This window comes from Aricia agestis, chromosome 4 (genome assembly GCF_905147365.1).
Source record: "Aricia agestis chromosome 4, ilAriAges1.1, whole genome shotgun sequence".
Taxonomy (NCBI): domain Eukaryota; kingdom Metazoa; phylum Arthropoda; class Insecta; order Lepidoptera; family Lycaenidae; genus Aricia; species Aricia agestis.
In genome coordinates this window covers 368,665-481,295 of record NC_056409.1, presented here as the reverse complement: position 1 = coordinate 481,295, position 112,631 = coordinate 368,665, and the positions used below count along the sequence as shown (strand labels likewise).

Genomic DNA, 112,631 nt, shown 5'->3' with positions numbered 1-112,631 from the left:
TTGTTTTTTTTTTCTTTTTTCTCGAATTGGATAGAATTTTATCTATATGTCGGATCAGGTGAGTTTGATGGTCCTGAATCGTTGGCCGACATTGCTTAATCACGAAGCGTTTATTAGGAAAATTAATAACAAAAATCAGAATATCACTCTTCACTATATTGAAATCACTCACTATAATAATTAATCACTTTTTAAGTACACTAGGTAGAGTCAGTGATTATAACGAAACGTTAGACAGTTTCTAGACTTGTGTTCCGCACAACGACTGGTAGAGAAGTGGTTGCTCGTCGTCAGACGCCAAGCTCGTCCCCTTCCACCACCCCACCACGTCGATTGCACGAACTTCAGACTAGACTCCGTCGAAACGCCATATTGTGACGTTTGCGTTTCGTCAAATAACTTCCGTACTATTGACTTATCCGACATATAGATTATTTCTGCCGTTTTTTTTTTATGAATTACAGCTCCAAGTTGCCGAAATTAACAGCAATTCTTTGCCCATTTTCTCTCAAATTTTGCCGAGTTACATATTTTTTTACTCAACTATTTCATATTAAAGTGGTAAAAAGTAATTCCAACATTGTATAGAAGACTTTCTCAACAGTACATTGTATTTTTTTCATACCGTTAAGACGTCAATACAATCCATAAACAGGTGATATTCTAAACCTTTTACAGCAAAAATCACAAAACTGTCGCGGGTTTGAGTTGGATTATTTAAAAATACTTAAAAAAAACAAAAATCTAGCTCCAACATTAGATTATAATTGAAATGATCTTACATGTTGTGCACTAAAACTTATAGAAATACTGTATTTTAACTGTTAATTAAATCACGTCTGTTAAATCAGCGAAATCGGCAAAATTTCGTATACATATTCTTGACGGAGGCCCAATTCCTTACCCTATACCCTCCCCTACCCTATTACCTCTTAAAACGCCGGCAACGCACCTGCAGCTCTTCTGATATTGTGAGTGTCCATAGGCGACGGAAGTTGATTTCCATCAGGTGACCCGTTTGCTCGCTTGCCCCTTTATTTCATTAAAAAAATGTAGAAGAATGCAGCTCAACTGTACATGTCAAAAAATAATACTATAGTTAGTACAAGTTTCGGATTCCACCAGGTTGCAGCACCATCCTCAGTATTATGTCGACTGCAGGTACTTCGAAGTTTACACTTTAAAGTTACTCTTGCGAACTGCGAATTCCTGCCGAGAATCGAGATAATATTATATCGCTGAAGGAAACTAATTAATCTGTACATAGACTCTACAACTATTTGGGTATAAATTCTCACCGAAAATTTGTTTCCTAATGCAAATAAACATGTAACGTAACTACTAAAATGTATATATATATATATATATATATATATATATATATATATATATATATATATATATATATATATATATATATATTAATAAAACTCAAAGGACTGATTGACATAGTGATCTATCAACGCACAGCCCAAACCACTGGACGGACGGATCGGGCTGAAATTTGGCATGTAGGTAGATGTTATGACGTAGGCATCCGCTAAGAAAGGATATTTTGATAAATTCCAACCCTAAGAGGTCCAAATAGGGGATGAAAGTTTGTATATAATAATACTTCTTAACGCGAGCGAAGCCGCGGGCAAACGCTCTTATAAATATATATTTATTTATTACACTTAATATATTTTATATTAAAAAAAAATTTAATATAAAATACCATACCCCGAATCCGAAACTTGTACTAACTATAGTATTATTTTTTGACATGTACAGTTGAGCTGCATTCTTCTACATTTTTTTAACAACTTCGATAGCTTAATAATTCACTGATCACATAAAATAATTATAATATTGTTTACCTTCCTAAAACGCTCTGTACAAAAGCTAAGCTAACTATGACGTCACGTCTAAGTAGTTTGTATGCATCACGGGAGACCTTTGTTCGATAGCTAAGTAAGTATATTAAATATTGCGTATAATATGGAAGTATAAGTTTCATAACAAAAGTTGCTTTAAATTGCAGTTATCGAGTGGTTAGTAAAAATATTAAGTTACTTAGGGCCTGTTTCACCACTTCCTGATAAGGCTATCCACCAATTAACTTGATAGATCAAATATGGAGAATCTGTCAAAAAAGTTGTGAATAGCCTATTAGGCACTTTATCAGAAAGTGGTGAAACATGCCCTTAACCCGTCAATCCCCAAGCGGCACCAATAATTGAAAATTTATTGTGACTGCCATTCCCGCGATCGCGGATCGAGGTACTTATTAATTTATTCTTAAAAATATCGACTTGTGTATCTTTTGAAGGAAAATAACAAAAAAAATACAAAAGCTATCGAGCTGGGAAACACTTATTTTTTTACCGTCATTTCTTTATTTTATTAAAAGAATCGCTAATCTTTGACCTAATTGTCATCAACCCTAATGTCGGGCTCCAAAAATCCGATCCCAAGGGCCGGCAATAAATAATTACTGAACAGTAAACACGTAAATTTTCCCTTTCGTTTTAACTAGAGATCGCCCAATGGTCGAAATACGACCTTAGGGCGTAACCCGCCTAAACGTAGCGCTGCCGGCTGCTCTAGAGGATGACATGAAACAAGCACGCCTCGCGTCGTATTTTCTTCTAGTTTAAGAATTTTTCTATGGGTTATTACTAGAGATGTGCCGACTAGTCGCCGACTAGTCGGTAAAGCCGACTATCCGGCCACTTTTGTAGTCGGCGACTAGTCGGCGAATAGTCGGCAAAAAGCGCCGACTAGTCGGTTTTTTACTTTTTTGCTATTATTGAAATTATATTAAAGAGAAACCTTGATTATTATTTATAATGTGTTCAGATCACACTCAATCAGTGTTACACATTTTAAAATTAAATAAAGTGTTTCTGAAATTACTTGCTAGTAAGGAGATTATTTTTGTACATATAATTTTAGCTACAAATTGAGCATGTATTATTAAATCGACATTTCATGTGCATGAAATATTTACTGACAACCATCAACTGTATCATACCTAAAAAACAAAATAAAGTAACGTACGCGAAGTAAACATACTTGTCACGATTCGACACGTTTGCAGGCGGCGCGGCGTGTGCGACGCGAAACACCAGTAAAAAAGCGTTACGGAAACTTCCGAAACCATGATCGGCTTGGTCGACTAGTCGGCCGATTAGTCGGCTTCTTTGCAGCCAACTAATCGGCTACTCGGCTAGTCGGCCAAAGTCATAATCGGCACATCTCTAGTTATTACCTGAAATAAACGTATATTGTTTATTTATTTATTTGTTTTTTGAGGGGAATATTCCCTCGTTTAAAATAAGGTCCTATTTAGGCTGACAGCATACAAAAAAGAAATTTGGGAATTAGGGTAACAGGAACATATAGGTAAGGTCAGAGGTGCTAAACTTTTTCTGGTATGCCTGCGACTTCGTCCGCGTTTTTGGTTATATCGCGCTTGGCACAATTTTTCAAAACATGAAGCCCCTTTAGTCTCCCGGTTAGATCGATTAAAATGAAGCCCATGCCCCTAGTTCCGGGTGTCAAGCTACCTACCTACCTTCCAAATTTCTTAAGATTTGTGCAGTAGTTTAGGCGTGAAAACGTTACAGACAGACAGAAAGATAGACTTTCGCATTTATAATATTAGTTGGAATAAATCTCTAGGATAAACTTTATTATTTTGTATGGGACCAACTTTCGTACTCGAAATGAAAAGTCTACTATTTCAGTCATTTTGGTCACAGTTAGCGATACTTTTGTATGGAACAGCTGACTTTTTATTTCGGGTATAAAAGTTGGTCCAATAGAAAAAGTTGTTCATATTCGTGGTAGGTTCATCCTACAAATCTTGGCCAGTACTTAAAAAGTCAGCCGGGATTTTAGCGAATTTTAAAAAATGTTTGTTAACCCCTGAAACCGGGAAAGAGGTAAAAATTTGCCATTAGATCATGGTAGACCTATAGTGTGCACATTGTAGGTAGTGTGTGAAATGTTTTATTTGTTAAAAAAGTGTATGATAAAAGCATAGTTTCAAAATAATAATAGCTCGATGCACTCCTTCACCATATAAACTAAGCTGTGCGAAATTTCATTCACCTACGATTCCGCATTTTTCGTCAAAAGGGATCCCAAATTTTCGCTCACGTATTAATATAATAATGATGATGATAATACATACCTACTGATTACGGCATTACTTACAATAATTTTTTACAATATATTAAAGAATTAAAATTACCTAGTTACTTTTATAATATGAAAGTAGCACTACTAGCGCCATCTGTTGGACATTAATAAGGAACTATAATTGCTTAAATTACCTGACCGTTCAGTATTATTTTTATCACATTAAGTTATATTATAATATTAAAATATTATGTCTTGAACATGAACGGCTGTATTTAGTAAAATCGTGAAGTGGCTGATATGAATATGTAATTGTATGTATTATTATTAAAATTGTTAATTGGTTTAGTCTTGAAAAGATGGCGTTAGTAGTACAAAAAGCTGTACGTAATCAACATACTTTAAATGACCAATTATGCGTGAAAAAAACAATAATATTACGAGAAGGAATCGTCATGATAATATTCAATATCAATATTATTATGTATGGCAATTGGCTTCCAAGCCCAAAAGCAAAATTGCAAAATACTCTACAGTAATAACCTTATAAAATTCGAACATACTTGAATTTCAGTTCTTTGTTAGTAACAAAATATTATGTATTTCAAATTAATATTATAAAAATCAACTTTTGAATTTGCCGCCAGTTGCATTTACCGCTCTTTTTGACAGTTATACCAACTTTATCAATTAAATAATGCATAGACAAAAATGACACAGATTAAACAACGTAGACTATAAATTTCAAAACTAAGGTTTTGCCATTGAAAAAAAAATAATTTGCTTCGAAAATCGTAGGAAAGTCAAAACTGTTGAATATTTTTTTAAAGAATACCTGGGCCAAGCTAAAAATATAGTTTTTAGAATTGTCGTCTGTTTGTCTGTCCAGGCTAAACTCAAAAAGTACTGCAATATTATGTATTATACAGTCTGTCAAGAAAATGAAGAAATTAAAAAGTGGCAACATCGTAGATTTGAAAGGGATGACCTTTCAAATCAATCTAAAAAAAAGTTCTTCACTTTCTTGACAGAGTACTGTACCGTATTGACTCAAAATTTTGTATGAATATTACTATCAGGTCAGGTCAATATATTTTTTGCTACACAATAATATTTTAATCTCGCTATCACCGATGAAAAATCGTCTGCGTAAAATAGGTGACACCAAAAGTATTACCTATTTTACGCAGACGATGCGACGCAACGTCACATCACGTCGTCACGAGCAGCAGATAGTAGTAGAATATTATCGTTCGCAAAAATAGAATTCACTTTTGTTCTCGGTGTCGTAAAATAAAAATAAAAATATACTTACAATATTTTCTTATTTCGCTTACGTAGACAAAAAAAAACGTATGTCATTTTAGTGACAAGATTCGAAAAAATTGAAAATACATAATATATCAAAAATAAAATATAGGTCTACCAGAATCTGATGACAATTATTTTTGACAACAGATTTTCAGAAAATATCCTAATCATTAGATAATTTTTTTATATTAGCATGTTTTACACACAGAATAAGCCACTAAAAGGGTCAAAATGTTTTATTTCAACTACCCCGTTATTGCTAGACGACCATTTATTTTCTCACTTTTTACCATCAGATTCTGGTAGACCTATTATAGTTATATTTCTCTATTTTTATATTTTGCTTTTAAAAAAGTATGGGTTAAAATTATATGATAAATCATTTAAATAATATAAGTAGTACAAGCTTTGATATTTAAGCATTTATAATTTACTTAATTATCATAAAACAAATAAAAAAATAGTAACCTAGATGTAAAAAAAAACATCATTGTCTTTTGTCTTGCAACTGTAAAAAAAAAATCAACCATAAACAATATTCTTGACGTCCGACGCCGTTCTTTCTCTTTTTGTTAGGTTGCCATTGCTGTTGCTAACGCCATTTTTGTTACTCGCTAGAAGCTGCATAAGGTGATTTTTTTGTACACATTGGCCACTTACATAAGTGCGAAAGAGACAGTACATTGTACATGTTATATGAAGCTTCTTCTGCACCGAATATTTTCTTCCAAGCTTATTTACGACGTTTCTCATTGTCTATGCTATAGATACGCATCCAGCGATACATACGGTGAAAAGCTTTTATTGACAAATGTTTAGTAAAAATGAAGGAAAACGCTGTACTTAAGTGGCAAAAAGTTTACAACCCCAGCGGTCCCCAACCTCGACCTCGCCATGGACATCGGGCAGTTGCCATCAAAGATTTGATGATAGTTTTCGGCGGCGGAAACGAAGGGATAGTTCATGAGCTTCACGTCTTCAATACCACCACAAATCAATGGTTCGTCCCAGTCACCAAAGGAGAAGTGCCCCCGGGATGCGCGGCGTACGGCTTCGTCGTCGACGGAACGCGTCTTCTAGTTTTTGGCGGCATGGTGGAATATGGCAAGTACTCCAACGATTTATACGAACTACAGGCCTCACGGTGGGAATGGAAGCGTCTGAAGCCCATGCCACCTAAAGCGGGAATCCCGCCGTGTCCTCGATTAGGTCACAGCTTCACCCTTCTCAATGGCAAGGTATACCTGTTCGGAGGATTGGCCAATGAAAGCGATGATCCCAAAAACAATATACCGAGATATCTTAACGATCTGTACACTTTAGAGTTGTACCCTAATTCGTCGATGACCGTGTGGGACATACCAATAACATATGGCCAGTCCCCCCCACCCCGCGAGTCCCACAGCGGAGTAGCTTACACAGATAAGAACACAGGAAAGTCTTCGCTCATCATTTACGGAGGGATGAGTGGTTCGCGTCTCGGCGATCTGTGGGTGCTAGATGTGGACAGTATGTCTTGGTCTAAACCAGAGCTTGGGGGAGCTCCACCGCTTCCCAGGTCTCTTCACACCGCCACAGTCATAGGCCACCACATGTATGTGTACGGCGGTTGGGTACCCTTGGTCCCAGACGAATCTAAGCTTCCAACACATGAGAAGGAGTGGAAATGTACAAACACTCTGGCTTCCCTAAACTTAGAAACTATGACATGGGACAACATAGCCCTGGATAAGTTCGAAGAGTGTGTGCCTCGAGCTCGGGCCGGTCACAGTGCTGTGGCGATTCAAACTAGATTGTATATCTGGTCAGGAAGAGACGGTTACAGGAAAACATGGAACAATCAAATTTGCTGCAAAGATCTGTGGTACCTTGAAGTAGGAGTGCCACCTCAAGCTGGTAGAGTTGCTCTCGTGAGGGCCGGGACGACATCACTAGAATTGTGCTGGCCGGCAATGAACACAGTCACCACATATTTGTTGCAAGTACAGAAATGTGGCAAAATTACTCCCACTCGTTTCCCGACTGCCGCAGAACCCGTGGCTGCCCCGCCACCTGCTTCTCCTGCTGCAGCTCAAACAGATACAGCAAAGGCCGCATTTGGATTAATGTCACCAATATCATCTGGCCTACCTGCTGAACAGCCGGCGCGACCGACAGCCGCCGCGGCTTCGCCTATAACGTCGCCTATATCCACGCCACAGAAGGTTATGCCGGGAACTGTAAAAGCTGCCCAGTCAGCAGTGAAAATAACCACAAGCACACCTACAATAAAGCAAACATATCAGGGCAAGACAGTAGTCAAATCATCACCCGCAGGATCCTCTCAACAAATCAAAGTGGCTGCAGTCAACCCACAGGGCGTCACCAGAATTGTCAGTGGAGTGGGTACACCTGGAACAGTGCGGGTGTCCACAGCACAGTCTAATGCCCAAATAGTAATAGGAACACCGTCTGTAAGTGGAGGCACTCCTAGGTTTGTACAAGTTAAAACTGCACAGAGCGGTGGAGTTCCGGTCAAGCTTGAAAGAGGGACACCCGTGAAACTAGCAGGTAATGCCGTGCCACTTAAAATTGGAGCCACCAATCTTCAAGGTAAAATTACAGCTAATAGTGTTCAAAAGGTTACGCAAGTGGCAAATGTGCCCCTCAAACTGGGAGCAGGTAACGTAAAAATTGGCACGAGCAATGTACTCGTAAAAACGGCTGGTGGTGTTCCTATTCAAGCTGGAGTCTCAAATATGCAAACAAAAGTGGCCACTGGTGTTCCTGTGAAACTCGGTGCTGGTAATTTACCAGTAATAGGTAGCAGTGGTGGAGCAATACAAATTGCTGGAGGTGCCATCTCCGGGCAACAAGTGAAGACTCCTGTTTATAAAATTGTCACTGCAAAATCAGGCGAACAGACCGTAGTCAGTTCGGGCGCCGTGACCGCCGCCGGCGGCGCGACCGTGCTCAGACAAAGCGGAGGAAACGCGGGCATACCTGTAATCATCAAGAAAACTCCCGGCACCGGAAATCAAGCAACATCAGGACCCCAGTATGTCACTCTGGTAAAAACTTCCACTGGCATGACTGTCGCAACAGTACCAAAAATGGCTATGGTTCAAAATAGGCCTACGACACCAGCCAGTGGTGCACAAGCGGGCATCGCCCCGGGAGCCACAATTGTAAAACTTGTATCAGCAAACACAGTTGGTGGTAACAAAATCATTACATTGCCCTCCAACATGCTACAGCTAGGTAAGTCTGGCGTGGGAGGCAAACAAACTATTGTCATAACGAAGTCAGCAAATCAGACCACTCAGCCCGGCCAATCTCAGTGAAAGAGCCCCCAGCTACACACCCAGACTAAATGAGTGCAAGTGATCACTGCATGTGTGTTCTTACACACACCTGAGCGGCTTTCAGCCAGGCTGATGAAATTAACAATGTAAAGTTCATGATATCACTATTTGTGCATTATAACGACTACATAGTATATTATAATATTTTATTTTATTAATAAGAGTTTTTTTTTTGTATTTTATATTGGGTCTGTGTTAGGCATTATCATAATAAAGTAACATATTTTTATTGCACTTAAAATTATGAGTATGGTACTGGCACAAATGTTGAGCTCACTTGGCAGAAGCATTGATGATCGGTGTATACCTGGTCTTGTGTTTTACGATGCTTCCTCAATGTTTGTGTCCCCTACTATACACATGAAGATCTGTGTCTGTAGTATGTTGATGTATGTTACAATATAATATTACCATTACAATTTGTGACCTACTCTTGTGGAAGTGCCTGCTCAGCGGTTAGCATTACTTTGGAACGTGGACAAGGCAAAGAGTTTGTGTAGTTTCATATTAATTTTGCTTGGAACTGTCAGATGCTGCATATTTCCATGAAGTTTATTTGAAATATTTTTTTGTATGTTTAAAGTCAGGAAATAGTTCCTTTTGATATTTAAATTAATCATGACCAAAAACTGCCACAGTAGTTAAATTTGCAGAAATAGAACTATCAAAGGCTCATTAGTATCGTCTTCCTAATTGCAAATGGAACTCACATTCGTCACTTAAAGATGTTTACATTTTAAGGTTTCCAAACACCCAACAAAATGATTTATTTACCATCTGAGTAACTCATTATGGGTACTACTTCTCAAAGTAGATATTAGTTCTTAGTTTTAATTATATTTAACAATATAATATATTCTATGCACTAATTAAGTTTTTATGACAAGCCATTGTTGATGTTTATGTGGTGTTTAATTGTTTGGAATTATATAATATCTATGGATTTTATATTGGGTGGCATTGTTATCCTGTATGAGGCTTTTCATTTATCGGGCTTGTGAGTTGCATGTCGCGAGTTGTCATTATTTTTGTCCAACGCACTAGTTATCCATATCAGGTGTATTCGGTGACCACTGACCACATGTTTTGAACAGAATTACACTTGATAGTTGATTATATTGTGTAATTTACTAATAACAAAAAATATTAATTTATCAAATATTCTAATGGTACTCAAATATGTACCACATTATTTGTATCCAAAGTAAAAAAAATATACTTATTAATTTTAACAAAATTATTTTATTACTTTATACATAAGTGCCTCGTCTGGTGTGGGAGAGGAACGTCTAGAGTCCATACAGAGAGAAGCATAGTAGTACGCCGATAGTCTTAACAATATACCTAATTTATCAAGATGTTTTCTATAAGAAATATTTGACATAATAACAAGATGCAGAATATTTTTCCTGGTGTGTGTTGTGCACTTTAACCTGTGGGTTAAAATGGAGGAATTATTTTTGCTAGTTTTTGAAAATTATTCTGCATTTTCAAAGCGTAGGCTAAGTCTAGTTGTATGTAATAGATTAATACTTTATGTAACGTAAGCGAGGTAATGTAAATATCATTAAGTAGATAAATTTTAATGTTATAGTTTGTTCATATTATTATGTTCATTTGCTTGAATAAACGATTTGGATATAAGTGTGATTTTTATTACCTGTCATTAACCCATTCCCTGACTAAATTAAGTATATGATAGTTTAAAACTATTAGTTTTCTTTCTTCTACTCTAGTGAAAACTATTAGTTTTCACTAAAACCACCTATAAATTCATCACAAAAGTAATTCTACTCTCAATCAGTACTCAATACAGACATACCCTGTTTTTGCATGTGTTATGTTATGTAGTAAAATATATTTTATTTAAAAAATCAAAGGTAATGAAATATAATGTACATAACAAGAGTATTGTTTCCATAAAATGTAAAAAATGAGCTAAAAAGTAACTTCTGTAGTTTTTATTACCTATTCATAGCTTCTGGACCACAAAATACTGAAATAGGTCAATCTTAAAACGCCATCTATTAGCAGCAGTTAAAACTAGTGGTTTGTTACGTGCTACAGTTACTGTTTCTAATTAACGCTAGATGTCACTCAATACCAGTTTTAAGAAAATTTGCAAGACAAGTTTCCGATGTGAGGGGCATGTGGCTTGCTACATTGTGATTTGGCTACTCTGCATGTGGTTAGGGCCTAGGGGGAGATGGTCTAGACTCTAGGCCATTGTATCCCAAAGTGGTCCAGGTGGACCCTCAGAGATCCACGGGAGCCCGACAGGGGTCTACGCTTGCATTGAAAAAAAATGGGGGTCCACGACTCACGAGTCGTTAAGTAAGTATAAGTCTTTATTTCCAAGAAATTGGTTACAATGTTCTTATTATTATTATTATATTTTATAGGCTGCGTTCCAGATGACGTTAATTTTGACCAAAACGCTCAAAACGTCCCCTTCTGCCGTTCCCTTTGGCGACCGGGGTCGTTTTGATAGCGGCTATGACGTCACTCATGACGTCATTATTTTCGCTCAAAACGACCCTTGACGAAGATGGGTCAAAGTGGGCGTTCTATTTTTTTTTTAATTTTAACGTAACTATATCGCGAAAGCCATGTTTGGAAAGTTTTCAGGAGAGAGTAGAGACAAAAAAACTTTATATTATTTCATTACAAATAATATTTTAATTAAATAAATTAAATAACATCTCATCTCTCCTATACCTGTTGACTTACTCGTACTTGACTAAGCATTAAGCGGTATTGTTACCTAACGTTTTTATGTATATTGTGACAATAGTCAATATTCAAAATATGTGGTTTTGTTATTAAAATATGATTCGATGTGAAAACTCAAATATAATAAAAGTTTAACTATATTAAAATATGATTACTTAAGTAAAAAATGTAATACTAAAAACGAAACAAATATAATATTATGTACCTACATATTTTATTAAAATAAATGTAACTATAAACAATAAAATTACTTTTATTTACGACTTGAAGAAAAGGATCGTAATATCCAAGTTCGGTTCAATGTACCTATGTATAAAAAAAATATAATTCTTTTTTTAAACTTTTCTCAAAACGCTCAAAACGATCCATAATCCGTTCCACTCGGGTTTGTATCACTGACACTCACAAGCTAGTGGAACGGGAAAAACCGTAGGTCTTGAGCGTGAGCGTTTCTAACGTCATCTGGAACGCGGGGTTTCTAGTTCACAATTTCTGCCTCTAGGGCGTGGAAATATTTTAAAAAATAATGCTTTATTACTATAACTAGCTGTTGCCCGCGACTTCGTCCGCGTGGACTTCAGTTTATAGCGCGCGATGTCAACAAAATTGATGGCAAAAGCTTTTGTAAAAAAACCCTGGTACCCCTTAAATCAATAGAGCTGTGCAGTGTGCACACAATAAGTATTTCATTTTTTTATATTAAACTTTATATTTTATGCCAAATTTTAAAGCTTATTTAGCCCTCCAATTACACAACTTTACCCATAAACTATTTATCATTGATAGATCTAAGGTTACGTCACTGCACAGATAAAGTACTGAGTTATTTAATACCGTAGAATAGATATAACAATCGAAAAAAATCGAAACTTAAATGTAAGATGATACCACGTCTTATAGAAAGACTTTTGAGCAAGCGTCAGCGCGATGTAGAAGACGCACGGCGCCATCTATTATGAATTGTTGGAACTAACTTAATTTTAACAAATTTACGCATTTTCACCCCCTTACAACCCTTTTTTCCAGTAAAAAAGTAGCCTATGTCCTTTCTCAGGCTTTAGACTATCTGTATACAAAATTTCATTACAATCGGTTCGGAAGTTTTGGCGTTTGGCGTGAAAGCGAGACTGACAGACAGACAGACAGACAGAGATACTTTTGGCGTTTGGCGTGAAAGCGAGACTGACAGACAGACAGACAGACAGAGATACTTTCGCATTTATAATATTAGTATAGATTATGTGCACACTGCATAGCTGCTTTTGGGTATTTTGATTAATTAAGGGCCGCGCTACACCGGAATGAAGCTGCCATGCGAGGCGAGCACTTTCAGCGCTGCCATTCCGGTGTAGCGCGGCCCTAAGAGGGGTACCACTTACCAGGGTTTTAAAAAGTTTTTAAATTTGACACAAATTTTGTTGACACCGCGCGCTATAAACTAAAGTCCACGCAGACGATGTCGCGGGCAACAGCTAGTTATGAATAAAAACAATATTATATAGTAAAGTAGGTATGATTAGTTCTGTTACAATAATAAAGTAAAAAATAAAACGCCATCTGTTTTCATATATTAGAATTAAAATGTTGATTGCATTGATATCTTTTCTGGATGGAATATAGGCCAACACGGTACACTCGAACTCCTTTATTTTAGAGCGCCTTCTGTTTTCAACTTGTCACATATATTAGAAATGCAGTAGGAGTTCTATAAGATAAGATAGATTGATTATTATTATACCAAGTGATTATATTATTAAACATAATATTCTAACGTATTAAAAACTATAAACAAAAACATACTAACAACTAATAAGTATGATTAGTTCTATGGTACAATAAAGTAAAAAATAAAACGCCATCTGTTGAATCGTATTAGAACTAAAATGTTCATTGCGTCGATATATTTCTGGATTTTTTATAATATTATACATAAAATATGTTTAAGATTTTTGAAATTTTATTTTAATACACATCCAAGACCCAGGAACATTGAAAACTTTTTGTTCCGCCTGCGGGACTCGAACCCAGGACCCCCGGGATGAGCGCTGGCCACGCGCAATGCGAATTCATTTTCATCGATATTTTCATGGAAATAAGATATTTTCCCACATCAAAATGTAGCCTATGTCCTTTCTCAGACTCTAGAATAACTGTGTACAAAATTTCATTGCAATCGGTTCAGTAGTTTTGGCGTGAAAGCAAGACAGACAGACAGACAGACAGACAGACAGAGATACTTTCGCATTTATAATATTAGTATGGATATCTAACCATATCAAACAGATATTTAAATAGAATCAAAAATAAATTATAATACAATCCTCAAAAAAGTATGAAAAAAAAATTATTATGTAAATTTACGAATACCTACTCAGTCAAAACATCCTGAAACCTTAAAAAATAAATAAAACAGTCAAATAATGGTCAAAGATACAATTAAATAAATTAAATGTTAATCAATTCATATTTAAATCAGTAAAATTCATTTCAATTAACGGGGGTCTATAAAAAATTAAATTATGAAATTTAAAAAAAAACCCGCCAAACAACTTTAAAATGTAATGAAATAATATTTACTGCCTTTAAGTTAAAATAATTCCTAACTTGTGTAAAGTAATATTTTGTCACGGTGTGTCGGGGGACCGACAAGTAAACTACAATACAACCTACAACCGCCAAGTCGCTGATTATCTCGATTCAGTTCGCTGTGAATTGATCCTTAAACTTGTTATGTGAAATCAAACATCTACATTAGCGGTCCCCCGACACACCTTGACAACAATTATGGACTAAAATATTACTTTACACAAGTTAGGAATTATTTGAACTTAAAGGCAGTAAATATTATTTCATTACTTTTTAAAGTTGTTTGGCGGGGGTTTTTTAAATTTCTTAATTTATCTAATTTTATTTCATACTTTTTAAACTTGTGTTGGTATAGTGCAGAATAATTCCTATCAACAGAATCATAGTTCATCATGATTACCATCTATCAATGTCCTTTTCGATGAGGCCGTTAATATGAGCCCAAACATGAAACCTCCACTTTGGGTTCATACGAAGCTCGGTTCCTATAGAATTCAGGTGATGCTGCAGCAGCATCATGAAAATATTTACTGTTTATCTACTTCTTACTGGTTGTCGCTATTATAATGAACCCAAACACGAAACCTCTGCTCTAAGTTGGCGAAGAGTTGGATATCCTATTGATTACCAGGTGATGCTGCAGCACCAGGTCAACTTTCCATTATTATGAGTATACGTATATTTTATATTCACAAATGTCACGAACTAGAATGAAATATAAAACCCATCAAACGACTACAAGTTGCTAACGGCCTTTCATGAACCAGATAAACCCTGATTGTCCAGCCCTGATGATGATGAATTATAGCTAAGAACACTCTCGATCATGTCAGCTTTCAAACAAAAAAAACTAGATCAAAATCGGTCCACCCGTTTGGATGCTACGATGCCACGGACAGATACACACACAGACAAACAGACAGACAAACAGACAGACAAACAGACAGACAGACAGACACGTCAAACTTATAACACCCCTCTTTTTTGTCGGGGTTTAAAAATTAGGTGACTCGACTTGACTTCTATACTTACCTACATACCTAATTAATAATTATTATTAGCAAATTAAATATAACAAAGCGAGGAGATTTACGGTTATACTTAACTAAACTCAAGCCAAATATCTTTATAATTTGCTGTCAATTCACCGTATATTAAAATTGTACCATTTTAGAAATTTTAATTTTGATTATATTGCGACTGTTTTTATTAGGGTTCCGTACCCAAAGTGTGAAAACGGGACCCTATTCATGAGACTTCGATGTATGTCTGTCCGTCTGTCTGTCTCCAGGCTTATTTTTTAATTTTTATAGATAAAAGTACTCGATAATATACTTAGTAGGGACGTCAACATTATCCCCCCCTCGGTACGCCCATGACGTAGGCTGATAATTATTGTTGTAAAACGGAGTTTTGTAATTCGTTGTCTGTGCATGGTGAATCTCTCCACAGCCGTGTTTGTCATCTAAGGTTGTTTACACACAGCGCCGTGCCGCTACCGCTGCGGCGCCGTGTGTAAGGGCCTATAGAAATACTAGGATAAAGCTTACAACTTGACGCTCCGCTTCGCAGTCGCCTGGTCGCGTAGGTTTGGCCTAAGTTTTAGTAATGCAGCGGAACCGCCGCGGTGGCGGTGCCGCTGCCGCTGCGGTGCCGTGTGTAAATACCCTTAGGTCTCGCTGGGCTAAGAGAAAAGCCAGCGAATAATTGTAGTTTTTGCGTTCTGTGCCGACTCTTGGGCACTATAAAATAAAGCTTGCGTAGCTGCCGTGAAAACGTTGCATTTAGGAGATATTATAAGTATCTATTATTAGTAATATATTATCAATTACTAGCGACCCACCCCGGTTTGGCACGGGTATAAAATATATAGCCACTGAAAAAATGATTAAAATCGATTCAACAGTTTTGATTTAAGTATATTCAATTATGATTTAGTACCCGTGGCCCGCATTGGTCGGTATTGCCGCATAAGCTACGTCTCGCAATTGTTGAATCTGTAATATCTTCGAAAATATTCATTTAAATCATATGCTGTAAAGAGCCATAATCAGTGACGGATTAGCCCTTAATCAAATTAAGCAATTGCCTAGGGCATCACGTCTGAGTGGGCACCAGAAGAGTAAAGGTTCAAAGACCGATTCTAGTTGAGATACGGCTATCCGTATCTCAATTACGGCAATTCATGCCCACAGGCATGAATTGCCTAGGGCATCAAGTAGTCTTAATGCGTCACTGGCCATAATAGATCTACATTAAGGGTGGGTTGCACCAGAGGCGTGGTTAAAGTTAAAGTTATGGTTATAGTTAAATATGGCGTCCTTTAGCTTTAACCTTAACTTTAACTTAAATTCACATATTATTATGTCTGTTGCGTTTATTTTCTTATTCAAGCTACAGGTAACGGGACTGAAAGTATAAAAAATTTATAATCCGTAAAAATCGTCAGGAAAAATATAACACTGTGAAACATAGCAAAATATATGGCGTCCGTGGACGCCATATTTAACGTTAACCAAAGATCTGACATTTTGCACTGTAGTTAAAGCCAGAGACCAGAGATTTTATTCCTCTATGTTAAAGCATAAAGTTAATATACCTAGCGGAATAGAGCAACAATCTCGAGCTGTCAAACGGAACCAAAATTGGTTTTCATCTGTGTGAAAAATATGTATACGTATACACTTACACAAGCATGATTGAACATGAAATATTATATGAGATTAATTTGTCAACGTGCGGCATGTGCCGACTGGACGTCAAAAAAAGAGTGCTGCTGTCATGTATCACACGTCTCTTTTACCACGCAGTGTTACTGATGGTGACATCTCTCTTGCTCAGGCCCTTGTTTCTCTATTCCGCTAGGTATATTAACTTTATGAGTTATAGTTACAGTTATAGTTAGAGTTAATTGGTGCAACCCAACCTTAAAGATTAAAGGGAACAAAGGGACATGAGGGAAAAAAGCGACTTTGTTTTATAATATTATGTAGTGATTACGAGTATAACTACTTGTCTAGTTAATAAGGAAACTTATAAATCTGTACGAATAAAGGAACAAAGTGGATGAAGCGATGCCTCGTGCAGCTGAGCTCGCTATTATAATCCTCTGAAAAACCTCCGAGTGGTAATGCATTCATCGGCTGAGCTGCGCCGTGTCCGCGCATATCGCAAATGAAAATGAAACGGCTCCAATACCTACAGTGCACGCTTTTGTGTCCGACTGCCCCCTAATACCGCATTTATACATTCGCACGAATAGCGAGGCGAATCACGAGGCGAATGGCGAACACGAATGTGTAAACAGTGCGCTCGCTATTCGCCTCGCACTTCGCCTCGCGATTCGTGGCATTCGCGTTGAGAGCGGTTTTTCGGACGCGAATCAAAGGGCACGAATAGCGAATACGAACTTACTGTTTACACATTCGCCTGCATTCAGTTGACAGCTAGCGTCCGACCCTACAGGACGTGTACAAAGTTTTTTTTTTTTTTTTTAATTAAATAAGGGGGCAAACGAGCAAACGGGTCACCTGATGGTAAGCAACTACCGTCGCCCATGGACACTCGCAACATCAGAAGAGCTGCAGGTGCGTTGCCGGCCTTTTAAGAGGGAATACGCTCTTTTCTTGAAGGTTTGCAGGTCGTATCGGTCTGGAAATACTGCTGGTTCCAGAGTTTTACAGTGCGCTGCAGAAAGTTACGCGAAAAACGTACTGTGGAAGACTGCCACTCATCAAGGTGATGAGGATGGTATGTTTTGCGCGTGGGACGATAGCGAAAAGTTGCAGGTGGTATGATTCCGAACAATTCCTCAGAGCACTCCCCGTGATACAACCGATAGAGGATGCAGAGTGAAGCTACATCTCGGCGTAATTCCAGGGGGTCCAAGCTGTTTGAAACACTATGGCAGTCAACAATTCGAGCAGCCCTTCGTTGGATACGATCCAGAGGGAGCAGTTGGTATTTTGGCGCCCCTGCCCAGAGATGAGAACAATATTCCATATGAGGCCGAACCTGTGCCTTGGCGTTGGTCCGGACTGAAGTACTGTCCCGCTCTGTTAAGTACACCAAGCTTCTTCGAGGCTAATTTGGCCTTACCCTCAAGATGATATCGGAACTGGACTTCGCTCGATATGTTGACGCCAAGTATCTCAATGCTAGGGGAGATGGTTAAAGATGTGCCCTCGAAACGAGGATAAACGACCATTGGTGACTTTTTAGTGGTGAACGCGCAGACTTGTGTCTTGGTGGGGTTGAATTGGACTAAGTTACGTCTACCCCATTCAGAGACCTTCTCCAATGAATTCTCCACCTTAGACACAAGTTCGTTTCGACTCTCAATGACATTTTGCCGAGAAATATTAGGGGAGCCGGTATATACAGCATCACCTGTACTATCATCCGCATAGCAATGAATGTCGTTGGTTTGTATCATGTCATTGATATGCAGTATGAATAGAGTAGGCGATTGCACACAGCCCTGAGGGACACCAGCATTAACAGACTGAGTTTCCGAGCATTCGCCGTCAACTACGACCTTTATGCTTCTGTCTGCTAAGAAACTAGTGACCCACTTACATAATTTCTCGGGCAGCCCGTATGATGGAAGCTTTGATAGCAGCGCTTTATGCCAAACCCGATCAAAGGCCTTCGCAATGTCCAAACTAACAGCCAATGCCTCTCCCTTCGACTCAATTGCCTGAGCCCAACGATGAGTCAGATATGCTAAGAGATCACCAGCCGAGCGACCCTTACGGAACCCGTATTGTTTGTCGCTTAGCAATCCCTGGCCGTCCAAGTATCGAAGAAGCTGGCTATTGATAATGGATTCCATTATCTTCGAGAAGAGAGAGGTTATAGCGATTGGTCTGTAGTTGGAAGGATTTGAGTGGTCAAAGCTGAACATACATATTTGACTTAAGTACACTGTACTGAAAATAAGCCTATTTTTATATTCTATATAAAAATAGGCTTATATTATTTATATATTCTATATATTATGTTATCATGTTATTATTATTATAACGTTAGTACAATGTTATTAGTTATTACACTCGTTTCTTTTCTTACTAATGCCACATACGTGGCATTAGTAAGTTATCATTGTGTAAACTTATAAGTCATAATTTAAGATATAATACATACAAAAATATTATATTTTGTTGTTAAAGTATAATAAGTATTTTATTTATTAGTTTCGCATTTATGAGCGCGTAGCCCGCCGACAAACTACTATGCAGTTTGGCTAATATAATAAGGAAATATATTTTGGTTTTTAATAAATATTATTATTAGTATATTTTAGTATTATTATTATTATGTAATAAAAATGGAGTGGAGTGAAAGGTGAATTTTAGAATTCCTAGAATTTTACAAAAAGGAAGAACTCTAATGGAACCCAAAATATCGCTATAATAAATTTCATATTTTTCATTCAACATTGCTATCATAATATGAACACGTCCTCCATGTTCGTGTGCGAATATCAAAATGAATCACCCCACGAATGTGTGAACGGTAGTTCGCGACAAAGTTCGCGACAGCATTCGTATACGAATGTTTCGTCGAATCAGCGTCGAATGACGAGGCGAATAGCGAACGCGAATGTATAAATGCAGTATAACAGAGATATGCTCGACGCGACGAAAATACTAGAACCGAATACTAGAACGCTACGTAGGTTAATGGCATTAAGAGGAGTCCACACCGCCGTTTTTCCGTACAAACGTTGTCCCCTGTTTCCTCCCTGGATAATGCCGGTAGAGTTATGATTTTTTACCTGAATATCTATGGCCACTATTAGCATGTCTTTTTTTTTCATAATTTTATTAATAAAAAAGATAAGAACGTCCAAAAACCCAAAAAAATGGCCAGATTTTCCTGTGTTCAAACACCCAGAAAACAAAACTGGCTAAAATATACAAAAAAAAAACATAGGAACACAGCTCAAGCCTTGCTTTAATTCTTAATGAAAAAAGTACTTACTTATATCGGTTAAGTTTTGGAGAAGGAATCAGCGGACAACGAATCGAAGATTTGCTGTTCTTTTATTAGAACTTTTGTCGTGTTATCTCTATCGCGCTCTGCGGTGGGAGACTTGAGATTGGTGAGACAGAAATACATTTTCAAATACCTAGTTTCAATTTCTCTCGCCCCTGGTGTAATCTCTTAAAGCACAGAATATATTATATTAGTAGTACCAAATTAAAGTTACATGCTGCCATTGTTGCCATTGTTATGACAAGCAAAGACTGACACGACTATAAAGACTTTATTATCTTCTAACATAATTAAGTTTTGTGACCTGAATTGAATTCTGATTTAATTGTATGTATAGTTAAGTATATCTTAGATTTTTTTGACCGACTTCCAAAAAGGAGGAGGTAATACGTTCGGCTGTATGTATTTTTTTTTATGTATGTTCAACGATTACTCAGCCGTTTGTGGTCCGATTTACAAAATTATTTTTGTGTTGTATAGGGTTTGACTCGAATTTGGTACCATGTTCATAAAAGTGGTGACCTGATGATGGGATCCATGAGTAATCGAGGGAACTGCTCAAAATTTATATGGAAACATATAGTGATTTCGATTTTTTCTGAAGTGTTTCAGGCATATACTACCAAAAAGTAAGATTTTGCACCAGGATGTACCCTGGTTCCGAAGGTACCCAACAAAACTTTTGAATCCTTATAGCAATATACAAGCTCGAGGATTTTGGCTTTATTTATACTACTCAAGCCAATGAATTCTACATTATTTCTGCTGAACATAGGCTAAATTTTATTTTGGAAAAAATTGGGTTTCGTAAGATATTTGGGTTTTTCGGACGCCAGGTGTAAAATCAACCAGAAAAGTTACTTATTTTGCGTACGCCGCCGAAACTATAAAAGATAGAACCATAAAATGTTCTAAGTAATTGTAGATCTTATAAATATCTACAAAAAAGTCCGCGACACACTATACTTATCTATGTCGAGTGAGGCACAGTAACCATTTTTTTATTTAAAAATCTTGAATTTTTTTGGACTACATTTAAACGCTTTTATTTTACTTATGCTATTTATCCTTATGAAAATAAATTATTTCATCACTAAGTAATTTGCCGCGCGCCACGTTGCCACCCCGTGCGCAAGCAAAAAGTAAGATTTTGCATCAAGGTATACCATGGTTGCATAGGTGTGGAAGTGATTCCTTATATATACAAGTTTGGGGGTTTCGGCGTTGTTTTAAGAACGGAAAGTATGTGCAAATTATATTCATCAGAATGATAATAGTAATGGACATTGACATGGACATTACTATGTCGTATGTATGTGTGCTGTAGGGTGAATATTATGATTTATGCCTGTTATCGGCAACCATCTCGTTTTAAACAATTTTGATTTTCATAAAATGATCATACCGATTTTAATAGGTAATTAGTTTTCTATTAGGTATTTAACATTTATCAGTTAAAAAATGTAGTGTTTTTTATTTTACTCGACTTAAAAAGTGTATATTTGTTTTATAGTCTAAGTCAGCGGTAGGCAACAGGCGGACCGCGGTCCGTTTGCGGACCGCGAAAGGTCGAATTTCGGACCGCGAAATATTGTACCTAAATATTAATTTAAAAATTTAAAAAAACTTATGGTGTATTCCGAACACTTTAAAGAATTTGCTCCCGTTGGAAATTTAACTTAAAGTATTTTTCAACTAATTAGACAAATGTTAACTTTTAGACAAACGATTTTTTTTTGAACTTGTAAACCTCATTGTGCATAAAAATTTTTTTAAATAATTTTCGTAAAATGTTTTCACTTCATGGAGCATTCAATATTGATTATTGTCACAATTTTTTTTTTTTTGACAATAATCAATATACGGACACTAACCTCAGTTTTAATATTCACGTCAACAATGTCGTCAAAAAGGCTGCGCAACACTGACCTCCATTATACAGTACTTGTATAATGGAGATCAGTGCTGCGCAAGCTCTAGGATTTGTAAAGCGCAACAGCAAGGGGTTTTCTATAAGCAAAAAATGTGTCTATACAACACATTAGCAAGAAGCCATCTTGAATATGCTAGTACTGTTTGGAACCCTAAAACCACTATTCTTTCGCAAAGGATTGAGGGGATACAAAGGTCTTTTACTAGATACCTCGCCTTTACTTGCAGTGGCATTTCACATAGGGCTCCTTATGTTTATCGCCTTGCTTTCTTTGATATGGCTTGCCTTAGAACTAGAAGAACAGTGCATGGTATTCTATTACTTCACAAAATAGTGAATGGTCGTATAGGTTGCTGCGAACTTCTTGAATATTTTTCACTGTTTGTACCGTACCACCTTCCTCGACAACCGATAAGTAAGATCCTACGCGGTCCTCCTTGCAAAACCAATCTAGGACTTAACGCACCAATCCTTAGAATGAGTAACGAATATAATATTGTTAATAATGATTTAGCTGACATAGACATTTTTCATGACTCATTCAACAAATTTAAAAAGAAAATTTTTAGTCACTTTTACGCTAAATGAAATGCAATATTTTTATTTTATTAATTTTATATTATGGTAAAGTAATATTACACTGTCGCTTTTTTCCTGCGTATTTCTCCGGTCGAGCCGGCCCATTCGTGCCGAAGCATGGCTCTCCCACTGGTTTGTTCATTGCAACGCCACCAACAAATTGCAATTGAGTTAAATGTCAAGTCGTAAACAGTTGTCGTTGCCATGGCATGACATGATTTGGACATGCGCAATAACTAGGTTTTGCAGCGAATGCGCTAAAAATTAGGCCGACGAACACGGCCATTGTAAGTAAAAAATTGTTAGCAAACAAATTAAAAAAAATTATGTAAATGTAAAAATCTATATAGGCAAATAATTGTCCCTTCTCCTTGAAGGTCCCCAAGAGGTCCCAGATAGGGGCCAATAAAAAAATAAATAAATATAGCCTTGTGGTCTCATAGGTAACTAAAAAGGGTAAAATTATCATATTTTAACAAAAAATTAAAACCGACTTCCAAGGTAAAAACAAAAGTAATGTTCTTAAAAATAATATAAAAAGAATCAAATAATTCTTATTCCTTATTATAGTGCCGTCTTCAGACTTCGCCTAAACCTCAACTATTTCTGTACTCAATCTTTATGCTTTTGAAGTCGGTACCAGCTTACCTTAGCGTAAGTTCTATGTCAAGGATCTCAGAACTTTTCCGGGCTGGTAGCGACTTCAAAAGTACGAAGATTGAGTACAGAAATAGTTGAGGCTTAGGCGAAGTCTGAAGACGGCACTATAATAAGGAATAAGAATTATTTGATTCTTTTTAGATTATTTTTAAGAATATTACTTTTGTTTTTACCTTGGAAGTCGGTTTTAATTTTTTGTTAAAAAATAATAATTTTGCACAGACTAAGTTCAAACTCCATGCTTAAAATGTTGCGTGGTGTTAATGCTCCGTTAAAGGCCTGATAGACGTACCTACGAACTTAAAGCACGCGGGTTGTAAGTTCGCGAACTTAAAACTATCGCGTCGGTGACACACGAGAATCGCTCACACAGGATTACTATGCCCCCAGGCTCGCGGCTCGCGGCTCTTTGCTGATACACAGGCGATTAAGATAGTCGAGCCATAAGTCCGCGTACTTACTCGTACGTCTGTCACCCCCTTTACACGTCTTCGTCATCGGGAAATTCTGTCGGTCGATGCAGCACGGCGTCTCACACTTGCGTGCGACGCGGCGGTTGCGGCTACTACGTGGTCGGTGGTACGAGACAATATTATGCAGACATATCTACTGATTGTTCATAAACTTCTGCGTACTCAGTACTCTTGCCTATGGACATATTATGTTCGGTTACAGGACGCAAGGTAAGTAAGTAGGTAATGATCATGTATTTTTAAATATTTCATTAAAAATCAAATATAATATTATTAGTCAAAATTAAAAATTCAAATTACTTATTACAATTTAAGTAAATATCACATTAATTGGATTGAAATAAATACGTACTGTATTTTACAGGATGTAACAAAACTACCTAAGTGATAATACTTCAGGATGTGCATGTATTCCTTGTAGAGAGTTCACTGTGAAAGTAGCAGCACTGAAAGACCAAAGTTTTTTTTTTCACTTTTGTATGAGCAAGCGCCCCAGCGTAACGAGTTTTCCCATACAAAAGTGGAAAAAAATTGGTCTTTCAGCGCTGCTACTTTCACAGTGAACTCTCTAAAGTACTATCACTTAATTTTGTTACACCCTGTATACCTGTCCATGTTTGAGGTCGATCAAGTTTTTGATTTTTTGATTTGATAAATAATTATCAAATTACTTAATTATATTTTGATAATAATAAATAATCAATCACAGTCAGTTAATACTTATGTACACAGTAACACTTAATAATTACATTAATTAATTTTAATTATATCACCGGTCACCCTAATAGGCCACAAGTGACCACGTTGATGCAGCTTCGTCCTTCGGGCTTGTCTGCTGGTACATTGACTATCCTCTTCTTTTTTTTGCCGTTGGCGTCATACTTTTTCTCTTCCTAAAACATAAATATTAAATATACTTATATTATTAAGGGTATAACAATAATTTATGTGTTAATAATAATACTTAATATTAATCATTTTGAGCTCGAGGCCTGGGATTTACGAAATTATAACGCGTTTGTAGCGCGCGGTGTGACAGACTCTTATTTTGATTGTTCATAAGATTTTATCGGCAATATTGGCTTTTACTCCATTATTAGTTCCCTTATTATTTTCTTGCGAGTCTCTTAAGGCGAGTGAGTGGCAGCCGTGTGTAATGGCGCGTTATGTGTGCTTACTACTTACTGCTTAGCACACAATGTAACAAAACATTAATAATAATAAGCACGTCCCACGTCCCACGTACTACCTATTTTCTACTAAATATGTGTTTAAACTTCTTTTAAGATCATCTAACTGTGCAAATTGCAAACCCAAACCCAAATATTGCACAGTGCAATACTTAGGTACTTATACTCGTATGACCTTCTGCAACTGGGATGGGTACATAATTTATTTATTTAGACGTACCATACTCGTAGAGTAAGATACTTAATAATTATTATTTATTACAACATGATACATCATTGAGGTTTATGAACCTCATACCGAATACCGATATGATATACTTATTACTTATATATAATGTGTCTCGACACCAGTGTCCGATCCTTTAATGTCGAATGAGTTTAATGAGTTGATAAAATGTATGTTCGACGGAAACTGGTATCGGGACACATTGTATAGTCGTTACAGACTATTACAGGCTACACTCCATACTCTACTGTCTCTACAGCATACCGAAAAATGCGTTAAATTGCAATCATATGTTACGGTTTACAATCTTTCGATTCTTTCGACAGTTTACAATCCCCGCGTTCCATTTGATGTTAAAAATGATCAAAACGATCAAAATGCATTCTATTTTGAGAATCTCATGAGACAGAATGTCAAATAATTTTAGGGTTGATTCAGACCGCAACGCGACGCGTAGATGCTTTTCTTTTGTATGGATTTGACAGATTTGCGAGACGTCTCCTTATGCCGCGCCGCGCCTCGCCTCGCCTTGTCACGTTGCGGTCTGAATTGACCCTTAGGGTCAATTCAGATATAATATTATTATTGTCAATAATTGAATGCGTTGCCCGTAAAAGGGTTTATTTAATAAATTATGCTCAAAATGCATTTTTTGTGGACTACTTACTCAAAGATTTAAAAAATAAATAATTTCTTTGCTAGTAAGGTTCTTAGTTACATACAATAAAGACAAATTAAGTGACCAAAGTCTTTATAAACAAAAAAGCAGCTATTAGCTCAGTAATACATTTTTGCATATAGACCGTTTTACGGGCAATGCATCCAATTATTGACATCTAGAAAGTGTTTCAACTTCGAGTGGACTAGGCTCACCTCGACGAGTTCGCCGACCTTGTACTTGGCCAGGACGGCGCGGGCGTCAGTGCTGTGGCCGACGTCGTCGAAGGCGGCCGTCGCGTCGCGCCCCGCCTCCTCCAGCAGCACCTCCCCGCCGGGGTGCTGCAACACCACGCATCATCCACTCACAATATAAACAACTAACTATCATAAGCTATTTATAGTCGTCAAAAACAGTGGCGGATTTACCAATAGGCTAAGTAGGCTGGAGCCTAGGGCGGCAGATTTAGAGGGGCGGCAAATTTAGTCCGATTCTCTTTTAACTCACAGAAATAAAAAAATCAAAAACGTATAATTATATTATGTACCTATAAACGCACTGTAAAATAATATTGGTATCTTTTTAGCTTCTGAGCTATGTCCACGCTGGGCCTTTCTTTTTTCATCGAGGGCATGCGTCATAGCGCAGTCAACAGCGCACGTGAGGCATGCCCGCGACGCATGCGCTCTGACCGTATCCAAAACTTGCCCTTTGTTTTTTTTTATGGAATTTCTTACGACCAAATAAGCCGTAAATATTCCACCCAGTAAAATGTTCTCGTCGCACATGACAATAAGCTGACAGACTCTGCAACTGAACAAAAATTACAATGTTGGCGTTGCGTTCGTTGACGCATTCAATTATCGAAAGCGCCAAACGAAAGTTTAATGAAAGAAGATGACAAAAAATTGAATGATGATGAAAGCGCACAGTGCACAGTGTGGACATGGCTATATTCAGAAGCTATTTTAAAAAGATGTCATGCGCAGCAAGGTCAATGGTCATAATATTGTCACTCATAGCTCGGTCGCCGGTCGCCGACAGAGATCTATCGTTATTCAAGATTACTCTTTAGCTAGCCATAGTAGGTGCTGTCGAAAAACGATTTCGGCGCTGTTCAATCGTGCGCACACACACTAACGTGTAGATTCCTAGATGAGGAACCTAGAACCTTGAAATTAAAATTGAGACGTGGAAGAGCCATGCTTCGGCACGAATGGGCCGGCTCGGCCGGAGAAATACCACGTTCTCACAGAAAACTGGTGTTTCGCCGAGTGAGTGAGTTAACCGGAGGCCCAATCCCCTACCCTATTCCCTTCCCTACCCTCCCCTATTACCCTATTCCTTCTTAAAAGGCCGGCAATGCACCTGCAGCTCTTCTGATGCTGCGAGTGTCCATGGGTGACGGAAGTTGCTCTCCATCAGTCCGTCCGTCATCAGTGACCCGTTTGCTCGTTTGCCCCCTTATTTCACAAAAAAACCTACCTCAAGTGTAACTACGTCTGTAATCTGTATAGTCATTAGTCATTGAAGTCGCTTTATCACTGCCAAGTTTCTAATGTAAAGTTGACTATCAGAGAAGTCGATTCCTAGGCAGATGGCGGACCTACGTAATTTGTTCGCGTAATGTCAAACCCAGTCGACAGATTACAGCTAACATTAAATTGACATAATCCGACCAATTCAACAATTTCTTCAATGGTACCTCAGCGACGTAGGCGGTAACGTCGTAGACCCCGTCGCGGTATACGATCCACGCCGCTCGCCCGTCCTGCCCGCTGTGCGCCGCCACCTCCGCCTCCGTGAAACGCTTGTCGCCCATTACTGTCAAACACCATGTCAATATTATTATACAATATGCATCGCTCTAGGAGGCCTATTCTCATTCTTCGGATGTTACTTCGAGCGCAGGCTGTCCCGGACTTGCTCGAATGCTGTCTCGCTCGAGTGGAGCAGCCTCACTGACCTTCAGTAAACAAGTACGCTGGACTTATGATACCCTTTGAAATGACAGCTATTTTTTATGCCTATTTGAAGCGGAATCAGCGCCCCAAATGCGGGGGAAGAGAACTAAATATGACGTAAATTGCAAATGGCCGCTTAATCGTTATTGGTTGTCATCACTAGTATTAGTTCCAAGTACTCCAAGTACTACACTTGTGCTATCAGCGCCAATATGGCGACTTTCAAATGTAATTTTACGTCAAATTTAGTTCTCTTCCCCCGCATTGGGGGCGCTGAGTGCTGACTCCGCTTCAAATAGGCACAAAAGCAGGTGGGTGTCATAAGTCCAGCGTACTTGTATAATAGAGTTCACTGGGCAGCCTATAATCAAAGCGTCATTGAGAAAAGGCTTTTTTTTTAAACGGGCAAATGACCCACCCACCACACATTCCCACCACTGCATCTCCTATGTCGCCAGGATCAACAGTGGTAACCAACCACGAAAACCCTTTGGTATGATCTCAGGGATGCCCGAGGAACAAGCTAAATCTGCCTTGGGACCCGCAACTAAATTAATCATAAGAAAGGTAGAAGGAGTAGGAGATATCCAGTTTCCCTCCCCAAGTAAAGCGGGAGACAGCCAAATGGCAAATTGTAATGACACTTAAATATCCGGACAAAGGGGGAAGTACCACGGAAAAAAATTATAATATTATGCCTACTTCATAAAGGGTTGGGATCCGGGAGGAATTGAATGTAGAATGAGTTCCGCCGTTTCTCCAAGCATTTTGTGTGATTAGAAAATACGAAAAATGCTTTTGGAATTTGCACATCAGAAAGCGCACAGAATTTTCGTTATAATTTAATTGTAGAAACATAAGGTCAGCAGCAGCTGTCCTTCGCAGGCACAGTACAGTGAATACATTCGATCCAATCAATGTGAAAGCCATGTCGTACCGAACTCATTGTGGACGTGACTCGTTTTTATACGTGATTTAGTAACTGGACATCTTACGGCTTCTAATATTTGGAAGAACAATAAGCTAGGTATTAGTCCAGGCATTACGCCCATGGACAAGCTAAAATTGTCTGTAGTGAGATACATCAAAACTGCAGCTCGAAGCCGGCAGCGCACCTGCAGCTCACCTGATGCTGCGAGTATCATGGGCGACGGTAGTTCCTTTCTATCAGGTGAACCGTTTGCTCCTTTGCCCTCTTATTTCATTAAAAAATCGAAGTATATTCAACACGTAGACATACTCCTGAATCATATACCACTCTCGATCGCTAAACGAAACTCATCTGTCAACTGCCGCATAAGCCCCATACAATATTAACTGCCAAGTTATTCATTTAATTACAGTTAAGCAGTTAAGTATTCCTGTCTGAGTGCGGTAGTTAATGTGATAAAACGCCTTGGAAACAAGTGCACACTTAACACCCATGCTCGCTCGAGGGAAGCCACGTTCGCATTTTGAAGAGTAAAATTCAAAATAGTTTATTAATGACTTACTACGCGATATCTGTGATTAGATATAATATGACGATGAATTGATTTTTATTGTGGTTAATTATCTATCTACAGGCTGCAACAAAACAAAGTGGTAATACCTTAGAGTGTATAATATTATGTATGCACGCCTTGTAAAGTGTTCACTGTGAAAGTGGCAGCTACGCTAAAAGAGTTACTTTTAATTTCTATGTTACTCAACGTTCCGAAGTGGACACAAAAATAAAAATAAAAGTTACTCTTTCAGCGCTGCTATTTTCACAGAGAACTCTTTAGAAGGGAGTAAGGACACATACATAATTACATACCCTAAACTGTCCTAAAGTATAATCACTTTGTTTCATTACACCCTGTATACGAGGTGTCAGCGATCCCTCACGTGCGAGGTCACGCGGGTCCGGCTATCCCACTGATCGGCTGTCCGGTAGTACCGCTCAGTGATTCACCCTTATCTCAGCTGAGTGTAGGGTAAACCCCGCAACTACAGAGAGATCTGTTTACTTATATATCGATATGAGTGTCTATCAATCACTCAAAACATACCGATGTGTTTTGTTTAAAACCGCCCGGCATTGCGTAAACTATTTCTCTTAAAAAATCATAAGTAGGTAGTATTTTAAATATTCTTTGTACAGTATACCTCACTTGCGTCCTTGTCGGAAAATCGCTAACCAAGGTTTTCTTTGGGCTGTACCACGAGACGAACCAAATTACGTTTTCGGCTTATATTAAGTGCCAAAATTTGTTTTTTGGCTCTCTTTAAGACTAATGGTTATTTAAGGCTAATGGTACGAGTGTTTCTTTACTGATATTATTAATTCGAAAGTTCTGTCTGTCTTTCTGTCACCTCATCACGCCCAAATCGCGAAACCGACTTTGCTGTTTGGTATGCAGATAGTTTGAGTACCGAGTAAGGTCATAGAGTACTTTTTATCCCGGAAAATGTACGGTTCCCGCAAAAAAAGTTTTTGGCCAAAAGGAGTAGCGGGCATCGTCTAGTAAAATAAGAGCCAGTCTACACGGCGCGTTGCGTCAGGGTTGCATCGACGCAGCGCTGCCGTTGCGTTGTTTAACATACAAAATATAATCAAGGTGACTGGCTCTAACGCAAGAATTCGGCTGATAACTCCACAGTCATCATCATGATAACTCGATACCCGCGATAACTATATCAACTCGTCACGTTGGTGCACTTATAACGGTAATCGATGTCCTATTCTTACAATAAATACTATATCTGTTACTATATTTAAAATAAAGATAATTCCAGATAAATTTGAATTAAGTGAAAAATAAAAAATACATTTTTTTTTAATTTACTTATAACTAATACTCAATTCGTTGATACAGAAATTATTAACGATTATTACAACAAGTAATTAAAAAATATATATGTTATAAGTGACTTGTGAGAGTCCCTTGAAAGAGCAAAAATACCCTTTCACTGTCAACTATTCAATTATTTCAAACGTAATAAATACTACGTTTTTAAGACTTAGGGCGGAGGGCCTGTTTCACTACTTTCTGATAAAGTGCCTAATAGGCTATTCACAACTTTTTTGACAGATTCTCCATACTTGATCTGTCAAGCTAATTGGTGGATAGCCTTATCAGGAAGTGGTGAAACAGGCCGTAAATAATTTCCTTACTTGTGTATAAAGTTTGGCGGTCTGATACGCTAGCGGTCGTCACGTTCGATAGTCGAGCGAGCACCTACTGATAAGTGCAGTCGCCAGTCGGCAGACGGCCGTCGCATATCGCTATCAGATCTGACGACGCGCCGGTTCCCATGTTGTGATAAACGTATCCGTCTTCGTTATCCTAGGTGCAGTAATTATAGCCTAGTTTCCCTTTCCTAAATGCTTAGAGAGATCGCAGACGACAGACTTTTTGTGCGATCGAGTCTGCGGCGCCCATACAGTCGGCATGGCCGCGCCATTTTTATGCGATATGTACAGAAGCAGTAAATCCGATTTACCCTCGCAGTGCTCTTACTTCATAGTTCAGTCACCAAATAAACAACTGTGCCAGCCCTGACCCTGCCACAACATTATGTTATTAAAGGCCCTATTCAGTATTCTGATTTAGTAGGCTGCTTTCCTACCGTGTATGACAAACAAGCACCTGTTCTTCAAGCTCGAAGACATGAGAATGGGCCCCTGCACGGTCCGATTTTGATTCAGCTTCAATCTGACGCGCAAATAGCCTTTTAGACACTCCCGAACGAATTTGAACCGAACTCAACATCACGTTCGAGTTTATTTTTCGTCTTCTCGGAAGTAAGGAGACATCAGACACCGGACAGTGCCATTATGTCAGCAGGTGTCGAGCATAAAGTTAATATACCTAGCGGAATAGAGAAACAAAGGCCTGAGCAAACGAGATTTCACTATCAGTAACACTGCGTGGTAAAATGAGACGTGTGATACATGACAGCAGCACTCTTTTTTTTGACGTCCAGTCGGCACGTGCCGCACGTCGACAATTTATCTCATAGAATTCATGATCAATCATGATTGTGTAAGGCTATACGTACACATATTTTTCACACAGATGAAAACCAATTTCGGTTTCGTTTGACAGCTCGAGATTGTTGCTCTATTTCGCTAGGTATATTAACTTTATGGTGTCGAGACGCCGCAGTCTCTATGTGCCGCAAAAGCCTAAGCTCTGACACTAATGTCACTTTCAGTGGGCATTTTGCCAGCGTTCGACCTGCAGTGACCAGTCTACGTTTTAAACTTGAAATTTCATAAATGTACTTCATATTCGTCTACCTGCACATATATAAATACTAATATTATAAAGGCGAAAGTGTGTGAGTGCTTATGTTAATTGTTTCTTCTTCACGTCTAAACGGCGAACGATTCTAATAAAATTTAGTATTGAGTTAGAGCCTGATACACAGGCTACGATTCTGCGGAAAATGTCACGACTTGTTCTCCCTAATAAACCGCGAGTACCACCACAGGGCAGAACTAGTATTCTTTTAATAATAATCATTCAATCACAAGTGAACGCTGACCTAAACACTCTTTTTCAATCTAATAAATGTATTAGAAAAACAGTTTTTCTAATACATCTATTAGATCACAGTTGCTGTGATCTACACTTTTGGAAATAAAGGTTTCGCTATGAATCACGCGTGGGCCGATATGAGAGTCGTATCTCATCGCTCGACGATCTCTAAGTAATTTATAATGGGCGCCATAAAACCGTGATATGATTATGTGTGGGCCCACTCCGGAGAATGAGTTTAGTGGGCATTAGCGGGAATCATGCCGTAAACATACAATATGTCCGCAAACAGCGCTGTTGACTCTACAGATTGGCGTGTGACGTCACCACTCACCACCCCTCAGTGTACTGCTACGTGTCTGCCGGTAAATTGTCCTGCTACGGGACATCATGTAACTTCTGATGCTGACCGACGACTGCTATTACAATAATATGATTGTAAGCAGCAGAACGTCCACCAATGATCTATGACGTTTTTCTCCTTTTTTTGAATGTATCTAAAATTTTAGTCTACATTCCTAATAATTATTGCCAGCATTTTCCTTGAAGAAATGTACGGTCTATCGGATTCCTGGTAACACCATTCAAAATACAGATCCCAAAAGTTGCGAGGGCGCGTGTAATTTTAATTTTTATTAAGAGGGCGACTAACCCCAAAAATCAAACATCGTCCTTCTCTCTTCACACTCACGCCCGTCTTTCATATGTCAGGTGAAAAAGAAAGACGCAGATTCATCGCCAAATTAGTTTTTTCTCAATAACTCGATAAATATACAACATTTTAATAATCCGCTAGGTCAATCTCTCAATGATAGAATTTTATGCAATGTGTTAAAATATTAACTTAGTTCAATGTACGGTTATGGCAATAACTGAAAAATTCGTGAAAATTTGATGCATCTTTGTGATTTTTTTCTATCGAGAAAATTTTGAGATATCGTGTTTTTGCTCAGATCGAATTCTCGGAAATATAATGTTGTATCTAATTTTAGAAAAAGAAACAATTCGGGGCTTATTTTCAAGTATAAAAATGAATTATAAAATCGACACTTTAGGGTTAGTCACCCCCTTAACAACGTTCAAGGGTACCTTGAAATATGTCGGAGGGTACCATGAAATATGTCGGCGTCGGGGTGACCTTTGGAAATAGAAGTATGTTCAACATTTATAACAATCGAGTGGTACGATCGCTTTCGACTTTAAGCGGGCCGCGACCAGTTAACGCAATATCCTACATCCTTACCCGGGACTTCAATTATCTTCATATCAAATTACACCAGAATCGGTTCAGCGACTTGGGCGTGAAGATTCAAATAATACTTTATTAGCATGCAAGTATAGTATGCATGATACAAACTCAGCACGTTGTACAGGGCGGTTCATTATAAAATAGTAACAAGTATTTTGTATTGTAATTTCATAAGTTCTTTTTAACAGGCAGATAAACTTAGTATGGATGCGTTCAGCCCTGTTTAGTTCTCTCATAATCCGAAATGACGTCTTTGGTAGGAGCATAAGACGTCATTAGGGCGTCAATAGTAGACATAAGGGAGATTTAACAGCGGCGCCAATTAGTGGCGACACTAAATACAGTTTATATGCTGGTTAAGTGTTAGTACAGTACCTTACTAATTATTATTTTCAAGATCACTTTGCATAGAAACTCCAAGAAGTAAAACACTAGCTACGCTACCGTCGTCAGTCACTAAATACCAAATGACGTGACAAAAATAATCGGCCAAGTGCGAGTCGGACTCGCGCACGAAGGGTTCCGTACCGTTATAGAGCTAAAGTTGGCAAAAATTGTATTTTTCTTTGGCAGCTCCCCTTAAACATTTATTTTATTTTAACATTATTATTAATTATTAAAGTACAAATATAATTAAGGATTTTGTGAATATTCATTGAATAATGAATATTTTCCACCTTTTTGTTAAAAGGTGGCCCCGTGCGAGTTTCTTACGCCCGCGCCGGTTTTTCTCGGCGGGGTAGTTTCCGAACCGGTGGTAGGCCTCATGTAGACACGACGTTCTAAAAGTGTTAACTTTGTTAACCTATTTAGAAATAAATATTTTTGATTTTGAAAAAGGCCAAAAAAATTACGTTTGTTGTATGGGAGCCCCTTAAATATTAATTTTATTTTGTTTTTAGTATTTGTTGCTATAGCGGTAACAGAAATACACAATCTGTTAAAATTTCAGAAGGTTAGCTGGAGCGGTTCTTGAGATACATTTGGGTACGGAACCCTAAAAATACGAACTCTATACCTAATAATGAGTTTTAAGAGAAAACGTAAGAGTCTAATTTGTAAGAAAAAAAATGTATTTTATTTACTGAGCTCCTAGTTCATTTTATCCCATGTTATTTTCGTCGTCGTCGTCACCTTAATTAACGATGACAACTTGGCTAAAGACTCGTAAAGGCGGTTGTAATTTATATATTTAAGTCAGAAACATTCCATGCAAAATGTCTAAAATTTAAGCATTTTAGGCGAAGTACAGTAGGTATAAGTATCAAGTATGGTACATGTAAACTTTGACCTTTTAAAGAGGTTACCCGCAGCCGTAGGCTGAGGGCGGCGCGGCGCGGGCGGGCGTTATACATAATATTATAATAGAATAATATATATCAGAGTTTTCGTCTATGTAATAGAAATTGCAAAGACGTGACGTCACAAATGTATCGAAAAATTGTTCTTTCAAAACTCTTCGCGATGCAAACAGCAGCGGTGTAAAGTATTACAGTATCTCGGAGTAGAGCACTGCAGTAGTCGTTGTAGAGTGAAAGACGAGTAGTCATAGTACCTCGTCGTGTCATTGTCGATACTCATAACTCCATCTGATAGAGCAGCAATCGATCCAAATTAATGTTCAATAGTTTTTACGGCAAGTGCGTATTGCGCTGTAAAAAAGTAGTTAATGTAATAAGTCGGGCTGTAAACCTGATGGGCGGTCAATTTGGCGCGGGGTTTACGAGTGTCCACTGTTTATAGTCGCGGCGGTTTATACTGCCGCACTAAACTACCGCTAATGTCCACTCATTTGAATGTGCACTACACAAGCATACCGGTTATATGACCCGAGTCAAATAGCTACGGATGACTTCAACGGTCCACTAAATCTCAACACTCGTATTTTTCTACTCTTTTTTTTTAAATAAAGAGTGGTCTTTTAATAATTCCAACTACGATCAATAACCGCTGCAACTGCTCTATAATATACACTATTCTCTTTTTAAGGTAGTTAATTATAAGTCTGTTTCCATTGACAAACATTGGAACTATTAAGCAGAAGCAGGCACACATGTATAAGACGTGGGATGCTTTTTAGGCATATCCGTAGCAAAAAAACTTGTTCCCGTGACCCTGAAATGGATTACAAAAATACTTTTGTTAGTTTCAACCTTCATATTTTTCTTTCTCTTCGTTCATATTCCCATACAGGGTTTCTATAGTCTATGCTCTATACAGGGTGTAACAATTATACTAAGTGATAATACTTTAGGGTGTGTAGGTGTGTGTACCCTGTATAAAGTTCATTATGAAAGTTGCAGCGCTGACAGAGTCACAACACACACACAACCTAAAATATTATCACTTAGTTATGTTACAACTTGTATATGGATATATTTCATGAATTGACATTTAAAATGATATTATAATAATATTATTATACCTTCTTACCTTGTGTTTAAGAATTTAGCTAGACCTTTACCGATTACCAACTACTAGGTATGTTAGGGCAACGTATGATATAATAGAAATTGATCGTCTCGGCTGCGACCTCCACGCTCGCTGATGTTGGGTGACGTCATCAATGACGTCGCCTGATTTTTGTGTGAAAAGGGGCGGGGCATGAGGAGCCATGCGCGGGCTGGCCCCGCCCAGCGTCCCGGCTCGGCCACTCCGTATAAAAGGCTTCGCGGCTGCGGCCGGCGGCAGTGCTCCTCCGACATCGACGCCGGGGGCCGACGCCCGACACACCGAACTTTACGACACACCACGGTGAGTACCGCACACACGGCCTAGCGCCACACTCGCATAGCATACGATCACGATGACGTCATAAAACTACTAAAAATAAGTTATAGGAAAATATGAATATCAAACACTACAATATAAACTTGAACTTTCGCTCTAGAGGCTAGAGCGCTATACTTTTGTTTTACAATTTCTTCTTTTCGGGGTCTTTAGTCATACAGTTTATAAATAATTATAAATTAATAAATTTAAAATTAAGCCCGATACAAAAAAAGAGTTTCGAATTAAAAAGGAAAATGTTTAATCGATCCTTTCATGAAATAGTTAAACCCTATAATATTAAGCGGGCTAATAATGATGATGAACTGTTGCTAATAATACTCTCGATCATGTCAGCTTTCAGAACGAAATCGGTCCTCATGTTGGATGTAACGCCACGGTCAGACACACAGACGGACAGTCACGTAAAACTTATAAAAATTGGTCAGTACTATAAATTGCCTCAATGGCGGAAAATCCTTTGTGTCGTCTTTCTATATAATTTTTTATGTAAACTGTGTCCTGTGTGCAATAAATGTTTAAAATAAATAAATACAAGCCTATACAGCATAATTTTAGCCGAAGGACAACAACGGAAACAAAAGTTTTCGATATTTTTCCGCGCTCATTTGTTCAGTAAGTACTCTTAAGTATTTCCCCGGTGAATTTTTAACGAATGCTCAGGAAGTACTCTGAAACATTGAAGTATTTATTATCTTTTAAATTAGGAATACTTAAATGTTTTAAGAGTATCATTAGTAATTCTTATTATCTTGTACTTTAAACGAAACCGTATTTTATAAGCAGCATCGATAAATAACTTAAAGTATTTTTAAGTTTTAGAAGAAAAAGACGCTTAAAACCTTTTCCTAAGAAACAGCGTATTTTTGTGTTACTTACTACTCAAAACCTGAGCACAGCACGATTTCATAAACACTTTTCTTAACACAGTTAAAGTTACGACAAATATTTAAATAATATTGAATGATTTAAAGTTTAAACATTATAATAACTTGACTATTAACAGCGGGTACTCCAGATTATATACTATACAGCATATGCCTACTTCTAAACACTAATACGAGCGGAATAAATTAAGTTATAAATAAATCAACTGGGGCATAAGGACGCTATCACATTTTTTCACAAATATCAGCGTTTTTTAGGTATCATTTTAAAGAATAAGGAGTCACTCAGCGAGTATATTTTGGTTTTAAATGATATAAATACGTTTTAACTTTAAAAGATTAAAAAATATGGTTTGATTAGGTACCATTATAGCTAAATACACTGAACTAAGGAAAATAAATATACAAAAAAATTTTTGCTTATTTAGTCCCCTAGTGTACAAAGTGTTAAATATTTTATATAAAAATAATTAACATTTCCATTTATAAGAATACGCTCACAAATTTCTTCATACATTTTCGCCCTATCGAGAACGCGGCGAGCGTCGTAACCGCCACTGTACATAGTACAAGGCGTCGATATTCGTACTGACAGACATCGACCTGCTAATTTTATGTGATAGAGATTAAGACAAACGTAAATTATATTAGGACGCCGTGCTGCTTGATTTATCTATTTAAAAAAGGGGGTTAAGCAGTGGACGGCAATTGTTGATGATGACGACTTTAACTGAAGCAATTCGGCATCAAATATTAATTGTAACAACTCCTCCTATTTTCTTCTGATTAATTTCGTTGCGGTTCCCGAGACAGCTTTAGCATGTCCCTCGGGCTCCTCGGCCTTCTCGGACTTATCAGCCTAGGGCTGATACCACGGTCATCCTGGCGACACAGAAGATACAGTGATTGGAATCAATAATAATATATAATAATAATAATATCTATGGACGCTTCACTCCACGTCAGTCTGGCCCCGTGGTAAGTACCGCAAGGATTTTTGTTACGGGTACTATTAGTGATCGAAGCGGGTACTAGACAACGGAAATATATTTAATGCTTTTATACTATACATATATTTAAGATTTTTATTATATAAAACACATATTTAATACACATCCATGACCCGGGAACTTTTTGTTCCGTCGGCGGGATTCGAACCCGCGACCTCCGGCTTGAGCTACCAACAGCGCACCGTATACGAATCGATTTTCTAATAAAGTATTAAATAATTTACATCATGAAATGAAAAAAATATCAAAATATAACCCGTTGAATTTGACGACATCGATAAAGTGGATACCTACATTAGAAACAATTTAAGCCGTGACGTGGAGTCGCTAAAAGCCTAGTTCTCGTGACGGAAAGTTTGGGGAGTGCCGAATTCTCTAAATGCCAACGGAACAATCCTATAAACGACGCATTCCCTGAATAGCGACTCACAAAATTACTAATTATATTTGTTCCTGGGACTTCTCGTCGACCTATAGAATTATTTTCATTTTATTACATTTGATAAACGGTTAAGTAAAATATTTTGTATTTTTTCGGCTTTAATTATGATGAAATGACGAAAACTACCTCGGTAGATATTCATAATTTACATTTTATTTTGCTTTAAGACAAAAAAAGCCGTTTGGGAAATTCACCCATTTATTAATAATAATGTACCTCTACACTTTCGGTATACGTATTCTAGTTTAAAAAATTTCACACGTGTGATAAAGAGCATTCAACGTATCGCGCAGTAAAGGTACAAACGAAGTCACCTGATATATAATAAATTCTTTCGTATTCCCGGAGGGTGTGAGACTTCCGGCATTTACCGATATCGTCACGGTATCATAGAGGTGTAAATATAAGCTGTCATAACAGGAGCGTGGAGCACGCTCTTGCGACTCCCCCGCACCGCACCACGCCGCGCCGGAAACGACGTCAAACAGCAAATTTGCATTCAATACGCGTGAAAATTTTATAAATATACATTTTACACCGAAACCCGTTTAGATAAAACGTCTAACCCCTTTAGAACATAGCACAGATTCGAGAACACTCTACAGATTAAAAAACCGGCCCGTTTCACAGTCCACTTACCGGCGGATAAAAGAGCCGCAATTTATTGAATTACGCCGTTGTTTTATAAAAACTTTCGTCGAACGCTCGCGTGGAGAGAGTTATTCGATCATTATATTTTGTAGCCAATTTAGTTTTAAAAACGATTCAATCGAATGGACGTAATATATCCCGATCCCGAATATATCCCGATTAAACTGTTGGATTTCGTGTTAAGCTCTTAAATGTTTATGTTAAACATCACTATACTCGAACTTGGCTCGACACGCTACCACGTCTAGATAATAATAGCTAAGTAAAATATTGTGTAAAATTAGGGTCTAGGACTCTAGGATTGAGTATGTAGGCTTCTAGAGTACCTATTGTAGAGACTAGAGACAAGAAACAGGTCGGGTTACAGTGCTGTCGGTGTCAATTTTCGTAACTTATATTTTCTACTTACGTAAATGTCTCAAATAACTATTTTCTCTCAAGTGTTTTATAACTTATAAGTATATTTTTTATTTGAGAGCACAAAAAAATATTATATTTATTTAAAACTAGCGGGCTCGACGGACGTCATCCCGTCATAATATTACATCTGAAGCAAATCTGAAGTTTCAATTGTCAAAAGCGATACGTCATTTCGGGTGGGTTGCACCATAGTCATCGTTAAAGTTGAGGTTAATTTTAGCAATAACTATAACAATAACCACAGATCTTGACAAATATCCAAGTGACATTTGTTAAAGTTAAAATAGGGCTCAGACTTTTTATACCAAAATGAATTATCCATACAAATCGAAAGGAAAAAATAATTTTCATGCGGACACCTTCTGTCAAATTTAACATTTACTATAACCGACCAAAATTGAGCGGTTACGGTATACTATAGCGTCATTTAAACCATTGTTAAGTTAATTATTGACTTTGACCAGATATTTGATTTGACATGCAACCCACTTTTAGGGTTCCGTAGTCAGCAGGGAACCCTTATAGTATCGGTCTGTCCGTTTGTCTGTCCACGGTTATACTCAGAGACTGATCCTACAGAGCTGTAATTCGGCATGAATGCACATATTAATGATGCCGACAAACCTACACATCAAGCGGGGATGATTTTTTTTTCGCGTCCACCCCGCCGTGTGGGGTGTCGTTGGATAGGTTTTTTAAAAATATTACGAGTATTCATAGATCATTTTCCGATTTAGGGATCCATTTGTTAAACATGAAATTTCAAAGCGGAAAACATCGTTTGAGTCCAGTGTCCCTCCCTTCTACCAGCTAAATGGTTTCCTCTGGAAATGTGAAAAAATTCACGGCAGTAGGAAATATGCTGAATTTAAAAGAAAAATTATCACGGCTAAAAAGACTTCATAAGTTATTGAGTAATAGTCGATCAACTTTTTTTTTAAATTCCATTGAACGTAACTAAAATTATGTTCTTAGTAGTGTAAAACACGTTTTAAATGTACATTCATTGACCATACTAAAATTATCAAAAACTAGCGGTACTACGGAACCCTATATTGCGTGTGGTCCGGCACACATTTAGCTGGTTTTTAAAGTAAAATATTGTTATGTAATTTTCCAATTAAAAAAAATATATAATTTCTTAAAATTATTATTCTCTCCGTAACAGTCTTCTTCCAAAATTAACATACACAAACAAAAATTGCGAAGTACTGTGTGGACTAGCTTTTATGGCCAGTTCTACTGAGACACGGCAGACAAAGGTCACTTCGACTGTCTACAAAATGTTTTTATAATATCCGATAGGAATTACGAGCCTTAAACTAAAAGATGAAAGGGAATCTGCCGCGGAGGGACGAAATTATTCGGCGCTCCGTTTCGGAGCTCCGCCGCCGAAAGTTATCGCAAAAATAGTAATCGGGCCCGGGGAAGATCTTCGGTAACGAAATGGAATCCTTTAAGCTATTTAGTTTTCATGAGGGATCTGCCAGTAATTACTTTCGGGACGTTATTTAAAAAGAAATAAATAAAGTACGAGTGTATCGGTTTTGCGTTGGCCGCCGTCCCCGGGGAGGGCGCGGGGCGGGGGGAAGGGGGGAGGGTTGCGGGAGCATAGTGTACCTGGACGGGGACACGACGCTCGCCCCGCGCTTCCGGCCAGCTCGAGCTATGTGACCCTCGTTCGTCCCCTGTCGCGGCCCGAGAGATGGACAGACTCGGAATGTTGACGTACGAATGAAGGCTGAACCTCTGCTAAATTCTTGCCGTCTGAAATTATACATATGCGTGATATAGAACTCGTAACAGAAATTCGATGGTGGAAAGCTACAAATATATGAGCAGAATTACTCATCGTTACCGAGTTGTCTTCGGCAATTTAAAGTTTAAGTGATACTAATGACGGCGAAATGTTATTTTTATGTAGGGAAATATAATCTCGCGGTGCCACCTGAGTGCCCGCCACTTAGCGGGGGCGCGACATCTTGCTCGTTTTGTTCGCTGTCAACGTCAAATTTCGTAGTGCTCCTAGTGTTATTCTAGAATCTTGACAAAAAAATTACGGACCCGTGAAGCGAAACATTGAATAAATAGTAGCCGAATAATATATTCATCGACTTGATGATAATATTAAAGATTTACTTAAAGCAATAAAAATACTCTTTTGACCTTCTATTCAAACAAAAAAAATTGAAATGTCCAAAAGTCATTCTGCAATCTACGTGGTATCGGTAACAAATTCTTAGGATTAGCTATTCATTTTCAATTTGCTATCTACAAAATGAAAATTAAAATATTGCGAGCCACTTGCATGGCTTTCTAAAAATCAATGAAAATATATTGAGATATTAATTATTATCTATAGAGTATATCTAAAATCTATTCTCTGACCTCTGTAGGTAGTAGGTATCATTATCTGATGATGTTAGTGTATTAGAATCTGTGGGAGCATGACATGTGACGTGACACGCCCGCAGCCCGCACTACAGGGTGGTCAGTCGGCCGAGCGCGGGATTAGCCCGCGGTGTTCAGCGCCGCGTCCGGACTCCGGACACACACAATGCACGAATTAATCGAAACACGCTCATTCATCTGCACTAATTTGTTACCACCGATACGGGAAGAGACGGACACTAGTAGAGGAGAAGGATATTTCGTGTGAAAGCTTATGGCTAAACGACCCACTTATATTTTAAACATTCTTTATAAGTATAATATGCATTTATTAAAAACGAATACTTATTTATTTAATAGAATACTACTTAAACCTTTCGTAAGTCACGAGCGGCGCGGCATTAGCAGCCTCTGTCTGATACAATAAACACAATGAAGCGAATACCTCCGTAGAAATTATTGTAACTTTATAAATTTGTTAAATCATTTTCTTTGTGAGCCCCGCGCCGACGATCGAAAGTTATTTCCAAGCTTTAAATCGATTCTCACAACTGGACAAATAAAATAAATGAAACGACTAGTCATTTCGTGTTAAGTTGTTTTATTTTAAAAGCTTTCTCAATTTGGAATAACATAATATTATACTCCAATTTATTAATGTGTAACCATGTTGTTTTTTGACCAAACAACAGGCAAGCAATTCATCTAGTACACAACCAATACATCTAAAGGCCGCGCATACAGCCGCACAGACTGACAAATTAAGAAAATGATTGATAAGGGTTTTGCGGTCCTTAACGTTTCGTTTATATCAGTTTTCATGTACTTAACTACAACGTAAATGTTACGTGTACGTACTCGATATAATATGTCAAACAAGAAAAAATCTTTATTAAAAATGGTCAGTTCAGTGAAATAAATTCAGCTCGCTTGTTTTCTGGCGAGTTGCGGACGACCCGTACAACTCAATACTCCGTGTTCTCCGTGTACAACTCAATAATAAAAAATAATATGTCAAACTTTGTCAAAACCGTATTGTTGGAGGATCGAGCGAATCTTTTTTCCCAATAATAATATTATATAGGAACAATAAAAGTCAGAAGTTATTGACTACATCGTAATATCATTCGATCTCGTATTTGGTGAGCACAAGTCAGCTAATAAAGCAGTGTTTGCCCCCTCCCCGCCCGCGCCGCCGCCGATATTACCGAAGACGCTCAAAGACGAAATGAAGACGTCGTTTATTAAAGGTTACAAAGGTTTAGCTCGCGTTTTTTCCTCGTCGGCAAATTATAATATTTGATCGCATCCTATATGTCTATTGAGTTGGGAATGTATTGTTTCGCTCATGTGGAGTGTTAATGTTGTCATCGGAGCTTCTCCTCACTGTATAATTAGTAGCGTAGTTTACGCACCCGCTGTAAAATAGCTTCGAGTGCTGTGACAACCCCCCGCCGCCCGCGCCCGCCGCACCCCGCGGGCGCGGGACTCGTGTACTGAAAATTATGTAGGTTGTAGTCGTATTGTCGTGAAACCATTTACTAATTCGAAGCAACGCAGAAATAGTGGATAAATATTTACATTGTAAAATGTGTAAATGACAGCTATGATAGTTTCGGCGCCGAACCGATAGAAAAAGCAAACACGTTGCCGCGAGAATTGGAAACACTTATCATACGAACCTCGAAAGGAATACGCGATTACACGATACCACGCGATATGTAGCAACACGCCACGCCACGCCACGCCGCGCTGCGCCGTGTCGCTCGCCGACGTACAATCTCGTAAGATCTGTTAATATTTACCTTCCATCATTTGCCGACAAATTGAAAGTTGCCGCTGCCGCTGTTACGCGATTTAAATTTTCAATCTCACTCGAAGTGGTTATCGTTCGCGGACATTTTTTAACTCTAACTCGTTTATGAAGCTGGAAAATTATTCATTTCAATTCGTTACTCATTTTAATAATGAGATTGTATGAATTTACGTTCGAGAGGTTCGTTACTCTACTTGAATTTCTAAACGGAAAACAATACACAAGATTCGTCCTTATTTATAAGTACTTCAGTATCAATAATGCGCGAAATCGATCTTGCAATTTGAGAAAATGAAATGATAGAAAAACATGAAGATAATGTCTCTTACAAATTACGATATGCATAAACTATTTTCTTCATCGTAATTAATGTATTATTCTGCTCGTCCAGCGAGCTTGCTCAGTGGTTAAGTGGTCGAGAAAGTTAAAACTTGTAGTGGTCGGCGGTGGTCGGCCGTGGTAGGAGGTGGCCGGCGGTGATCGGCGGTGGTTGGCCGTGGTCGGCGGTGGCTGGCGGCGGTCGGTGGTGGTCGACCGTGGCCGGCAGTGGTCGGCGGTGGTCGGCGATGGTGGTGGAGTAAGCGGCTGTCAGGGTCGTGATGGAACGCTTCCCCCCGTGTGACGCGTGTAATAGATACCGCTGTTCGCCTGATGGATGTACAATATTTGTGCGAGCAATTCGTTACGCGAGTGTGTTTGTTCGTATCGAAATAGATTCATGGCGCAAGAGGGAGGGGGGAGGGGGAGCACTTCGCCGCTGTTGTGATTTAAAGTGAATGAGTTACAGTTGTAATATCAATAGTTTTGCTGTGGGTAGCTTTATAACTGTTGGGTAAATTTAGTAGGCGGTTTTATAAAATTCAAATAAAATATCGTGCGCTTATAAATTGAACTGCAGGTTGTGTACTCGTGCAATTTATTTTAGCATTTACTGATTCTCCAATAAAATACTATAAAAATAAACAAAAATTTCGCCATGTTATTAGCTAGTGTCAATGTTACCTACAGCCCATTAAAAATAACGAAGAACGTTGGTTTCCTATTCGAATGATGAAAAGATGGTAATAAATTGAATTTATGTTCAGATACAAAGGAGGTGTCAAATCACATCGTAATTTGTACACCAAGTGTCTGTCAGTATCTTTTACAATTATTTACAAAGTCAAGAGAAATATATTTCGTTTTTTTCGGCATACAATGTATTTTTTAATACAGTCTGTGTAGAAACAAATAATATACGAACAGCTCTCCGGGTCAAGCACAGCTATTAAAAAGTACAAGGTGAAAAAGTCGCACACAAAATACAAAACATTATTTACGTTTAATTTAAGTCGTAATATTTTGTAAGGCTTCGTCGCCATTACGTCGCCGGCAAATTGAACGCAAATATTACTGCGCCGACGGTCATGCTACAATGATACCCCTACTGATGCAGAATTCAATTGCCTCTGCCCCTGTCTTGGTAAAACCGAGAAAGTGCTACGCGAGCTACACCTACGCCGAGATACGCGGTGCCGTAGACCTGCTACGCGGCGCCGTAGACCTGCTACGCCGAGCTACGCGGCGTCGTAGACCTGCTACGCCAAGCTACGTGGCGTCGTAGACCTGCTACGCCGAGCTACGTGGCGTCGTAGACTTGCTACGCCGACCTACGGGTTGTCGTAGACCTGCTCCACCGACCTACGCGGCGTCGTAGACCTGCTACGCCGAGCTACGCGAAACGTTTTTGTAGGTTTGGAGCCTCTTCCCCGCTTTATCGTCTTTCGTAGCTTAATTTAAAAATAATTAATTTCGAAACGTCTCAGGAGATCAGCATTTTAATGTGAAACGTCGTAAAATGATATCAAATAATAAATTGAGCGGCCCGCGTCACTCGGTAACCCGAGCGCGGAGCCGCAAATAATTACCCGCTATTTTTAATTAACACTAGGCGAGACACCTGGGGCCGCGCCCCCACATCCCCCGCACCCCTCCGGCCGGGTCGAGAGACACTAGATCGCGTTACTACAGAGTATCGCCGTGTGTAAGGCGACCCGACGCCCTTCACACAACTTTTATCAATTAGTACTTCAGCTGGTAGTGTGGAGCTCTCGGTGACGCTTCGACCGCCATCAAACTACGTCAAACATCTCAATCCAAACAACTTGTCGAGTGCTTTTGATCTCTGATATAGATTTAATTCTTCGAACAGATTGCCAACTATCTTTAACAACTTTTTAATACTATAATTAAGTATGTATTATAGAGGTAAAAGTAGTTAACATTTTTAAGCAGCATGTTGGACGACAGAGTATACAGTGTTTTACCGCAATTAAAGCCTAATAGTTTTTAGGGTTCAAGACAGACTTTAAAATCTACCTTCGATTTATCTATATATCAGAATATTTAAAACGCATTAAATGGGGGTCGTAAAATGTGATTCTCCATAAAGTCGAAGGTAGTAAAGGGCATCCTCAGGACTTTTCTAGATTTTTTCAATCACGAGTCTTGCGTTAACTTCGCCGTAAAACCGACCACACGGGACCCATCGACAACTTCATTTGTTAGAGTACTGGCCACTAGATAATGCACCAAAGCCTAATAACGTTTTATCTAAATACAAACATATTTAGTGAACAATGGCTGGGGTCTTCAAATTCAATACTTGATGCGCTGAATCACTTTATTTCACGACCAGTTAAGTACCTAGGCGATGGGCAGACGACTGACTCTCGCAGGAGTTATATCGCCACGCCACAAATATTATAGCTGACTTTGCAATTTACAATTATCGGGAATTATAACAAATAATTATAGCTTCATAAAACATTTTTTGAATCTATTTGTTTATTTATTTAAAAACTTATTTTAAAGTCCAAAATCATAACACGATTACGCAATTTATATTGCATAATCGTGTTCCTGAATTCTTAAGATATAATTACGCGTATCTTAATAACCATGTCGGCAACTGATGCGGTAACTTTACATAATTATCAGAGTAAAACAAACATCTAAAGATTATACGTTCATAAATAAACAAGTTTTATTTTGACCTTAGCCTTATCCGGAAAAAATACAAAACCACAAGGAAATAGATTAAAAAACACAAACATAATTTTCAATCTAAAAAGTTCTGAAAGAGGCGGAGTCGTTATATTTGCTCCGTCTTCAATGACAGTCCACACTAATACATTAAACACTCCTGTAATATAGCTTACGTCTCCAGCGGGGACCTGTAATATTTTCCTCATTTTCCCTCATCGCCGGAAGTGGTGACCTTCGCTGCGGAGACTTTGAAAATTGAACATTTTAATTTTCTCAGCCTCCCCTCTCCTCCCCGCCGCCCCCTCCGCCCCCTCTCCCGCTTCGACACTTCGCGAAAATGCGAAATGCGAAAACAAAACCCCCGGCAGTTTATCATCTTAATGCGTAACATTTTTCATCTGCTAAACCTAACCTACGACAGCAAGGCGGGCGCTAACGAGCCGCGCTGCCCGCTGCTCCTCCTCCTTTTTTATCGTTCCTATCCAATACCGTTACTAGTACTTACTTTGTTCCACTCACTTCTAAAGACCCTTAACACAAAGTTCGAATTTAGCTTCGTATCCTTTGGGTTTCAAAATTTGCAACATAATAATATGTCAGTCTCATTGTCCACCCGATTACTTGAAAAATATGGTTCACCATGAGCCCTATAATATTAATGCATTTATTTTGAAGGGCGCTTTTAAATTAGTATCGGTTTCCAGGTCAACGAATCGGCACTAATACAATATCGAAAATTGAAAATGTAGGAGTTGCGGGGGATACGGGACATGATCCCGCTCGATGACGCAAACACTGTCATGATATTTAAATGTAAAGTGTTTGTACATGGCGGTTGAACGTAGCGCGCGCGTGCCGCCGCCGCCGCAGCCCGGATACCGCCGCGCCGCTGACGGCCACTAACACCACCTGTACAATGAGCTCATTCGTCGCCGGCTTTATAGAGATATACAATAATAAATAACACTGCTGTCGTTTTATATTGACATTGACAAACTATGAAAATCATAACGCTACGAGGCAGATACTTTTTACGGAAAACCAAAAAGCCGAGTTTCTCTTTTTTATATATCGGTATAGGCTAAGACTATAAAGTTATAAATTTCTAACAGGTATTGCCATGTCTACATCGATATTTCAAGTTGACATGAAACCGATATAAAACATAAACCAGTGTTACTGTAATATACATTCCTATACTGGAGAATATAACATCGCCGGGCAATCTAGCTACAATGACTTGTGTCACTGCTTTATTAATATTTTTGTCGCAACTGGCGCAATGTCATCCGACCGTACTTCCGGCGAATTACTTACGAGCACTGTATCACGTGGCCCGCGCTTAATATTCACAAGTTCTTTGATGTAAGACGAGCCCCGAGCGAGCGGCTCGCCTTACCACCGAATTTGTTACATTGTTCCCCAGTTACATAAACTGATAATATAATATCAGCATCATCGTCCCCCGCTTCGATGGCAGAGCTTGTGGTCTGTTTTCATTAAGAATGGAATTTAAGTCAAACTTTACGTATTTAAGAAATTTTTGATTACAATATGTTTTTCATAAATGAAGACATAAGCGGATGAACCCGATAAGTAACAGTAAAAAAAAATGCCTTTTTTGCATAAATGGAGGATTTAGGGCCGGAAAAATGGTTTAAAATTAAAAAACTGTGCAATATATGTGCCAGATATATTAGCCAGGTGATGAACAAGCCTTGTAACTCTAAAGTTACAAGGTTTGTTCAAACTATAACGGAAACTATAACGGTGGACGTACAGATCACCTTCTTTTAGAGATATATCTAATTTTATGAATAAATTAAATGAACACCTCACAAATCTATCACATTTTAAGAATACAATTTTGATTGGAGATATTAATATTAACATTCTTCCAGGAAGCAATGACAGCAGTGCTCAGTACTACCTCAACTTATGTGCTTATCACGGCCTACTCCCTGCTCATACGCTCCCCACTCATCGAAGTGGATCCTGCTTAGATCACGTAATGCTTAAATCAAATTATCAACCGCTAACACTAATTTTAAACCCAACAATAACAGATCATAACGCTGTCCTACTAACATTAAATTGTCGCAAGCGTAGTCACAAACAAAATTGTCAATTAATGTCTAAGTTAAACATAAACAAACTTTAGGAAGATTTATGCAAAATCGACTTTGCACCGATTTACAATAATGTAGACACTGATTTTTGTATGTCATACGTAATACAAAATCTACGAAATGCAATCCAGAAAAATACAAGGCTCTATCGCACTAGCAGTAAAAAATTAAATCTCAAGCCATGGATTACTCCCGGTCTTCTGCGCTGCATAAGACATAGGGATAAATTACATATGAAATCTAGAGAAAGTCCACACAATGCCATATTGCAAACCACATACAAACGGTATCGTAACTTTTGCAATGACTTGCTAAGACGAGTAAAAAATAATTACGATAAAAACATTTTGGAACGTGCTAGAAATAACAGTAGAAAAATTTGGAAACATATCAAGGACATAACATACACCAAAAAGCATCACGAATCATCCTCAGTTTTGCTGAAAAATCAATCTTCAGAATTGGCATCTCTAAACATTGAAAATAATTATTTTGTAAATATTGGGGCGCACTTAGCACATAAATCACAAAGCCAATTGCACGGTCGACCATATGCCGCTTTAACTAATAGATCTAACGCAATGTCTTTCTCATTAATAGACACCGATGAATCCGAGGTAGGTAGAATTATTGAAAGTCCCGTAGGGACGACTGCGCAGTTGGATGGGATAATATCTCGTGTACAATTTTGAAAAAATTTAGACATATTCTGGTTCCACACTTAACCCATATCTTTCAAAAATGCTTATCTCAAGGTCATTTTCCTAAATGTCTAAAAAAGGCAGTCGTAGTACCGATTTATAAATCCGGTGACAAACAGGAAGTCTCAAATTACCGCCCTATCTCAATCTTACCATCATTGTCAAAGGTATTAGAAAAAATCATTAACAACAGGCTGGTCAATTACTTAGAACATATATCATCATTATCAAATAACCAATTTGGATTTAGATCGAAACTTTCAACAGCTGACGCCGTACATAATTTGACAATTCATATAGCCCGAGAAGTTGATAAAGGTAATCACGTAATTGGAATCTTCCTTGACCTTGCAAAAGCTTTTGATACAGTATCTACAAAAATCCTATTACACAAACTCGAATCCTTGGGAATAATATAAATAGCTCATTTGAAAATAATACTAATTATGGTGTTCCACAAGGAAGTATTTTAGGCCCAAAACTGTTCTTAATATACATAAATGATCTGTGTCAACTAAAATTAGACCGTGGCATAATCATATCATACGCTGATGACACAGCACTTGTTTTTTCTGCTAGCACATATCGCGAAGTTTTCGAGTATGCACAGCAAGGTTTTAATATCGTAAATAATTGGCTATCGACTCATTTATTAATATTAAACGCCGAAAAGACTAAATACATAAAGTTTTCGATGCGTAAATCCACCACAGCAATTACTAACCAGCCACTATATGCACATCTTTGCACAATATTCTCTAATATGGCATGCACATGTCCTAGTATTGATGGGATCAACAATATAAAGTATCTCTATTTGGTTTGTAACTTTAAGGCATAGCTATAGTTTGTAACGTAATAATTATTGTAGCACTAATTTTAGCCTGAAACACAGGGTATCCTAGTTCAGGCAATACTATAATCATTAAAATTGTACTTATTTAGTTTAAGTAGCTCTAATATAATAATTGTATCTCACCATCATTGTAAATACTAAATAAATATTATTATTATTATTATAAGGAAAAAAATTGGGTAAATGTTCGTATGTTCCAAAATGAGTTACCCACTTCAGCCACTTATGTATTCAGTGGCTTTAATTCTTTGTTATGCGAGTTACACAGACAACATTCGATCCAATAACTAGTCAAATTCATTTAAATACAACGGCAATTACCATCCTCTCTTAGCCAATGGAAATAAAAGTTTAAACAATATTTGTTCTCGAATGTCGCGCGATGCGCCTGAGACAATTCTATAATGTGTGCGTTTAGTGTTCATGTTTCGTGATCATAATAATATTAGGATGTATGTATGGAGTAGGTGCGAAGTGTCTCACGCCGCTATTTACGCGCTATTGACGTCCTCCGAAGTTTGGGTATTCGGCTCTCGTGCGAAGCGGCGCAAAGTGAATTTATGATTATAGAAAAATGTTTCGGAATAATATCGTTAGCGAAGTTTTTATTGAGTTCGGAGTTCGAGGTGTTCGGTTTATCGCGAGTCGCGCCGCCACCTAACGGGTTCATTTTCGGCGTCTTATCTCCGCCCGCGAACGCCACCAGAACACGAATCTTTTATCATTCGCTTCTTTATTTTTTATAGAAATTCCCCCTCTACGAGTAAAAGGGATCGCAAACTTTCCGGAGCAAAAAAGTTGCGATTTTTTTGCATTCTTTTTTCTTTCCGCCGTCTGCTATTTTTACTGAAGCTTTTGAGCCGTTTTTATATTTCATATTTCGAATTCACGAAAAGACTAATTTAATAATAATTCATGTTCCTCGTGTGACGACGATAAGAGGGGTAATACGCGGTCGAGCGGCTTCACGCTAATGTACTCAGCCCGAAATTTTGGATTATTACATTACTGGCGTTTTGCACAGACTTCACGCGCTTTATAACGTTACTTACATGCTCGTTTATTTCGAGCATGTACAGCAGCCGACAGATTGAGTATACCACAACCAGCTCCAAATATAACTGTATTATAACAACATACTTTTGTACGTTGTACTCATGAAGACTGACAAAGTTTCTGAACTCTATCAGTCTATTTTTTTTCTTTAACTATACTGTAGGACAAATCGTCCGCGACTATGATCATTACTGAAACGTATGCAAATATTCTCTCGATGTTTACGTGATTCAATTTGTAAACATGCAATTCGTGTATAACTCCGTTCGAACCAAAGCGTATGATGTAGTTTGTTTGTGAGTGATGTGTAACGCGCGCAGTTCGCAAACAGTCGGTACGTGCCTGCACATATCGCCGCCGCTCGCCGCATCGCACCTGGCGCGGCGCCTGCATGTACCGCTGACTCATGCGACGATGCACTTTTACTGTAAATACAATTTTTCAGTCTAGGACATTTACAACGTTGTTAAAGTTTTTCACACCCCCAATGTTTAAATTTCGCTTATCATGGCAATCACCCGCACGATAATAGCAAGAAACTTCCCCAACTCGCGCGGTAAACTTTACCACTCAATGCACTAAAAAGTGAGCAGCTCGGGAGGAATGCCGAAGTTGGGCGCTGGAACTCGCACGTAAAGTTTGCTTCTCTCCAACTTGTCGCAATTTGTGTCACGTCGAGTTCGGGGAGTTCAATAAAAAGTGTCGACGTGTGTCTAACTCGCGTGACAGACGTGACGGGAGCCGGGTCCGCCCGCGCCAGCCGCCGTGACGTGATGCGTCACGAACTACCGCCGCCGGGAACGGGTCCCGCCGCGACGACACATGTTCGGCGATTTGTCTCCCTCACCGCGGGCTAATTGACGTCGGTGTGAAGCGCCTCCGCCTCTTCACTTTCGAATCGTTTCCATTTTAATACAGCATCTCTCCCGAATATAGGACGGATGATGGTTTACCCTTTGTACTTTATTAAAAAGTCTCTTTTAAAAGTCGGCGCTTTTAACGTCTTATCGCGGCCGATTTAAATAACTCGAAGGAGATTTCTTATCGACTCGCTACTTAAAAGCCGAGAAAATACTCGAGTTTATGGACCATTTTCCGCGCCAGGTCGGGCGGTAATATTATAAGTAACAATTTCATCTCGCTCTCATTAGGCGCTCGTTTCGCGCGCCGCCGAGAAATGAAAAAAATATTTGCTAACGTTTTAAACCGCCGCGCGCCGCCGTCTGCATGATATTACACTACACCAGTTTATTTACCCACCTTCAACTTGGGCGTTAAATGCGGATCGAAGTCGCTACTCGCTATGCAGTGCCCGCTCGCTCCAGCGATGCTCCCCACCGGGGCTGCTAATAAAATATATTTGAGTGATTTCGAGAGACTTTAATAAAATATCAAAATTGAAAAATATATTTGAATGTCAGCACGTGGGGTCGAATGCTAAGTGACGCTACACGATACGTAGCCGGGAGCGGGAGGCCGGGGCGTAAAGGGAATGAAATGATATCATTAAAAAGCGCTAATATCTTTGACCTTTAACTCCGGATATTATTAGCAGCAGACGGCCTACTGTGACCGTTCACATGAACAGGTTGTTCTGTTACTTTTTCACTTGTCACATTGTACGGTAACATGGATTTTAAATATTATATTATACAAATGTATAATATAATATTTAAAATCCTTTTATTTCAAAAAAATAATGCTTTTATCTCGAGTTTTGAAAATTGCGTGGTACATGAATAATAAATTTTTCGAATGTTCTATAATCTTGATAGAGTACAACAGCTCTCCAGATGTCTCACAAAGCTGATTTATGTAAGGAATATTATAATATGACGTCCCCGAAGCCGGTCGTAACAGAGTGATGTCCGGCATGGCCGGCGGCGCGCGCCGTAAACCCGTTGTAATGTAAATATGCGCTCAAACACACCACTTTTAATCTCATACAAAACTTTTATTAAAAATGTAAATACACGTCGTGTGCAAATAGCCGCGGTCAGATATAGTGGGGGGAAATAGGAGGGGGGGATCGTACGAGCTGATTTATTTGCATTTATGCAGAACAAGCAAAAAATAGAGTTGTTCACTAAACATGTATTATTAAGAGTTTTGTTGACTTGTCACAAAATCGTTTAAAATATGTTTGTTCCCTCTATCTTCAAGTCAACTTATTTAGTACTAGATGCCCGTAACTCCGTTGCGCCAAAATAAGTTTATCTGAGAGAACCGTACATTTTTCCGGGATAAAAAGTATCCTATGTCCTTTCCCCGGGCTCAAAGTATCTCCATACCGGTTTAGCGGTTTGGGCGTGAAGAGGTAACAGACAGACAGACAGACACACTTTCGCATTTATATATATTAAGTAGATAGTGTGCAGGTTTATAACGGGAAATATTCTATTATTAACTTGCATCGCTTGTTTAGTGTTTACTTATTGTCTGTAGTTGACAATCGAAGATCACTCGGTCGGCACTTTGCTGCAACAAGTACAAGTCAAACACATGTCGCCGACAGTTCCGGAGCTCTCTCCCGCAACAAGTTTCCTCATCACCTCCCCCTTCCCCACCTCCCCCTCTCCCTCTTCGGGCTCATCTATTACGTGACGGGTGAACTCATTAGAGCCGCTGAAAAACTCACCAAACATCCGTAACAATGCCTAACTACATGAGACAGGCGCCATTACCAAATAATAATAGAAACATAATATGAAAATGGTCCAGTATTGTCAAATAAAACCACAAATAAGCCTCACTGTTAAATGTTCTTCAAATGAAAATGCAGATTACAGCAATAGATACGCATATTCTTCGAGTGGTACAGTTCATTTATCGATGCGAATAATATTTTCTTATCAAGTGTAGTCATGGAATGGAAATAGAGCGAAATAGTTGAAATGTATTATCACTTGCAGTAAACTAGCATGAAAAACGCTCACGTTACTTACGACACCCCAAGAGTCGCTAGGCAATTTTTAATTTTATTTATTTATTTAATTCAGGCATCTTGGCCCATATTATAAATGCCTTATAGGCTAACATACACACACACAATTTTAGGATGGTTGTGGGAGCTAAATCATTAGGAAATTCGATTAGTCGTTCCGTTGGCCGTGCCCGCATCGCGCGGTATGTCTATATAAACATCAGCGAGTAATGAACAAAGTGGAGTAACAAACATTTTACACGCGTTGTGTAATGAAGTTCCGAACAGTACTAATGCCGGTAATGTTTCACCCCGGCCCGTTTGACAGCTTCATTAACAATTTTACATTTGCTTTTCGAGCTCCCCGGTATGTTGCCTGTCAACTTTTCGCAATCACTTTTTAACGACCGCACTTCGCACGTACCTAATGACTAACACACGATTATCCTTATTCCCGAAAGTTTTTACCGTAAAAGTTGATAGCTTTCTGAATGAAAAGACAACTCAGAGAGTGTACCAACTCTTTTCTGTAGGCTCAGCACGCTTGTTTGAGCATTAATTACGATCGGCCAATCGGCCGGTAATCGTTTGTTCGAGAGCCAACTTCCCGCAGATAAGGCGCGTCAAAGGTCTCCCCTCCCCTCCCCGCTCCCCCGGCGATTGATCGCGGCCCGTGATTGATGGCGATGGAAGATCAGACACCAACTTTAAATTGACCTGTCAGCAGTTTGCGACGATCAAACTGAAACTGTCGGCGCCGCGGCGGGACAACAGAGCACGACAAATGGGTAAATAGCTGATATGATGGCAGATGGGCCCGGCTCCCGGCTCACAGGATAGCTAAGGTGCGAAGTGATTCTCTATTGCCAGTCATCTTTTCTAGAAATCTATAGAAATAAAAAAGAATTTTTCATTCTTTAAGTTATAGTCCCGCCATTTCCACTCGAGAACTGATTTGACTAATTTTCGTCTTACAATATTCGCAGAAGTCCAGGGTAGGTTTATAGGGCTAAAAAATTAAAAGTTAAATATTATATAAAGTTCACCGGCCTTTAAAATATCGAGATGAAATAGTCAATAATTATTTATATTTCGAATGAACCCTTTATTCAGATTATTTTTATTTCTATCAGTATAAAACGGATTTCATAGTGTATTTTCCCGAGGAGTCAGTTGGCATCCCCGCGACGTGCCGCGACGTGCCGCGACGTGCCGCGACGTGCCGCGACGTGCCGCGACGTGCCGCGACGTGCCGCGACTCTCGCACAGCAGGGGGGTACATCTGTTGCAACTTGCTATCAGACGTAACTCATGAAATGATTAACTCTGTGCCTTTCATAAACATAGGTATATTATATATTTTCTGAGCTTTATTTATAATAGAGAATAAAAAAAATTACGGTTTAATAACCCACATGAGCTATTTTATTTAAATGTTGTTAAATATTTTTTTCACAAAGATATTTAGAATACATCTTATTTATACAAAACTAGATGACGCCCGCAACTCCATTGCGTTTTATTTATACCGCGGGAACCGTACATTTTTGGGACAAAACTATTCAATGTCCTTTCCAGGGACTCAAAATATCTGTATACCGAATTCCATCAAAATGGGTAAAGCGGCTTCGGCGAGAAAAGGTAACAAGCAAACAGTCAGACACACTATACAGGGTGTAACAAAAATAAGTGATAATACTTCAGTGTGTGTATGTGTGCGCATACACACCCTAAAGTATTATCACTTATTTTTGTTACACACTGTATAATAATTAGTAAGGATGCAGTACTCAGTAGGATTGAAAAAAAGTTCGTAACATCGTTCATGTAGCGGAGATATTGCATCGTGATTCGTGGTTGTAAGGGCCGATATCGCCCACTAGTTGGCGCTGGCACTGTACCGGGGAACTTATAATGAGCGCTATTAGCGGATTAAAACTCTCAACTAGTTTTTAAGCTCCATCGCGCAATCTGTAATGTTCACGACAAGCTCTCGTGTACACAATCTTCAGTCCTTTCGATTTATTACTTAGGTCTTAGTCGCACGTATTATACTTTTAAATAGATTTTTTCTAGTTCTAGCTACTTAAAATTATGTCATACATAATATTATAACGATAGCTATTTCCTTAACTTAGATCCAGTTTAAATACTCTCCTGATGATACTCCTTAGTAGTTCTAATAAGTTCTTGTAGTTAGTTTTAGCGATTGCATTCTAAGAGGATTGTCCTTACCATACAATACATTCAATATGCAGCTCGACTTCTGTATAACCGTCGCTATGCCCTATGGCCCACGCCCTAAGTAGCGTGTTCTAGTTTCTTTTTGGGGCCGAACACAGAGCGCCTCTCGTGCTGAGGGCTACCAACAATGCCCTGAAACAATGCCCCGCGCTTAACACCGCTACTGTATTTTATCACTGAACTATAAAAAGTTATAACTTTTAAAATCTTACTGATTTGGATGTTGCAGATCCAAATGTTCCTTTGAAGTTAATTTCATGCTGGAGTTTGACGAATATTATTTTCAACATAAAATGTTGTTTGTACATTTTAAAAATTGTAATGATTTTCTGATAAAATATGCCACATTTTACAAGACGAAGATGAGGTTCCTAATACCTCGACGTCTCCGAATTATTTTTTCGTGGAACATGAAGCACGCTTGATTAAATAAGACGAGTAGTCTTCGTCAAACATTAATTTAATAATGCAAATGGGTACATCTGTTGCAACTTGCTATCAGACGTAACTCATGAAATGATTAACTCTGTGCCTTTCATAAACATAGGTATATTATATATTTTCTGAGCTTTATTTATAATAGAGAATAAAAAAAATTACGGTTTAATAACCCACATGAGCTATTTTATTTAAATGTTGTTAAATATTTTTTTCACAAAGATATTTAGAATACATCTTATTTATACAAAACTAGATGACGCCCGCAACTCCATTGCGTTTTATTTATACCGCGGGAACCGTACATTTTTGGGACAAAACTATTCAATGTCCTTTCCAGGGACTCAAAATATCTGTATACCGAATTCCATCAAAATGGGTAAAGCGGCTTCGGCGAGAAAAGGTAACAAGCAAACAGTCAGACACACTATACAGGGTGTAACAAAAATAAGTGATAATACTTCAGTGTGTGTATGTGTGCGCATACACACCCTAAAGTATTATCACTTATTTTTGTTACACACTGTATAATAATTAGTAAGGATGCAGTACTCAGTAGGATTGAAAAAAAGTTCGTAACATCGTTCATGTAGCGGAGATATTGCATCGTGATTCGTGGTTGTAAGGGCCGATATCGCCCACTAGTTGGCGCTGGCACTGTACCGGGGAACTTATAATGAGCGCTATTAGCGGATTAAAACTCTCAACTAGTTTTTAAGCTCCATCGCGCAATCTGTAATGTTCACGACAAGCTCTCGTGTACACAATCTTCAGTCCTTTCGATTTATTACTTAGGTCTTAGTCGCACGTATTATACTTTTAAATAGATTTTTTCTAGTTCTAGCTACTTAAAATTATGTCATACATAATATTATAACGATAGCTATTTCCTTAACTTAGATCCAGTTTAAATACTCTCCTGATGATACTCCTTAGTAGTTCTAATAAGTTCTTGTAGTTAGTTTTAGCGATTGCATTCTAAGAGGATTGTCCTTACCATACAATACATTCAATATGCAGCTCGACTTCTGTATAACCGTCGCTATGCCCTATGGCCCACGCCCTAAGTAGCGTGTTCTAGTTTCTTTTTGGGGCCGAACACAGAGCGCCTCTCGTGCTGAGGGCTACCAACAATGCCCTGAAACAATGCCCCGCGCTTAACACCGCTACTGTATTTTATCACTGAACTATAAAAAGTTATAACTTTTAAAATCTTACTGATTTGGATGTTGCAGATCCAAATGTTCCTTTGAAGTTAATTTCATGCTGGAGTTTGACGAATATTATTTTCAACATAAAATGTTGTTTGTACATTTTAAAAATTGTAATGATTTTCTGATAAAATATGCCACATTTTACAAGACGAAGATGAGGTTCCTAATACCTCGACGTCTCCGAATTATTTTTTCGTGGAACATGAAGCACGCTTGATTAAATAAGACGAGTAGTCTTCGTCAAACATTAATTTAATAATGCAAATAAAATGATAGCTCTCGGGTGAATCTAATTCATGTGTGGATAATTATGCGGCACGCTCGAGCCCCCCCCCCCCCCCTCCCCGCACCTGTAGCTCGCGGTGCACCACATCGAGATCTTATCCCCATTATAATAAGATCCAAAGGATCAGATTAATTGCTAGCTGTCTTACCTGTAGGTGTAGGGTAGGTGTAGGCAAACATCGGCTTATTAACAACGTTATATCTAACAAACCATACGCGGCAATCAAGTGACGAAACCTTGTTTATTTTTTTAAATTTGAATATTATCGGAGGGTGAAGCCCGCGCCCCGGTGTGAGTTTTACTCGGCGGGTACGTTTTTTAGTTGTTAATTTAGGGTCAGTACTCGTTACGTTACGAAACTAATAAATAACTGCAACAAAACGTTTTCGTTAGCCAAATATACGTTTATTTAATTTCGAGTAATTTTGAAATAATCCATGTCAATGTTTAGTGTGTATGAAAGCGACAGTAGGGACACAACAATAGCTCACATGTCCGGGGCCGGTGGCGGCGGGCGGTACTCGGCACAATCGGCGCGGCGCACTCGCGCTACGGCGGATTACCGACCCTCATCATGTCGGGGAATCACCACTATAACCTACTCCTCCCCCCCCCCCCCACGGACCCGGCAACGGCCTGTCTAAATCTAGCGATCATTCCCTTGTTTGGTCTCGGTCGTTTAGTTGACCACACTGTAAAGTATTAATAAATTCTAGCAGCATTGGAACATGTCCTTGTTTGGTCCCAGTCGTTTAATTGGCGCTTCAACTGTAAAGTGTAAAGTATTCAACAATTCTAGAACCACTGATGTCTGAAAGATATTCCAATTTGTTTTAAAATATCTAAAACTAAATGGCACTTTTTGATCGACAGTCTGAAGTGAGCGTAACTTACAAAGCAAGTAACATAGTGTATTATGGGAGTGATCTGCCACACGAACTCAAATTATGACGACGACGCTCCGTGTATCTGGCTATCTGGCGTATGACAGGCCCCGAAACATCTTCATCCGTCTTGTAACTAAAAGTTTCTGCGGCGAAATTAACCCCGGGGCTCGACGGAGAAAACATTAGCGGGCCAATATGTCTCGCGGCGAATGAGTGACATATTATGTTGTGTACGGATGTAGTGCGGCCGGTAAATTAGGGGCCGCGGCACGGGCAACTGGCGGCTGACAAATGACCCCTCACCTGCGCGAAGGGGGGGTAATAGTTACCCGTCGCCGCTAAACGCCTGTCGCCGGAAGTGACAAATATCACCATAAACATTATAATGAAACTATTTTTACTGTACTTATAATGATAATGTTAATAGCTGCATTGTCATGTATGAATGCGAATTAAATTAAATGTCAACAAGGACATTCGCAGGTCCCATTTACCTGTATCTTATATTTTTAAACGAGCAATTCTTGTATATATATATATATATATATATATATATATATATATATATATATATATAGGTAGGAAAATGATTCCTACCTAGATCGATTTATCGCCCCCGAAACCCCCTATATACTAAGTTTCATGAAAAAAATATATATATAATTGGAATTTTCATGAAACTTAGTATATAGGGGGTTTCGGGGGCGATAAATCGATCTAGGTAGGAATCATTTTTAGAAAATGTCATTTTATTCCTGTTTTATCGAATATCAAATAGCTAGTAATAATATTATATGTCACAACTCACAATAGCCCAGACTCTAGTACTCGTAGTCAGTCTTTCCTTAGACTATATATTACAGACAGTTACAGAGCACAGACATTTTATTCTTTAATATTATTCAAACTGCAGTCAACGACATACAGTATACTAATATACTGTATGTCGTTGTAAAGGGATAGTGTAATCAACTCGTAGAGTCATCATTATAGTCGGCTATTATTAGCAAAACATTCATATTCACAAGTGCAGTATACGAGCCCACAATATGTATGTACCTCTATATTTCAAAGCGACTATCTGAAATCTTTGAAAAATATAATAGAACAAAATAGAAGGTAGATAATAAATAATGGTGTGTCGCTAGCATTACATTATGTGCATATGTGCATTGTGCATGCAGTTAGTTACTTAGTTACAAATGTAACGTCACTTAACCAATCTGGCACAATACTGACTCGATCCATATTGATATAGAAAAGGCATACTATTACGATCGATTTTTGTTTAAAATAACTACATGACAAACTGAACCCAAGTTTTTCAAGTTTGATTTTCAGTAACGGAATAATATTTTCAAAATTCAACTTTTTAAAATGTTATCAATTTTGTAGACTACGACTGTACAAACTATTGAGTTTATCATTTACTAAATAATTCAAGACGTGAGTGGAAGAATAAGGTAAGTAACATGAAAAAACTTATTATTTCTATCCCTTATTATTTGAAATAGAAATACTATGGATTATATAATATGTAGCCAGATATATTAGCTAGGTTATGAAGTAGACAAGATACAAGTTTTATTAACATAATTAGGGAAAAAATGAGTTATTGTCCGTATGTTACGAAAAGTTACTTGTTCGATTCTTCCACTCACGTCTTCAATTGTCAAGAGCCGCGCTCTATACCACTAGACCACGAAGGCGTTCAAGTTTATAGTGAGTACACTGTATCGCTGTCCGTAGTTGTGTTCGAGTTCAGTTGTTGGAACATTCGCATTCCCACATAATTGGCAGAAGTTGTATGTCACGGCTGGCGGGCAATCGATACCTATATTTTATTCAGCAACATTGCTGCCGACTAATTCCTAAGCCGTTTATATCCCCTCTTCCTCCTTTACGTTGCACACGAAGTAAAATCGAACAACTAATACGCGACTTTGCAGGTTGAATTTTTCATCAAAATACGTATATTCTAGACGTGGGAGAGCCATGCTTCGGCACGAATGGGCCGGCTCGACCGGAGAAATACCACGTCCTCACAGAAAACCGGCGTGAAACAGCGCTTGCACTGTGTTTCGCCGAGTGAGTGAGTTTACCGGAGGCCCAATCCCCTACCCTATTCCCTTCCCTCCCTTATTCAGTTCCCTTTCCATCCCTACCTTCCCCTATTACCCTATTCCCTCTTAAAAGGCCGGCAACGCACCTGCAGCTCTTCTGATGCTGCGAGTGTCCATGGGCGACGGAAGTTGCTTTCCATCAGGTGACCCGTTTGCTCGTTTGCCCCCTTATTTCATTAAAAAAAAATGTAGACAGACGTAGCTAGAAAATGTAGGTTTTATATTACATTGAAAATCCTTACTAGTACTAGTAACATTTGTAAAGTGTGTTCGTTTGTACTACATCTGCTACCTCCTCACGCCTAAACCGCTGAACCGATTAACCATTTTTTGAGTCACGTCACGGGAAAGCATAAAGATTACTTTTTATCCTATAAAATATACGATTCCCGAGTTTCTGCGCAACGTATCAACTAGTTTTCTATACTTTTAGGAAAAATGTACCAACCTGCAACATATTCTTAAATCTTAAGATAATGAACACTTATAAATTATAATATTGTAAAAATATTAGTGGGTGCTACTTCTTAACGAAAAAATATCTGAAAAAAATTTGAAACGCCAGTAATTTAAGGTCTAGATTAACACAGAAAGCATACTCACCCGAAAAAGCCACAGCGCTCCCGGTACAACAACATTTATGGAATGGCAACTCCAGCTAGTCTCGGGAGAGCTCGGCTAGCAAGCGGCTTAGCTTCTCTACAGTTCACTGAATTAATTAACGGTTGATAAACAATACGACCACTCTGCGACTGTCACCGTACGGTTGTGTACCCACTAACCTATTACGGACAAATATTCGCTGTGTATATGCTATTCATGACTCCGAGTAGTAGCAATCTAATTTTTACACAAACTTAGCTCGACTGAAATCAATTTTTTTTTCCATTGGCTATTAAAACGCCTACATGAGGCCTATCACCGGTTCGGGAACTGGCCCAGCGAGAAGAACCGCCGTAAGATACTCGCACGGGGCCATATTTTTACAAAAATAATAGAAAACACGTCTCTTTAAAAGGTATAACAATATTATAACTTAAAATAAATAACATGTATGATGTAGTATGTAAGTACATCATCTGCATATCAATCAATACTAATTATTGTGTTATCATCATTTATCAAAAATTGATATGGGAATCGTACTTGGTTTTAAATACTTTTATCGTTGACGAGATAATTAACTAAACCGATTATATTTGTAACTACCATACACTTTGATTAGAATTAATTAAAATTACAATATACGAGTATTGATTAATGATGTCGTAATTCAAGTATCCAAAAGCTATCGTTTACCGCGGAATGTTTTGGTTCACGGGTTTGTGGTTGCCGAAAGTAAGTGGGTAATCCGAACGAACAGACAACATCAAAGGAGTATCGGCTTTGTTCTTATCAGGTTTATACGACAACTGTCGCTTGAACTTGTTTGTGTTGAAAACATTTTATATTTATGTTTAATTTCGATCTCTACAGATATCTATATATATAAAACTCAAAGGTGACTGACTGATTGACATAGTGATCTATCAACGCACAGCCCAAACCACTGAATGGATCGGGCTGAAATTTGGCATGTAGGTAGATGTTATGACGTAGGCATCCGCTAAGAAAGGATTTTGATAAATTCCAACCCCAAGGGGTTCAAATAGGGGATGAAAGTTTGTATATAATAATACTTCTTAACGCGAGCGAAGCCGCGGGCAAAAGCTCGTTTTAATATAAAACTGTACAGACGCACAAAACTTATCTTTTAAAAATACTACAAATGAAATAAAAGTATTATTAAGTAGAACACTCGTATATAGCTACTTTTAATTTTTTTACAATAGCCGTTTAAACTTTTACCGTTAAAAAGTCCTAGCCTCGAATAGATGAACCTCACAATAAAAATTTTACTGGCCTCGTATAGGCCTCGCTCCTGCTCCTAATGCAATCAAACTGCCGGCGACTGCGGCCGTTTCGTTTTATTACTTCATGATAAACCTATTTTAATTTATTAGGAGTATTTGGGCTGCAGGAGTGACGTCATAACTGTGCAGTGTGCACACTGTCGCTTTCGAGTATCACATGAGCACGTAATGACGCCGTAACGAGCTACTTGCGGCCGAGTCAATACTTGGCGCGCTACAATAACACACCGAACGTTATTGTTGTTATTTCGGTTAATATTTCCCGTGATGCTGGGAAGGGGAAAGGAGGGGGGGGGGATGTCGGCCACATTGTTTTCCGCCGACGTCGGCGTCGACGGCGTGTGGAGATATCCTCTTAAATATTCATCGACTCCATCAATTCGCTAATTGCTCTCTAATGGGATATGTCACTTCGTCGCTAGAGGGGAGCGTCGTTCGCCCCGGAGACTTCACTCGTTCACTTTACACTTTTAGTCCGGCGGACTCCTCAATGTCTTACTACAAAGGCAACGATTCCTCCGGAAACACTTGCTTCGCTAGATATTTTAAGTTCGACAAACATTCGGGACGAAGTGGAGCGGGCTGTGGGCCGGACGAAATGAGTTACAAAACACAAAATTATATTCATTGCGAATTTTATCAGGCCGCTTAAATTTACAAATTTAACTTCGAAAGTTTTTCGTGAATAATAATTAATTTTATAATTCCTCGCCTCCTTATTCTTTACCTCTTTGGTCGCATATTTTAAGCCGACAGAGTATGCAGGATCTACATTATATAAGTAACTTAATCGTCCCGGCGACCGGCTCTCTGAGCGTACACGTCACGAGGGGCTACTCGTGACGCAAGAAAAAAAGTCACGGAAACCTTCGTCCACAAGCTCGTGGTCGCCGCCGTACTCCGGCCGGTAACCCGTCCGGCCGCCACTGACCCCTCGTACCTGACGGGGCGCGGGGCGGCGCGGGGCGGCACGGGGCGAGCGGTGGCGCTATTATCCGCAGGTCATCGCATCCTATTTATGCTGCACTATTGATCCACTAAGAGGCTCTATTTGTCATGCATAATTGGATCTGCCGGCGGGGATTAATTCGACGCGTCACATGCGACCCGCCAGGTGCACACGCCGCGAAGCCGGCTATCGCGGAATGCGGAGGAACTGTCGTTACCTCGGGACGCAGGTCGAGCTAATTTAGTATAAAGTTCATCGAATTCCGAAATTAATATTCCGAAAGAGTGAATGAAAATCGGTGAAATTCCACATTCGCTGGGAGTGGGACGGGATAATTACACCGAGTCGAGGCTGTCAGCTAAATTCGTGCGCGAGTCACCGGTTGCGGCGCCGGCCGGCGGACATTCCTGACCCGCGCCGAATATCAGATTAATTAACGCGCCGATTGCTACATTTTTCGAATACTTTCCTGCTCGGAATGACGATACTAGTAATTTTATAATGATCGGTACAGGATAATTTACATTTCAACCTCTGAAAAGTAGAGTACACTGTACTCGGGCGCCTTAAACTTTATACGTGCGCTATGAAAATCGCCCAGTGGGTATCCTAATAATAATAATAATAATACACTGACCTCACAATAGAAATTAAAACGCAATGGAAAGTTAACACAGTCAAAACAATACCCATAGTCATTTCAACCACTGGCATCATACCTAAAACTCTACACACGTCGCTCAAAACACTCAATATACATCCACTCACATACATCGCCTTACAAAAAGCTGTCATCCTCAACACATGCCGCATCGTCCGCAAGTTTTTAGCCATTAACAATTAATCATCAATTCATCACATTACCTGAAGTTGTTTGGCCACAAGCCCGCAACTTTAGTAGAACCCTGCAAAGGAGAATAAAAACCAAAAAAAAAAAGCATAATAATATAAGTCATTCTCTTCATCTAACTCATCAAATTTGTCATCTCCGATACGGGTTGAAGATGTTGTGCAGGAGGCTCCAACAGCTGAAATTGCTGCACCCATCCAAGGCAAAACATACAAACGAAAAACATGGACACAAGACATGAATATTTTCATTATGCATCATTATTTCATCTTGACTAAACTAGAAACTAATATGAGGTCTTATTTAACACCGCTACACTCATTATTCATTTCAAAATATCCCGAAATGGAAGCAACTAAACAACGAATAGGTGATCAAAGACGTGCAATTACATACCGCAACCTGCTGACAAAAAAAGAAATCGTAGACATTAAAGAAGAAGCAAAACAGTTCATACAGAGACAAGAACAATTGCCAGACATGGACACCAACTTGCATCAAACACCACCACGCAGAATGTAATGGCCAAGCGAACTTAACGAACTCATCATAAAAACTTACTATAGAATCACAAAACTAGAAACGGACCTCACTTCATATCGACCACTTTTACACCAAAAAATAATTTCTAAGTGCCCCGAGCTTGCGCACCTATCTGTCCAAAGAATAGCAGATCAGCGTAGGATCATCATCAACAATAAACTTTTATCTCTAGATCATATTAACCGCATAAAAGAAGAAGTAAGCATAAAGAGAAGCGAAACATACACAATATGTTTGTCGATTATAAAAAAGCGTTTGACTCTGTACCACACTCATGGCTCATATACATTTTGGAACACTACAAGATACATCCACTCATCATCAACTTTTTAAAAAACATAATGTCACGATGGAATACCAAATTAAAAATTAGTGCCGATGGTAAGACTGCCGAAACAGATTTAATTCCCATAAGGAGAGGAATCTTTCAAGGCGATGCCTTAAGCCCTCTATGGTTCTGCCTAGCACTCAACCCGCTTTCATCTTTGCTCAATACCACCGAAATAGGATTCACAATTAAGCAGAACTCACTACAGGCCCGTATCACTCACCTTATGTACATGGACGACATTAAGTTATTTGCTAACTCAATTAATGAATTGCACCGCCTAGCCGATATAACTCAAACATTCTCAAACGATATCGGTATGGAATTTGGAGTAGACAAATGTAAGATACAATCAATAAATAAAGGAAAAATAGAACAGACCTCATATGACTAGAAAATCAGCAAATTATAGGACCGGTAGATCAAGCAGAAGGCTATAAATATCTAGGTTATCATCAAACACAGACTATACATCACAATAACACAAAAAAGATACTTCGTGAAAAATTTTAATGTAGAATACATAAAATATTACATACACACCTCAACGCACATAATACAATCAAAGCCATTAACACCTTTGTCATACCAATACTTACGTACTCTTTCGGAATCATTAAATGGAGCAAAACCGACCATAAATCATTGCAAACCACAATAAACACAGCACTAACAAAACACAGAAAACATCACCCAAGAGCCTGCGTCCAAAGGTTGACTCGTCCCAAAATAGAAGGAGGTAGAGGACTAATCGACTAATCGATATCACAAACCTACACAACAAACAAATAACTCTGCTTAGAACATACTTTTACAACCGCTCACAACACTCACCAATTCACAACGCCATATGCCAGTCAGACTCATTCACACCACTCAGGCTTGCAGATCATACTAAACATATCACACTTATCTCGAAGCAACAGAAAATCGACGCATGGGCCCAGAAGTCTCTACACGGCCGCCATCGTATGGATTTAACCAGCAGTAATGTTGACAAAGAAGCGTCAAACATGTGGTCAAAGAGAGGCGAGCTGTTCCCAGAGACCGAAGGATTTATGGTGGCAATCCAGGACCAGGTCATAGACACCAAAAATTATAGAAAATATATCATCCGGGATCGCGGGGCAGGCAGCGATCACTGCAGACACTGTCACCGACAACCTGAAACCATCCAACACATCACCGGCGCTTGCCCATCCATCATCCAAACAGACTACAAACACAGACACGACCAGGTAGCAGCTATCATACACCAAAAACTCGCACTCAAACACAGCCTCATTACAGAAAAAACGCCTTACTACAAATACACTCCACAAATCATACTCGACTCACCTGACTACAAACTTTACTGGGACAGAACAATACTGACAGACAAGACCAGATATAACACTCCATGACAAACAAAACCGAACAGTCTACCTGATAGACATCGCTATATCCAACACACACAACCTCACAAGCACACATACAAATGAAGTAACTAAATACACCGATCTCACAATAGAAATAAAATCACAGTGGAAAGTAAACTCAGTCAAAACCGTACCCATAATTATTTCAACCACTGGCATCATACCGAAAACATTACATACGTCCCTCAAAACACTCGTCATTCATCCACTCACGTACATCACCTTACAAAAAGCGGTCATTCTCAATACATGCCGCATCGTTCGTAAATTCCTATCAATTAATGATTAAACTGTTCTATCACCTGAAGTTGCTTGGCCACAAGCCCGCAACTTTAGTACACCCCGCAAGGGAGAAAAGAAATATTTAAAAAACATAATAATAATAATAACTTCATCAGAATCCTTAATTCATCTTCATCATTCCCTACAACTCATACCAATTAAACTTCTTTCACACTACATGAACAGGATACTTGGCTAGCGCTCGTACCTGTTTCATTCTACCGGTGAAAGCCGAGACAAAACTCTTTCAAATAATAATAATATCTATGGACGCTTCACACCACGTCAGTCTGGCCCCGTGCTAAGTACCTAAAGGACTTGTGTTACAGGTACCAGACAACGGAAATATATTTAATACTTTTATACTATATATATATATATATAGTATTATTATTTCTATATATAATAATAATATATACTATATTATTATATATAGTATAAAAGTATTAAATATATTTCCGTTGTCTGGTACCTGTAACACAAGTCCTTTAGGTACTTAGCACGGGGCCAGACTGACGTGGTGTGAAGCGTCCATAGATATTATTATTATTATTATTATACTATACATATATTTAAGATTTTTATTATATCATACACATATTTAATACACATCCAGACCCGGGAACATTGAAAACTTTTTGTTCCGTCAGCGGGATTCGAACCCGCGACCCCCGGCTTGAGCTACCAACGCGCTCACCACTGAGACACAGAGGTCGTGTAATGCATGGGTATGCTATTAATTAAGCCAGCATCGCGCCTGCAGCTCTTCTGATGTTGCGTGTGTCCATAGGCGGTAGTTGGTTTCCATCAGGTTTGCTCGTTTGCCCCCTTATCTCATAAAATAATAATAATAATAATAAATAGGCTCACTTGAATAGGTAAATGTATCAATCTCCGAGTGTAGACCCCAATCGATACCCATAACGGGGTTTAATCCACGACGGGCCAATTGGGGACAATCAGATGAAAGCCAGCGTGTATTACGGTGTATGTGCGACGGTCCGATAATTAAAGCGGCCTGAGACGGTGCCCCCCCCTCGTACACTCCGCTACGATAATACGATTAGTATTAGTGCCTCAGCTATTAACCCGAAGGCCGACCGTTTCGAAACAGTTTAGGCTAGCAATTGTGTTCTAGTTTTGAGATATTCAGTTTATGTTATGTGTACAAAAAATCGTTATAATATTTCAACATTCATGTTCAGTCAGTCAATTTATTATATGAACGAGCTTTTGCCCGCGGCTTCGCTCGCGTTAAGAAGGATTATTATATACAAACTTTCATCCCCTTTTTTAACCCCTTGGAGTTGGAATTGATCAAAATCCTTTCTTAGCGGATGCCTACGTCATAACATAACTACCTGCATGCCAAATTTTAGCCCGATCCGTCCAGTGGTTTGGGCAGTGCGTTGATAGATCACTATGTCAATCAGTCAGTCAGTCACCCTTGAGTTTTATATATTGTTCACGCACAAGAAAAAAAAAAATTGTTTTATTTCTGAATAAATTTGAATCAAATATTTTCAGAATGTTGAACTACATGTTGCCTACCACCGGTTCGGGAACTAACCCGGCGAGAAGAACCGGCGTAAGAAACTCGCACGGGGCCACTTTTTAGTAAAAAAGTGGAAAATTTGTCTTTTAAAAAAATAAAATTTACAATGTAAATAACTTAATCTATACAATATGAATACACAATTGTAAGTCACATATAATAAATGTAGAAGCAGCCTTGCAAGCAGCCATCCTACTCCCAAGATGTGCTATCGTTTAGGAAATCTTTGACCGTATAGTAGGCTTTGGCACACAAACGTTCTTTAATTACTTTTTTAAATTTATTAATTGATAGATTTTGAACGTTTTCCGGGATTTTATTGTAAAGGCGTATACATTGACCTTTAAAAGATTTACTTATTTTGCTAAGTCTGATCACTGGTATTTCCAGCTTGTGCCTATTTCTAGTGTTTCTACCGTGACTATCACTTTTAGTTTTAAATTTAGTTAAATTCTTTCTATCATACAATACATTATCCAAAATGTATTGAGAAGCAACAGTTAGAATACCAATTTCTTTAAACTTTTCTCTCAGAGATTCAAAAGCTGACATTTTATAAATTGAGCGTATAGCTCGCTTCTGCAGCACAAAAATTGTATTGATGTCGGCAGCGTTTCCCCATAAAAGGATACCATAAGACATTCTACTGTGAAGATATATCTGCTATCCTGGTCTAGCTGACGTGTAATACCTGTAGTAGCCCATTGGTCGTCCATCACGCGATAATTGCAGCGATTGGCCGCCCATGACGTGATACGCGGTCGAAGCTTTCGTAAGAACCCCTCATACGCACCTACATTTGATTCTGAATTCTCCATCGTTAATTACGCATTGTAACCCCTTCACATTTTCACTAAAAATCGCTAACTACAATTGTAAAAATTTGTAATAATATACGCAAGAAGTCGAGCCAGCTGTTTTTCTTCACTGCCCAAATAAAAGGCCAAACCAAGCCAGCCAAAACACGCAAACATAAATTTTGTGGTCGTACGTTCGCCGGACATAATATTTGGAGAAGCCAATTATTTAAAAGACGCTATTTGGTGGAGAATACAGTGCATCATCGGTAAGACGTGCCAGCTAAAATCTCCTAAATCTTTACCTTCTCGCCTTAGTGATTCCGCATTTTTCTCAATTTCAGTGCTTTCGATTGAACCTGCCTACTGTCTGCTGACTTGCAATTTCGAAACACCAGCTAAAGGTTTCTTATTTACGCTTCATTGGCAAATTGTAAGTACTTACAGCTTTTTACTACAGTGCGATCATGACTAGTGAACTAAAAGTTGGGGATATTTTAATAGATTTAAAGAAAAAACGAGGATTCATAAAATGTAGGTTAACGAACTTTAAAAAATATGTTTCCTCCTTTGAAAACGTCGAGTTATCTGTTCATCAGCGAGCAGAATTAAAATTACGTATTCCGGGAGCTCAAAATTTATTGAACGATTTCAATCAAGTGCAATATAAGCTCGAAGATCTTGCCCCAGCTTCAGAATTCGAAAAATTGATCGAATCACGCGCAGAATTCGAAAAAGAATACTATGTTGTTCTTGGCATGTTAGATTGCATGGTAAATCCCGAAACCTCCAGTGAGAGGTCGGTCAATAGATCTTTTGAGTGCTCCTTGGTACCTGAATGTAATGCGTATAGTGGTGAGTCTGTTAAACTACCTACTATATCTATTCCTAGCTTTGACGGTTCAAATGAACACTGGATAGAATTTCGCGACACATTTATGTCCCTCATTCATAACTCTAAAACAATTCCTGAAATTCAAAAGTTTCACTATTTAAAGGCTAGTTTAAAAGGTGATGCTAAAGAGGTTATTGAAAATGTCGAGTTTTCGTCTAGCAACTATCATGTAGCATGGGAACTTTTGTTACACAGATTTAATAATACTAGGTTGATTATACAAAGTCACATTAAAGCTATTTTTTCTATTCCACCTATTATAAAGGAGTCTCCTGCTCAATTAAATAAATTAATTGACACTATCTTAAAGAATATTCGTTCTCTAAAGATTTTAGGCGAGCCGACGGAAAGCTGGGATGCTTTGATTATTTTCATTGTCGTGTCGAAGCTGGATCCCGCCTCAGAACGTGAGTGGGAACAGTATAAAAATACATATTATAAATTAAATACAGAGGCTAAAATACATTTAAGTGACTTACTAGATTTTCTTAAAGAGAAGGCTGACTTATTAACTACACTTACTGTAAGCCACTCGAGTAAAAATAGCCATTCTAACCTTAATAAAAAATCTAATTATAATCATAACGCATCTAAAGTTCATTGTAATTTTACGGCTGAAAATAGTAACTCAAATAGTAAGTCGCAAAACAAAAAGGTACGCTCGCAATTTGTTAAGTTTTGTCTTTTCTGTAATGGTCAGCATCCTTTGTACTCATGTCAAAAGTTTCTGGATCTGAGTGCACAAGATAAATTTAATTTTATCAAAGATAAAAAATTAAATATGCATTTATTGTATGCGTTTCGGCCATTCAGTGGAAACTTGTCTCTTTGGGTCATGTAGAAAATGCGATCTAAAACATAACAGTTTGATTTGTGATGCTGTTAGGTCGAAAAATAATACTGTAACTTTAACTACGAGTACTTATGGACACGGTATAAGTAAACTTCTTCCTCCCGTTTCAGTTAGCGATCCCAGTGTGAACAGCTGTTGTCAATTGCAGCCACACAATAATATTATGCACGCACACGACGATTTTTATGATAAAGGAGATGCGATATTTCACTCTGATCAACTCGTCATGTTGTCAACGGCTATGGTCGGGGTATGCGGACACTCGGGTGAGTATTACCGAGCTCGTGCAGTTTTAGATAGCGGCAGCGAGCGTTCCTTTATCTCACAATCGTTATGCAATAAATTAAAAATACGCATAGTACAGTCCATTCAGCATATTCACGGTGTAGGCAATTCTATTACGCTATGTTCGCAATCGTGTAACATTGAATTAAAATCACGTGACGGGAGCTTTAATGCCCGGGTTCAATGTTTAGTGTTGCCACAAATAACTTCCAAGTTGCCTCCGATTACGCAAAATTTAAAACATTTCAATGTTCCTCATAATTTATTTTTAGCAGATCCTACTTTCTATGAAAAACAAGATATCGATTTGTTATTAGGCGCAGATTTATTTTGGGATCTATTGATCGATGGTAAAATTCGCCTCGACAATGGTTCGTACATTCAAAATACGAAACTAGGCTGGATAGTTTCTGGTGTCGTTCAGTCTACTCCGCGTAAACAAAAGGTTAAACATATTAATTGTAATTTACTATCGCAATCGACAGCCGATAATAATAATATGATGTCACTCGATCAGCTAGTTAGGAGTTTCTGGGAGTTAGAGGAATTATCTTCGACTTCTAAGGATATTATATTATATTCGCAGGAGGAATCTGCATGTGAGGAACATTTTCTAAAAACTGCTAAACGATTTTCGGACGGACGTTACTGTGTTAGTTTGCCATTAAAAATGTCTCCTAAAACTTTAGGTAATACGCGCGAACAGGCGACTAAATGTTTCTATGCACTAGAAAAACGTCTCGAATTAAATCCGAGTTATAAGGCTATGTATCGCGATTTCATTCACGAATATATAAATTTAGGGCACATGAGTCTCGCTGATACCTATAGTGATACGCATTATTTTCTACCGCACCACGGCGACTAAGTTGCGCGTGGTGTTTGATGCTAGTATGCCATCCAGTACTGGCATATCTTTAAACTTTAATTTCGATATTATTAAGGTTTCGCGAACATAGATACGTAGCTTCAGCTGACATCGAAAAATTCTACCGGCAAATCGACCTGGCTGAAGAGGATCGTGACCTTCAGCTTATCCTATGGCGGGATAGTCCCTCAGAGCAGCTAAAAGTGTACCGACTAAATACCGTTACGTACGGCACGGCGTCAGCGCCTTATCTTAGTTGTAGGTGCTTAAACGACTTAGCGCAAAATTATTGTAAGGATCCGCACATAGCATCCACTATTAATGATTCGTTTTACGTGGACGATTTAGTAGTTTCTTCTAATTCTACAGTAGAATTAGACCGCATTTGTAAAGGCATAAGTAATATTTTAAGTACAGCCTGTATTAATTTGCGCAAATGGGTTTACAACTATGATCGTGACAGTCTAGGCCCGTTAGTTTGCACGGATAATAATAATGCGCAACAGTTATCGTTGTTTGATAAAAACATTCAAAATAAAACTTTAGGTGTCGGTTGGAATAGCATAACTGATGAAATTTATTATTTGGTAATAATAATGATATTTAATAACTAAACGTCTTATATTATCATCCGCAGCTCAGTTATACGATCCGCTAGTTGTTACTGAGTCCAGTCATTACAGTAGCTAAAACTTTATTGCAAAAGTGTTGGTCATTAAAATTGGAATGGGACGAACCGGTTCCCGATGATATTTCACAAGTATGGAATAAATTTATCGATGGGTAATCTCATTTAGATTGTTTACATATTCCGCGTTACGTAATGTGTATTGAACCTACGCGCACGGAGTTACACATTTTTACGGACGCGTCGCAAATCGCATACGGTGCCTGCGCGTACGTTCGGACTATCAGCTGTGGATCAGCTGATGCTACTGTGCGCCTGCTATGTTCCAAGGGCAAGGTCGCGCCTACTATACCCACAATTATACCTCGCTTAGAGTTGTGCGGTGCTTTTCTAGGGATCCATGGGTTGACCAAGGAACATGCCTGGCGTCACGTAGCGGGCAAAGACAACCCATCCGATCTAGTCTCACGAGGCCAAAATTTACCCGCGCTTATTTCTTCACCTTTATGGTGGAATGGCCCGACATTTTTAAAAGATTTAAACTTCGAAATTCCGAATTTAAAACGATCCAATTTAATATTTAACGATTTACCGTAAAGGTAGGGGCGCTAAATTACAAAAATCGTATATATGCTTATTTATTTGGAGCTAGTGAGCGACCTTTCGGTACCTTTTAGCTTTGAAGCGATTTATTGGTCGCCGTGGCAAGCCGCGAGACATTTTCTCGGACAACGGGAAAAACTTTGTTGGCTTGATGAATGATTTCGTGTGATGATGATTGTAAATACTAGGGAAACACTGAATGTATGCTTGAATTTAAATAATTTGGAAGCTGATATCATCCGGGAAGACAATTCCCAGCTGTCACCCCGGGTGGACAGGGCTAAAGGGGACTACTGGGAACAATCCTCTTTTATCATTATGTATGTTTTTTTTTTTTTTTCCTTTGTCTCTAATAATTCCGTATCCGTAACTATTGATTTGTCTCACTGTATTGTCCGAGGTTGGGGACCTGGTGATTTGTACCACAGGCTTTGGCCTAACACAAACACCAGCTCCTCACAGACCTATGTATGTACTATGCTGATTAAAAATGTTATGTTAAGACTTTTTGTGAGGAAAAATAAAGGCTTTATATTATATTATTATTATTATTTCAAAAAATTTTTGGACTCTTGTTCTGATGAAATACGAGAATACGCAATTTCACAAAATATTAACTTTAGAATGATTCCGTCTTACGCTAGTCATTTCAGGGGATTGTGGGAGGCTGGAGTAAAAAGCTGTAAGCATCACTTACGACTCGTGGTAGTTAATGCACATTTGACGTTTGAGGAATTTAGCACAGTGCTCGTTTAAATTGAAGCAATCCTAAATTCCCGTCCCTTGACTCCTCTCTCCACCGATCCCAACGATTTTCTTCCCCTTTGTCCTGCCCATTTTTTGGTTGGCCGTCCACTGACTGCACCTGTAACGGCCGAGGTACACCACGTGCCTGCTCATCGCCTCACACGATACCATCCGACAGCACTTTTGGAAGCGATGGTCCCAGGAGTACATGTCCGAGCTTCAGACGAGAAGTAAATGGCTGCAGAACAAGGGAGACCTCAAGGAGGACATGCTGGTCCTCATCAAGGACGACCACTTGCCACCAATGAAGTGGAGTCTAGGCCGCATTATCAAAACCTATCCAGGCAGAGACGGAGTTTCGCGAGTTGCCGATATTCGCAAAGCAGATGGCGTTGTACGGCGAGCCTTCTCCAAGATTTGCCCACTTCTTCCTCAAGAATTTTAATACCTGAACTGTTGGAACCTGCAGATGCTCCAGATTCCAAGGCCGGGGAATATGTTCACGCACAAGATATATCTGCTATCCTGGTCTAGCTGACGTGTAATACCTGTAGCAGCCCATTGGTCGTCCATCACGCGATAATTGCAGCGATTGGCCGCCGATGACGTGATACGCGGTCGAAGCTTCCGTGAGAACCCCTCATACGCACCTACATTCGATTCTGAATTCTCCATCGTTAATTACGCATTGTAACCCCTTCACATTTTCACTAAAAATCGCTAACTACAATTGTAAAAATTTGTAATAATATACGCAAGGAGTCGAGCCAGCTGTTTTTCTTCACTGCCCAAATAAAAGGCCAAACCAAGCCAGCCAAAACACGCAAACATATATATAGATTTATACCAAAAGATTGACCCGTTTTAATTGCTGTTTGCAGATATAGAGTAGAACACTACGAAGGACGTATGTTTCTTTTTATATATTCTATGGGGTTAACGCAACAATCTAGTAAAATTATTTATCGATGTTGTGCTCTTGGCGCTCTGTTGAGTCTACTTTGTGCAGGAATTCCGTTCTGATGTGGGACGCAGCGCACACGCGACACCGCCTGCTGCACGATATTTCAGCAAAAGTTCGAGTGATGTAATTACGGGAAACTCCCTAACTCAGTTGCGGCTTCCTCGCGAATAGAGAACACACGCTACAACTCGATGCTTCGACACACGCCCGTCGACACGCTCCAACACGTGTTAACACCCGACGCGCTTCAATGTATGCTAACATTCAATCCGCTACGATGCATGTTAATAACTGAGTTTAAACATCGACAGACACTACAATGTTCTGGAATACAATTATTTAGATATAGAGCTGGTATCACACGACCATTGAACAAGCTTTTGCTCCTGTTTCTTGGCTTGTTTGGACTTCAACGTCACGTGTAGTTAAAAATAACTAAAAGATCTACTGCATCAAATCAAACAATGTCACCTTTTTGCAGACCCAAACAAGTATGTTGATGTGCAAACAGCCTATAAGCCTGTCATTTCAGACAGCAACGCGATGCGTAGATGAATTTCTAAATTTGTATGGATTTGATAGAATTCAATTGCATGATTCGTAAGACGTCATGCAAATCTATCAATTCGCAAGTACTCAACTTGCATTTCTAAATTTGTACTGAATTGACAGATTTCAAGTGCGTGAGACGTCTTGCAAATCTGTCAAACCCATACAAATTTAGAAATGTATCTACGTGTTGCGTTGCAGTCTGAATCAACCCTTAGGGCTTAGACGTAAAGTGGCGTGAGACATCTGTCCACTCAGCAATTTGCTTATATACTCGTATTATTTATAGTCGTAGTTGTCTCATCTTGTCCATCGTCGACGTAGCGGTTACGTAACGCGTGACGTGTGCTCCTCAAATAGTCGTGCAAGCTGCGACCGGTTAAGCCTGCTCTATTAGCACACTATTAGCTACAGGTCAGGGGACCGGGCGTCTATAATAGACGGCAAGCTACAATAAGCTGCGACGTCGTTCTAGCGGCGCAAAAATAACAAGATATGAGGAAATTGATAAAATCTATACTGTGTATCGTGAATTTTTATCTGGGACATTGAGATTTAATCTGAATTTTAATGGCACAAAAATTATTATTATAAAAGCTGGTTACCATTATTCCAGTCCGCAATTCACTACTCAGCGTTAGATTGGATCATCGGCTTGGAATAATGTGAACCGACCATAATGAATAACTACATGTTTTCTGCAACTTCGGACACTCATAATTAAACTTGTAAATGCCATGTATTTGCACCCCGCGATAAAAAAAATCACTCTAAGATTAAGTAAAGAGAAACAAAAAAGTAAAGAAAAAAAAATACGAAGAGATTCGAACCCGAGACAAGATTACTACATCGCGAAAAATATGTCAAGGTGTTTATGTGTGTGACTTTAATTAATTTTTTAGATATTGATATTGATATTAAAGAAGCCTATCTGGTATTCTACTGCAAATGTATACAAAGATATAGATGTACCTACTGTTCGTGCTCTTTTTATACTCCGCGTTATTGTCAAAGAACATCGTGCTATCCTCAAATCTCCAGACTACGAATCATTGCGCAAAAAAAGAATATTAAAGCTACCGCTACCACGGATAACTTCTAGTTTCGCTAGAAGATTTGGTCCATATTTACACCCTTTCATATATAATAAAGTAAACAGGAGTTATGACGAAAAAGAACAAATATTAAGAGAGATATAAATATATAATAGATAGAAATAATCACATAAACACACACACACACACACAACACAGCGCGGTAATGATATTTAATCATTTTAGTAACTTTGTTTTTATTTTTAATTAAGATACTATTCTGGTGATCTGCAGGACAGGCTCAGCCTAGTGCAGACATCAAAGAAACTCGGCTCTAAAACGTCTGTAATCTTAAAATAATTAAATAATCCAGTTCACTCTCCAAGTTTACAGCCGATCGCTTAAAACAAACTTAAAACAATCAATGAATACGTAATTTTACCACCCTTACCACGTAAACTAATAAATTATATTTGAACTAACAAGCGCCATCAAAACAATTGCGATATATAAAGCTACAATCGACTTTTATGAAGTACCTATACATTTTTGTCGATTTAGTCAAAGTATATAACGTTATAAAAATATGTAATGTCGGTGCGTTGTTTCAGATGCGGTACGCTCTCCTAGCGCTGTGCGTGTCCGCGGCGGCGACGCTGGCGACCGCCACCGCGTCCGATCCCGCCCCCGCCGCACCGCCGGTCAGTAGTCTAAACACACTAGGCCGAAGTTAGAAGAACCAGTCCACACCGCGCGTTGCGTCAGGGTTGCGTCGACGCAGCGCTGCTGTTGCGTTGTTTTACATACAAATAACCAAGGTGTCACACGGCGCGCTGCGTCGTCGCAACGCACACGTGACGGACAGCAGCCCCCGAGACGAAGAGTGTTGACAGAGTAGACAGATGGTGTTGACGTCAAGACTGTTTCGTAGTAACGCTGCGATGGCGCAGCGGCCAGCGCCCGTGTGGCCGGCTGTGCGTCAAACGGCAGTGCTGCGTCGACGCAACGCTGAAACAACTGACTGGCGCCACTACATTATACACACAGAATACTCTCAATCTCAAATACATAACGTGTAATCAATAATCATACATGACGGAGGCTTCTATGACGTAGAGTAGCGTAGCAGCTACGCAGCCGTAGCTCGCCACATAAAATTAATTTATACATAATATATTTACCGCAGAAAATGCTAAATATAGACTTAAAAATACCACGAAGTTTTTCCATCTTCGGGACATCACATACCTACCCTTGATCGTAATAACATCATTACATTTAGGACTTGTAGCGCTACGTGGCATACCTGCTACGAGACGCTACACGCGGCTACGCAGCTATAGTTTTCTAGACAGTACCTGTATTTTGCTAGTTAAATTATGTACTATCAGAAAACTTGATTCCAAGGCAAATGGGGGATCTACGTAGTTTAGTCGCATTACGTCAAACCCAGCCGACTAACGGCCATTCCCAATATTTGATCTATCTCTGGTTTTGCCCTATTAGAGATAGGAATAGCTCACATTAGACATTAGAGACATATATTTTATGTCAATTGTGAGCTATTCCTATCTCTAGTAGGGCAAAACCAGAGATAGATCAAATATTGGGAACGGCCGTAAATAACTTTGGTCTGGACCAACTGCCTAGAAATCAATTTCCTTGATGGTACACTGAGACACAGCAAAGCGACTGCGGCGAGCGAGCTCCGACCTGTTGCACGGAGCGACATCGCGTGACAAAATTTAGTAGCTCATTAAGTTGTCCCGCACGTGACGCGGTCTCGCGACGAACAATGACCGTCAGCCGCAGCCGCCGCTCTCGTCCGACCGATTCATTTGTCAGGAACATCACTTACTCACTAAATGGTCCATTTCCGAGAACAATACGGGCCGGGACCGGCTCCACATTGAAAACTTACTGTGAGCACCGAACCATCATTTTAATATAAGATCTAGCCACGGGTTTGCGGGACAATAAGCTTATCGTCTGCAAAGTGACAATGGTGCTAGAAACGGTAATATAATAGCAGCTGTTTCACGATCAGTATTTAATTTTGCTTTCAAACGTAAAGAACTCCTTTCGAGACTCCGGCCGGCTTCGATTGTTTAATTAATCTAATTCAAAGCATTATTCACTGGCAAACGTCAATAGGACCGCAGATTCTTTGCAAAGACTTCACAAAAGAGCAGCCCGCCGCACCCCGCGCCCGCCCGCCGCTTCCAGACCTATGCACCTATACAAAGAGCCGAACGAAATGTTTACTTTTATTTCTTTTGTTTGTTTTAATCGCTAACGAAATAAGCTAAATGTAAAGTTCTTCGCTAGCGATACTCCGAACGGGCTTACTGGACGAATATACGATCACGATTCGCGACACTGCCATTCGGCTGTTATTTTGGTCTTATAAGTAGCCAATTAAATCTAACGACATGCACTATTTGGTACAATTCGAGTTTAATATCAATAGTTCAATACAAAAAATAAGGTAGTTATATTTTCAGACCTCAGTATATTTAATGTTAAATAGCGATGCTCAATAAATAGTAGCAGGTACAATTTCGAAATTATTTTTGCCGCTGTTATTACAGTAAATTATTGTAGAACAGTAATTTCAAATTTAAATTTTGCCCCGCGATCACATCGTAAATATTATCACAAACAAACGGTCGGCATTCGCCGAAGAAAAGATGAAAAATATAATTAGACGGAGCGAATTAAGTTGAGGTTTAACGGTGTGCTTTAATATTCCCGACGCGTTCCCACTACCACAATACCGCTCCCCCCGCCTGAGGGGGGAAAGCAGGAGGGGGGGAGGTTGCCGCTGCTTTGACCGAAGCACTTCAGCGACGTTTCACCGTTTACAATACAATGTAGCTGGCTCTCGCCCACGACTTCGCTCGCCTTCCCCGGCCACGTCCCGCCCGGGGTCATGGAGTGGGGGGCCGAGCTGATGGGCCCAACGTTAAACATCACAACGGCCTTATACATAAATAACACCAAAATTCGTTTAGGCCCGCGCTGACATTTCGTTTCACTTACCGAAATCTAATGTTAATCGTGCATTAATTTTTTACCACTCGAAAAAGATCAATCTCGTATCAATTATATATTGATATCGATTTGAGCACTTCCAGAAAATGGAATAACAATCGGATAGCTCATTATTTATTGCTAAACATGTACTGGGACGATTGTACAAACTTTTCCTGACGATTCTTCAATAATTTCAAAACTATTTAAAGACTCGTCACAACAAAGTAGCAGATGAGTACGATTTGGCAGATCATTTGCAAAACTTCTAAATTATTATAAGTAAATCATGTTTCTCCAATCGGCTATCACTTTAACTGACTTATAGATAGTATTTAAAAAATTTAATTGTATGATCTAGTACATCTAGTCTACATTTGATACAATAAATCTACTGTCGTGATTCAAGTGAGCGCCGGCACTTACATAAGTTAAATAATAACACACCTTCGCGGTGGCCGGTCGTATCTCGTGCGTTCGATCTGCTGCGGTCCGCAATCGTACAAAGAGAAGAGACACAACGACGTACGAGACTTATGACACGACGATGTGCTGTTGTCTTTGTTTTACGTCGTTAAGGTATAGTTAGTTAATAAAGAATACTTAGCATTAGTTGAAATTCACGAAGTTTGGAAGAAACAGAAGTTTGACGAATAAATGTGTAAAATTTGATATAATTAGTTACTTTTATAGAGCGTGATATTATATAAACATCTGAAAATGATGAGAGATGTGACCGAGCTCGTCCCCCGTCGCGCGTCGGCCGTCACTATTAGGGCCGTTCGACGTTATCATGTTCGGACGAGAGGGATCCGACGGTTCGCTGGGACGAGTGGTTCACGACTGAGACTGAGATTACGCACTAGGTACAATATATTTTACAAAGATATTTCTTTAGCAACGATGTAGCCGCTGACCTAACGTAATAAAAAATGTAGACGACGATATTTACCGACGAGCTGTATTAAAAACGTACTCTGCTGAAGTGGTAATAAAATTACAGGAATGTAGAGTACATTTTAATATAAAATTTTTGTTCGCATTTAAAAGACGAGTGGCTCGCCACTCGTCTTTTAAATGCGAACGCCTCTAATATGATATATTTTTCGAATTCGTTTAGGAAAATATCGAGTTCATTTCTTAGAGCTAGAACGGAGAAAATGGAATACGGTAGTGGGTTTTATTTCGAGTGCCGACATATTTTAAACGAATATCAGTGCAATGTCGTGGGAGCTAACGACCACGAATGCCGCAGCTGCCATTACCGGCACCCGGCACGCGGCGGCCGGCGGCCGGCGGCCGGCGCCGGTCTGCATCCCACCCGCTACTGTAATGACCGTTGCAAGCAACAGGACATTATGCCCAGTTACGTTTCGAGTATTCCTAAAATATTCGAAATATATTAATTCATTTGAAATAAGTAACTAAAATTGGAAAAAACAAAAAAAATAAAGAGACTATTTTTAACAATATTTATTAGTTAATAGAATCAGGCGTTACTTTGCGGAAATCCATAGCTTAAGCATTATTATTTTTAGCAATATTCCGCGAAATAAACCTCAACCTGTATGTAAATGAGTGAGTGTACGTATAGGCATGCGTACAGCACCTCCCTCCTCTCCCACACTGCCTATGCACGTACACTCGCATGCAAGAACCTGCAAACACCACCACCACACAAGCAATAATGTTAGTAAATTCGTGCAAGGCCTCTCACCACCATGCAAATTGAAAATCTCGACGCGCGTTTCACCTCAACACCGGAGCATCCTCATCATGTTGACTCTACGAACAACGTCCGTCAAGTCTAAGACTTTTGATCGTCATTTATAGTAATCGCGGAATATTGCTAAAAATAATACCATTCTGAAATTTAAACTATTGTATTCTAAAATTAATGTTTTATTGCAGGCGGAAAACGAGGTGGAGCTGAGTGAGGAGGAGAAGCGCGCGTGGACGAGCCTGCACGGGGGTTGGGGCAAGCGAGGCTGGCAGGACATGAGTTCCGCCTGGGGCAAGCGCGCCTGGCAGGACCTCAACTTGGCCTGGGGGAAACGGGGCTGGCAGGATCTCAACTCCGCGTGGGGGAAGCGGGGCTGGCAGGATTTGAACTCCGCTTGGGGCAAGCGGGGCTGGCAGGATCTCAACGGGGCGTGGGGCAAGCGCGCCTGGTCCGATTTATCGCAGACCCCGTGGGGCAAACGGGGCTGGCAGGACCTAAACTCGGCGTGGGGCAAACGAGGCTGGCAAGATATGAGCTCCGCCTGGGGCAAGCGAGGCTGGCAGGACATGAGCTCGGCGTGGGGCAAGCGGGGCTGGCAAGACATGAGCTCGGCGTGGGGAAAACGAGCACCTGTGAGTAAATTATGATTAATTCTATGACGTGGGAGAACCATGCTTCGGCACAAATGAGCCCGCTCGACCGGAGAAATACCATGGGCTCGCAGAAAACTGGCGTGAAACAGCACTTGCGCTGTGTTTCGCCGAGTGAGTGAGTATACCGGAGGCCCAATACCCTACCCTTTCCCCTTCCCTACCCTCCCCTATTTCCTTCCCTACCCTCCCCTATTAGCCTATTCCCTCTTAAAAGGCCGGCAACGCACCTGCAGCTCTTCTGATGCTGCGAGTGTCCACGGGCGACGGAAGTTGCTTTCTATCAGGTGACCCGTTTGCTCGCTTGCCTCCTTATTTCATAAAAAAAAACATATTAGTATTTAAGACGTAAAATGTTCTTATTAAAAATATAGTTTCGTACATTTAATATCTCATCAGTAAAGTGAGTATTTTGTTGTACCTATCAGTCGAAGTGGTCGAGCTTCCATGGATCGTGGGGCAAGCGGTACGGCCCGGAGACCGACTACGAGGACTATGAACTGCTCGAGAGCCTCTTGCCCCTACAGCAGGTAACTACAACCCATGCACTATATTATAAATAGACATTAGACATATACGCCCTACAGTCCCAGTGTTTAAAAGCGTTGTATACAATGTGTCCCGACACCGGTGTCCGATACTTTAATGTCATGATGTATGGCATATTTTGTTGACAAATTTGCTTTTAAAACAAAAATCTCCAACTTTTGAAAAAAAATATCTGGCTTCATACTAATCTGACCATTACTTCAGATGAAAATCATTATAACTTCTAAACTATCTGACTTAGAGCATTGAAGTAAAGGAATTTATTTAAGATGAAAACCTCCTCTAAATTTTTCAAATAAAAAAGAACCAGTTTAATGGGCTAGATTTTTCACAAAAAGCCAGAAATTAAAAAGTACACATTTTTTTTTCCTTACACTTTGGTACGGCGCGGGCGGTGCAACTTCAGTAGAATTAGTGCATAGATGCTGCGGTTACTACGCCCAAACTTTTCATCTTACATTATTATTAACCTATCAATTCCAAAGCGGCAGCCGGCTGCCGCATAACAAAAGTCTATTGTGTTTGCGATACGATGGAGGTGTTCATTTTCTATCATACTGTGGAGTGTAAACCTGTGAAGTGTGTGAAGGAACTAGGAACATCAGAGCTCGCATTTGATACGAGAACTAGACTTTGTTATATTTTTAAATCATTCAAAGAAACGCGCCCTCGGGTGTAAGGTATGGTATAAAAACAAATTGGTGAAGACTATGGGATTCTGGTAGCCTGTCTCTGAGGAACATTTGACTTCGTGTTATACTCAGCTCACCTAGAATACAGTTTTAATAACGGGTCGTTTAGTGAACGAGCGATGTGACGTTATTAATAGTTCAATATGTGTGCTCGTCACCTGATGTATGATTTGATCTCGGCGCGCTCAGCTGACCGTACTAATAAATAACAGTGACATTTTTAATTTCTTTCGCAATAACTGTAATATATATTCAAATCAACCAACCGGGGTCAGTTTTCTCTCAGGTCAATATTCTAGGATTTTTAATTAAAATGCATTAAGGTCAAAAAAGTTCAGACTCTATAAAAGGCCATCAGCATCAGCGTATGATGTAGCATGCATTTAATATTTGTATGGTCTCCCTTCATTATAGGGTCTGTAGCATTTGATATAGTCTAAATGGCTACCATTATAAACCTGCAGACCGTCTGCCGGCTCCGACTAGGACTTGCCTGATTGACATTGCTCGGCTGCAGCTCAATGTTGCATCTCCTCAGCAGGTAATGGAGCAGGCGGCGGCGGAGGCGGCGGCGCGGGCGGCGGAGGGGGGCGCGGCGGGGGCGGTGGGGGACGTGGCGCTGCCGGAGAAGAAGGCGTGGTCGTCGCTGCACGGCGCCTGGGGCAAGCGGCCCGTCAAGCAGACCAAGTACAACAGCGGTAAATATCCGACCTCGTATGGTTGCAGCGTTACACTAGTGAAACATGGCCGTCGTTGTAGCCAACAAGAAAAAAGAATAATAAAAATTTCGAAACAACTGCGTTAATGCTACAAATGCTCCTTAAGAAGATTATAACTAAGTTTATGAGTTACAAGTAAATAAATGAATGAAATGAATCCCTCGCCAGTCGCCACCTAAATGTCTGCATAAAGTTGCTTTACAAATCAATTCGACTTTAAATAAAGCGATTCGATTGAAGTTAAACATTCGGTTTTATGTCGTTTTTATGTGCTGAAACGAAGCGTCGATTTGTTCATTATGAAATGAATTCATTTGTATTGTGTAAGTCGAACAACGGCGCCCGTAAAATGTTACTTAAGTAATAGTCCGGGGGCTCGCAGTCGCGACCCGCAAGCTGACACGCCCAATCATTTGAATTTTTAGTTTTAACTTGTTTTTCATGATATTTCATTTTTATAGAAGGCATATTTTGCTACAGACAGTGAAATAGTAAATTTTACGATAAAGGAAAGAATTGATTGTCATCCCTTGCTTCGTCCACCTTTTTCGGAAGAGTAATAACCGTAGAGCTTCCTGCAGGAGCGTACTACTGGAAGCGGGAGCCGGGCTGGACGAACCTGCGGGGCATGTGGGGCAAGCGCTCGGGCCCGGACGACGACCACCCGGCCCCGCTCGGTAACCTAGCTCCGCCCCTGAACCGTATCTCTCTCCTCTTACCTGACCTCTGCACCAGTAGATGCACATCGCACATTCTAGCGTCTTCTCTCCACTCTTTTTCTAGCTGGTTGTTATCGTAGGGACATGTTGAATGTTTGTCTATTGTAGTGTATGTAGTTAGTGTTTCGCGCCTCTCGTGTGCGACGTTCATTTGTGTAGGCTCTCGCATGTCAATCTCCACCACTGCCACCATCTGCACCACCCCGACGCACCTCCTCCTCGTGTTAGCAGTCAGCACTTCAACTTGCAGTTCACTAGTTCTAATTCAGCACCTAGAAGCACATTTATTCTCTTCTGTACACACTTATCTCTATTTGCACTGTTACGACGGCTCCTACTTGCATATACGGTAACATTTTATATTAAAAGACTCCATATGTTAGCAAAAACAATATTGCCCAAATAGTTTGAAGTCAAAGGTTCTTCGCTTAATGGACTTTGAAAAAGTTTGAGGCTTTTATTAAATATTGCATACAGCACTGAGTGCTCGGTGCCCGCTGCCCTTCGCCGCCCTCAACATCGCGGCCGCGCGCTTATGAAAAAACTTCAACAGCCAACGCAAACTAATTAAATCTCAGCTGAACTAGCCGCCCGACTCGTTCGCCTTGCTTCGAAACGTTTAATGTTAATTTAATCTGTCCTATATTGTGTACAAGGGCCTATGACCTTTATATTCCTATATATTTACATAACTAAATATGTTTTATTTAATTTGCGCTAGTACGTAGAACAGGGCAAAATGCTAATCCAATAAACTTTTAATAATATCGTATTTTGCTGTCGGTTGCTACATGCCCGGGAGATGGACAATATTTTTTTTGTTTCGTGGCCGAAGCTCGTCCATGAAATTAGAAAAAAAAAACGAAGCCACCGGATGTAATTAGTAAATCACGGGGCTGACCACCGTCGCACCACGAGTCCCGGCGCGCCACAATTGCGGGCAGAACAATGCGGAATCACCATAACAATATGTCGAGCGGCGGGCGCTCGCTCCGATTTCATAAAAATTCATTAATGCGATTTGAATTGCAGATTAACGGTCCGGTTCGGGATTTGAAAAACTCCGCAACTCTCGTTCAAACCGCATATAATTAGTTAAGCGCCCGCTCGCCATTAGCACATCTCTTTTTGTACCGCGCGCTACAATGGGGGGGGGGGGGGGGGTTGGAGCCGCGAGCACCGAACGGAGGTTCCGTAGCTGCAGCAGTGCCGTTTTCATATTCGGGTGAACTTAAAAGAACTCGTAACATGGCTAGAGAACTTTAACATTACTCATGCTTTGGACCCAGTTTCATCAAGCAATGTTAAATAAATAATGGCTTGTTAAATCAGTTAATGGCCTGTTAGAGCTATCGAGCGTTTCACCATGCCCTAATGTCATGTTAAATCACCTTACACGGTGTTAAATTTAATTCCTGCTATGGAAGTCCGTTAAATATTTAACAGGCTGTTATATGAGTCAAAATAACAACTTTCAAAGACAATAATCAATAAAAGAATCTGTTTTGACTTTTGAGTATTTCCGCCATGTTTCCGCTACGTCCTTTTTATTAATTTTTTTTTTCATAGTTATGAATAATTATTTATTTTCACTTTGTCAAAAATTCAGCCTTCGGATTTTCCTTGACATTGCAAATATACTAACTTGTATCAAAATTACCAAACCGAAATATGTAAATAAAAGTTTGTATTATGATTCATGTTTTCAGCTTTGACAGATAATAATTATTAACCTGGTAAATTAAGAAGAACTAATATAGCGTAACAAATGTATGCGATCAGTGATATTTTAATTTGGTCGCATTATCTACTATTATACTACTATGGAAGAAAGTGACAAATTGCAGCAAACATTTCGTATTAATCTTGTACATTGCAATTTCGTCGCCTTATAACAAGAATGAACGAATTGATAGTTGTTCACTTATCATTACATTTACTAATCCACTGTTAAATGTTTACTGTGGGACATAAGTATTTTAATAGTCTGTTTAATTTTCTAAGCTCCGTTAAGTAATGCCTCGTTAGGATTTAACAAACATAGGTTGGTGAAATTGGGTCTAAATTTCTATTCTTAAATATTAATCACCTCATTAATCGTATCTAGTCAAATTTATACACATAAGCCTCGCCCGCAACAACAAATTTTAAATTGTATACTAATAGGTAAACTTGAAAATTTGAATACGTAATCTTGTAATGACTTTTGAATTCTCCAAATTTAGCGAGTTTCTCGCGGGGGAAATGGAAGTTTAACGCAGTGGAAGACGACCACGAGTCGGAGCGGGAGGGAAGGGGGAGAGGGTAGGAGGGGTATTTGTAAAGTGTAATAGCCCCGTGATTGTCGCAATAAATCCAAACGCAGCTGTCGACACGCGAGCAGCGCCCGCGAGTTACGAGACGGTGAACCCCCTGCACTCTCCCCGCACTCCCCCCGGGGCCGAGGATACACCTGTTGTCACAACATGCGAACAGCTGCTGCCTGTTCAGTTGGCTTCCATCTGGACCAAAAAGCGGCGAAGTTAGACGTCACTTTCCATCGAAGACTTTTGTGTATTGTTATTTTATATTCAAATGAACATCATTTTGTTTTAATTAACGATAAACAGCTAAATTATTATTAAAAAATATGATTAAAGCGGATAATAAAACTGTAAAAAAAACATTTTATATTAAGCATTTAAATACTCATAAAACAGATTTATTAGTTGTAGAACCGCAGAAGATGCGGGGCCGGGTACTTACTACTTATTCTTAATGAAGTCGTCATATAAACATTAGCTGTCTTGTATGTTTAGCTAATTACAGACAAACAAATACACAACGTAACTTGTCGGTAAATACGAGTACAAAAATGAGGGAAACTCATCAAATAAGCGCAACAGGCTAAAGAAATATCTATCGAAATACTAGCAAGTAGAACGATCTTAGAGCCATAGCTGGGCATTAACTCGTAAATCCGTTAATCGTTAATTAACGAAGTTAACATTTTGGTTAACGGATTAACTTTTAATTTAACTTTTAAAAATTTTAACGGAGTCGTTAACTTTCGTTAATATGCAGAAGTCCGTTAATCGTTAATCCAATGCCTACTATTTACCGCACGGCACCGCGGCGCGGCGCGAAAACAGGTTCAGACAGATAGCATGAAACGACAAGTGCCAGGCGGGCGGGCAGCGCGGCGCCGCGGCACGGCAGCAGCGAGTGAAACAAAAACAATACTAGATACATTTTCAGGCGCGCGCGAGTGAGAAGAGATTTGTTTCGTTTCATGATTTCATTACTCAGCGCCGGTGCTTATAGAGAGAGTGATTTGTTTATTGTTATTATAAATCATTTGCATGTTGATAAAGAAGAGTGCAGTATAATTTAGTAAGGTAGAATACAATATTTATAGAAGTAAGTATTTTGTTTTGTTCCTAACATTTTAACTTCCAAACCAACAGGTTTTGTAAGTACACTAACGCAATGATATAAGTTACAACAAGGCCATATTACATATTAACGGATTAACGATTAACATTAACTTGCGTTAATTCGACCGAAATGTAACGCTTTAACGTTTAACGAAGCTAACATTTTTTTTAACGGATTAACGATTAACGTAGTTAACTATCTGATTAACGGTGCCCAGCTATGCTTAGAGCTTTATACTGAGGAATTGCGGGCGGGGCGGATAGCGGCGCCCGTGAAGATGTGTAATGTGTATACCGTGCGATCGCAGCGTGTTCGCAGCGATCAAAGTGTATCGCCCGCAAGGAGCTAGGGCTAGGGCTCTCACAATGAAGTACACATTGAAATCGTAGTTGTCTCCTGCACTGCACGTGTTAAACGCACTTTTTATATTTTCTATCGTCTACCAGAAAGTTCCTACACTTACCTACTGTAATTTGTTGTATATAATTTAATAATAGTATATGAATAATAGAATATGATAATAGTATATGATAATAGTATATGTTTTACGAATAGTATTACGAATACTATTAGTTATTGCTACTATAAAAAAATAACACGTAATAACACGTAATATACATAAATCTGTCGTCAGATTTCAGTTATTTTATGTACTCACTCGTTCGTTTGTTTTCAGAGAGCACCGCGGACGAGGCCTAGACACCGGGACATACAAACTAAACCATATCTGTAATACTACATAACTCTGTATATTGACTATGTTAAGCATCAGTTCCTCGGCGTGTGAGCGGCTACGTCCCGACTCGATGCGGCAATTTATTTTCTCCAAAAAAAATCCTCGTAGAAAATTTATTCATTTTACAATAAACACATCTACTTACTTGTAAATATCACCCATGAGGTAGAAACTACATCCAATGACTATTTTAGAAGTATCAGTCTATTTAAGTCGTTATATTTGTTTGTCGGGCTTTATATATTTTGTAAGGGCCGGTCGAGTTGCGACGTACCCGTCTTGTATTAAATTATTTGATAATTTGAAACACTAACGTACAAGTTCAGTCACCTTCTGGAGTGGACCTACTCGAGCTGCTAGCGAGCTACTCGAGCTGCTAGCGAGCTACTCGACTCTAGGTGTAAGCGGCAGGTGTATGTACGGGTGTATCCCTAGTTAGGTAAATAATAATTAATTTACTAATAAATATAACTGTGGAATTGTATTTTACTAGCGAAAGTTGATGTAAACGACGGCCTTCGTGCTGAGTTAACGTTTGTCCAATAAAAGTTTATTCGAAGCCGAATCTCGTTTTATTTCCTTCCCCCTCGTCACCCCCGCACCCCCGCACTCGCCCTTGATATGAGGGGTTTAATTCTAAATGTTTTGGAAATAATAGCAACTGCTATATGCAGCGTTATGTCGTTTTTCCTGTATAATCGGTAGATATGAAAAATTACATTATAAAAAAAATCACTAAGAAGGTACCCATTTTTATGTCCCCAATGAGTACAGGTGGCGCACACTCCGGGGTCGCGTCGTAATTGAAAATAAACATTTAAGATAACGCAATATAAGGCTTCCTTGAAATTACTCGCTAGGAGCGCGCCAAACATGTTTTAAAATTCGGCGACGCACCTGCCGTTATTATCTAAGCGCGGCCCTAACGTCACAGAAGTGACGTCATGGTGTGTATCACACACAATGTATGTAATTATTATTATTATATCGATAAAAAATTAGATAGAATCGGAAACTCTGCATTTTCGTCGACAGTTCGCTACGAAGTTCGTAGCTGCTACGAACACCGTAGCGATTGGTCTACGACGTAGCCGCCGGGAGCTACGACGTAGCATATGAAGATCTGTCAATAGTTTTGCTGTAGTTTTTCTTCTAGCAACTTCTCGTGGACCACTCAATCGCTTACTTTTAAAGTACAGATCACTTTAAAATGAAATACCTCACATATATAATTAATAACTAAAAATATTTAAAAGATTTTGTGACTAAAGTATTTCTTTGCACAAATACTTCATTAAAGTAAATTAAATAAGATCAAGAGTATCAACCCATTGAACTATTTCGTTTAGTGCGAATGTTGAATACTAAGTGCGGCCGTTTGCGTCGGCGCTCCGCCGTCTGCTCATCACCATTAACTTTTAATCGGCGAGTTCTCGTCGCCGCGAGGAAATTAAACGCCGCTAATAAAACTTCCTAATGAAAACATCACAACGCCTACTTAATATCATTAATGTAACCAGCATCTAAGATAACTTAAAGGTGAAAATCGACCATTTAAAGTTACCTAGAAATTCATATATTTTGGAATAACATTTTCAAACATTAACACGAGTCAGCATTTATGGTGCCGAAACAAAGAGTAAATCGGCCGTGAATTGTGTGTGATACTGCGCGGGGGGTGCGGGGGGTGCGGGAGGTGCGGGAGGCGGCGCGGCACGTGGTGAGTGTGGGGCTCGGGGTTGTATTGCGATCTGCGAAGTCAGTGAGCCGCAGCGATCGCCGATAACGAGACGCTGGTCGATGCTCGCGCCGAGAGCTCGGAGTCTGACTGTCTATAACTGTCAGCAGGGCGGCGGGCGGCGGGCGGCGGGCGGCTGACGGCGGGCGGCTGACGGCGGGCGGCTGACGGCTGACGGCTGACGGCTGACGGCTGACGGCGTGCAGTGCGACCTAGTTAATATGGAATATGTGCTCACTGTTCATATCACTTTATCATATATCTTAATATGATTTTTGTAGAGACCAATTAATTATTGACAGTAATAAAAGATACTGTAAAGAATTAATTAGCGATTTGTTTTCTTCTGTACTGAGCGCTGGACGCTTCTGACATCCGCATAAATTATTATCGAATATTATTTCGTTTCGCTGCGGCTATCGTGACTTACATAATCATCTTTTCACTTGATAACACCATGATAAAGCTGTTGACCATAATTACAGTTTCTAAGTATGTTTACATTTTCTACCCTATAAAGTGTAGAAAACGTAAGCTTTTACAAACACAACATACCAACTAAAATACTCATTCGCGCTTCAACTGCAGAACTCCAACTCATTCCTCACATCGGATAAATTGAAACTACGTGTAGAGTTAAGTGGACGGTCCCGTTAGAGTGGCGAGAGCGGCGCTATAACACTACACCACTATTACCTCGCTCCCGGCCGCCGCGACACCGGAGCGCACTCTCGGGCGCTGTTACCGCCCGTTACGGCCGCACTTACCCCGCCCGCGCCCACCACTCGCCGCGGTGTGCCTGCTACTGTTTTTCCTTCCGGTCTTATAATTATGTAAAACATATTCTATTTCATTTTTATTTATTAATTTTGCCATTTACATCAGGCATCTTGGCCCATATTATATATAAACTTACACTAAATATTGACATATGATGAGGCGCGAGACCAATAAATATTTGTTGTAAACAAAAGAGGATATCCTACTAACATAATACTCTTTTGTCGTTATTTAGCACTAAAAATTCGCATTATTTCCATTTATGTTAAAAATAAATTGAACAGGAATAAAACCCACGACCTCGGAGTCAAGTGGCACGCCTTTAACTCCTGGACCATGGAGGCGTAGTGTACATTAACATAGACATATTATAGCAGCCCGTAACCGCCGCCCGCGCGGTGATATACATCTCGGGTATAATTTATTATATTAATTTATCGCATTGAAATACGAGCATCGTGACTTATGTGATTGCTCGCGTCGACCGCCTCGTCGTGCGACAGACTATTAACCGCGGAGGTAGATAATAATAATGATTGCCATCAGTCAGATTAATGAAGTACGGTAACTATTCTTATGTTGTAATGAAAAATGCGATATCCACGGTTAGGACTTAGGTCAATGCTGTTTCATCGGACGGATTATATATTATAAATGCCAAAGTGTGGTTGTCTACTGTCTGGTGTCTCTAGCCCAGGAAAAGGCCAAAGGATAGCTCTAATAGTCCCAGCGACATAATATAATAGCCCCCACACCGGTTTCGGTGACGGTGGCCAGTTTCATTGAAACCAGTCCAGCTACGCAGGAGTAATTTTATAGTGCCCAAGTGTGTGCGCAGTACACAAGAGCACTCTCTATTCCTTTACTCTCATAACCCAGTGGGACGGAAGACCGACACGACTGGCGAGAGATCAGGCGCAGGACCGACTTATACATGCCCATCCGACGCATGGATCATCTTACTTGTCAGACAATCAGGTGATCAGCCTGCATTATCCCAACTAAACTTGGAAATAAGATGTTTTCAACGCGGGAATCGAGCCTACGACCTCCGAGTCAAGAGCCGCGCTATATACCACTAGACCACGGAGGCGTTAATCCCAGCGAAAAGTACGGTTCCTACACAATAAACTTATTTATGTTCGAAAGAAATTGCGGGTGACATACCTCCTTTGCGTGTAATTTAGTTACAATATATTGAATTAAATTTACTTATTACCAACGATGTCAATACTGGATATGGCATACGCCATCAAAACTGTAGCAATGTTTTTGCATGCAAAATGTGTATCGAGAAAATATTGTCGTCCTTTTTGTCTTACAGTAATAGCATATACTACTTTCTCTTTCACTCATTTTACGCTTTTAATGCATATTTTACGTAATCAATGCATTAAACACGTCCAACTGTCACCGCGTCCTATGGCACACTGCTCTCAGATGAGTGAGCTCACTCATTTCGAGGATGACACATTTTCGCGCTGACGATTGTATGGAATGCCTTTTTTAAAGGTTATAATTCTATGCTTATTACTATACTTAAACCCGTATTCACTTTCATTAGTATTAAGTGCAAGTGATTAGGGCAGGTAATTAGTTATTAGGAGAAAGTAAGTAAGTGTGGACAGCGACTGACTAGTGCAAGTGATTAGCCGGCTGCGTACTAACGTGATTAGAACTTTAGTGTATGTCACACCTTACAAATATTTTACTAATAGACAAAAGAGGCATTTTTAGAAAGAAGATAAATGGACAATAATTAATTAATACAATGTTAATAAAATAGGTTGTACAGGAATGAGGATTTTATTGTCATAGAATGTTTTGTTGCTATGTATTCCAACCCAATTAAATTCAATAAGAATATAGAAAGTTAGAGGTAATAATAATATTGATAATTTTGAGATTACTTTGATTCCATGGTTACTTTGTAGATCGTATTGTTAAATAAATTAGAAAAAGTAGTGTAAGAAAAACAAATAAAATAATATTATTTTACGAAAGAAGCGTGTTATAAAAGAAAGTTCAGTATATATATTAATGTATATTTTAAAGAAATCGAAAACTATGTTTAAGTGAGTTCGAAATAGAAAAAAGGAGGGATAATAATTCTTGGAATTGTATTAAATTGTTTTTAACTACTTTAGTATGTTGATAAGCTACATTTTCTAAGAATTTACACTGGATATGACTTACACGGATTTACTTAAAAATATTTACGTTCATACGAGATATGACGTGATACTATTGTGAGAAATGATTAGGAATGTGATATTTGGTTTGCAAAATAGCTAAAAGCTACAATTTAGGTAAAGAAATGGTTATTTGAAGTTAGGGATAAGGGTTTTAGTGTTATAGAAGTATTTGATTGAAAAGGATTGTTTTTAGGTCGATAGGGTTAAGGATATTTTAAATATTGATTGCATTAAAATTATGGAATAGGTATTTTTGATAGGCATAGGTATAGAATAGGTTTAAAAATGCCATAGAGCATTGTAAAATACTAGCTAAAATGCTATGTATATTAAAAAATAAAATGCTAAAAGCATTAAAAATACGCAAGGGAATCCTTCATTCGATCATGGTGTAAACGAGTTTTCTCTGTGAGAATAGTTGGAGGTCAAGTAGCCTTAAAAAATCTTGGTATTAAATATGGTACATAATGGTACAAAAATAAATGGTACTTAGAGCATGCTCGGCGGGAACAATCCTTCATTTAAGTAAAATGGTTGGAGACATTTTTTTTCTTGGCGGTTAGTCTTAAAAAAGGTCCCGTTTAATGGTGTATAAATAAAATGTATTGTACCAAATAAAAGTGCGCACATAAAGTATATTAAAAAAATAAATATGTACCATTTAAATATATAAAAGAGTCGACTAGAAATAAAAATATTATAAAAATAAAATGTACCAGCAATGTTATGAAAATGATATACATAAAATATATAAATGAAGAAAAAGCATGCATGCATAAAATTACAAAAATAATTATGAGTTAAAGGAAAAGGTATACCTACCTAAATATGAAACGACAATTTAAAATGTAAGTGACTGGCCAGTCCACTAATCAAGGGTATTAGTAAAATATTGATATAGTTAATAGTATTGGATCCGACCGTAAAATCCTGCAGGAATCGTTTTTTTTTCGATCAAATTTATTTTAAAATAATCTTTAGAACGTATAGAATGGATTAATGTTGGGTTGCCTTGTCAAAAGTAGCCGCAAGTACCTCTAATTAAGTTTAATGTTCATGAGATAAATGCATAATTTGTTTGATTATTTTTCCGACCCAAATATCGACCAATAGAATTGCACCATTCGACGTCACGTGGTACAACCTACATGGTATTATACTGATAATTTTTTGAAAATTTTCTCTGGTAGTTGCTTTTTATTTAACAGGCGTTTTTATTTTTAGTAGTGTCCTCAGTCCTGTCATTCCTCAATGTCATTCCTTCTTAGTTCTTATTTTTCCATTGAATACACGCAAGTTTGTATTACGGGCTTTCATTTTACTCAATTAGAGGTACTTGCGGCTACTTTTAACAAGGCAACCCAACATTAATCCATTCTATACGTTCTAAAGATTATTTTAAAATATATTTGATCGAAAAAAACGATTCATGCAGGATTTTAGGGTCGGATCTTAGGATATAAAGACAATTATTATTTATACAAGAAGAATGACTATAAAATGAATAGGTCACAAGGTGAAATAGATACCTACTGAAAATGAATTTAAAATAGAATTAATAATTATATTACATATAAAATATTGAGAGATTATTATTAATTTAAATATGAAGGTTTCGTAGAAGTAGGTATATAATATTTTATGAGTACTATAGTGAATATTTGACAATGAATTGAATAAAGATTGCATTTTTGTAATTAAAGAGGTTTTATAAAAGTTCATTAGTTAATGAGTAAAGGAGATATTATAGAGTTTATATTTTAAAGAGTGTAAAAAAATTAAGCAAAGTAACCATGTGAAAAAATATTTAGTATTTAAATAGTGAGAAAATGTTTAAATTAATTATAATTGAATATTTTTGTATATCATCAGCGTATCATCAGCGTCGTCAGAAGGGCGCAGCACGTCGCGGCCCCCGACCTAACGACGTGTGCAATCTCACCGCCAAATGGAGTTATAACGCGGCCCCGGTGCATCCCGGGATGCGATTCCTTATTAGTTATGATATTTTAAAAGGGAGCTTCAACCGATCGAGCTCCGATATATATTATATAGGTAAACCTCGGAGCTACCTAGAAACTCGTAATGCAAATTATAGTGTCTTCAATATTATTTCAATTGAGCTAAGTGAAATGCGAGTAGACTGACTAAACCACTACTTAATTTAGGACGATAGAACATACGACGTATCGGTCCCAGCTCTCGTGTCAAAACCTGGCCAACCTCAGCAGCTAGGCACAGGCCGAGCGTGGGTAACCGCAGCCGGTCCCGCTCCCCCCCCCCCCCCCCCCCCCCCCTCCCCCCTCGCTCGAATAGCCCTAGTATTATAATTTTAAATGAGTGTCGATGATGTTTGGGGCGATCCGACTGGATATTTCGCTAAACACCGCCGCCGCCGGCGCAGTCGGATCTCCGGCCGAACGCGATTCGTAGTCGTCTCTAGGAGTGCAGCGCAAAGGTCCAGTTTCCCTCGTCTCCGGGCGGTCGATACTCCCTTAGGAAGCGAGGCCGGCCGCACCGCGATCTCAGATTGATGAGCCTAATTTGCTTAAGCGCACAGACGAGTCCGCGCGCCGGCGGGACCGCGGCCCCGGAACTCCTCCGTCGCAGCACAATACCGCTTCATTTACAGGAATTAAATTATTAAAGGTGTGCCCCGGCGGTTTCGACTTTCGCCATTAATAATTCATAGGTTTTCGTTGTTAAATAATTGGTGGTACTCGATAAGGAAAGAAAAACCATCTCTCTAAGAGCGCACTCCCCCTGCGTCCGACGGTACGTAGCACTAGCGCTCGCGATTGACGTCTGGGAAATATGCATTTTCTTCGCCGGTGTTAAATGAACCGGAGCGCGACGTCGTTATCGATAAGGCCGGTCTGCTCCGTCGCTGGACACCGCCCGTCTCCGACTCGCGATGAAATATGGACCTTTAGATAATAATAATATAACTTACACCGCTTTCCCCTAGCGGTACCTAGGTACATGGATTTGTAACGTTTAGATAACTTCGGTTCCGCAACTGCATAGTCCAATTAGTATAGTAAGTTCACCTCGGAATTCGAGATACCCAGCTGTAAGTCTGTAAATATTTGTATATTGGCACCCTAAATGTTGTCTCAAAACCTACATATGATTGGGTGTGCGCAACTATTAAATTTCAAGGTCAAAAGATCTGTTTTTTGCACTTATTTTATAAATATTTCATTTCCTATGGGTTTTTTGCTATTTGTATTTATTACCATAATGTAGAATACAAAATTCTCTACAATAGCCTAAGAAAATTAAGCCGAAAATGGACGATCAGCGGAAATAATTCGTGTAGTTTTGAAAATCGCTACAGTTATTCCTTGAGATATCCAGATAAACATATCGAAAATCCCCAAGGGTGGGGGGTGAGCTAAAGGTGTAGGGGGGAGTCAAAGGACCCTTTTTTTAGATTTTAGCTCATAAGTCTAAAACCTGCACAAATAGCGTAACGGTTACTTCTAGGAAAACATTCTACATAAAATTTCCTTTAAATTTGATCCTATAATTTTTTTTGTATGGTCGATACTTTAGAAGTTACAGAGTGTTCAACTTTATATAGGTATAAAAAATGAGACGGTTTTATAAATAAAATAAAATTGGTATGTTTTCAAAATGTATTCAAAACTAGAAAATAATAATTAGACAGTCTTAATTAAATCAATAATTTTCTTCTACTACATCATCATCATCTTCACCTTCTATATCTACTAAATCTACAGGTACGCCATTTGTACACGAACCCAAGCAGCCGTTGCATACTAGACTGCACGTGATACCAGCTTTTCGGCATCCACAATTACCAGTGCAATCACTTTTGCAGCGACAAAATATTGACTTCAGCACGGTGTCAGGAGCTGGAGGATCATGAGTGGTAACAGGCTCGAGGTTTCCATCAGCTCCTCGCTTCCATCCCCACATTTCAGGAGGCAGTGCGTTACCTAACCACTCTTGTACTTGGTGGAACACTCGGAATGAGTGAAATTTTGCTGATCCTTTTGTAGGTGGGAGAGAGGAAAGATCTGGTTTGGATTTGGTGCTGGATTTGACAAAAACTGAGTATCGATGTCTGTTAAGATCAAGCTGATCAGTGGCTGCACGATACATCGTCAAAAACATCCTTTCTCCTGACTCTGCTATTTCTTCAGATGTTGATGTTGGATTGTAGAAGATGGCGGCAATATCCTTGATTTTTGGTTTTTGATCAAATAGCTTAACAACTGACACTTTGCCTTTCCTGTAAATAGCTGAAGTTGTGTCGCGTCAGGTAAGAAAGGAAAGAGAAGCATTTGCACTGCTTACGTATAGCGTCGTCCCTAATCCCTATCGCTCGTAGCTCTTCGATATTAGGCACACATACAAAACGTGTGGAAAGAGTGACTAGCATGGAATTAGTAAGAACTTCGTACAGCTGGAAAGCTTACTGTGCATTAAGCATGCGACGAGCGAGAGGTCATTAATCTTGGTCTGTCCCTTTCAAACTAGTGTAACCATGCTTCTTGCCTATGTGTAAATCTTAAGACATTTTAAAAGAAAATCGCACAACTGAGAAGCTCAGTTTAATAACAATTATTGAAATTAAATAATATTAAACTGAAGCAGGAAAGCGCAGTATTAAAACATGTCGTTTATATAATATTTATGCCTTATTTTATCGTTTTCTACGAAAAATGCTTTTTTCAATTTACTACCAATGTATTATCGTATATTTTACATGGCAATTGTGCGAAAGGGACAAACCAAGAAAATCGATTTCTCGCTCGTGCTCGCTACTATAAGGAGATATTAGTTAATAAAAATAATACTTTAGCACATGGAAGTAAGGTTCATTTTAATATTTCAAAATGATGAAGTAAGCCTTCCAGCTGTATAGTACTTCCTAATTCCATGGTGACTAGTCTAACGTTTTGTAATAATAGCAGCTAGGACAAATAATTATCTGTGAATAGCAGGTATTTGAATCAGAATAAGTTGTTTTCTTAGTCTCGGACGTTCGATGCGTGTTATTTTCGAGATTCGCACTTTTGAGGAATTTGACCCCCCCTGTAGTTCCTAAAGTATCGACCGTAAAAAAAAAATTATAGGACATAATTTAGAGGAAATTTTATGTAGAAAATTTTTCTAGAAGTAACCGTAATGCTATTTGTGCAGGTTTTTTACTTATGAGCAAAAACCTAAAAAAAGGGTCCTTTGACCCCCCCCTACACTCTTAGCTCACCCCCCACCCTTGAGGACTTTTGACATGTTCATCTGGATATCACAAGGAATAACTGTAGCGATTTTCAAAACTACACGAAATATTTCCGCTGATTTTATTAATTTGATCGTACTACAAGTTTGGTTCAAAAAAAATTTTATATGGTGAACCGTTTCCGATAAAGAGGGCGGAGAGCGCGCGGTCACAATATCACTTCAGGTTAACCGGTGCCTCCGGTCGGAAACGCGCCATATTCAATGTGTCGCGACACCGGTGTCCGATCCTTTAATGTCGTAATGTATGGCATATTTCATCAATAAATTGGCTCTCAAATTTTTTCTCTTTCTCACGGTTGTAAAATGGCAGCCATTATAGCATAAAAAAAACTAGAGATGACGATGGTCATCGAGAAATGGAATTCGAGCAGCCTGCTGAATGCTGATGACGAGTGTTCGGGGACTATAGGAGTGTAGGGAGCTGTGAAATCCCGCTGTTCGTCCATTACGCATCCGCCGGCAGCAGCTGAACTCACGTGTGTGATAGCGGGCCATACGGGCGGCGGCGGGGGAGCGGGCGGCGCGGAGCTCGCTCGCCGGAACGACCGATTAATTCCTTCCCCACTAATATTCGCTAATCGTCTTTGCGTAATAGACGTTTTCAATCAGACGATGGATTTCAATAGATGAGACGACTGTCAAAGGGCTTCGGTGCTGACGAGACGACGCTCGCGCTACTATTATTATTTGTAATTAAATTAAAATAGAAATTTAATTTCCAGTTTTAAACCCAAACTATGAGATCCGCCGACTATCGCAGAGCCGGCAACCCGTTGAATCTATCGCACGATACTATAGGTACCTACTTAGATAAGGATTAAGGAGTCACAATTTCTGTAAATTTCTCGTAACGTCCTTGTGGTCAGTATGTTGACAGATTACGCCGCATACGTGCTTCTTATAATAATATTATATTGTCGGGTAAGAATGCTCGATATTAGAATATTGAGATGAAAACAAAGGGGTCCTAGCGCGGGCGAGACGCGGGGGCGCGGGGCGGCGGGGAGCGGACGATATTAGTTGGAAATTTAATATCGAGCATCGGCCGACAGCTCTGCTTCTACGTACAGCGACATCCTAATAAATTGAGTACAGTAGGTACCACTAGGGCATCCAGGGCCGTCTTATACTAAGCTGGGGCACTGGGCATACAATTAAGACTTGGGGGCCCTTTTTTAAATTAAAAACGCGAAGTACCTATATATTATAATAATATGTAACCACGGACGTAAAAAAAAATATTTACGTCCGTGTATGTAACATACTAACCTTTAATTTATACTAGAGATCGCCCAATGGTCAAAATTCGACCTAAGTGTCAACGACTTAATTAGGATTAGGGATAAGGACTACTCCCTATTTCTTCTTCTTTTAAAAATGGCTGCCTCGGTGAGTTGCCAATGTCAGAGTGGCTTAAAGGACTTTGCTCTATGTAGCGAAGGTCTGGTGAAGTAACAAGACGTGTACGGTTACAAAACAAAATTACATATTTACAGGAGTTGATTAACCTAAAACAAACACAAACACAAATGTAAGTAGAGACATCACAATCTTATATTGTTATCACGAATATCCCTATATTATGTAAATAAAATATTGACTTTGTCATATTTTTTTCCATAGACTTAATATATACTGATGTTTTTTCCAACTCTTGTCTAATAGTATCTAAGATTCAATAAAAAAACTATAAGCCATTTTCAATTCGTCAACTTGTTGTCAACAGACTTCAACCATAAATAAAAGAGTATAATTCGTATGTATAGGCTTGTCACTCAAAAATCTGTCATTTTTCCTAGTGTGTGTGTTGTAGTGTGTGTATTGTTTTATTTGTTAAAAAAATGTATGATAAAAGCATAATTTCAAAATAATATTAGCTCGATGCACTCCTTCTCCATATAAACTACTAGCTGCTGCCCGCGACTTCGTCCGCGTGGATTTCAGTTTATATAGTGAGATAGTTGACCTTACTCTTGAATAAACGACACTTTTTCGGATTCAACTTTAACTTGGCCCCCTCTATTTTGACGAAAACTCGTTCTAAGTTTCGCAAATGGTCCTCGAAGTCACGGCCAACAATGATGACGTCATCTAAGTAGACTAAACAAGCCTCTCCAACTAGGCCTACCAGTACACACTCCATGAGTCGCTCAAATGTGGCAGGTGCGTTGCACAATCCAAAGGGCATGACGTTAAACTGCCATAAACCTTTACCGGTGGAAAAAGCTGTCTTCTCTTTGTCTTTTGGATGAATTTCCACCTGCCAGTATCCAGATTTCAGGTCCAGGGTCGAGAACCATTTCATGCCACTCAAGGTATCCAGAGTGTCGTCGATTCGAGGTAATGGATAACTGTCCTTCTTGGTGACATCATTGAGACGTCTGTAGTCCACACAAAATCTTGTGCTGCCATCTTTCTTCTTCACTAATACAACCGGTGAGCACCACGGACTCGCAGACGGTTCAATAATCTTATGCCTTCTCATGTCCTCCAAAAGGCCTTCAACTTCTTTTTCCTTTGCAATGGGTATCCGTCTTGCTCGTTGACGAATTGGGTTTTCGCTTCCGGTATCTATCCTGTGCTGAACCATCGACGTTCTTCCAAGGTCGCCTTCCTGACTGGAGAAGATATTCGCGTGGCGTTGTAAAAACTTCTTAGCTTTCATGCTCTGCGAATAAGTCAGATTACTCTTGCAGTCATCGAGTAGCTCAGTCACTATTCCATAGTTGCTGGTTTTTGCTGAGTCTGAGCCTGTGATCGAACTACACTTTCTCATCCAGACAACTTCCTCGCACTTTCCAATGACGTCACCTTTGTTCAAGCAGATCTCGCGATCACCAAGATTCAAACCCTGACCACAGCGTTACTGCTTCCACTAACAAGGGTTCTCGCCGTCATCAGTTTTTGCGCTGATGTCTTGGTAGGTGTGTCTTCGATCAACACGTATCTATTTAACTTCTTCTTTCCAACTGGCGGTAGTTTCACCAGCACTCTAGCTTCCGCTCGTCCAGATATTATGACTTTCTTTACACATTCAACTTTCCCGCAGGCGCCTCCAAGGATAAAAATTTCTTCTTCGCCACACTTGAAAACTCCGTCAGCGACATTAATTCTGCAGTTGTGCTTCTTCATGAAATCCAAACCCAAGATGCAATCATCCATAATCTCAGCCACGATAACGTCATGAGGGTATGAGGATACCCCTACATTAATCGTAACTGACATTTCTCCCAGGACGGGTATTGGCTGACCGGAGGCAGTAAGGAGTCGACAGTTAATAGTCCCCTGAATCACAAGACTGTTCCCGCTGCATGCTTGGGAGATAACAGTTATCGGGGCTTCCTCCGCGTCAGCCAGTACTCGCCCCTTGGTCCTAGCTTTTATTCGTTTCCCTGATCCCGGACAGGGGATGAAGCTCCTTGCTTCTTCAGCTCCTCTACTTGTTCCTCGAGCCTTTTCATCCTTGCCATCTGGGTCTCCTTCTGCGGGCAGTTGAGCTGAAGATCTTGCTTAAAGCTGAGAGGCCATCTTCAGCTCAACTGCCCGCAGAAGGAGACCCAGATGGCAAGGATGAAAAGGCTCGAGGAACAAATAGACGACGTTAATGTAGGGGTATCCTCATACCCTCATGACGTTATCGTGGCTGAGATTATGGATGATTGCATCTTGACGTCATTGGAAAGTGCGAGGAAGTTGTCTGGATGAGAAAGTGCAGTTCGATCACAGGCTCAGACTCAGCAAAAACCAGCAACTATGGAATAGTGACTGAGCTACTCGATGACTGCAAGAGTAATCTGACTTATTCGCAGAGCATGAAAGCTAAGCTGAGAGGCCATCTTCAGCTCAACTGCCCTTCTGCGGGCAGTTGAGCTGAAGATGGCCTCTCAGCTTCAAGCAAGATCTTCAGCTCAACTGCCCGCAGAAGGAGAGCCAGATGGCAAGGATGAAAAGGCTCGAGGAACAAGTACAGTCAGGGGACTATTAACAGGACGGATTGCAAAATGACTCTAGACACAGGAGCCTCTAGAACGATAGTGAACCCAAATCTGGTAAAAGCCGAAAGAAGACACGAGAGGAGAATTAACTGTCGGCTCCTTACTGCCTCCGGTCAGCCAATACCCGTCCTGGGAGAAATGTCAGTTACGATTAATGTAGGGGTATCCTCATACCCTCATGACGTTATCGTGGCTGAGATTATGGATGATTGCATCTTGGGTTTGGATTTCATGAAGAAGCACAACTGCAGAATTAATGTCGCTGACGGAGTTTTCAAGTGTGGCGAAGAAGAAATTTTTATCCTTGGAGGCGCCTGCGGGAAAGTTGAATGTGTAAAGAAAGTCATAATACCTGGACGAGCGGAAGCTAGAGTGCTGGTGAAACTACCGCCAGTTGGAAAGAAGAAGTTAAATAGATACGTGTTGATCGAAGACACACCTACCAAGACATCAGCGCAAAAACTGATGACGGCGAGAACCCTTGTTAGTGGAAGCAGTAACGCTGTGGTCAGGCTTTTGAATCTTGGTGATCGCGAGATCTGCTTGAACAAAGGTGACGTCATTGGAAAGTGCGAGGAAGTTGTCTGGATGAGAAAGTGTAGTTCGATCACAATCTCAGACTCAGCAAAAACCAGCAACTATGGAATAGTGACTGAGCTACTCGATGACTGCAAGAGTAATCTGACTTATTCGCAGAGCATGAAAGCTAAGAAGTTTTTACAACGCCACGCAAATATCTTCTCCAGTCAGGAAGGCGACCTTGGAAGAACGTCGATGGTTCAGCACAGGATAGATACCGGAAGCGAGAACCCAATTCGTCAACGAGCAAGACGGATACCCATTGCAAAGGAAAAAGAAGTTGAAGGCCTTTTGGAGGACATGAGAAGGCATAAGATTATTGAATCGTCTGCGAGTCCGTGGTGCTCACCGGTTGTTTTAGTGAAGAAGAAAGATGGCAGCACAAGATTTTGTGTGGACTACAGACGTCTCAATGATGTCACCAAGAAGGACAGTTATCCATTACCTCGAATCGACGACACTCTGGATACCTTGAGTGGCATGAAATGGTTCTCGACCCTGGACCTGAAATCTGGATACTGGCAGGTGGAAATTCATCCAAAAGAAAACGAGAAGACAGCTTTTTCCACCGGTAAAGGTTTATGGCAGTTTAACGTCATGCCCTTTGGATTGTGCAACGCACCTGCCACATTTGAGCGACTCATGGAGTGTGTACTGGCAGGCCTAGTTGGAGAGGCTTGTTTAGTCTACTTAGATGACGTCATCATTGTTGGCCGTGACTTCGAAGACCATTTGCGAAACTTAGAACGAGTTTTCGCCAAAATAGAGGGGGCCAAGTTAAAGTTGAATCCGAAAAAGTGTCGTTTATTCAGGAGTAAGGTCAACTATCTCGGCCACGTTATCTCCAGTGATGGAATCCAGACGGACCCGGAGAAACTGGAAGCAGTTCAGAATTTGGCCAACACCTAAGAACAAAACCGAAGTGCGGGCATTTCTCGGCCTATGCTCCTACTACAGGCGTTTTGTTAAGGGATTCTCAGAGTTAGCCAAGCCATTGCATCAGCTGACAGAGGATAAACGACAGTTTATTTGGGACAAGACTTCTGAAGATTTTTTTCAGAAACTGAAGAAACATCTCTGTGAAACACCAACCCTGGGGTATCCACAACCTGAAGGTCAGTTTATAGTCGACACGGACGCAAGCAACACGGCCATTGGAGGGGTGTTATCTCAAAAACAGGGTGAAAAAGAAGTTGTAATTGCATATTTCAGCAAACCTTAATCTAAGCTAGAGAGAAACTACTGTGTGACAAGAAGAGAACTCTTGGCTGTCGTAAAGACGCTACAACATTTCAGCAAGTATCTCATTGGCAGACAATTTTTACTGCGAACTGATCACGCAGCGTTGAAGTGGCTACTACAGTTCAAGAACCCAGAAGGTCAAGTAGCTCGATGGATTGAACAGCTCCAGGAGTACGACTTCAAAACCGAACACCGCAGCGGAAAGTCGCATGGGAATGCCGACGCACTCTCATGATGGCCGTGTTCAGAAGACTGCAAACATTGTGTTAAGCAGGAATCTAATGAAGTAACATTAAAGTTAACGAAAACAAGTCCTTTGGGTCCATGGGAGAATGATGGTATGAGAGAGGCTCAAGAAAGAGATGACGACCTTCGACACATCATCACATGGAAGAAACGGGGTGACGTAAAGCCAATCTGGAGTGAGGTTGCACCCACTGACGCTGTCACTAAGGCGTACTGGGCGCAATGGGACAGTCTGATTCTTCAAAACGGAATACTTTACCGGAAATGGGAGAAGACTAACGGCAGAGAGTTCCATCTTCAGATAGTTGTCCCAAGAACGAGAGTACCGGATGTTCTCCGTGAAATACACGATGGCGTATCAGGAGGTCATCTAGGTGTTAAGAGGACGTTAACAAAGTGCGAGAACGATTCTACTGGCTGCATTGTCGAAATTATGTACAGGGTTGGTGCCGCAAATGCACTACTTGCGCTGCAGTGAAGGGACCACAGACCCGGAGCCGTGGGAACCTGCGGTTGTATAACGTTGGCGCACCGTGGGAACGAATTGCAGTTGACGTAGCTGGGCCATTTCCCGTGACGGAATCGAGAAACAAGTATTTTATGGTCGTCATGGATTACTTCACCAAATGGCCCGAAGTGTTCGCCATACCAAACCAAGAAGCTACAACAGTCGCTTCTAAATTAGTCGAAGAAGTGATATCTCGGTTTGGTGTGCCTCTGGAAATCCATTCTGATCAGGGCAGGAATTTCGAATCGCAGGTCTTCCAGGAAGTGTGCAGAATTTTGGGAATGCATAAAACGAGGACCACCGCGTACCATCCACAGTCTGATGGAATGGTTGAGAGATTTAACCAGACCCTTGAGAGGCATTTGGCGACATTGGTAGATAACAAACAAAAGGACTGGGACAAGTATATACCGCTCTTCCTTCTGTCGTACCGTACCGCCGAGCATGAAAGCATAAAAGCTATCCCGGCGTATGTCAATTACGGTAGAGAAATGCGAGCACCAGTAGACCTCTTGACAGGAGGGTCACCGGAGGAACCGAAGACCGTACAAGACTATGTCTGCGATTTAAGGGAAAAGATGCGCTATATACACGCCATGGTTCGGGAAAATGGGTTACAGTCAAGTGAGAACATGAAGACCAGATATGATCGGAAATCGAACACGAGCGGCTTCGAAGAATGGTCACTGGTGTCAAATCTCCAAAGTTGCAGACCAAGTGGGACGGCCCATACAAAGTGGTTACCCGATTGAATGATGTGACTTACAGGATTCAAAAGCAACCAAGAGGGACATTCAAAGTGGTACACATAGGCCGTCTGGCGCGTTACCATGGCAGTAACAATGATGGTCGGGACGAGCATCTCTAAGAGGGGAGTAGTGTTACGGTACATGGTATACGGACACGTGGTGCCATCTAGCGACAAACCAGCGAAACTTACCGAGGGAGCACAGGCAACATAAATCCCCTACTCAATACTAGATGGCATGAGGTGCGCAAGTACATACTCGAACCTTCTAGAAAGGTCCAATGTTTGTTTACGTGTTTACCGTTTATTTGTTTGCGTGTTTACGTGTTTTAATTTAGACCTTATGACTGAGTCAATAAGGTCTAAATTAAATTTGCCAAAAAATTCAACTTACTGCACTTATCGTAAGGACGGCAGTTTTATTGTGGTACATGCTCGAGCCTCCTAGAAAGTTCCCACGGTTGTTTACTTGTTTACGTGAATCGGGAACTTTCTGGAATTCGTCTCGCCATATAAAAAGCCGCAGGCAGGCCCGGCGAGTGAGTTCGGTTCGAGCGATCATCAAGGCGATTTCCGAGTGACAACAAGTGATCAATAGTGAGTGAACCAGTGAAACCTTCGACTTGGCAACTTTTTTTTATTTTCCACTATTTCTTCGCTCCTATTAGTCTTAGCGTGATAAAATATAGCCTATAGCCTTTCTCGATCAATGAGCTATCTAACACTGAAAGAATTTTTCAAATCGGACCAGTAGTTCCTGAGATTAGCGCGTTCAAACAAACAAACTAACAAACTCTGCAGAATTATAATATTAAGTATAGATCTGGAAGAAACCGCTTTCAGCGGTAAGACCGCCTGTTTGTACAGGTTCATAATAAGTATATTATTTTTAATTGTAATGTAGTTTCTAATTTTTGTACAAATAAATAATTTTCTATTTATCTATCTATACATATACTAGTAAGTTGTAATCATTGGAGTGTCTGTTTGTAATGTTGAAAGAACCGTTTTTTACTACATGCATATGAATCTATATAATATTATACGATACATACACCAAAACAGCATTTTTTACAATTTTGTCTGTATGTCTGTCTGTCTGTCTGTCTGTTTGTTCCGGCTAATGACCAAACCAGGCAGAACTAGAAATTATTTTTTTAGTTTGCTTCCGATCAGGCATCAGCAGACGTTTACAGTTTACTACTATCGTACCAACTACCAGTAGGCTCGACGAGGGTTTAAAGTGGGTTTAATAAAAGACAGAACAGATTGAACACTGTTGTATGACATAAAATATTTACAACACAAATAGTTTAATAAAACTATCCGCAGTCTCGAGGCTCGAGCCGCCCCCACCGATTCCCCCGCGCCCCGCGCTCGTTGCCGGTCGCTGCCGACGGCCGAACCACACGCAGGTGCGACTGCGCGCTATAATGCCACCGCGCCGACTAAAGTCGCTTACCCATTATTTACCTCCAATCGTAAATTTTTACGAACAGTGGTATATTTTTACAATCCGAATAACTAAATTATTATTGCATTTTCAATAAAATATATTATGTAAAATGTATGTTATGCATGTGGTCAAATTTCATCCTGTCGATAAATTAAATGATAGTATCTTCGAGACAATTCTACTAGTAATGAGTAATGAGCCCGAGGGAAGATCTGCCGACCGCCGCGCGAGTCACGTCGCGGTCTACGATCGAGAGACTCACAGTATTCGCTCGTTGCTAACGAACGTTCACAATTATTTAAATCGAATAGAGTACAAACTCTGTCCACTACCTCGCTTTCGTTCCTTTCCTACTGCTACTTTTTCGAGACTAATCTGGTGTACAAAAATATGTCTGAATGCTCCTGCTGAATGCTCCTATGTATATAAAACTATATTATTTACTTATTATTATATACAATCACTCGTGTATTTATTTAACAATGTACAGCATCGAGTTTAAGGTGAGCCGACGGAGTCAAAACGCTGGCGCGATCACTCGGCTCCATCGTCGGAGCGGTGAATACAATAAAATGTGTAACTCGACAGTCACGCAACAAAAAATTAGATTGCATATATTACTGTCGTCGCACCGGGAGTACGTCGGTGCAAGTTAATACTATGAGGCGGGCGGGGGGAGGGAGGTAGAGGAAGCGGCTCCGTGAGTGAGCACTCACTCGCTGTACGTGCATGTCAGCATGTAGAAGCACTCGTCCTCGCTCATCGTGAGCCGGCTCACGTACTTGGTGAAGGAGGCGGCGCCCGCGTCACAGTACACCAGGCTGAGCGCGTTGGAGACCGGCGGCACCGTCACCAGCGCGCCCTCGCCCGCCTCCTCCGGCGCCGCGTACGTCGTCGCGCCGCCCGCCAGCACGTGCGCCGGCACGCCCAGGTACAGCACCGCCTCCAGCCGCGCCGCCGCGTACGCCTCACGTGCCGGCAGCACGCGCCAGCCGCCGCCGCGCCAGCGCTGCAGCTGCGGCGTCGCCAGCCGCGTCAACGCCAGCCCCGTGCAGTCCGCCGCCAGCCGCAGCCACGCCGCGCCGCCCGCCAGCCGGAGCAGCTCGCCCGCCGCGCCGCCCGCGTCCGCCGCCACCTCGTACCGGCCCGCGTGCGCCGGCTCCGCCCACCGCCACGTCGCGCCCGGCAACTCCGCCAGCAGGCGCTCGTACTGCGCCGGCAGCAGGAAGTCCCGCAGGCACACCTCGCTGGCGCACTCCATCTGGGCCGCGACCTGCGCCCGCGCGCGCGGCGACATGTACGTACTCTCCACCCACTGGTCGAGCAGCACCACCTCGCCGTGCGGCCGCCCCAGCGCCGGCGCCTCGCCCGTCGGCGCCTCGGGCTCCGGCCCCGGCCCGTGAAACCAGCCGTTGATCGACAGGCGCGGCAGCTCCATGGAGGTCACCTCCAGCACCTGGTGGAAGGAGCCGGGCCCCACGGGAAAGAAGGCGAGCATGTTGTTGGCGGGGAGCACGTGCCGGCGCACGTCCGCACCCCGCAGCAGCTGCAGCGCGCCGCCCATGTCCTCGCGCCAGCCGCCCGCAGTCGCCGCCGCGACGCCGTCCTGATCAAATTCGAATGCTGAGACTGAGCGACATTATGCACCGACCAAGCAATAAAAGCTGCTATATATTTTCTTTATATTTAAAACTGCATCGTGGCACAAATTACCTCACTATGGTTTGCCCCATTTTGGATGGGTTTGGGTTTGGGGCGTGGGCGCGGCACCCAGGGCGCGAGGTAGAGGATAAAGGCGACGCGGCGGTCGCCGAGGCGGTCGTCGTGCACGAGCAGGTGGTCGCCGGGGCCGTACAGCGAGCACGACGCCGACACCGACGCCAGCTCCAGCCCCGTCACCGCCGACACCTGGCACCGTCACAACACAACTTGGAATGCATAGTATTAATGTATGTCAATGCACCTAGCTATTGCTGCATTCAATTCATTCATTCTATGCATAGTTTTTTTGATTGCGATAAATAACTGATATACAACAGCAAAAAATCGGCCAAGTGCGAGTCTCACGCACAAAGGATCATTACCGTTTTAGAGCAACAGTAGGTAAAAAATTGTATTTTTGTATGGGAGGGGCTAAATATAATAATTTAATTTTTTGTTATTAAAGTAGAAATATACTTAATGGATTTTGTGAAAATTTCAAGTGGCTACCATTGATAATATTGAGCATAAAAGGCTAAAAAACGTTTGTTGTCTGGGAGCTCCCTTTCATATTATTTTATTTTGTTTTTAAATTTTTATGTTAGACTAGACTAGCGACTAGAAAAATACACAATCTGTGAAAATTTCAGAAGTCTAGCTTTAGCAGTTCTTGAGATACAGCCTCGAGACAGACAGACAGATGGACAGACATCAAAATCTCAGTAATAGGGTCCCATTTTTACCCTTGGGGTACAGAACTTTAAACATGGAACTTTTATTATATTATGTGTACTGAGTACTGACCAAACTCATTAACTCTGTTTTGAACAACTCGTATATGCCCCGGATACTCCTCTGCCAAGTCAAGTTAGCCAGATCGGTTGTCTGATGAAACTCATAGAGGTCCATTTTCTTTCGAGACCAGTCCAAAGTATTCATATCATCTACAATGTTGTTAATGATCTCGGCATTCTCCAGGACGTTGTGCAGCAGGCACAGTTTGAACGGGTCATTAGTAAATGTCACATCTTTGGTGGTCATGTCCTTCTCCTCCTTCCAATGTAACTTCAGAGAATCTACAAGATCATCCGACTAAAAACAATCATTGGAAATGAATATATATTATTAATTTATTTGTAATTTATGTATTAGGTATATTATTGGTAAAAAGTTAAAAGATAAATAAAAATTGTACCTTAAAAGCTATGTTTAACTTTGGTGCATCCATTCTATTGGCTCTAATGTTCAACTGTGCTATTTCTAGTTTTGGTTCTGTTTTATCCTGCACAACTATGGAGTCATCCTCCCAAGGAGATTCTGAATCTGAGCTGTAATCGGAAGATGACGACGATGAGGAATATTCGGCTGAAATTTAAAAAAATAGAAGATATTTTAAACAAGAAATAGTAGCAACAATAAGAAAGAACTTCAAAAACTCCCGCGGATTTTACATGTTACACTTAATATATTTTACAAAACGTATATATTTAATTAAGGTGCAAACCTCTACGAATTCTTTTAACTTCATCTGCAGACGCTTGATAAGTATTGACCGCGCAAATATCAGAGTCGTCGCTTTCTGTATCAGATATTTCTATAACAGCGACTGAATTCTGCCGCTTGGCGGGCGGCCTCAGCTGCGATGCTTCGTCATTATGACTGCCACCCGCTTCGCTCTCAATGTCGGCATTAGTAGAAGTCGGCTCCTCGTTTTCTTGGCTATGTGAACTCATGTTATTATTAAATTATACTACATAATAAAGACACAACACAAACAATACAATAATGTTTAGACTCCTAACCTCATTTGTAATACATTTGTCAAACTCAAAAATGTCAAGACCACAGATTAATTTATGTAGCAAGCTAGTCAAGAGCAGGGACAGAAAACGTTATCAAAAATTTACCGTAAAATTTACCAAAACATTCGTTACGTTATCGTTACTTACAAATTACCGCTACTTTTTTGATATCGTTAAAAAGTATCGATACTTTTTACCGGTATATTTATCGTTATTTCTTAACGTTACCATA

General features: G+C 39.7%; 4 protein-coding genes across 6 annotated transcripts; 2 read left to right on the top strand and 2 right to left on the bottom strand.

Moving 5' to 3' along the window:
• Positions 1–6,144: 6,144 nt before the first annotated feature.
• On the top strand, positions 6,145–10,427 carry LOC121726664 (host cell factor 1-like). The gene has a single exon (XM_042114118.1). It carries the CDS (start codon positions 6,264–6,266, stop codon positions 8,760–8,762), a length of 2,499 nt encoding a protein of 832 aa, XP_041970052.1. The 5' UTR covers positions 6,145–6,263; the 3' UTR covers positions 8,763–10,427.
• A 14,032-nt stretch (positions 10,428–24,459) lies between these two features.
• On the bottom strand, positions 24,460–30,981 carry LOC121726668 (cytochrome b5-like). Its single transcript, XM_042114124.1, has 4 exons — positions 30,925–30,981; positions 27,527–27,645; positions 26,037–26,162; positions 24,460–24,640 (listed from the first exon to the last, which is right to left on the bottom strand). Exons 2-4 carry the CDS (start codon positions 27,641–27,643, stop codon positions 24,524–24,526), a joined length of 360 nt encoding a protein of 119 aa, XP_041970058.1. The 5' UTR covers positions 27,644–27,645; positions 30,925–30,981; the 3' UTR covers positions 24,460–24,523.
• Positions 30,982–36,244: 5,263 nt separating this feature from the next.
• Positions 36,245–90,693, top strand: LOC121726667 (prothoracicostatic peptides-like). 3 transcript variants are annotated; one of them, XM_042114120.1, is made up of 7 exons: positions 36,245–36,296; positions 78,506–78,595; positions 82,839–83,282; positions 83,729–83,830; positions 85,080–85,239; positions 85,842–85,937; positions 90,073–90,693. In XM_042114120.1, exons 2-7 carry the CDS (start codon positions 78,506–78,508, stop codon positions 90,093–90,095), a joined length of 915 nt encoding a protein of 304 aa, XP_041970054.1. In that variant the 5' UTR covers positions 36,245–36,296; the 3' UTR covers positions 90,096–90,693. The 3 variants fall into 3 exon arrangements, with proteins under 3 accessions (XP_041970054.1, XP_041970055.1, XP_041970056.1); XM_042114121.1 differs by lacking the exon at positions 36,245–36,296 and having other exon boundaries at positions 85,083–85,239; XM_042114122.1 differs by lacking the exons at positions 36,245–36,296; positions 85,842–85,937.
• Positions 90,694–108,705: 18,012 nt separating this feature from the next.
• Positions 108,706–112,404, bottom strand: LOC121726666 (prolyl 3-hydroxylase sudestada1). The gene is made up of 5 exons (XM_042114119.1): positions 112,102–112,404; positions 111,793–111,962; positions 111,402–111,689; positions 110,610–110,804; positions 108,706–110,502 (listed from the first exon to the last, which is right to left on the bottom strand). Exons 1-5 carry the CDS (start codon positions 112,328–112,330, stop codon positions 109,609–109,611), a joined length of 1,776 nt encoding a protein of 591 aa, XP_041970053.1. The 5' UTR covers positions 112,331–112,404; the 3' UTR covers positions 108,706–109,608.
• Between the last annotated feature and the right edge of the window lie 227 nt (positions 112,405–112,631).

Excerpts from the sequence above, each read along its gene's own strand:
- LOC121726664 (XM_042114118.1), top strand. The coding sequence starts at position 6,264 with ATGAAGGAAAACGCTGTACTTAAGTGGCAAAAAGTTTACAACCCCAGC.
- LOC121726666 (XM_042114119.1), bottom strand. The coding sequence starts at position 112,330 with ATGAGTTCACATAGCCAAGAAAACGAGGAGCCGACTTCTACTAATGCC. Across the intron at positions 111,963-112,101 it reads AGTTAAAAGAATTCGTAGAG|CCGAATATTCCTCATCGTCG; the intron begins GTTTGCACCTTA and ends TTTAAATTTCAG. Across the intron at positions 110,503-110,609 it reads ATGGGGCAAACCATAGTGAG|GACGGCGTCGCGGCGGCGAC; the intron begins GTAATTTGTGCC and ends GAATTTGATCAG.
- LOC121726668 (XM_042114124.1), bottom strand. The coding sequence starts at position 27,643 with ATGGGCGACAAGCGTTTCACGGAGGCGGAGGTGGCGGCGCACAGCGGG. Across the intron at positions 26,163-27,526 it reads TTACCGCCTACGTCGCTGAG|CACCCCGGCGGGGAGGTGCT; the intron begins GTACCATTGAAG and ends GTGGTGTTGCAG. Across the intron at positions 24,641-26,036 it reads AGGTCGGCGAACTCGTCGAG|GAAGAGAAAAAGTATGACGC; the intron begins GTGAGCCTAGTC and ends TTTATGTTTTAG.
- LOC121726667 (XM_042114120.1), top strand. The coding sequence starts at position 78,506 with ATGCGGTACGCTCTCCTAGCGCTGTGCGTGTCCGCGGCGGCGACGCTG. Across the intron at positions 83,831-85,079 it reads GCCTCTTGCCCCTACAGCAG|CAGGTAATGGAGCAGGCGGC; the intron begins GTAACTACAACC and ends GCATCTCCTCAG. Across the intron at positions 85,938-90,072 it reads CGACCACCCGGCCCCGCTCG|AGAGCACCGCGGACGAGGCC; the intron begins GTAACCTAGCTC and ends GTTTGTTTTCAG.